The 144,179-nt window shown below is 41.1% G+C and overlaps 3 protein-coding genes and 1 pseudogene across 5 annotated transcripts in view; 3 read left to right on the top strand and 1 right to left on the bottom strand.

The window, feature by feature from the left end:
* LOC141340581 (cystathionine beta-synthase-like protein) overlaps positions 1-5,936 on the top strand; it is a 23,341-nt gene extending 17,405 nt beyond the window's left edge. For both annotated transcript variants that reach the window (XM_073845617.1, XM_073845616.1), the window contains exon 15: positions 4,813-5,936. In XM_073845617.1, the coding sequence (XP_073701718.1) occupies positions 4,813-4,949 (137 nt within the window). In that variant the 3' untranslated portion in view covers positions 4,950-5,936. The remainder of the gene's footprint in view (positions 1-4,812) is intronic.
* Positions 5,937-25,043: 19,107 nt separating this feature from the next.
* On the bottom strand, positions 25,044-29,092 carry LOC141341085 (uncharacterized). Of its 2 annotated transcripts, XM_073846231.1 has the most exons (3): positions 28,737-29,092; positions 28,549-28,628; positions 25,044-28,345 (listed from the first exon to the last, which is right to left on the bottom strand). In XM_073846231.1, exon 3 carries the CDS (start codon positions 26,631-26,633, stop codon positions 25,179-25,181), a length of 1,455 nt encoding a protein of 484 aa, XP_073702332.1. In that variant the 5' UTR covers positions 26,634-28,345; positions 28,549-28,628; positions 28,737-29,092; the 3' UTR covers positions 25,044-25,178. The 2 variants fall into 2 exon arrangements, with proteins under 2 accessions (XP_073702332.1, XP_073702331.1); XM_073846230.1 differs by having other exon boundaries at positions 28,549-29,092.
* Positions 29,093-35,912: 6,820 nt separating this feature from the next.
* Positions 35,913-72,138, top strand: LOC141340598 (cystathionine beta-synthase-like protein). The gene is made up of 14 exons (XM_073845632.1): positions 35,913-36,035; positions 38,384-38,490; positions 41,359-41,493; positions 41,878-41,957; positions 56,441-56,645; positions 57,000-57,091; positions 63,699-63,824; positions 66,071-66,155; positions 66,242-66,347; positions 68,007-68,084; positions 68,207-68,341; positions 70,738-70,846; positions 71,107-71,191; positions 71,410-72,138. The coding sequence occupies exons 1-14, from the start codon at positions 35,941-35,943 to the stop codon at positions 71,532-71,534; spliced, it is 1,563 nt and encodes a 520-aa protein (XP_073701733.1). The 5' UTR covers positions 35,913-35,940; the 3' UTR covers positions 71,535-72,138.
* A 10,266-nt stretch (positions 72,139-82,404) lies between these two features.
* On the top strand, positions 82,405-107,976 carry LOC141340069 (cystathionine beta-synthase-like protein; annotated as a pseudogene).
* The last annotated feature ends 36,203 nt before the right edge of the window (positions 107,977-144,179 follow it).

Here is a 144,179-nt window from a genome sequence, read left to right as displayed (position 1 = left end):
GTTTAAGGAATAAAATGTATTCTGAAATAAGCATCTACTTTGCATGACTCAATTAACAAGTACTGTGCATAATGTACATAATTTCCACACAAAATGCAGCACTATTCCAGAACAACAGTCTTATTCACAGAGCTTTATGCAATACAGCTCTGATTTCTGATATAAGACACGTGTTTTCCTGAACCCCGGATCACTGCTCCCTTTCTTTGTTCTTTGTGGCAAAGAAATCACCTACTTTGTGAACCTTTTCAGAACTCTACATCTGATGATGAGATGAAATTTATTTGTCACATACACTGTTACATGCGGTGAAATTGGACCCCTTTGACCATACACAGACATCACAATTTCGGGGGGAGACAGGTCAGTCGAGAGGTACCATAGGAAAAAAAAGAAAACAAGAAAAGAAAAGGAGGAGGCGTGAAAAAAAGCCCCTCCCATACTGTCCTTCAAGTAGGGCAGTGTGAGATCAGGGGGAAAAAAAAGCCCCAGCACAAGCACATAAACAACACATAGACATAACATTGCAACAGGGGAGGGGGGACAGGGGGTGTGTAAATAGTCCAATGTAGGCAAGAATCTGTGTGTGTGTGTGTGTGTGTGTGTGTAAGCCTGTGAAGTCTGGAACCCAGTCTTCAGCAGGTGTCCTTGGGACGGGAGTAAGGGAATCAGAGCGTCTCGTTATCTTGTTCTCCGGGGGAGGTTGTTTGTCTCCAGCAACGGCCTTGGCCAAGGCCGCCTGGAAGAAGCTGGGGGAAGCAGAAAGAAAGGATCTGTTTTCCAAATTTTGGTCAATATCTGCCAATTTCGCAGGTATCTAATGTCCATCACTGGTCACCGGATTTGTCCAGAATTTTTTGCACAGCTGCAAGTTTCTCCCTGATGTTTCCCAATTCACAGTCTATAACCACAGTCTGAGTACTAACAGCTCTGCCCACCGTTTCAATCAAGCCAGCCAGCTTAGGGGGATTTTGAGCCACGCTGATCGCTTTCATCAATCGTCGATACAACAGGGCCCCACCTAAGCCCATCAGCAGAAACCCTGTTATCAAAGTTCCGAATAAATAGATATCTTCAATATCCTCCAGGGACAGAGCAGCCAGGCACATGACACGCCACTTCTCCCACCCGTCCATCACGTATCCAGCTGCAAACGTTCCTGCAGGACAGTTGGGTTCCCCCGAACCCAGACTTCTCGTCGATTGTGTCAATTGCATTTAGAGACCAGTTGATCAAATCCATAATTCCTTTTGTTTCGAGAGCAGGGCAGCGAGAGTCTCAGAGACAGAACTACGAGACAAGAGAAGCCAGCGAGGAGAGACAGGGGAGGGAGAGGGAAAAGATGCGACCGCCTTCGCCGAGAGCCAAAAGAAGCTGCTGTGGCAAACTCAGCCAAGTGCCAGAATGGCACCACTGTGAACTCTGCTATTTCAAATCTATTAACAAACATTACACAAGCAGAGCAGCTTTCATAAAGTATTTTTAGATGCCATAAATTATTTAGACTTCAACAGTGATAAATCTAGTTTTATCTTGGTATTTTCTCTTTTGGCTTTTTTTTATTTAATGTGCATGTACTTTTCAGTTTCAATATAGCTTATTTTAGTTAAACTTAAAATGGAAATAAAAACAGGGTTTGTGCAAGTCTTAAAAAGGTCTTAATTCACCCTTCCACAATTAAAGGCCTTTAAAAGGTCTTAAATCAGAGCAGAAAGTAAATTCATAAAGTCATGCCATTAAATGTTGCATGCTTTGAATGAATATCTTCCTCAATATTGTAGTTTTTCAATACAATTATCTAAAGACACATTTAATTGGATGTGAGAAAAACAAAGAAAAACAAGAACAGATATAGCTGCAAGCAGTGATTACCGGGTTCAAGTGATTTCAAGACATCTAAGCACATGAAAAAATACACTATTTAGCAAGTTTATGACGACCAAAATCAATCATGATTATTTTGGTCAATATTGTAATCACGTTTATTTAACACTATTATGACTGGGTCCAAAACTTTATATTAGTGATTAATTTAAAGATAGGAATACAACAGAAAAAAAGATGTGTGTGTGTGTGTATATATATATATATATATATATATATATATATATATATGCATGCTGAATACTTTTATGCAAGTCTAAAGTAGTCTAACAATACTACAGGAATTTAATGTAATTATTTGAATGTAAAATAAAACAGCATCTTTACTGTAAACATGCTTTGTTTCTTATTAAAACTACACAAGTCCTTCATTCAAGAGCAGTGAGTGATTTTTCTCTTTGTATTCTTACATTTTGTTAATATTAAGCACAGAGACGGCAGAAGAAATTTTTGTTGCCGCTTTAAGCGCCACGCGGATCAAATAAACTGTTACACACGTATTTTCATTCTGGCAAGGGTTTACATGAATCACCAAGCGCCTAATTTTTAAAATGTTTTTGCATGTATTTGCCCGTTTAGGCTCGCACCTTGAGCTAAAAGATAACTTTACGTGTCTGTGTTCTACTCCGTCTCTGAGCGCATACACAGAACAGCGCAAGTTCTTACGCGCTATTAAAGACACAACATCAAAGAAACATTAATAAATCAAGCACGTCCCGTTTTATGAAAGTCACCTCACATGATTTTGCTGATTTGCATGAAATTAGGCTTTGTGGAGGAGCAAAAGTGCACCACTGGTAAGGGGGCGGAATGGGGCGCAATAATAGTTTCATCTCGATTACTGCATTTTCATGATCGTTTGAAGCCCTGCCGCCTTGAATTTTCTTTCAATTTTCTTACAAACCTTTGGAGCTGAACAGGCCCACCAAGTTTCGTTCTGATCTGCCTCCGTTAAGCTTGTCTAATGAGTGCTCAAACTTCATTGGCCAATGGTGGCCATGTTTTTTTTTTTTTTTTTTTGAGATACACTAATGTCCCCAAGGGGACCAAGACCGTGCACATCGATTTTTTTTTTTTTTTTTCTCCATGTTGGTAGAACAAATGGTTGTATAGGTACAGTGCCTTGCAAAAGTATTCATACCCCTTCATTTTATTCACATTTTGCTTTGTTGCAGCATTGTCAAACTGCTTTAAATTCCTTTTTTTTTTTTTTTTTTTTTTTCCCACATCAATCTACATCTCATACACCATAATGACAAAGCAAAAAACAGGTTTGTAACAACTTGCAAATTTATTAAAAATGAAAAACTGAAAAGATCCCGTTGCATAAGTATTCATACCCTTTTACCCTCGAAATTAAGCTCAGGAGCATTCATATTGCTTCTAGATGTTACTACACTTCGAGTGGAGTTAAACTGTGGCAAACTCATTTGAATGAGTATGATTTAGAAAGGCACACACCTCTCAGAAAAGGTCTAACAGCTGAAAATGCATATCAGAGCAAAAACCAAGGTGAAAAGGTGAGGCAAAGAATGGCAGATAATTGCCAAATGCAGATGTGCAAAGCTTGTCACAGCATACCCCAAAAGACTTGAGGCTGTAAAGGTGCTTCAACTATGTACTGAGTTATGGGTATGAATACTTATGCAATGTACTTATTTCAGTGTTTTATTTTTAATAAATTTGTAAAATTTGCAAATGTGGTTTGTGCTTTGTCATTATTATAGTGTATGGAATGTAAATTGATGTAGGGAAAGCTAATTTAAAGCAGTTTAACATAATACTGCAACAAAACAAAATGTGAATAAAATGAAGGGGTATGAATACTTTTGCAAGGCACTGTATACCCTTTTTTCTCTCATAACACCACTAAGTGGCCAAGCTCCATGATTTTTGTCCTGATGTGACCTCAGATAGAGCTCTTACATAAGTGTTCTGAGTTTGGTGAAGATATCTCATTCTGTTCAAGAGTTATAGGCATTTTACTAAAAGTGGCCCCGCCCCTTTAGATCGTTTTGGTGCCCCTTTGTGAGTGGGAGTGGAAACTTTTTTGATAATTGATATTCACTCTCAAGAGAATCTTTCTGCAGTGGTTTGGTTTAGATCAAGCGATAATTAGGACTAGTTTGCAAAAGTAGGTTTTCAAAAAAATCCGAAATACCCAGAAATTTCAGCTCTCAATCAAATCTGAGGCATGTACGGCTTGAGCAAAGTATTCCAACAACATAAGACACTTGAGTCTGGTGTGGCCTGCCCAGTCAGTTTTACGTGGAGATTGCTGATACTTGGCCATTCTAACAATTACAATAGAGTTTCAGCGCTATGCACTTGAACCCCTAAATGTGTCAGTGGGGCTTGAAAATAACTTTTCTGTTTGAATTTCTCTGATCCTATTTGCAGATGTTTGTTCTTGTTGTAATCATAAACTTGCTTTGTTTTTTTTTTTCCTTTTGGTTTATTTATTGTGTGTGTGTGTGTGTGTGTGTGTGTGTGTGTGTGTGTGTGTGTGTGTGTGTGTGTGTGTGTGTGTGTGTGTGTGTGTGTGTGTGTGTGTGTGTGTGTGTGTGTGTGTGTGTGTGTGTGTGTGTGTGTGTGTGTGTGTGTGTGTGTGTGTGTGTGTGTGTGTGTGTGTGTGTGTGTGTGTGTGTGTGTGTGTGTGTGTGAGAGAGTGTGTGAGAGAGTGTGTGAGAGAGTGTGTGTGAGAGTGTGTGTGAGAGTGTGTGTGAGAGTGTGTGTGAGAGTGTGTGTGAGAGTGTGTGTGAGAGTGTGTGTGAGAGTGTGTGTGAGAGTGTGTGTGAGAGTGTGTGAGTTAGTTAGTTAGTTAATGATAACCCTGGACCCTATTCAGATGAAGTACAATAAATGCAGGCTGTGCTATCATTGCAGTGGATGATGTCCGCAGTCTGAATTGCAGTCCCTGTGTTACAGACATGAACAATGGATCCCCCAAGATGAGGCAGATGGTGTTTGGGGTAGTGACGGCCATTGACCTGCTGAACTACGTGGCCACACGTGAGAGGAGGGAACGCTCGATGTCTGAGTGCTCGCTGTCAGAAGAGCAGTGAACAACCAAGAGTGTGAGAACACAATGCTGGAGTGTCGTTATCTTCTCACATACAGTTTCAGTTTTTCCTCTGCAAGTGGTGTTCTCCATTTTAAAGAAAAACTATGCTTTTATAAGTTAGAGCTAGTCGGTATAGTTTTACATGTTATCTGACAGATTTGTACTCTGTTTACTACATCATGTTCTGCTCTCTTAGTTTTACATTAAAGCAGCTTTGGTAGGGAGTCAACATAATGAATAATACAGGTCAATCAACCACCATTTGCAAATTTATCTACTTTGCAGATTTGATTTTATTAAGGTGTATATATTTCAATGAATGTATTTTATTCTTTCTAAAACTCTGCATGCGGTTTAGTAGTTTTGGGTTTGGTTTAGTTTAAGAGCTAGATTCAAGTGCTGTTTAGTCTTATCTACAGCTACATCGCCACCTAGTGACTGCAATAGTTTACAACAAGCATGGGGACTTTGGCTTTCATCAATCATGTTCTGCTTTTTAGCACAATGATCTCTGCATTGTTTGATGAATTTCGCAGGCATGATTGATAGTAATTGACAAAGCAAATAATAAGTGTGTTTGGTAAACCAAACTGCACCCAGATGGGGTGACTTGGTATTTTCTTGTATTGAAACAAGACCTGATATGAGTGTAAATAAATATTGGTGGTTTGAACTTGCTGTGAACACACCACTCTGTGTTTAAGCAAGTTTGATTGTTCTTTTCATTTTTCTATGTTCTTTTTGTCTGACCTCTTGAAAGTCAAAGGTGTAGCTTACAGAGACTAAAAAGGACTGTATATAGGAGTTAATGTGAAGTAAATGAATGTGAGTGAGGGTGCATTAGTTTGCTCCCACGATTATGGTTTCTGTGCGTGAAGCTGGGGTCTCTGGCTAAGAATGTCTTTACTGTATGACACTTGATTTGCTTTTTCTTGAATCTTATTGCTGTAATAAATACTAGTTACAAATAAAGGCTTTATTTCCTGAAGGAGCAGTGGTTGTATGAATAATATTGTCAGTCTTTTAGACCAATGGCTAGATTGTAGCTTTTTTTTTTTTCTCAGGTTGATGAGAAACAGTGTAATGGTAACAATAATAGTAAAAATGTTTAAAAAGCTTTATGCATATGTAGTTTACATATTAACATTTATTTTTAAAACCTATTTTATTAAATTGTTTTTTACTAATTTTAAACAAGTTAGTCTTACATTTACAGAGAATAAAGTGAAAGACGCAGAGTGTCAAAAATTAGTTTAATCTTTACTGACTTAATTAAGTATTTAAATTACCTTAAAATAAGGAATTTAACAATGTGCAGCTGCACAATGACAATCTGCTTCAGTTAAGTTACTAAATGTGCACGAGAGTTCTCTTACGAGAGGTCTCTCGTACTGCGTAAGAAGTATCTTACGCTAGGGGAAAATCCTTTTCTGCGAGATATTGAAGCCAAAAATTATCCTTAATTTTGAAATAATGTAAAGCGCGTTGCAGCAGCATACAGGCATAGGCGAAACAGCTTGCGCGCCTATTGGCTGCTCTGCGGCAACTGCAGCAGCCTATTAAAGCGAGGCCTGACGCGACGCCAGATCCAATGGGGGCATTTCGCGCCCTTTGCGTCGCTTCGCGCCCTTTTCGTAGCTTCCCGCCTAAAAGGGCGTGGTCTAGACCTATAAATATCGCTCATAGGCAGCTATTATCTGATTTTTCATCCTTCAAGCGAAGCACACGCATCGCTGGAGCCGGATAAGAAGCCGCCGTTTGACTGCAAGCATCTCAGCGGGACGAGCCACTGAAGCTGCTGGCCACGCCGCCTTCCGTGCCTTCCTGCTGCGCTTTCCGGCGCCTATATCCTTTATAATCTACAGTGTGTGTCGCCGCTGCGATACACACTGTTTCTCTAAAAAGAGCAAAGCGTCTTTTTAAAGATGCCTTCATACGGCTCGTGCAGATGCCAATGGTGACTCTGAGGACTTGCCTTGCCTTCTTCACTGAGACTGCTCCCCCGCCCGCCGCGGTGTAGCGCCGTAAAAAGCGCCGTGCCCAGCGGGCCCCGGACACTTCCCCCAGCCGACAAAGCTCGCCGGTTCGCCCGCCTGCTTCATCGACCTCGTCAGCCTCTGTTCCCGACGTAAAGCGGCCGCTGTATGCCACCGCTTCCATCGACGCCGCTGACGAGGGGGGCCATGAAGGAGGAAGAGGATTTCCGTTTCCCGCCAAAGCGGGAACGCGCATGCTGCTCAGAAGAGGCGATAGCAGCCCACTTATGTCTGCCCTCCGCTGGACGGCGTGCTAAGTCGGCCCTCCCCTCTAAAGCTTGCCGTCAGACGTCAAACCTGCTTCGCCGCGCTTTCGCCGCCGCCTAGCCGCGTCAGCGCTGCGTAACATGGTCTCTCACCGTTGCTGAGAGGCACCCGTGGTTAACGCTTTCTGACGTTTTTCTCGTCTGGCCGCCGCCCCGCCAGACACGGCCCGCGGCCCAGGATTGAGTTGAAACCTGAGCCTCCGAAATCGTCCTAGCACAACTGGGAAAACGACGGTGTACGAGTCCCGCGGTTGCCGGACCCCCATCAAAGTTATTCGCTCGTCCAGTTCCAGGAAATGTGACTGTTCCAGTGTTTTCTGCAGCCAACAAACCGGCTCCGTCGCCCGTTTGCCTGCACACAAAAGTCGTTCCCACGGCTACACAGATAAACCCCCAATAAAGTGTATTGTCTGGTGTCCCGGCCACGGCCGATGGTGTTTCATGTGTCGTAAGAATGCCCACTAACCAGTGCTCATCTCTACACACAAGCACAGCGCACATAGAATCGACACAGATCGATTGCGCTTCACAACCGGCCACGGCCGATGGTGTTTCACGTGTAAGAATGCCCACTAACCATTGCTCATCTCTACACACAAGCACAGCGCACATAAAATCGACACAGATCGATTGCGCTTCACAACCGGCCACGGCCGATGGTGTTTCACGTGTAAGAATGCCCACTAACCAGTGCTCATCTCTACACACAAGCACAGCGCATATAAAATCGACACAGATCGATTGCGCTTCACAACCGGCCACGGCCGATGGTGTTTCACGTGTAAGAATGCCCACTAACCAGTGCTAATCTCTACACACAAGCACAGCGCACATAAAATCGACTCAGATCGATTGCGCTTCACACGTGGTAAATATGCCCGCTTCACAGTGGCCACAGACACCACATTATGCACGTCAAACGGTTTCTGTGAAAACGAAACCAAAAGTGCATTCGCTCTACGCAGGCGAACGTTGTTTGGAGTGTGTTAAATGTGCCCGCTGCCACACAGCCACATCCACACACAGACATAATAGTTCCCGCTATCAGCGTGCCCCATGCCTCAAATATCACGAGCACGTTTTGCATGAAATCAGCGTGCATTCGCTCCATGCAAGCGAACGATGTTTGGAGTGTGTTAAATGTGACTGTTCCAGTGTTTGCTGCAGCCAACAAGCCGGTTCTGTCGCCCGCTTGCCTGCACACAAAGGTTGTTTTCACGGCTACCCAGATAAACCCCCAATAGAGTGTATTTTCTGGAGTCCTGGCCACGGCCGATGGTGTTTCACGTGTAGTCAAAATGCCCACTCCTCCAGTGCTCATTTCTACACACAAGCACAACCTGTCATACAGACCCTGCGAACATAAAATCGGCTCAGATCGATTGCGCTTCACATGTGGTAAACGTGTCCACTTAACAGTGCCCACAGACATCACATTATGCACGTCAAAAGGTTTCTGTAAAACGAAACTAACGTGTATGCAGGCGAACGGTGTTTGCAGTGTGTTAAATGTGCCTGTTGCCACACAACCACATCCACACACAGACATAATAGTTCCCGCTATCAGCGTGCCCCACGCCCCGAATGTCACGAGCACGTCTCTGGTGCCACAGCATACCGAAACCACTCCGTTAATGAAAGAACGGAGCGCGCTCCGTATTCAGCCTCTAGCTATTCATGCAAACGCATGGGAAAAGCTTCCAGGGGTCTCGAAATGGGTGCTGGACATTATAAAAGGAGGCTATTCGCTACAGTTTCACCGACGCCCGCGCCGCTATACAGCGCGCGTCGAGACCACAATGCAGACAGAAGCAGCACACCTGCTTCGAGCCGAAGTGGCGAAACTATTGAGCAAAGGGGTCATAGAGCCCCTTTCTCAAGCTCAAAGCGAAGGGGGGCTGTACAGCAGATATTTCCTGGTACCGAAAAAAGATCACAGACCCATATTAGATCTAAGGCAACTGAACAAAGCGCTGGTGAAGCGTCGGTTCAGGATGCTCACGACCAGAAAAATCCTCGCGCAAGTTCGCCAAGGAGACTGGTTCGTGTCAGTGGATCTGAAAGACGCGTATTTTCAAATACAGATAGCGTCACGTCACAGGCGATTTTTGAGATTCGCCTTCGAGGGCCAGGCATATCAGTACACAGTCCTGCCGCTCGGTTTGTCCCAGGCACCCCGTACATTTACAAGGTGCATGGACGCAGCGCTCGTTCCTCTCAGACTGAAAGGCGTGCGCATACTGAACTATTTGGACGATTGGCTGATTCTAGCGCAGTCTCGCTCGATCACCTCGAGAATTTGGGTCTCAGAGTCAATTGGGCGAAGAGCTCACTGTCCCCCAGTCAGAAAACTTCCTTCCTGGGCACAGAATTGGACTCGCTGTCAATGATAGCGTGGCTGTCACCACAGCGCGCAGCAGACATTCAGCGCACAGCGGGCTCGTTCCGCTGCGGCGCGTCTGTCCCGCTCAAAAAATTTCAGAAAATGCTGGGTCTCATGGCCTCAGCGTCATCAGTTCTGCAGCTGGGTCTGCTATGTATGCGCCCACTGCAGTTCTGGCTGAAAGCGCGCGTCCCGCGTCAAGCGTGGGCGCCCGGTCGGCTTCGTATCACGGTCAATCAGAAATGTGTCACAGCCCTGAATCCGTGGAGAGCAATCGACTGGTACCAGTTAGGTGTAAGCCTGGGGACTTCCTCGAGAATAAAAGTGGTGTCTACGGACGCGTCCACCTCGGGATGGGGGGCTCTGCTCGAGGGCAGACCGTCTTTTGGCCAGTGGTCAGAACGGGAAAAGCTCCTGCATATCAACTGCCTCGAAATGCTGGCAGTACAGAACGCGCTGATGCGCTTCTGTCCCCAAATAAAAGGAAACCATGTATTAGTCCGCTCGGACAACATGTCAGTGGTTTCCTATATAAATCGCCATGGCGGTCTCAGGTCCAAAAACCTATACAGACTTGCAGAACGCTTCCTGGTATGGGCTCAGCGCAACCTGCGCTCGCTGAAAGCAGCGCATGTGCCGGGGCTTCTAAACATAGGGCCAGACAGACTGTCCAGGAACAATGTTCCAGCAGGCGAATGGTCTCTACACCCACAGACAGTACAACTACTGTGGAAAAAATTCGGCAGAGCGGAAGTAGACCTGTTTGCGTCTCCGAACAACGCTCACTGTCTGGAATTTTACTCAAAAAGCAGAGACGCGCTGGCCCACGAATGGCCCCGCCGTCATCTCTATGCTTTTCCCCCCCGTCTCTCTCCTACCTCAGGTGATAGAGAGGGTCAGGGAAAAAGGATGTTCAATACTGCTGATAGCGCCGTTTTGGGAAAACCAGCCCTGGTTCCCAGCGCTGATGCAGCTGACGAGCACCGCCCCGTGGCCGATACCAGTGAGGAGAGACCTTCTCTCTCAGGCCAGCGGCTCGATTTGGCATCCTCACCCAGAGCTGTGGTCCCTTCATGTCTGGGCCACCAGCGAATATATGATGAACTCCCTAAAGGAGTATTAAACACGATCACGCAGGCTAGAGCCCCGTCTACGAGACGGCTCTATTCCTCAAAATGGTCAGTGTTTTCGGGCTGGTGCGCAGCTCGCGGCTCGTCACCCACTAACTGTGGTGTGATGGAGGTGCTTTCCTTTCTACAAGAGCTGCTGGACAAGGGCAGAACCCCGTCCACGCTCAAAGTCTATGTGGCGGCCATAACAGCGTTCTCGAGCACAACGCTAAGTCAGTCAATAGGAAGGAACGATTTAGTTATTCGCTTCCTGAGGGGAGCTAGAAGACTAAATCCCCCCAGACCTCCCACAGTCCCCGTATGGGACCTTTCTGTGGTACTAGAGGCCATGAAAGGTGGACCATTCGAGCCTCTGCAGACGATTGATTTGAAATACCTGTCTCTTAAGACCGTGTTTCTGCTGGCTCTCGCTTCAGTGAAGCGCATAGGGGATTTGCACGCACTCTCTGTGAGCGCGACGTGCATGGAATTTGGACCTAATGACTCTAAAGTCATACTCAAACCCAAACATGGTTACGTTCCAAAATCACTCAACACACCGTTTAGGGCACAGGTCATCGCGCTGTCAGCCCTACCGGTCAATGATGAGGAAACGGACGCGAGCCTCCTATGCCCAGTCAGGGCATTACGAGCTTACGTGTCTCGCTCGTCTGCTTTTAGACAGACAGAGCAGCTTTTTGTTTCGTTTTACGGGCGTCCCAAGGGACTGGCCGCGTCGAAACAGAGCTTATCCAGATGGATAGTTGATGCTATTGCGTTGGCATATGCTTCCAAGGGCATGCAGTGCCCGCTAGGTGTCAGAGCACATTCCACGAGGGGCGTGGCCTCATCGTGGGCGTGGTCGAGTGGGATTGCCTTGCAAGATATTTGTACAGCGACGGGCTGGGCCTCTCCGTCTACATTTATAAGGTTTTACAACCTGGAGGTTCCCGCCTTACAGGCCAGATTGCTGTCAGTCTAGATGTTCAGTGTTGTCTGACCTGATGTTATCAGCTCGGAATGCTGCGTCTACTGAGCACAGCTCTAGGGTCGACAGTGAAAGTGATAGCACAAGATGTGTCTGGGCAAACTGTGTGAAGACCCTTATTCTTACGTCAGCTCAGGCCGTAACCCCGCCCTGTATGTACGTTTACTTAGCGTCTGAGTGACGCTGCACTATCTGGAAGAGTGCGGCGTTGCCCCTCCCTCTTCCCCGGACTCCCTGTGAGTTCTATAGGTGATTATGAACTGTATGAACCCCGGGCTTTCGCCCTTGGGTCTTTGGTGTCAGATCTCAGCATGCACGGCGTTTTACACTGGGTCCCCTAGCGTAAGATACTTCTTACGCAGTACGAGAGACCTCTCGTAAGAGAACGTACTCGGTTACTGACGTAACCTCGGTTCTCTCTAGAGAGGGAACGAGTACTGCGTATCTTGCCGTGCATGCGCACGCTCTGGTTGCTTTGATGATGAAAAACCAGATAATAGCTGCCTATGAGCGATATTTATAGGTCTAGACCACGCCCTTTTAGGCGGGAAGCTACGAAAAGGGCGCGAAGCGATGCAAAGGGCGCAAAATGCCCCCATTGGATCTGGCGTCGCGTCAGGCCTCGCTCTAATAGGCTGCTGCAGTTGCCGCAGAGCAGCCAATAGGCGCGCAAGCTGTTTTGCCTATGCCTGTATGCTGCTGCAACGCGCTTTACATTATTTCAAAATTAAGGATAATTTTTGGCTTCAATATCTCGCAGAAAAGGATTTTCCCCTAGCGTAAGATACTTCTTACGCAGTACTCGTTCCCTCTCTAGAGAGAACCGAGGTTACGTCAGTAACCGAGTACGTTTTACATCTAATTTGATTAACGTTTTTTTCTAAGTGTAATGCAAATAGTAGACTTTTCTCTCTTTATTTTATTAAAACCAGGGAAATGTCAGATTTTTTCAAGGCTAAATGTTTAAAATCTAATGATGGTTTAGATATTACTGTTAAAAAAAAAGGTAATTAACAGTTTATGAGATTTGATAAATTGTCATGTAAGCAGCTTATTGATGAACAGTGAAAATATGTCACCCCTCTTTAAAGCTGTTGTTCCTGTTGAGGAACTTGAACAGATGTCACGGGGATATTTTGTTAAAGGTGGCATGTTGATGAGGAATGTTAATGAATGGCAAGTTGTCAAGCAGATAGTAGTTCCTTCCTTACACAGTCTATTCGCCGGTCATTTAGGTGTGAACAAAACGGTGTCAGTCCCTTTTCTTGTCTGGTAAACAGTATTTGCTTACTATCATGTGCATGTCAATGCATTTTAAATAGGGAATTCCTCTGCGAAAAAAATTACAACACTAGTAATTGTGAAGTCACTTACAGTGGATATAAAAAGTCTACACACCCCTGTTAAAATGCAAGGTTTCTGTGTTGTAAAAAAAATCAAACCACAATAAATAATTTCAGAGCTTTTTCCACCTTTAATGAAAACTATAACCTGTACAATTTCATAAAAAACAAACTCACATTTTTTAGGTGTGGGGAACTAAAAATAAAAAAACCCACTCTTCTTTGCAAAAACGCTCCAAATCTGTCAGATTGCGATCTCCTGTGCACAGCCCTCTTCAGATCACCCCACAGATTTTCAATCGGATTTAGGTCTGGGCTCTGGCTGGGCCATTCCAAAACTTGAATTTTCTTCTGGTGAAACCATTCCTTTGTTGATTTGGATGTGTGCTTTGGATCGTTATCGTGTTGACAAATGAAGTTCCTCTTCATCTTCGGCTTCCTAGCAGAAGCCTGAAGGTTTTCTTCCAGTATTGACTGGTATTTAGCACTGTTCATAATTCCCTCCACCTTGACTAACGCCCCAGCTCCAGCTGAAGAAAAGCACCCCCAAAGCATGATGCTGCCACCACCATGCTTCACTGTGGGTATGGTGTTTCTTTGGTGATGTGCAGTGTTGTTTTTTTGTACCCTTCTCCTGACTGATACCTTCTAACAATGAGATCCCTCTGATGCTTTGGAAGCTCTCTGCAGACCATGGGTTTTGCTGTAAGCTGCAACTAAGAAAATGCCAGGAAAAGCCTATTAGAACAGCTGTACTTTATTCTGGGTTAATCAAAGGTGCTTTAAATGATGACAGGTGTGTACTGACTCCTATTTAAAATGAGTTTCAATGTGATTGCACACTTATGCAACCATATTATTTTAGTTTTTTATTTTTAGTTTCCCACACCTAAAATATGTGAGTTTGTTTTTTTAATGAAATTGTACAGGTTATAGTTAGTCATTAAAGGTGGAAAAAGTTCTGAAATGATTCATTGTGATTTGATTTTTTTACAACACAGAAACCTTGCCTTTTAACAGGGGTGTGTAGACTTTTTATATCCACTGTATTAAATTATTTTCTTTGGTTGGACTTACGCATACTTTTGAGTCAGATCAAAGTACAAATTTTACGTCACGTGTTCAAACAGGCTCTGGATCCAGTTGTTACCACCCAAAAAGCCAAGGAGCACTCGAAAGGTTCCACCAGACTTTAAAATCTATGCTAAAATCATTTTGTTTGAAGTTCCAAAAAGACTGGAACGATGGAGTGCCTTTAGTCATGTTTGAAGGGAGGTAGTGCGGGAGGTAGTGCAGGAGCCATTGGGCTTTAGTCTGGCCGAGTTGGGGTTTTGGCATTGTTTATGACTTTTTTGACATTGTTTATGGCCCACAAATAAATGATTAAAGATTATTGTTCTAATGACCAGAGTTCAAATAACATTCTTGATTACATTTCACAGTTTAATTTTAGGCAGCACCGTGCTTGTGAGTTGGCAAAGGAAAACTTGTAAGTTTCTTAAAAGTGCCATAGAATGCATTGATACAATATTTTAAATTGTTCTCTGATATCTACATAGAAGGTATATGGCATAGGAAAGGGCAAAAATTCTCCAGAAACGGTTTTACAGGTCCATTTATGACCCTAGGATTTGTCCCTAGAATGAAATGGTCTGTTATTACCTTATCTGGAAGGTTAATGAATAATAATGAGGAGCTCTGCTCTGATTGGCTGTTTCACAGAGCGGCAGGAAGGAAACACATGGAGGAAAATATATATTTAATCACGGAGCCCGAGCCGGTCATTGAAACTGCCGTTTTGAATCCACGATAAATGTACTTTCACTTTTGAGATTTACAATTGCATCTGCTCTGTGTAACTTTATACTACAACGATGCTCAGGATCTGTAAATCATTCGCCATCGTCCACGCAGTCATCTCTCCTTACTCTGTTTATGTGGTAAGTGAAATCTTATGTACTGCAATGTAACAGGCTACTGCTAGCAAGAAGCTAACCGTGTCCCTTTAGTGGCTCGCCTTATTTTATTAGAACGCGTTTGTTCTAATAAAAAGTCATTTGTTTTCCTTGCCTTTCTGCGTACAGACACCAACCCATCCCTGCACTTAACATCTCCTGCACAACCTGGAAGATAAAATTTATTTCTGTGATCTGCCATTTTCGCTATTGTCCTCGAATTGTACTTTTACAATAGCCTGCCTGCAGAACTTCTGATGATTCGGCTATGCAAATGTTGGAGGCGTAACTATTAATGATCCCAAGACTATTACGTCATAGTCGCTGTTATGTTAGGATTAGCCTATTTTTCAGTGGTCTTTTGCAAACACCAGATTTATTTAAGAAGGAGGAAACGGTGATGTTTGAGACTCACAGTATGTCATGTCCATTTACAGAACTGTTATTATTCAACTATGCCAGGGTAAATACAGTTTTCCATTCTATGGCGCCTTTAACATCAAATGAAAAATCATTCTGATTGCCATGTTAGTAGTTTGCTCTGATGCCAGTACAGTAAAGTCTGCTTTGCAGGCTTGCTACTATGGTCCTTATCATGTAGAAGAAAAGGTAAGCAAACTTGACTATGTGATAGCTACATTTGACAAAAACTCACCACATTTACATGATTTAGCCGTACGTCTGGACAGAAGTTGGTTGATTTTAATTGTGCCACTCAGATTCTCCACTGACCAAGGAGGAGGTGCTGTCCTACACATTGTGTTCCACTGTACCTGATAGTTCTGTTGCTCCATTCACTTTTGAAGGGAAGGATGATGATGTTGGTTTTCCCTTTACAGAACTAGCGGCGGGAGGATTGAAAAATTGGGTCTCGAGTGGTGTGCGGTGTAGAGAGCTTCATTGACTAAAATGGACCTTAGTGAGATTTTGATCAACTAAAATGAGTGAGCTTTTTAGTGATGATAAGCGTGATGAGAGCGCACGTCTTATGCTATTTAGGTTATATAATCCATTCGGTATTTGAACAAAAGTTTTGGTTTTCGTTCTGCTAACATGACGATAAAATAAAATGAAATAGTATAATAGGCTATATAATGTTCAAAATTTAAAAAGCATTAAGCAATGTAAATACATTAATAAAAAAGTTCTCTCACTGTACATTGCTATTCTTTTTGTGGTGCAAAAAGTTTACATAATTTACAGCCCCAGTCCTCATGACTTTAACGACTAGGCATGTCTAGACGTTAGACAAAACTCTGCTGACAGGTATGCATGTACCACCCTTCCTCCGCTGTGGGAATTCTCAGTCCAAGTTGAACTCAAAAGTCGGCAGCCCTGGTTTTAACGGTAAAAGATAGCGAGATAAGATGGAAATTTGCAAAATGCAAATAATTTAATATTACTTAACTGCTTTACAATAGAAATGTTAAATGACCAACAGCTATACAGTTATGCAAACTGCTCGACTTTTTTTCCTCAGATATGGCCTTTTTTAAAGGGAGAGAGAAAGTGATGTAGGACAATTTTGAAGAAGTCCTACATATGTAGTGCTAAAATGAACCTGGCGGCAGTCACGTGGTACGTGGTCCAAGTCGTAACTCTCAGAACATTCCAAGTTTAGAAGTTGTAATTACGAGTTCAGGAGCACATGAGGGCTTTGCCGTTGATAGTTTTCCTGTATAGAAAGACATAATTCAGCTCGAGTAGAATGTCCTGTGTTGTCATCTTGGAATTACAACATGGCATAAACACAGCTTTAGATTTCTAACAGAGGCAGTCAGGTCTAGATTTTTTTATCTGTTGGTATTTGATATAGAAACCATAATACCATGAATCTAGACAAGATGTCCAGGATCTCTGGCAGAAAAATAGGCCCATGACATTAAAGATCTAAAGACCTCACCAAGGGCATGGGGTACTTTTTTTTATCCCTGTTTGCACCAAACCCATCTTGAGTGTTTGCTTTCTGACCCCAAGACTCAACTAATCTCTGCAGTTCTCCAGCTGTGATCCTTGAAGAGTCTTTGACCACTCAAACTCTCCTCAATATAGACATAGACACACGTCCTCTTCCAGGGAGATTTGTAACATTTTCTGTTGATTGGAATTTCTTAATTATTGCCCTGATAGTGGAAATGAGGATTTTCAATGCTTTAGCTATTTTCTTAAAGCCACTTTCTATTTTGTGAAGCTCAGCAATGTTGCTCCACAGATCAGAACTATATTATTAAGTTTTGCTCCTTGTGATGGACGGGAATTTGGCCTTTGTGTTTCTTATATTTATAATCCTGTGCAAAAGGAAGTCAAAGCTGGACAATTTCATGCTCCTCGTCACCCTGGTTTGCTAAAAACTGTTAATATGGATGGGAATATTTTACTCATAGGACTTTCTAAAGGTGCCAATAATTGTGGCCAGTGTGAACTAGAGAAAAACATTTATTTCATAATGAGATTTTCCCCCCACTTTCCATTGTTTTACTTTAATGAAAGGTTAGAATTTTGTGATTTTGTGAAACAATGCAGATTTATTTCTTAAGCTGCCTTTGCTTATATTTACCAGGGGTGCCAATATTTGTGGAGGGCACTGTAACAAACCTCAAATATCAGCGTCCAAGATACTCATTCTAAAATTAGTCTCTGTAGTGATGTTTCGAATATCTACAGTTAACTGAGCTGCTTAATTTGAGCTTTTCCTACATACAAACTTTCTTTATATAAACTTTATAAAAACCTTTCTTGGTTTTAAAATCCAATTTAAAAAAAAAAACATTTTTCAGTTAATACAAACATTACACCGTTCATGCATCTTAACAAGCTGAATCAATTGATTTATAGAAGGCATGTAAAGGTTCTAAATTAATTCTATTTAGATGAGACTCAGGGCAGTTAAACTCTTCTTGATTACATTTTGTAAAACAGAACACAGGGTATTTAAAAAGACAGTTCTCTCTATTGCTGAGACTGGATAGTGCACACAAATAAAGAAATCTATAATTATTTATTTTAATAGTTTGCACTTACTTTTGAAAGTCAAACTTTTACTATTTCTTCTACTTAGAATGTGGGTTAACATTTTTCACATAAAGAATGGCTTTATACTTTTCTTAAAATCTCTTGCCCTATTACTTTTCAAAGAGTTTAAAATTTGTAAGATTATCTTCAACCGATACATTTTCTTATTTGTGAATAAGCTTTCCGGGTTTGTTATCAAATTGTTTGATTTTTGGAAAACATTCACAAACACATAACCCGCTTTTGTTTTTTGTTGTTCTGAGCACGAGTTTAATGTCTTCTGCCTCATAACTCTGGATGAATCACTTGGAGAAAAACTAAATGATTAATTGCCACTTTCCATCCCTTCTTTGTCATCATCATTAATCATATTTGTTTTGTTTTGTTTTGTTTTGTTTTGTTTTGTTTTTGTCTGTTCAACACTTTAAACTTTACTTGAACTTTCTTAACTGGAACATTAGTTGGATCTGGAACTCATCTGATTTATGATCAACATCATCTCAAAGTTCAAATAGTTGCCTTCACTTACTACAGAAGTAGCTTTAACACTATTTATATTAGTCTCTCTCATATTTTGACCATCAGTCGCAGGATGATCCTCTTACTTCCTTTTAAGACAAGCTCAAATTAGATGGCCAACCCCTAGCACAGTTCATCTTATCAGTTGTGGCATAGAAAACATATTTAAAGTTGTCAATCTTACTGTTAAGAGTCAGGCCAGTGTTTGCTGTCTTTCGAGGTCATGTAGACAAATCGTCTAAAAGAAACTACAGACAATGTAACCTTTTTTAAGGGTGTTGAAAGCAGAAAAACAGGTGTGAAGAGACTGTTTTCAAAAATTCCCTTCACCACTAACTTCTTTGCCTTTTCCACTGAACTCAAAAAAAACCCCATAACAATATTCTGGATAGGCTAAATATTTTGGATTGTCAAACAATATTCGGCAACGCACACTGAGGACACCAAATAATTAACCATGGTTTTATTTTTTTTTACCATTTAACCACAGTTGTAAAAATACCATGGTTAAACTGTGGTACCATGGTATTTTTACCAAATACAAATACAACCATGTTTAATTTGTGGTTACCGTGGTTTAACTAGTAACCATGGGTTTTAGGTTTTATTTATAGTAAAACATGGTTATTTTCCTAAGGGAAGTTGTAAAAGTTAGCTAGGTTAGATTAGAAAAAACAAAACAAAACAAAAATCTAACTAACACTAGCTTCTCTGTTCTTATTGTACTCTATCTATCTATCTATCTATCTATCTATCTTAGGCCTCTAACACTAGCTTGCCTTTTCTTTTTATTCTATTTTCTTTTTATTTATTATATAATTAAAAAACTTGCTATGTGTACTCCGTTAGGCTAAATGAGACTTGTCATAGCACTTGCATGTTATTGCTCTTTTGTTGTTTTTGATTGCTTCCATTGTCCTTTTTTATAAGTCGCTTTGGATAAAAGCATCTGCTAAATGTCTAAATGTAAATGTAAATTGGTTATAATGCATAGCGCTGTAAAAACATGTCCATTTTAAAACAAGAAACTACAAATATGGATGTGGAAGTAGCACGCCCCTTTGGAACACTGCTAAAGTGCATATGAGTTCTCCAAACTTGTGGGCCAAGTTGCAGCCTTTTTCCTTCACTGTTATGAAACTTACAATAATGTGAGTTTCAGATAAGCTAAAAGTTATGTTCAGTATGACATGTTTGGGTTTGTGTTGTGTTGTGTGGTACACCTTGGTATGTACCTGCTGTAGTGATGTAATGTTTATCATTTAGCAGAAATGACCAAACTGTTCTCAAATTAATCCCTGGAGGTGGCAAATGTACAAATGATGAATGCTAAAGCTATTTTAATGGCAGGGAATGGCAAACACCATCTAACAAATGACACAACAAATGGACTGATTACTCGTAACAAAACTGTATTTGGTTGATTATACATAGTAACTAACATGTCAGCAAGTGTTAATACCAGCCCTGCTGAAAAAAACAGCATATGCTGGTTAGGTATGTTTTGGTGCTGGGATGCTGGTTTTAGCTGGTTTATGCTGGTCCTTTGCTGGTTTATGCTGGTCCTTGACCAGCAACATGACCAGCATAAACCAGCAAAGGACCAGCATTAACCAGCTAAGGACCAGCATAAACCAGCAAAGGACCAGCATAAACCAGCAAAAGACCAGCATAAACCAGCTAAAACCAGCATCCCAGCACCAAAACATAGGAAACACCCACATTTCTAAGAATTTTCTTAGAATTTTGTCACTAGGAGCAACTCTTTGCACTAAGATTTTTTATGAATATGGGCCCAGATTTTTTGTCATAGTGTCTTAGTTGTTTGCATGAAGCATTGTAAAAACATAACATTTTAATCTGTGTTTTCTGAGCTTCTAATATATGTGTCAGTGATACTGTGTCAAACTAATAATATCAAGATTTATTATGGCTATGAGTGTAGGGACAGTTGCAACACATTATTGCCGTCCCAACATGCTGTCCCTTTACCACAATATTGATTTAAAAGCTTGCCATAACATTACATATTTGTAATATAGTGGATGAAAAACCCTTTCAATAGTTAGGTAACTCTCCTTTTTTTAATTTAAGTTAATAGGTTAAAAAATCTACTTGTTACTTGATAATGTTTTTCCATTTACTATTCTTTGGTTTTATAAAACCAATTTACATTATTGAAGACCCTGTCTGTGCACAAATAAAATTAAGAAATTGCAAAATGATATTTAAGAATTATTTAATTACATTGCTCATAATACAAACAGTCTCTGAGAAACTAAAGAAAATGCAAAAAGTGTTGCAACCATCCCAACTCTCCCCTAAGTCTATAAAATACAGCATACAAAATATTTAGATTTCAAATTTATGTTTAAAATACACTGTCATCCAAAAGTTTGAAACACCCCGGCAAAGTGTGGTTTTGGACGATATCAGCATGTGTGAATCATCTTTGGGCAATCCTTCAGAAGGCTTGGAGTAATATATCAAGTCAATGCTTGAGTAAATTGACAGCTCGGATGCCCAGATTATGCAGAGCTGTAATAGCTGCTAATTGTGGATATTTTGATTAATCGAAGATTTAAGTTTTTCTATGTGTGGCCGTTTAAACGTTATGTCAGGAAATAAGACACAGCCATAACATCTAAAGAAAACGGGTTCTTTTATTCCTGACTGAGCCTCAAATGAGACGCAGCGTTAATGTATGTTTCTGTTCAGGAGCAACAACAGTTTTAGAAAAACATTCAAATTAATAAGTGAAATTGGCATAGCAAAACAAACTATCAAACTGACTCCAATGAGTGCAGAAAACAAAGTAATAAGAGTCTTACAAAACAAACCAAATAAAAGGTGATTTTCACACTGCTAATCTCAGAAACAAATAAAATGAGTGCCAAAAACAACGGTAGTGGCCTGTATGTGCCTAATGAAAGAAATAAAACAGCATACATGAGAAATCTGCACATTTCACCACATTGAATACATTACAATTCACAGTTTGACCCCTTCTGTTCAAATCAGACAGTAACTACATTCAAGAGAAATAGTATACACTTAAAGGTACAAATATTCTTTACAACTTATACATTAAACACTTTAGGAGAATAAAATGATCAAAACTCACTCTTATTGAGACTTTGAAGCACACAGAAAAAGCTCACGCAGCTGGTGCACGTGCAATATCACGTGTGACTGTTCTCCCCTCTAACACGACATAAAGAACAGTAATTACTCAATGTTACATTAATATACGAAATAAACAGTGTTATTTAACCTCTCAACAACTTTTTATAACATTACAGATTAACTCACGCTCAATCTTCCCCAACGTCTCTGAATTTCCTTTCCCCACGGAAGATCTCTCACGTGCAGGAACACCACACTCGAGTCGTATGAGCAGCGAAATCAACCATACACTCGACAATATCACACGACTGTTATCACCACAGATTCACAAGTCAATATCAAACTGGAAATGTTCTCTCTTTAACAGTTTAAACGACTATTTCTCCCTCTGTGTGACTCTGTCTCAAACTGCGCTCTCTTTCAGTCTGACGCGCTCTCTCTCATCTGCGCATGCACACACTCTTAAAGGGGACAGCGCGTGGCTGAGTCACAGCAAACATAAGAGCAAATCACCAAGGGAATTAATCAAATATCAGGCTATTCCTGCCCCGGTTACACTCTCCCCTGCCTACAGTCAACGTCCTCGATGACTACAAACATGCTTTAATCATCCACTACTCCTTGTAGTTTTCCAGATGTATACAAAACTATTCCAGCCAACACTTGGGAAAGAACATCGGGACTGAAAGACACAGAATTGCAAGCCGATTTAGGCAGCCTGTTTGGATTGCTATGAACCCCAGCAGTAGACCGCTGAGTCCTGCGTGGTGAAGGACAGGGTACATCCACCTGGGCACTCTCTGCCCTGGGCTTTCGGGGAACAGGAACTGGCCTAGTCACCACCACCTCCAATTCTGAATCCTTTCTTCCTGTTTTGGGCTGAGGGAGCTGTCTTACTATACTCGCCTCATCATCTACTTGCACTCCATCATTGCCCTCCCCTTCTCTTATTTCAGCATCATCCTCTGGCTGCACCACTGGCTGCTGCAACCTCCCGAGCACTTTGTCCATTGGATCCTCCTTAGTCCATCTAGTTTCCTCCACCAGCACACATTCTGCATCCAGTGTAGGCATCCCTTCTACCAACTCCGAGGTAGGAACTTTTACAGGCGTCACTCTTTTCCTAGGCAACGGCACTGGGACTGGTCTTGGACAGGGCCTTATGTCTGACCTATGCACTCTTTTTGCAGGACCACCTCCCACCGGTTCCACGGTGTAGGTTGTTCCATGCACCTCAACCACCGTATACACTGTGGGGGCCCAGGCATCCTGGATCTTGTTCCTTCCTGAAGGACGATATCGTAAATACACCTGCTGACCCACTGCTACCTCTGGACAATACACCACATTCTCACGCTTGGCAATACGGTCCGCTGCCTTTCTTTCAGCATACTCTCGTGCTCTGGAGTGTGCATCCTGAAGCCGTTCCTTATGGACAGACAACCAGGTAGGCTCTATCTCCCCTCCTGTCTCCTGACCCAGCAAGGCATCTACTGGTAAGTGTGGCTGCATTCCAAACAGCATGTAGTATGGAGAGTAACCGGTGGAAGAATGGGGAGTCACATTGTAGGCGTACACCAACTCAGGTAAGTACTCTGGCCATCTCCGTTTCTTCTCAGGTGGTAATGAACGCAAGAGATCGTGCAGTGTGCGGTTAAATCTCTCACACTGCGCATTTCCCTGGGGGTGATGTGGCGTAGTACGGGATTTCCTTACCCCGTACAGCTTACAGAGCTCTGCAATAACAGCACTCTCAAAGTTCCTCCCCTGGTCTGAGTGAAGACGCTGTGGCACACCATACTTAAGGAACCATTCCTTCAGCAGGACCTTAGCTGTAGTGTCTGCCTTCTGATTGCGGGTGGGGAACGCCTGGCTGAACTTAGTGAATACATCTGTAACAACTAAGACATTCTCCCGCCCATCCGATGCAGGCTCTAGTGTGGTGAAATCCATCGCAACCACCTCTAATGGATGTGACGCCAAGAACGGGGCCCAAGGTGCCTGTATCTTCGGTTGTGGCATTTTGGCTAACACGCATCGCTGGCACTCCTTCACCCACTTATCCACAGCATCACTCATCCCCACCCAATAACAACGCTGCTTGAGCAGGCCCAGCGTCCTCTCAATGCCCTGATGCCCCATCTGGTCATGGACACTTTGCAACACCAGCTTGACCAGACATGCAGGGAGCAGCAACTGCCGGCATTCCCCATTGAAAACATCGTCAATGACTCTAAACAACAGCCCGTCTCTCTCTTGGATTCTATCCCACTGCTTAAGCAACAAGAGCACAGATCGAGACAAGCCTTTCCTCTCATGATTTGTGGGTTTCCTCTTCTTGTCCCAGAAGCACTTAAGCATGCTGATGGTCGGATCTTCCCCTTGGAACTGACGGAGCTCATCTTTAGTGTATCCAGGTAGCGTTGGGGTATTCTCCAGGAGTTGTCTCTCTTCATTCCCTTGATCAACCATGGCTGATTGTAGCTGTATTGTTCCTCCATTTCTAGGACCTTCCATTAGCCCTGACAGATCAGCCTCCACTGCCGTTCCTGTGCGGAGCCCGCTGCAAATAGCCACACAGCCATCGTACTCCGAATCTTCCGTTACCACCTCCATTTCCTCTAGCCCTGGTCTTCTAGAGAGAGCATTGGCTGCAGTATTACACCGACCAGGACGGTACTGCACGTCAAAATCAAATACTGCAAGCTGTGCAACCCACCTCTGTTCAATTGCGCCCAGCTTGGCCGTGTTGAGATGGCACAGAGGGTTGTTATCTGTTAAGACAGTAAACTTCGATCCCAGCAGGTAACTCCTGAACTTCTCCCCCACTGCCCACTTGAGTGCCAGGAGCTCCAGCTTCATACTGCTGTAGTTCCTGTCATTTCGCTCTGCACCCCTCAACCTCCGACTTGCATACGCTATCACAGTTTTCCTTCCCCCTTGCTGCTGGTATAGCACAGCGCCTAATCCCAGGTTACTGGCGTCGGTCTCTAGCACAAACGGTAAGGTGAAGTCCGCATAGCCCAGCGTTGGAGCACAGGTAAGCTTCTCCTTGAGGTGCTCAAAGGCCTGTTGGCATTCTGTTGTCCAGGAGGCCTTGAACAACTTATTGGCCTGAACAACACTCCCCTGGCGAACACAAGTGTTAACCACATCATGAAGCGGACCCGCCACTCTAGAGAAACCCTCAATGAATCTTCGATAGTAACTGCAAAACCCTAAAAAGGATCGCAGCTCCTTTAGAGTGTTAGGGATCGGCCATTGCTTCACTGCACTCACTTTGTCTGGGTCTGTAGACACCCCCTGCGCTGATACCACATGCCCCAGGAACTTTACCTCGGACTGCAGAAAATGGCACTTTTCCACCTTTACCTTTAGACCAGCCTCCCTTAACCTTTTTAGCACAGTCTCGAGCCTCACTAAATGTCCCTCAAATGTACTTGAATAGATAAGCAAATCATCCAAGTATACAAGGACCATTTGAAAGACCAGATCACTCATTATGCTTTGCATGAGGCGCATTACAGAGTCCAAACGGCATCCGCTGGTACTCATACAGCCCAAATGGTGTAATGAAGGCTGTTTTGTTCTGGTCCTTCTCATGAACTGCCACCTGATGATAGCCACTCGCAAGATCAATAGATGAGAATACCTTGGCCTTGCTCAAAGCATCCAGACTCTCATCAATTCGTGGCAATGGGAATGCGTCACGTCTAGTTTTAGAGTTCAGCTTCCTGTAATCCACGCATAATCGGAGACTCCCATCAGACTTACGAACTAACACCACCGGAGAAGCGTACGAACTGGAGCTTTCTCGGATGACACCCTTCTTGAGTAATCCGGAGATATGGTCCTTTACCTCCTCAAATTGGTTCGGGGGTATTCGTCGGTATGGCTGTGAGACAGGGAGGTCATCTTTCAGGGGAATCTCATGTTTTACCACGTCAGCATAACCAAGGTCTTCGTCACAGGTGGCGAACACATCCAAGTACTTCATCAGGAGTGCCTTCAGCTCTGCCTGTTGTGTAGGGGTACCACCTATTCGCACCTTCTCCAATGGACACTGCAGGTCACTCCCAACCCCTGTCATTGATCTCTGGTGGACAGTAACTTCTTCGTGATCCGCGGAGATACGATGGAATGTAACCTCGCAGGAGCTACCCTCAAAGCGACGACCCTGGGTAAGTATCCCGAGTTTCAACTTAGGCGGCAACCACACATCCTCTGCTGACAAGTTTACTACCTGCACTGGGAACACTCGACTACCAGGTGACACCAGGGTAGGAACCAGGACCAGACCACCTGGCAATGATGTATTACCTGGTTCAAACAATCCTAAGCCCCTATTTCCAATCAGTTCCTTATGTGTTTTAGCCTGAATTGTAGCAACTGAGCCTGCAGGTACATACAGCTTATGTGTGCCTATTGTCCGAACCATAGAGGTCGCCTCCACTGGGATAGCCTCTTGCACCTTGTTAAAGGCGGCTCTCCAGTCAGCATCCAACGTCCCTTCCAAAGCATTTTCAAACTCGGCCAGAATCAACTGTTTACAGCGCTGTGCTATGTTCATGCCAAGTATGCCTGGGGGCGCTGAGTCGGCTGCCCCTTCCTCTTGGTCGCGAATCACCAGGAACCCACACCCAGGTATAGTCAAACCCATTACCTGGATATCAAGTTCGACATACCCCAGGTAGGGAAGAGGCAACCTATTGGCAGCGGTGATCTTCAACCACTTGGTCGTACAATGCATGTCTTTATCTTCTCCATGAAGATGCTCTTTAAAAAAACTCTCTGTCAAAGTACTCACATTGCTTCCAGTGTCCAATAGGCACCTGACAGCTACCCCCCCAATGTGAATTTCGACTTCTGGGCACTTGCCCACTGCACGCTCCAGGAATCGCTCTTTGGTAAGGGTGCCACTGTTTGAGCCATCAGTGCCACCTCTCATTGCTCGGCTCTTCGCAATGGAGGCGCACAGTTTCCCTGAAGACTCTGAGACTCTGGCGTAGCTGGCACAGGGTTTTCACGGAAGCGTGGCACAGTGCATTGCCGGGCTATGTGTCCCACACCCTCGCATCTCAAACAAATGGGTTGGCCATCACGGGTATATTTTGGCTTAAACCTGGCCTTATTAGGTTTCTCACCACTTGGGTCAGACCTCTGGATCGTGAGGTCACGGACAGCATTGGTAAGTTCCCCGATTGCTTTCCCTTGTTGTGTAATTACCTTAATTACTTCCTGCAGGGCTACACTCAAGTCACTTGGTACGGTCGCAGACATTCTCGCATGCTCTACATTTTCCCCCACACCCACTAGATTTCGGTTCCTAGCAAGATTAGCTGCACGGGGTTTCTCTTCCAAACACCACATAAGGGCCTCCTCACGGACTTCAAATAATGTAGCGTGAGGTCGCTCTCTAACCAGCTTACGCAGGTCAGAATTGAATCCCTCACCCCCTCTATAAACTGATCTCGCAATGCCAGCTGCATGTTCGGAACAATATGGGGTGACAGCTGGAGTGCAGCATTGAGCAGCAAGGACAGGGCGTGTGAATAATCACGGAAATCTTCACCATCCAATTGTTTCCGCGCATAAAATGCATGTAACAACTGGGGAGTGCTTCGCTTTTCCCTGAAAGCTGCCCTCAAGTAGGAGAACATGTCTTGAGGTAACTTATCCTCCCCTCCCATACACAACCTGACTTCATCTAGAGCGGACCCCCTTAAGTGGGAGAGGATAAAATCCACCTGATCTTCTGTATTTAAACCCCTCACTCTGATTACTCTCTCAAGTTCCTCAATGAACTCATCCACATTTTGGCAATCTTTACCCGGATCCCCACTGAAAGGTACAATTTGTCTTTCTCTTGGGATATACACATAAGATCTAGTAGGTACATTAGTCATGTTAGAAAGCGTCGACATTACTTGATCATGTCTACGTCCCAACTCCAGGATCTGTGACTGTAGCTGCGAGATGGGGTTACCTCCCTCAATGTCCATTTCCGGAGCTGCAGCACCTGCACCCTGAATGTCCTCACCCTGGGAGGTTGCATCGTCCATGCCCTCAGCGTCCATGACTCGCAGTTGCAGAAAGTCAGTTCAACAAGCACCGTCCTTCACAATCTCCTCCGACGCAGCAGTCCTGGTTTGCTGGCCCTTGGTCCTCCTGCAGCTCCTTTCAGGATGGCACACAATATTCTGCAGGTCCTTATAGCACTCAGCTGCTCTTGACCACTACCGTTGTTTGCACCCCACTATTTTAGCACTCTTATCACAAAAATAAACCAATCCCCAAAAAAAACGGAAACCCCACTCCTGGTACCAAATTAGATGTGGCCGTTTAAACGTTATGTCAGGAAATAAGACACAGCCATAACATCTAAAGAAAACGGGTTCTTTTATTCCTGACTGAGCCTCAAATGAGACGCAGCGTTAATGTATATTTCTGTTCAGGAGCAACAGCAGTTTTAGAAAAACATTCAAATTAATAAGTGAAATTGGCATAGCAAAACAAACTATCAAACTGACTCCAATGAGTGCAGAAAACAAAGTAATAAGAGTCTTACAAAACAAACCAAATAAAAGGTGATTTTCACACTGCTAATCTCAGAAACAAATAAAATGAGTGCCAAAAACAACGGTAGTGGCCTGTATGTGCCTAATGAAAGAAATAAAACAGCATACATGAGAAATCTGCACATTTCACCACATTGAATACATTACAATTCACAGTTTGACCCCTTCTGTTCAAATCAGACAGTAACTATACATTCAAGAGAAATAGTATACACTTAAAGGTACAAATATTCTTTACAACTTATACATTAAACACTTTAGGAGAATAAAATGATCAAAACTCACTCTTATTGAGACTTTGAAGCACACAGAAAAAGCTCACGCAGCTGGTGCACGTGCAATATCACGTGTGACTGTTCTCCCCTCTAACACGACATAAAGAACAGTAATTACTCAATGTTACATTAATATACGAAATAAACAGTGTTATTTAACCTCTCAACAACTTTTTATAACATTACAGATTAACTCACGCTCAATCTTCCCCAACGTCTCTGAATTTCCTTTCCCCACGGAAGATCTCTCACGTGCAGGAACACCACACTCGAGTCGTATGAGCAGCGAAATCAACCATACACTCGACAATATCACACGACTGTTATCACCACAGATTCACAAGTCAATATCAAACTGGAAATGTTCTCTCTTTAACAGTTTAAACGACTATTTCTCCCTCTGTGTGACTCTGTCTCAAACTGCGCTCTCTTTCAGTCTGACGCGCTCTCTCTCATCTGCGCATGCACACACTCTTAAAGGGGACAGCGCGTGGCTGAGTCACAGCAAACATAAGAGCAAATCACCAAGGGAATTAATCAAATATCAGGCTATTCCTGCCCCGGTTACATATGTATAAACTGTTTATATAATAAAATATTTTTTCGTAGTTTGTGTTGTCCCTTATCAGTGCTAAATTATCACAAATTAAAAAGCATTCATGCCAATATTGTCCAAAACCCCAGTTTTCTAGGCCGTTTCTAAACTTTTGGAGTTTATGGCATAGCAGAAAAACAGCGCTTTCTTTGGACAGGGGCACGTCTAAAATTGAGATATTTAATGTCAACATTCCATTGGATAAGAAAAAAGAACAGAGAACCTCCGTCGTGGCCAATCAGCGATCGATCCCAACAAGGTAGCCGGTGTTCTGAAATATTCGGTGTCTGAGATTTTCTGTGACACTGGGCGGGGCTAACATGAATATTCATGAGTTTCCTGTTCATGAGTTTCGTCTTAAGTTGCACTCAAATATAGTGCTCCTGATTAAAAAAATACAGCTTTCTGTAACGTAATTTAATTTCAGTTTCGAGCTAATATATATACATATTTATTGTGCCCAGACATTTATTAATTACATAAGAAATCCAGATCCAAATTTATCGTTAGAATATGCATCATATAGGCTAATCAAGCCAACAACTCTCGTCTTTTTGTCATTTACCCTACTTCGGTTTTACATTTGAGTGCGTTTTAAATGGCTTGATTTGATTTGAGTTGTACAGAATATACTTATGCATTTGATTTGGCATAATAAAGTTTGATTTGTGATCAATCATGTACAACATTCCTTTTATTGCTGGTTCAGCTGTTAAATAAATTAAGATATTTTACTTGCTGATTTTTACTTTATTCACAGAGTAAAATTAATTAAAATGTAGCATGGGCTATATTAATTTGCACTTTAGTTGGCATTTAATACAATCAAGAAAGCAAATGATTATCATCCTCCGTATATATATATATATATATATATATATATATATATATATATATATATATATATATATATATATATGAAGTTAATTTGAAGTAACGTAAGCTTGTACTGTAGAATACAGAAATATCACAGCGGAAACTTTATTTTTTCATCAAAGATGCATTTTATACCAGTTATCAACAGTTTTACAGACTCTCGAAGTAAAACATCAGCACAAAGCGAAAATGACTTAAATATACCACAGCGTTTTTTACGATAGCGTTTTAGTGCCACATAAAAAATCATAAAATTACGAGATTAATATGTCGATAATATAGTCTAAATATTATGAGAATAAAGACAAAATATTACGATAATAATGTCAAAATATTACAAGAATAAAGTCAAAATATTATTTAATTTAATAAAAATGTGGGGAATAAAAGATTGGACGCACAGACATTTTTGCGGAGCAGGTGGAGGAATTTTCACAAAGAATTTTGATAAGAATTATCAAAGATTTTGAAAGATGAGACTTTATATTAGAAATGTTTTATATTACAAACAACGAATGCCATCTAAGACATATTATTTCCCAGCATACTGTCCCCGTGAGTATGACACAATATATTTCTGCTAATAATCCCACATCATACACTGCAAAAAAAAAAAAAAAAAAAAAAAACGTTTTTCTTACTTGCTTGAGTCTTGATTATTTGCTTACCCCAATGGCAGATTATTTTGCTTTTTCTAAGCAAAAACTCATTTAATTTCGACTTGTTCTTTCTAAAAACAAGACCATTTTTTTTACTAGAATATCCTTCTTGATTTAAAAATTGTTAGATATTTTGGCTGAAAACAAGACAAAAAGTCTAAGTAAGAAAAGGATTTTTTTTTGTAGTGTATATATTTGTAGTGTATTAAAATAGTCAAATAAGAGAGCTAGCGCCCCCCAAAGGAATGTCCAATGGGTGTATGAGCTGAATAAAAAGTTGGTCCTGTTCAGTCTGTTAATAAATATCAAATATTTTTGATATTAAGCTGTTTTCGCAAGTCAGTAAAATTGGCTTTTCCTCATCCCGGTAAAATGATGCGGCCACTCGGAGGCATCAATCCGGGCCTTTGCATGCGCAAAATAGGCTATAGCCTACTCTAAATTTAACTGAGTTATAACTTTAATTTCTATGATTTAAATTCTTGAAACATTTCGACTCTATTCTCGTAATATTCCGGCTTTATTATCGTAATATTTCAACTTTATTTTTGTATTTCGACTTTATTCTTGTAATATTTTGACTTTATTCTCGTAGTATTTCGACTTTATTCTTGTAATATTTCGACTTTATTCTCGTAGTATTTCGACTTTATTCTTGTAATATTTCGACTTTATTCTCGTAGTATTTCGACTTCATTCTCGTAGTACTTTGTCTTTATTCTCAAAATATTACGACCTTAATCTTGTAATCTTAGATTTGTTTTACGTGGCACTAAAACGCTGGCCTGTTGGCTCATTAGTTAGAACATGTCCTTAAATTAAATCATATTAAAAGCATAATATCTATGTCAAGTATTATTTTCAGTGAGTGTATATACAACATATTAAAATGAAGCCATTTTATTCAGGTCATATCAAATCAAACTTACAGCACACAATCTACGAATGAAATCAACAATCTAAAGGAATAAAAAATTAAAGGAATAAAAAACTTAAATTAGTTCGACGCTGAAATTAAATTAATTTACAGTAACGAAAACAGTTTATATGGTCCAAGGAGCACTAAAAATTTTAGTGGCGCTTTAACATGAAACAGGAAACTAATGAATATTCATGTTAGCTCCGCCCAGTGTCACAGAAAATCTCAGGCACCGAATATTTCAGAACACCGGCACCTGATTAAAAGACTGCGAGACGTGAGCAGTTTGCAAACCGGCTTCTTTTCACCAACGGATTGGTCATCTGTTTAATCGGACTTAAGCAGCTCGCAAGTTTATCATGTGTGATAATCAGGTGAGTGAAAAGGTTGACCATTCGTATTTTAATGCCGAAACCCTCTAGAAAACCATTTTATTAATAAAAAATCATGGTATAGGAGCATCGATTTGTAACGCTAAAACACACAGATGTTTGTAGACGAGGAACATTTTAAATTCTAATCGCATGTATTTCGTCACATCTGCAGCGCTTCTGTGAAAGGAGAAAAACAAAATCAAATGACACATAAAATGAGTAAAATAAATAGGCATACACGAATAATATTTCGCTTCAATAATAATAATTAACTAAACAAAAAAAAAAAACTGCTCGAGTTACACCTCTGTGTCTAGTGAAGGACACATTTTCACACTTTTAACTCAAGCAATATTATTCGTGCTAACACACAAAATGATTTTTTTTTTTTGCGCTGTGTTATAGTTACACAATTTGTGTCAAGTATGTATTTTGTTATTCTGTGTATGCAATACAAGCACAGCAAACTCGCATATAGCTTATACAGAATTTATTAAACCTACATTTACAAAAGTTAAAACTGAAAAAAGTAATAAAAATCGAATAAAAAAATGTGGCATTTGACAGCATCTTAAACCTTAATACTCTGTATTCATGATGGGTCGGTGAGGTGAGGGTCTTTTGTGCATCTGCCTGTCACGTCAAAACCACAAGCGCTTGGGGGCGTCTTCCATTCAAAGCTGCGAGAGTGCAAATACATTTGTAATTCATAGGCTGCATAAAAATTTAAGCGTCAGAGATAATATTACCGTTTTAGGGCATTTCACATAATAATTGAAAAAGTAGCCTAAGCCTACAATGACAATAAGCAACAGTAAAACATGAGTTAAATTGAATGAAATTGACATCTAACTTATTTAACCAAATTAATGTCACGTAATCCAAATAAATAGGTATTTTCCCTTATATAAAACGATTGCTTAGTTTGTGGTCCAAATGAAACTTATTAACAAAAGTTCTCTTGCGCTTTTGCATCCACCATTGATCGTGTCATTAGTCATCTAATTACTATCGTCTTCTTCTCTAACTCGCGTCCTTTTGTTTACAGTCTCTCCACCCACAGATCGCGATGAACTGAAGTGATTGACAGTTTTAGTGATGATAAAGGGAGCTCGCATTTTAAATAAGCTAATTTTATATTTTACTGAAGTGTGTCAGTAGGAAAAATCAGTTTACATTTCCAAACATTCATTTTGCCAATAATAGTAATAATCCAGTGAATTTTGTTTGCACAAGGAGTCCGACACAGAGATCTAATCTCATTATCATCCAGTCTGTCTGGAACGACATGGAGAAACAGAACAAAACGAGACAGACTAAATCTATAAGAACTGTGGCAACATCTCCAAGATGCTTCTACCTGCAAAGCTACCTGAAAAACTATGTGCAGCTGCACCTAGGGCAAAAGCTGCTTTAAATGCAAAGGATAGTCACACCAAATATTTATTTAATTTAGTTAATAGAAGTTTCTCTGGATTTAGTCTGTCTCAGTTTGTTGTGTTTCTTCATGTCATTCCAGACAGACTTTGTGATGACCATTTTTTAGCTGCTCAAAATATTAGTGTTCTAATAATTTTGGCTACCACTGTAGCTCATCCCTCATATAAATGCGGGATTGACTTTTGATATTGCAATGACTGACATAATGTAAATAAAAAATAATATAATAGTAATATAATAATAAAATAATAATAACAGCACCGGTCATCATGACAACTACAAGGCATGTCCAGATGTTAGACATCTGTTAGGCTATGTATGCATGTATGTATGAATTTGTTTATTTAATTTTATTATTTGTATAATTGTTTTTTTTTTAACAAAACATTATTCTCAGAATTCTCACTCCAAGTTGAACTCAAAAGTTGGGAGCCCTGGTTTAACGTTGAAGGAGAGCAAGGTAAGATGGAAATTTGCAAAATGCAAATCATTTAATATTAGTCAACTGTTTTACGATATTTAGTTATGCAAACTCAACTTTTTTTCTCAGATATGGCCAATTTGAGGGAGAGAGAGATGAAAAAAAAGTATATAACTTTATGCACAACATCTGCAGCTTGTCTACACAATAGTTGGGTTTGGGGGACTGAACTACAGCAGATGATTCAGGAAATCTGCAGCCTAATAAAGGGGTTGGCTGGCACAAAGTACTTTGTATTATGAAAATACAAAAATACTAAACTTAAATGTATAAAATACAAAATAGAATCAGAATCAGAATTAGAATGAGCTTTATTGCCAGGTATGTTTACACATATGAAGAAATTGTTTTAGTGACAGAAGCTCCAGAGTGTGAGGGCTCTAGAGTAATTTTGCTAGCCCTTTTGCTTACTCTGGTTAACTTCAGGAGCTTGACAGAGGGGTCTTTAGATGTGCAGTTATTGGTGTGCAGAAAGAAGAGCAGTGGGAAGTTCATGCAGGAGCTCCAGTGCTGATTGCTGGATGAGAATGTTCCCAGCTTTATGAGCTGCAATCTATTTGTCAGGAAGCTGGTGATCCACTGATAGACAGAGATGGGCACGGATACCTGAGTTAATTTGGGCAGGAGGAGGTTTGGAATGATAGTGTTGAAATCCACAAACAGGATCCTCACATTTAATGTTTCAGATCATCAAACAAATTTAAATATTAATCAAAGATAACACAACATGCAGTTTTTAAATTAAGGGTTTTTTTATGAAAGAAAAAAAAATCCAAACCCACATGGCCCTGTGTGAAAAAGTGATTACCCCCCCCCCCCCCACCGATTAAAACATAACTGTGGTTTATCACACCTTTAGAGTTTAGTAATTCTAGCCACACCCAGGCCTGATTACTACCACACCTGTTGCAATCAAGAAATCACCTGCCTGACAAGGTGAAGTAGACCAAAAGATCCTCAAAAGCTACACATCATGTTGAGATCCAAAGAAATTCAGGAACAAATGAGAAAGAAAGTAATTGAGATCTATCAGTCTTGAAAAGGTTGTAAAGCCATTTCTAAAGCTTTGGGACTCCAGCGAACCACAGTGAGAGCCATTATCCACAAATGGCGAAAACATGGAACAGTGGTGAACCTTCCCAGGAGTGGCCGGCCGACCAAAATTACCCCAAGAGTACAGCGGCAACTCATCCAAGAGGTCACAAAAGACCCCACAACAACATCTAAAGAACTGCAGGCCTGTGTTGCCTCCACTGTAAGAAAGAGACTGGGCAAACTCTTTTTCACGCAGGGCCATATGGGTTTGGATTTTGTTTCCCCTTCATAATAAAAAAACTTCATTCAAAAACTGCATGTTGTGTTCACTTGTGTTATTTTTGATCAATATTTAAATTAGTTTGATGATCTGAAACATTAAAGTGACAAACATGCAAACATGCAAAAAAAAAGGAAGGGGGCCAACACTTTTTTGCACCACTGTAAGTCCCTGGTCTGTCCAGATGCTGCAGGATGTAGTGCAGTCCCATGTTGACTGCATCATCCACAGACCTGTTTTCTCAGTAAGCAAACGATAAGCCAGCACAGGTTTTTCAAATGACTTCATGGCCATAGATGTTATAGCTACAGGCTTCTTTGGGATGAGGATGATTGTGGAGCATTTGAAGCAGGAAGGGACTTCGCACAGCTCCAGTGATCTGTTGAAGATCTGTGAAAAGATGGGGTCCAGCTGGTCAGCACAGGTTTTCAGATAGTCCTTTCTTCTCTTGTTTTTTTTTTTTTCTGAAGACCTGATGCACAACATCTTCACTGATCTGGCAGGAGTGGGGGAGAGGGGGGTTGCTGGAGGTGTTAATGGTGTTTTTTTCAAACCTGCAGTAAAAATCAGACAGATCGTCTGCCAGTTGTTGATTCTCCACAGTGCTAGGGCATTTTATGTTTTATACATTCATAGTATTTTCTATTTCAAATACATATTTTAAATACATGTATCTGAAATACTTCCTATCCCTGGTAAAGAACATGAATGTAGAGCACACGGAGAAGGGATCAGAAGGCACCATGGAGAGGAAATGGATTCGACCAGATTTGCCCAGCAGATGCACCTGGAAACTTGGGGACTCAAATACAGAGTCGCCCCACAAGCACTTGCAAAGGTAAGATGTCGACACAATAAATCTGTTACAGGCTTTACAAGAATTCATATTTGTAAGTGTGGAGGGTGTTTCCGGAAAGGTGTGTCATGAACCTAGGGTTGCTTTTAACATTAGACGAGCTGTTATAAAATCAAACTGTGCTGATAGGCCTGTAAAACTGCCTTTCACTGCTGAGAATTTATATTTGTTGTTACCTGTTTGTTAAATTAAATTAACTGATTTTATAATATAATTATATGTACAAGTAAACATGTTGAGGTTTTAAAAATAATTTATTTTTAATAATAAAATGTACAGTAGGGCTACATAATTATTTTCCAATGTAAGACAAGCTTTAAAGGGGTCATCCGGTGCCACATGCACTTTTACAAGCTGTTTGAACTTAAATGTGTGTTGGGAGAGTGTGTACACAACCACCCTAGAATGACAAAGATCCACCCAGTAGTTTTCTTTTAATTTAGTAAAATAATTTGCCTCTTCTCATATCAAGCCGTTCTCAGATGCCTGTCATTGTGGCGTAACACCGACAGAGGCCGCTCCTGCGATAGTTCATAGACAGCAATGTTTTAGCATAGACCCGCCCCGAGTGAAGTAAACTGACAGCACTGAGGGAATGTGACCGCTGATCTATCTAAATGGGTTCATGTTTACGTGAATCATTTCTCAACATACTGCTTTATAAACGAAGGTCAGTATAAAGCTTAGCTTTGTAAGGCTAGATGGTTTAAAACGGTGTCTGTTAATGATTAAGATGTAACCTTAACGCAATACCTGCGAAAGTGTTTACAGCCCGCAACTGCACATGAGTAAAGACTAACACTCACATTTATGTATTTCAATATAAGGATGGGGTAAGTTCTGTTAACCGATCACTTTTTTGCTCTCGTTCAATCAGCTATGCCTCAGTAAAAACACAGCTTTCTTCTCTTTACCACAGTAAACACAGTAAAGACATCGCATTCTTCTCTTTACCACAGTGAACACAGTAAACACATCTCGTTATTCTCTTTACCACAGTAAACACACCGCGTTCGTCTCTTTACCACAGTAAACACAGTAAACACACCGCGTTCTTCTCTTTACCACAGTAAACACATCTCGTTATTCTCTTTACCACAGTAAACACACCGCGTTCTTCTCTTTACCACAGTAAACACATCTCGTTATTCTCTTTACCACAGTAAACACACCGCGTTCATCTCTTTACCACAGTAAACACACCACATTCGTCTCTTTTCCCCTAAACTATACAACTATACCCCCAACTGTTGTCTAGGCAACACCCCGTGTGCTATGTAATGACACGCCCCACAGAACTGAAGGGCGGGGTGAGCAGAGGTTCATTTCATTTAAAGGGCCACTACCATAGAGAATTTTTAATCAAAGTATATTACAAAGTTTTCATTTGGACCCTAAAGCATCATATTAACTTGTGGAAAATGGGCATTGGATGACCCCTTTAAGACAAGCTTTAAGCTTGTTTTTCAAGTTTTATGGTTTAATGTTTGAAGAAATTAAGAAGTAAGTATTGTAAATGTTAGTATTGTAATTTGACAGTTACAGTAAATGTATTATTATCATTAATTTTTATTTTTATTATTTATTAACATAAAAACTAAATACTCATTTTCATTTCCAGCACATATTATTACATTAGTAATAACTCTTATTATTTCAATATTTTTATTTAATAACAAGCAAAAATAATACAAAACTATATTTTTTATAGTCATATAGGTAAAATACAGACAACTGATTTTTATTTTATTTATTTTATGTTTGTTGAAATAGGTTTGAGTTGGTTCTAAACCCAGGTTTGACCATTGGAATTTTTAAAGTTTTTCCTAAATCATTTAGACCCAAAAAAGATGATTCTAGAAAGATTATTTAAATTTAAGTCAGAATGAATTAATACAGAAACTGAAACTGAAATACAGTGGTTTTATTTATTGTGAAAACATGACAGAGAAAGAAGTTAAAATCCTTTTTTTTTTCAGGGATCTTTTTGCTAAAATATAGACCTTTGCTAGAATCTACCTATATTGGTAGAGGTTAACTGTTACAGACTTCCTACCATCTGTATTATTTAAATCAATGCTTCCGGTATTGAAATGTCAGATATTTTTTCCAAACACAGTCTCATGAAGTTTCATTCAGTGTTTTTTCCCAGAAAGAATGACACTTTTAGAAATGTATTACCACACCCTTACCACATGCTGAAAGCAATAACACAATCTGCAGAGTCTCAGTGATTTAGTTCAATCTGTTCTGTTGATGGTTGACATTGCTTTAATGTGTGTTTGTGGACCTGTGTGTGTAAACACTTAATGTGCTCCCTTCTCTCACAGAACAAAGGCACCAAGTATTCTTCCAAACATTTTAAGCTGGATTGGAGAGACCCCACTGGTCCGCATTAACAAGATTCCTAAAGCTTTTGGCCTCAAGTGTGAGCTTTGTGAGTATCTGCACCATGTGGGTGTGGAGGATGTGTCTAAACACCTGGTTTCATGCAGCACTTTGTGTGTGTGTGTGTGTGTGTGTGTGTGTGTGTGTGTGTGTGTGTGTGTGTGTGTGTGTGTGTGTGTGTGTGTGTGTGTGTGTGCGTGTACCTGGTATTCATCACGTTGTGGGGACCAAATGTCCCCATAAGGATAGTAATAAGAGTAGATTTTGACCTTGTGGGGACATTTCTTAGGTCCCCATGAGGAAACAGGCTTATAAATCATGCACAATGAGTTTTTTCTGAGGAAGTAAAAGTGTGCACAATCTCCTGTGAGGGCTAGGTTTAGGTGTAGGGTAGGTGTAGGGTGATAGAAAATACGGTTTGTACAGTATGAAAACCATTACACCTATGGAATGTCCCCATAAAACATGTAAACCCAACATGTGTGTGTGTGTGTGTGTGTGTGTGTGTGTGTGTGTGTGTGTGTGTGTGTGTGTGTGTGTGTGTGTGTGTGTGTGTGCTGTTATGAAATGAAAATCTCATGATCATTTAAGGACATGTGATTTTTTTATATAAGCTACATCCAAATCTGCCTACTTTCCTACTACAAAGTAGATGAAAAACAGTGTATGAAAAGAGCAGTATGTCCAAACTCACAATATTTATACAACATGCTAATCATGCAAAAACATGCTTGCAACCTAGCAACATTCTTATCATGCTCAAAACATGGTAATCATAGTGAGTCTGAAGATGTTGATTAGCTGGTTCAGGTGTGTTTAATTAGGATTGGAGCTAAATTTGCAGGACAGTTGCCCTCCGGTAACAAGTCTAAACACCACTGGTCTACATCGTATGAAAGTGTGTATTATGAATGTAATCCAGATGTACATGTCATGATGTAATTTTGTTAGTTGCGTCATTACACAGCCATTCACAAATCCACTCCTGTTGCCATTGAATGAAATTCATAATCTGACCAAAACTAGTATGTCATCCAGATACCTTTTGCCTACTCTTTTATGAATACCATGAATTTGGGCATACTACACTTTTCACTCACTTTTTTTGTTTGTTTGTTTTACCATACTACATAGTATGGGGTTAAGCATACTGCTCTTGCCTCATACATTCACATTGTAAATAGAAAAACTATGCAGTAAAGTTTTGTATTTATATTCTAAGTGCAGTGGCGTAACTTATGCTGTGTTCCAGGCAACCCATTACCCGTGTTTTTCCAACCATCTACCTGTGAAAGTGCACTGGAGCGGCAGTCAAACCCGTGACTTTGCACCCATGAACTCGTACTAGATCGATGTACTCCCAGCCAGTTCCCTGACGTTACATAACCCGAGAAACAACAATGTCAGCCCCTACGGATGCGGTGTTTATGCACGTGATACACAGTGGAAAAATAGACTTTAGGACAATATAACATTGCAATCAAATTAATAATATAATAATAATAAATGTGCTCAGGCAATTTGGCATGACTTGCCTGGAAGGCTACAAAGTCGTGAGTCGTGGTTTGAAGTTGTGATTTACAAGCTCAAAAAAATGCCTGGAACGCAGCATTAGTAATGACGGTCCCAAGTGCAGGCTATTACGGCGAGCCCCCGGGCTGCACAGTTATGAAGCACATACAAACACACTGCGCTTGTGTCTAGAAGAGAACCCTATGTACGTGAATTTGATTTTACAGTTGGCAAGTGTTACCTATTGTATTTGCAAAGCACAGATGCAAGGTTATCAAAAGCATAGTGTTTTTAGCACTGTGGAGATGAAATTACCACAAACTTTTTTTTTCTTCGTATTTTTAGCATAGTGACCCCAGGAATCAAAGGAACTGCATTCCTCTCCAAAAGGCAAGAGACTAGATAAGACAAATAAGGTCTGAAAACCTATCAACACCATGCCCCAAAACCTGACAGCACCTTAGCAGCACACACAATTGATACCCACAAGTATATATACACAATGAAATGGGTGCTCATTGGCGACCTTACCTAAAAATGATAACTTTTACACACGGCAACCTGTATGATACACTGAATCAAAAGACTTGCCTATTTGAGTTGCGTCCAACTGGCCCTTCACTGAATATTAGACAATGTCCTTATTGTTAATTTCACGGGTTGACGCTTGGTGAATAGTATTGCCAGCCCACTCAATCTCTCTTGACTCTGATTTTATCAGTTTTGATTTAGAAAAGGCGCGGTCTGCTTTTGGAACTGTGGATGTTATGGAGTGATGATTCACAATCAACATCTTGGCAAGTTGGTAGATTGAGAAAGGCTGAGCACTAAAACTGCTCTAAAACAGGCTCTGAATGACAGTAATTGTGCAAGAAATGTAAATCCTACGTCCCTGTTGTAGTGGTCAGAAAGACATTTTATAATAATAATTGTGTGAACATCTACATTTTCACCAGGCTTAGTAGCTTAAAATAAAAGCTAACATTACATAATACAAATCCAATGGAAAAATAGACATATCATTTCTCTTTAAATTTACACCTAACACAAAAGCCTGATAATGAAAAGAACTGATAATGATGTAAAAATATTGCTGCTGGAAAGGGACTAGTCTGGGGAGTATTGGTAAAAAAAATCTAATTTTGGGAGCTTTGTGGTCTCTGTGTTCTTTTCTTTCCTGACTCTTCTTACAACCTCTTTTATGTTTGAATGGCATGGCTACTTGCTTAGGTCTGCTTAGCTAATCCGTTTATCAGATTTAGCATTTAACCTAGCCGCCAGAGTATTGTCATCTTGTCACATGATCAAATAGAGACTTAAGACTGCTGACACAAAGGCAAAAAATGGCAAAAATGGTCAACAGCAAGCCTTTTGATCTTTTTTTTCTATCTTTCTATCTGTCTAGTGGCTAAATGTGAGTTCTTCAATGCTAGTGGCAGCGTGAAGGACAGAATCGCCCTGCGTATGGTCGAGGATGCTGAGAGAGATGGCATCCTTAAACCTGGAGACACCATTATTGAGCCAACATCAGGAAACACAGGTGTGTATTTGCACCATTATAATGTTTATTCTCATTTTGATATTTGTCTTTAAAAAGCAAGCACTGGTTGTTTGTAACTCTGCCATGTTGAGGAAGAGCCTCTGCGGCATTTAGTTTAATTAAGGCACTGGAATGCTGGAGAACCACCTCTCATGTGCCAACTAGTCAGTCTGGCACCAAAGTGAAAAAATTACTGTACAAATACAGTCAGCTGGATGTTATTCAACATCAACAACAGCTCGGGCCCGATACCCCCCTGCAACCACCCCACACTGTGCGCTGTTTCAGTCTGTTAATTGTCGAAGCTAAAGCTAGAGGCGACCCTGACTGCGATTTTTAACCCTGACCGAGATGGTAAAGATTGCTTATCATGTGTGTTTTCAGGCATTGGTCTTGCTCTGGCAGCAGCAGTCAAAGGTTATCACTGCATCGTTACCATCCCTGAGAGGATGAGCATGGAAAAGGTGAGATAATGAAGATAAATATGGTGTGGGTGTAAATCAACCTGTTCCTCCGCAGTTCTTGGCTGTGTTTACATTGGCACAAAAAAAAATATTTTTTTGCTGACACAGATCGGAATTTGGTGCACACATGTAAACACAAAAATCTGCACAAGATCCCGATTTTTTTTTTCTTGCATTCGATCTAAGCCACGATCTGAGCCACCAATGTGGTTTTAAATTCTGGACATCCAACCTACGTCTAAACACACATATCCCCTAAGAACTCCAGAGCATTTTAATGCAGGCGTACTGTGTGTGTTCACTTTTTATTAAGGTTGGGAACTTTATATATAAGTAAGAAATTTAATTCATTATTTAATTCGCGTTTGTAATTCATGGAACTGCGCAACATTCAGGAGCTGGATTTTAACCTTTGTCCCATGACTTTTATAAATATAACAGCTTTGCTACTAAATGCTACAATATATTTCTTAGTAATGAGGTGACAACTTAGCTGTTTGTTTAAACAAACAAGCTCACTCAAATCAGCCCTCGAGGGGACTGATTGCCCGCATTGTTTGAGCATGCCACTTCATGTGCTTCGTTCAAGGAAGGCTCTCTTTGAGAAGGGAGTCTTCACCCGCTTCCGCCGAGGCGGGGTGGCGATTGCACTCGTGGGGTTCACAATTAGATCTAGCAGAGGGAATGGAGACGGGCGAGTCCCTATCTCTTTCCTCACCTGCTAGATCTGCTGCTTTCTCTTTGGGATCGGAAGCCTGCTCTGCGGTTTCTTCCCCCCAAAGAGAGGGCTCGGCACTTCTCCTCTCTTCCTCTGAGGAGGTTGATGTGGAGGGTGTCGATGACGAAGCACCACAACCCCAGTCCACCCAGTATGAGGAACTGTTGGAGGTGGTTTCTCGCGCTGTGTCTGCTCTAAGCCTAGACTGGCCGGCCGAGAAACGGGCTGAATCGCGAAAAAGTAAGCTTGATGAGCGTTTTCTGCGATCTCGGCTGTCACCTCCCCGCAGGAGCCTTCCATTTTTCCCTGACCTCCACACTGAGGTGTCGAGGTCTACAGCCCGTCTGCCGCTCATTATTCACACGTGGCGGGGCTGTCAGAGCACGCTTATGGGGAAATGCCTCCGGTGGAACAGACGCTTGCAGGCTATCTGTCCCCCGATACTGCATCTTCCCTGAAGGCTCCAACCCTTCCCTCTAAAACTCTCAGAACTACTTCCACTCTGACGGGGAAAGGTTATGCGGCAGCAGGTCAGGCTGGTGCGTGTCTGCACACCATGGTGGTGTTGCAGGCGTACCAAGCCGACCTGCTGAAACTGCTGGACGAGGGCGATGGAGTTCAGCCCGAAGATCTGGCTGAGCTCAGGAGAACCGCTGACCTGTCTCTTCGCGCCACCAAGGAGGCAGCCAACACCACCCTGCCAGCGAGCATATCTCTCAAGATTCAAGATTCAAGATTCCTTTATTGTCATTGTATAGTTACAACGAAATTGAAGAAGCAATCATTGGGTGTAACACACACGTGACATTAAAAAATACAAATTAAAAGATACAAATAATAAATAAAACAGGAATAGCAGCAATTTATTTCCTATGTTAGGTAGTGCAATATGAATGTTCAAGTAACCGGTAGTAACAGGTGCAAAATGCAGTATTAACAGAAGTGCAATGATGCCTTGAGGATATGCCCTGATATTTACATTTACATTTACATTTATTCATTTAGCCGACGCTTTTATCCAAAGCGACTTACAATTGGGAATACAACAAGTGATTCATCCTAAGGAGGCAGATCAACATAGGAAGTGTTCAAAAATACCATATATCAGGCGTTGTTAGAAGAGTGCAGGCTAGAAGGAGAAGATCAAGAAAGAGAGGAAAAACAGGCTAGAAGGGAGATTTTTTTTTTTTTTTTTTTTTTTTTTTTTTTTATTGAGTCAGATAGTGTCGAAAAAGATGGGTTTTCAGCAGTCGTTTGAAAGCTGTTAAGGAGTCTGCATTCCGGATAGGGGTGGGAAGATCATTCCACCAGGCAGGAACGTTGAACGAGAATGTTCTGGACAGTGATTTAATACCTCTCTGTGGTGGTACAATGAGGCGTCTTTCACTAGAGGATCTCAGTCTTCTGGAAGGAGTGTAGATGTGTAGTAGTGAATGGAGGTAGGCAGGTGATGATCCGGTGGCTGTCCTATAGGCCAGCATCAGTGTCTTGAATTTGATGCGTGCTGTAACCGGTAGCCAGTGCAGGGATATGAAGAGAGGTGTAACATGGGCCTTTTTGGGCTCGTTGAAGACCAGTCGTGCTGCTGCATTCTGAATCATTTGTAGAGGCTTGATTGTACATGCTGGAAGACCAGCTAAAAGAGCATTGCAGTAGTCCAGCCTGGAAATGACCAGGGCCTGGACGAGGAGTTGTGTAGCATGCTCTGTTAGGAAGGGCCTGATCTTTCTGATGTTGTACAATGCAAACCTGCAAGATCGAGCGGTCTTAGCTATGTGGTCTTTAAAAGTCAGTTGGTTGTCAAAGATAACACCCAGATTTCTGGCTGAAGTTGATGGGGTAATTGTTGATGAACCTAACTGGATGGAGAAGTCATGCTGTAGAGATGGAGTGGCAGGAAAGATAAGGAGTTCCGTCTTTGCTAGATTGAGCTGTAGATGGTGTTCCTTCATCCATGCAGAGATATCCGCTAGGCAACCTGAGATCCGTGCAGCTACCGATGGATCGTCTGGTTTGAAAGAAAGATAGAGCTGTGTGTCATCAGCATAGCAATGGTAGGAGAAGCCATGTGCCTGTATGATGGGGCCCAGAGATGTAGTGTATATGGAGAAGAGGAGAGGTCCAAGAACTGAACCCTGAGGAACCCCAGTGACCAGTTGATGAGTTTTGGATACCTCGCCTCCCCAGGCCACTCTGAAAGACCTACCAGAGAGGTAGGATTTGAACCAGCGAAGTGAAGTCCCTGTAATACCCAGCATTGAGAGGGTGGACAGGAGGATCTGGTGATTCACAGTGTCAAAAGCTGCAGATAGGTCCAGCAAGATGAGTACCGATGATTTGGACTCAGCTTTTGCCGTCCGCAAGGCTTCAGTGACAGACAGTAGCGCAGTCTCAGTTGAATGGCCGCTTCTGAACCCTGATTGGTTAGAGTCCAGTAGATTGTTCTGTGAGAGGAATAAGGATAGCTGGTTGAAAACAGCCCGTTCCAGTGTTTTTGCTATGAATGGAAGGAGGGAGACAGGTCTGTAGTTGTCTATGAGTGAGGAGTTAAGTGTAGGTTTTTTGAGCAGTGGGGTTACCCGGGCCTGCTTAAATGTAGTGGGAAAAGTGCCTGTGAGAAGAGATGTGTTGATGATGTGTGTGAGCGCCGGTAGGATTGTAGGGGAGATTGCTTGGAGAAGGTGTGAGGGGATAGGATCTAAAGGACATGTCGTCGGATGGCTGGAGAGGAAAAGTTTGGTTACTTCTGCCTCCGAGCAAGGACAGAAGGAGAAGTGGGGGGTTCCAGCCGTGATTGTGGTCAATTTTAGTTCCTGTATGTGTGGAGCTGAGAACTTATTATTGATCGATGTAGTTTTGTCTGTAAAAAATGTGGCGAAATCATCAGCTGTTATAGAAGTTGTGGGAGGTGGTGGAGGGGGACAAAGCAGTGTATTAAATGTTTTGAAAAGGTTGCGTGCGTCCGGGGAATTGTTGATCCTGTTGTGGAAGTATGAAGATTTGGCTGTATGTACTTGGGTAGCGAAAGATGAGAGCATAGACCGATACATACTGAGGTCGGATGGATCCTTAGATTTGTGCCATTTTCTCTCAGCTGCCCTAAGTTTGGAACGATGCTCACGAAGAACATCGGATAACCAAGGGGTTGTCGGAGCAGATCGTGCTGGCCTGGAGGAGAGAGGGCATATAGCATCTAGACAGGAGGTAATAGTGGAGCATAAGGTGTCAGTTGCTGCATTAGTGTCCAGGGATGAGAAGTGAGTAGGAGAGGGAAGGGAGGAGGATACTAAAGAAGAAAGATGGGAGTGTGAGAGAGAGCGTAGGTTTCTTCTAAAAGTAACAGGTAGAGGGGTTGGGAGTGCACAAGTAGCAAGATGTAGGTCAAATGTAATGAAGAAGTGGTCAGAGATGTGTAGGGGTTTGACCACAATATTGTCTGAAATACAATTTCGCATGTAAATGAGATCAAGTTGGTTGCCAGATTTATGAGTGCATGTAGTGATAACACGTTGTAGATCAAATGAAGCTAGAAGTGAATTGAAGTCAGCAGCATAGGGTTTGTCAAGGTGAATGTTGAGGTCCCCAAAGACTAGAAGTGGGCTGCCATCCTCTGGAAACGAGGACAGCAGCCCATCCAGCTCTTCTAAGAAGATGCCAAGTTGAGTAGGAGGGCGGTAGATTACCACAATGTGGAGTTCGATAGGAGATGTTACAGTGATTGTATGAGATTCAAATGAACTATAATTGCATAGAGGAGAATGGGTTGAGTATTTCCAGTTGTTAGAAATAAGAAGTCCCGTCCCCCCACCCCTTCCAGTCTGACGAGGGGTGTGAGAGAAGGAAAAGTTATTAGAAAGAGCAGCTGGGGTTGCAGAGTCTTCTGGACGAATCCAGGTCTCAGTCAAGCCTAGAATGCTCAAACCAGATTGCACAGAAAATGCTGAAATGAAGTCAGATTTGTTGACAGCTGATTGACAGTTCCAGAGTCCAACCGTGAAAGAGAAAGGTTCAGTGGAAGAAGTGTCGATAGGACGCAGGTTAGAAATATTGCGTCGACGTGTGCGTGTGATATTAGTGCGGTGTGAAGAGACCACCGGAATGAGTTGGAAACACATGATAGAGGAGGACAGAAAGAAGAGTGAAATAAAGGAGAGGAGTAGCCTACTTAAGTGCGTTGTCGGTGTCGTTGCTCGGAGAAGTCGCGCAGGAAAAGTCGCAGTCTTTACTCTCGTCGGTCTTCACGCGAGGAGGCTGAACGCTTCCTCTGACGCAGTTAAATAGACAACCAAACAGTGCTTCAATGATAAAAGCTAGGGACGCCTCCTAGGCTCAGTGAGCCGCGAATGTCTCGCCCGCACGCAAAATGGCTCAATCGAAACTCAAAAAGCAACAGCTTCGCACTTGTAATAGCTCCAGAAGGGAACGATATGACAAAAACAAAAGCTTCCCTTGGCCGTACGCTCAGTTATCAATTTTAATGATTGCAATAAAAACTAGAATTTAAAGCAAAAACAATCGCAGGACAAATAACAGAAGAACACTCCTTTTCTAACAGTGTATAGATGTAAATAAAACAAACGAATAATTAAATAGAACAACAGAGTACTTTAAGAAGCAGCTCAAAATTAATATTAACGAATAAGTGAATAGAAACTACAGAGTGCGTTTTAGAAGCAGCTCAAATTTAATATTAACCAATAAGTAAATAGAAACTACAGAGTGCGTTTTAGAAGCAGCTCAAATTTAATATTAACCAATAAGTAAATAGAAACTAGTGCGTTTTAGAAGCAGCTCAAATTTAATATTAACCAATAAGTAAATAGAAACTACAGAGTGCGTTTTAGAAGCAGCTCAAATTTAATATTAACCAATAAGTAAATAGAAACTACAGAGTGCGTTTTAGAAGCAGCTCAAATTTAATATTAACAAATAAGTAAATAGAAACTACAGAGTGCGTTTTAGAAGCAGCTCAAATTTAATATTAACCAATAAGTAAATAGAAACTACAGAGTGCGTTTTAGAAGCAGCTCAAATTTAATATTAACGAATAAGTGAATAGAAACTACAGAGTGCTTAAGAGAACAGCGGCTTAAAATTAATACTTAGGAATAAGTAATTAAACAGAAACGACAAAGTGCTTTTAGCAGCAACTCTAAGTAACGACCGCCTAGTGAAATAGTATTAAAGTAGACACTTACGCGCCGTCGTTCTTTCTCGTCTGAGGACTGAACTCACTTTCCCGCAGTATGGAAAGTAAGCAAACTATTTAAGCAGTATTCTCGCTAGCCACGCCTCCTAGGCTCAGTGAGCCGCGAATGTCTCGCCCGCACGCAAAATGGCTCAATCGAAACTCAAAAAGCAACAGCTTCGCACTTGTAATAGCTCCAGAAGGGAACGATATGACAAAAACAAAAGCTTCCCTTGGCCGTACGCTCAGTTATCAATTTTAATGATTGCAATAAAAACTAGAATTTAAAGCAAAAACAATCGCAGGACAAATAACAGAAGAACACTCCTTTTCTAACAGTGAATAGATGTAAATAAAACAAACGAATAATTAAATAGAACAGCAGAGTACTTTAAGAAGCAGCTCAAAATTAATATTAACGAATAAGTGAATAGAAACTACAGAGTGCGTTTTAGAAGCAGCTCAAATTTAATATTAACCAATAAGTAAATAGAAACTACAGAGTGCGTTTTAGAAGCAGCTCAAATTTAATATTAACCAATAAGTAAATAGAAACTACAGAGTGCGTTTTAGAAGCAGCTCAAATTTAATATTAACCAATAAGTAAATAGAAACTACAGAGTGCGTTTTAGAAGCAGCTCAAATTTAATATTAACCAATAAGTAAATAGAAACTACAGAGTGCGTTTTAGAAGCAGCTCAAATTTAATATTAACAAATAAGTAAATAGAAACTACAGAGTGCGTTTTAGAAGCAGCTCAAATTTAATATTAACCAATAAGTAAATAGAAACTACAGAGTGCGTTTTAGAAGCAGCTCAAATTTAATATTAACGAATAAGTGAATAGAAACTACAGAGTGCTTAAGAGAACAGCGGCTTAAAATTAATACTTAGGAATAAGTAATTAAACAGAAACGACAAAGTGCTTTTAGCAGCAACTCTAAGTAACGACCGCCTAGTGAAATAGTATTAAAGTAGACACTTACGCGCCGTCGTTCTTTCTCGTCTGAGGACTGAACTCACTTTCCCGCAGTATGGAAAGTAAGCAAACTATTTAAGCAGTATTCTCGCTAGCCACGCCTCCTAGGCTCAGTGAGCCGCGAATGTCTCGCCCGCACGCAAAATGGCTCAATCGAAACTCAAAAAGCAACAGCTTCGCACTTGTAATAGCTCCAGAAGGGAACGATATGACAAAAACAAAAGCTTCCCTTGGCCGTACGCTCAGTTATCAATTTTAATGATTGCAATAAAAACTAGAATTTAAAGCAAAAACAATCGCAGGACAAATAACAGAAGAACACTCCTTTTCTAACAGTGAATAGATGTAAATAAAACAAACGAATAATTAAATAGAACAACAGAGTACTTTAAGAAGCAGCTCAAAATTAATATTAACGAATAAGTGAATAGAAACTACAGAGTGCGTTTTAGAAGCAGCTCAAATTTAATATTAACCAATAAGTAAATAGAAACTACAGAGTGCGTTTTAGAAGCAGCTCAAATTTAATATTAACCAATAAGTAAATAGAAACTACAGAGTGCGTTTTAGAAGCAGCTCAAATTTAATATTAACCAATAAGTAAATAGAAACTACAGAGTGCGTTTTAGAAGCAGCTCAAATTTAATATTAACCAATAAGTAAATAGAAACTACAGAGTGCGTTTTAGAAGCAGCTCAAATTTAATATTAACAAATAAGTAAATAGAAACTACAGAGTGCGTTTTAGAAGCAGCTCAAATTTAATATTAACCAATAAGTAAATAGAAACTACAGAGTGCGTTTTAGAAGCAGCTCAAATTTAATATTAACGAATAAGTGAATAGAAACTACAGAGTGCTTAAGAGAACAGCGGCTTAAAATTAATACTTAGGAATAAGTAATTAAACAGAAACGACAAAGTGCTTTTAGCAGCAACTCTAAGTAACGACCGCCTAGTGAAATAGTATTAAAGTAGACACTTACGCGCCGTCGTTCTTTCTCGTCTGAGGACTGAACTCACTTTACGATATATTCGTAAATATTGTGCAAATATTAGTTTTTAAAACTGTGCAATATTGCACATGTTGTTCTAGCTACTGAAAGTTTATGTAGGTGGTTTTAGGGTGTTCAGTTCGCAAATGGCTCTGGGGTAGAAACTGTTTTTGAGTCTGTTTGTTCGTGATGTGATGGACCTGAAACGTCTGCCCGAGGGCAGTCGGTTGAACAGATGATGTCCGGGATGGGATGGGTCCTTCAGTATCCTGGTTGCTCTATTGATGCAGTGAGAGCTGGATAAGACCTCCAGAGAGGACAGGGGGCAGCCAATGATTTTCTGGGCGGTGTTGATGATTCTCTGAAGATCTCTCCTGTCTGCTGCTGAACAGCTGGCATACCACACAGAAATGCAATACGTCAGCACACTTCCAATGGAGCAACGGTAAAAAGACACCGGAAGTTTCTCCTGTAGGTGGTTTTGTTTCAGGATTCTGAGGAAATGAAGCCTCTGCTGTGCTTTCTTGACTGCCGCATTAGTGTTCGTGGTCCATGTAAGATCTGAGGAGATGTATATACCCAGAAATTTGTGATCTGAAACTCTTTCCACACAGTCCCCATTAATGTACAGTGGTGTAGGGTCTGCACTGTTTCTACGGAAGTTTATTATTAGTTCTTTTGTTTTTGAGGAGTTGAGGATGAGGCTGTTATCCGTGCACCATGTTGTTAGTCTTTGGACTTCGTCCCTGTAGGCAGACTCATCATCATCAGAGATAAGACCGACCACGGTTGTGGCATCCGCAAACTTAATGATTCTGTTGGTGTGGTGAGCAGGAGAGCAGTCGTGGGTATAGAGGGTGTAGAGTAGAGGGCTCAGCACGCATCCTTGCGGGGTTCCAGTGCTGAGTGTGATGGTGGAGGAGAGATTGGGGCCTATCTTGACTCTCTGGGGGCGGTTGCTGAGAAAGTCTTCGATCCAGAGACATGTTGTTCCAGAGAGGCCTAAGTCTGCAAGTTTTTTTATGAGTGTGTCCGGGTTTACCGTATTAAAAGCTGAGCTAAAGTCTATGAAGAGCATCCTCACATAGCTCCCTTGGTGTTCAAGGTGTGTCAGAGCAGAGTGAAGAGCCGTGGTGATAGCGTCCTCTGTGGACCGGTTCGCTCTGTACGCAAACTGGTGTGGATCGAAGGTAGGTGGAAGACTGGCTTTGATGTGCCGTAAGACCAGCCTCTCGAAGCACTTGGTGATAACTGGAGTGAGTGTGACTGGACGATAGTCATTAGGACACGTTGTAGCAGTCTTTTTCGGCAGTGGTATAATGGTGGTGGACTTCAGGCAGGATGGAACGATAGATTTAGACAGGGACAGATTAAAGAGCTTTGTAAACACAACTCGGAGAGCTGGTCGGCACAGACCTTCAGCACTTTATCACTCACGCCATCAGGTCCGGATGCTTTCCTTGGGTTAACTGTTCTGAGCATCTGTCTCACGTCATGCTCTTGTAGGGTGAGTATGTGGTTGCTGGCAGCTAATGGGGGTGTATTCACTAATGGAGGAGCATTAACTGACCTTGTCGTTTCCACCTCGAAGCGAGCAAAGAAACAGTTTAATTCTTCAGCCAAGGTAGCATCGCCATTAACAGTTGTGTGGTTGTTGGATTTGTAGTTTGTGATTTGTTGGAGACCCTGCCATGCCAGCCGTGGGTTGTTGTTGGTGAAGTGGTCCTCAATTCTCCCTTTGTAGGCTGCTTTAGCCTCTCTGATGCCTTTCTTCAGGTTAGTTCTGGAAATGCTGTACAGTGCTTTGTCACCAGACCTGAAGGCATTGTTGCGGTCTTTGAGGAGATTTTTGACCTTCTTCGTCATCCAGGGCTTTTGGTTGGGGTAGATCTTAATGTTTTTGTCTACTGTGACATTGTCAACACAGTTTTGTATGTAGCAGAGTACAGTTGATGTGTACTCTTCCAGGTCTTCTGATTCAAAAATGTCCCAGTTTGTCCTATCAAAGCAGTCCTGCAGCTGCATGGATGCTCCTTCAGGCCATGTTTTTGCAGTCTTTATGGTGGGTTGAATTTTCCTCCCTAAAGGTGTGTACGCTGGAATTAGTAGTATGGATAGGTGATCTGACTGGCCAAGATGTGGTAGAGGTATTGATTTAAGTCCGTTTTTAGTGTTTGAGTAAACCTTGTCTAATGTCCTTGCACCTCTGGTAGCACAATTAATGTGTTGGTGAAATTTTGGAAGAGCAGCCTTTAAATTTGCGTGATTAAAATCTCCCGCAATGGTATGGGATGCATCTGGGTAAGTGCTCTGATGAGCGTTTATTGTATTGTACAGGTAGCTAAGGCTGCGCTAGCATTAGTATCTGGTGGAATGTAAACAGCGGTGACTATAACAGCGGTAAATTCGCGCAGAAGATAGTTCGGTCTGCATTTAACTGTCAGATACTCCAAATCAGCAGAACAATGAGAGCCTATGAATTTTACATTTAAAAACAAACATGTAAACAAAAACACACATAACAAACACTGAAAGGGAGAGCGAGGAGCCGCTGCGTCTGTGCGCGCCGCCATCTTGTCACAACAAGACTACACTCAGTCACCACCCGATCTCGTAGCGGTGCTAGGAGGCTCGCGACCTCCTCAGAGGTCCCTTGAACAGCTTGTTGGGTTATTCAGTCCCCAGTTTCGGCACCCCCGGCTAGCCGTTCCTTTAAATCCAGTGGTCAGTCGCGAGAGGCTGATTCCCCTAGTAGACTTTCTGGCAGCGTGGAAACTTCTGCCAAATGTCTCTCAGTGGGTCCTGCGCACTGTAGAAAAAGGATACCACATTCAGTTCGGTTTACCTCCATACCACCTTTACCACCATTTACATTTACATTACATTTTACATTACATTTACATTACATCCATATTTACGTTTACATCCATATCTTTACCACCATGGTGGGTCCCGAGCAGGATGGAGGGCTGAGGCCTATTCTAGACCTACGCATTCTAAATCGCTCGGTCATGCGCCTCAAATTCAAAATGCTGACGGTGAAAGAGGTGGACTCACACATCAGGTCCGAGGACTGATTTTTGACTATAGATCTCAAAGATGCCTACTTTCACATCTCCATCCTTCCCCAACACAGGAAGTTCCTGAGGTATGCTTTCAGGGGCGAAGAATAACAATATCGGGTTTTTCCTTTCGGCCTTGCACTCTCACCCCGCACTTTTACGAAGTGTGTGGATGCAGCTCTGGCTCCTCTGCGACTCCAGGGCATCTGCATACTCAACTATATCGATGATTGGCTGATTTTGTCCCAGTCAGAATAGATGGCGGTTCAACATCGAGATGTTGTTCTGTCACATATGAAAGTGCTGGGATTAAGACTAAATGCCAAGAAAAGTGTGCTTTCTTCATTACAGAGAACCACTTATCTCGGTGTGGTGTGGGATTCAACCACGATGTGGGCACATCTGTCTCCCGCTGGTGTCAGTTCAATTCGCACCCAGGTCGCGAGAGTGAAAGAGGGCCGGTCACTCACTGTAAAGCAGTTTCAAAAACTGCTGGGTCTGATGGCAGCTGCGTCCAACGTATTTCTTTTTGGCCAGCTGTACATGGTGGCTCAAAGCCAAGGGGTTCTCCCCGAGGGGAAACCAACTTTGCATTATCAAGGTCACGCGGCGAGGCTTTCGTGCCTTAGACATGTGGAGGAAGCCTTGGTTCTTGACTCAGGGCCCAGTGCTGGGAGCTCCCTGTCGCCGCGTCATGCTTGCGACAGATGCGTCCCTCACTGGTTGGGGAGCGGTCATGAGTAGCCGCTCAGCCCACAGTCTATGGAGAGACCATCATCTCACGTGGCACAACAATTGCCTGGAGATGATGGCCATGTTTCAGGCTCTGAAACACTTTCTCCCAGACCTAAGAGGTCACCATGTGTTGGTGCGCACCGACAACACAGCGGTGGTCTCTTACATCAACCACCAAGGAGGTCTGCGCACGCGCCCCTTGTACAAGTTGGCGTAACCAGATCCTTGTGTGGGCCCAAGGGAAACTCCTCTCACTGAGAGCAGTGCACATCCCTGGGCACCTCAACTTGGGAGCAGACATCCTGTCGAGGCAGGGGCTGAGGCCCGGGGAATGGATGCTTCACCCCGAGGTGGTGAAGCAGATCTGGAGAATTTTTGGACAGGCTCAGGTGGACCTCTTCGCGATTCAGGAGAATGCGCAATGTCCCCTCTGATTCTCTCTTCATCATCCAGCTCCTCTAGGACTGGATGCTATGGTACAGACCTGGCCGAGGTTAAGTCTGTACGCATTTCCCCCGATTGCTCTGCTCCCGGGAGTTCTGGCGAGAGTGCGCCAGGAAGGGGACCGGCTTCTTCTAGTAGCATCGTGCTGGCCGGGTCGAGTCTGGTTCTCGGATCTAATATCCCTTCTAGATGGCTCTCCCTGGGAGATTCCCGTCAGGCCAGACCTACTCTCACAGGCAGGGGGAGAGATTCTCCACCCTTGCCCGGAGCGATGGAAGCTATGGGTGTGGCCCCTGAGGGGGCACGGCTAGTAGCTTCGGGTCTCTCAACTGAGGTTGTAGAGACCATCCTCCAATCCAGAGCTCCGTCTATGAGGAAACTGTATGCCTTGAAGTGGAGACTCTTCACTTCTTGGTGCAGAGACCGCCGGTTAGACCCAGTTAACTGCCCAATTGGTACAGTGCTGGAGTTTTTACAGGCCCGTCTTTCCGCCGGGTTGACCCACTCCACCCTGAAGGTGTATATGGCGGCCATAGCTGCTTACCACACCCCTCTTGGTGGCATTTTAGTGGGCAGACACCCCCTTGTTACACATTTCCTCCGCAGTGCGCTGAGATTGAGACCTCAGCACGCTCTCGCGTCCCTCCTTGAGATCTGGCTGTGGTGCTTGATTCCCTGTGTAAGCCTCCTTTCAAGCCTTTAGAAGAGGTCTCCGACCGTCTTCTTACCCTAAAGATTGCCTTTCTGCTGGCTATTACCTCCCTCAAGAGGGTTGGGGATCTTCAGGCCCTCTCAGTGGCTCCTTCCTTTTTAGACTTTGCGCCTGGTATGGCCAAATCTTTTCTGTACCCCCGGGTGGGGTACCTTCCGAAGGTCCCCACAGTAGCACCACGGCCTGTTGTGCTGCAGGCCTTTCATCCTCTTCCTTTTCAGGAGCCCAACCAGGCAAAGCTTAATTGTATGTGTCCAGTGCGAGCATACGTCCACAGAACTGCCCTGTGGAGGAAGGCTGACCAACTTCTGGTCTGTTACGGCCCTCCGAGGAGAGGCCGTCCAGCTGCTAAGCCTTCCATAAGCCCCTTTGGGAGTCAAGGCTCATTCTACCAGAAGTATCTCTTCTTCTAAAGCCCTAATTTCGGGCCTTTCGGTTGCCGACATCTGTAGTGCGGCAGGCTGGTCTACACCATTAACCTTCACCAGGTACTATGGCCTGGATCTTAGAGCCTCTCCTGGCTCCTTTGTCCTCTCGCCTTGACAGGCTCGGACAATCATCGAGATACTTCCTCTCTCTCTAGCCCTACTTTCGGGCCTTTTCCAAGCCCTACTTTCGGGCTCTCTCTCTTAGCCCTACTTTCTGGCCTCTTTTTCGAGCTTCTTATGGTTCCTTCGTCAGGTTCCTCAGGTTACGTATGTAGCCCTAGTTCTCTGAAGGGAACGAGATGCTGCGTATCTAAGCCATACTTCGGCATCCCTGCTTGCTGTCTCCAGAAGCTAGCGCCGTGTTTCACCATACATGCTCTTATGCTTCCTGGTCGGTGACGTCATGGCGCCCGTGACGTCTCACACTTCTATTGGACTAGTTGGACGCTGGAGGCGTTCCCACAGTGTTTCGACACAGCGTCTCGTTCCCTTCAGGGAACTAGGGTTACATATGTAACCTGAGACGGTACCAGGCATTTTAAAAGCCGTATAAATTTATTTACTCGACAGATATGGAAAACAATGATAATAACACCATTGAGCTACCTGTTGTTTGCAGCGTTGTGTTCTTTTCTCAGCCTCAATGATATGTAAAACTAAAAGCTGTCATAAAAGATTTAGTCAGTTTTTTGGCTCTTTTCATCGCGTATTTGCATTCCATGTCCATTATCATGAAACCCACGACACACAACAAACACATCTCCAATCACAGCGTCTTTCATTCACCGTTTGTTGACATTTGTAAATGCTGCAAATAAAGACATCGCTGTCTGCCACTTTAGAGTTCCTGCTGCTTGTGCAAATGCAACCAGGAAAACGGCCCGAGGGGAAAAGCCTCTTTACGCACATTAACAACAAAACATTTTCTGCCATTTTTCTGTTATCAGCCATGTTGGAGATAACTGCTATTGCTGCTCTGTACCTGTTGTGGAAGTCCCAAATATGCCAGAATGCCAAACACAGACGTATCAAACTGTGTTAATAAGCTCGACAAGGCCTCATGTAAATTTCCCGCTCAAGTTTAATTTGCGTGAAAGATGCGGTTGAGGCAACTAGTCAAAAGATCAGATCTGTGCCTTAAGACTTGCAGAGTAAACACAGACAAGTGTCAATATTTGTGTTGTGTGAATGTATGTTTTTATAGTCATGGTTTGTGCCCTTCCAGGTGGATGTGCTCCATGCTCTCGGTGCTGAGATAGTTCGTACCCCTTCCTCAGCCCAGTTTGATTCTGCTGAGTCTCATGTGGGTGTGGCTTGGCATTTGAAGAAGGAGATTCCTAACTCTCATATTCTGGACCAGTACCGCAATCCTAGCAACCCCCTGGCCCACTATGACACCACTGCAGAGGAGATTCTGGAGCAGTGTGACGGTAAATTGAAAACTTGTGACAAAAAACATTGTGGCTTTGTCAAAATTGAACATGAACTTTTCTCTTCAGTTACTTGGATCCTTTTTTAGAAAAAAAGCTCTTTAGATGCATCCAGGTTGTCAAGTGTTCCTCAAACAGGGGGCCTAATAGGCCCTGTTACAATTCCAGGGAGGCCTGGGTACATCTTAATTGTTTTTATTTATATATTAATAATCCTAATTAAAATGCTAAAAAACAATAAATGGAAAATGTTATGTTTTAGAGTTGAACAGGCATTTGAATATTGACAAAAAGGTTGAGAATCACTGCATATGAATAATGTTGATGCCATGTTTTTGTCCTTGTTCTCTGTAGGTAAAATAGACATGCTGGTGGCCGGAGCTGGCACTGGTGGCACTATCACTGGAATCGCTCGCAAGCTAAAGGAGAAATGCCCTAATATCAAGGTGATGTATTGATTGGTTCATGAATTCTGATACAGCAGTCAGTGAACGTGTTTTTCCTTTATAAGTATTTGTTTACTTGTTAATTACTATCTTTACTGAGAGTCACAAGACTGATTACTCTCTCTATCCAATCACACTGATGGATAAAAATAAAATTAAAACAAGCATTTAATGCTTACGTAAAATAGCTGATACATCACGTAAAATGTACTCAAGTAGAAGTGAAAATACACTTTTTTAAACTACTGAAAAGAGTACAATTTACAAGTAATGCAAGTATTTTTAATTTGTTACTTCACATCCCTATGGAAGCATATGTGTAGCGAAATTCAATTTGCAATGCAATATGCAAAATGACAATGCAATATTCAAAATGGCAATGCAATATTCAAAATTGCAATGCAATATTCAAAATGGCAATGTAATTCTGTATTTAAATTTACATTTCCCTCACCTCCACACGTGCAAAATTTGGTGCAGAATGAAATTGAAAATTATATTATTTACATTTGCCATTTCCAACAGTAGTCTTAAATTGTAAAGTGCATACTACTTTAATGCTTTAGAAGTAGCAAAATGAAAATGAAAATGTATAACGGTCCGTGTACTTTTTCGTTCATTCATTATTCAATTTCGGAATGAAAGATGAAATTTAAAAAAGGGTGCAGCTTGGTTTTTTGTTTAAAAGAAAAAAAGCAGAAATGGCTGTATTTTGTTTTCCAAATGTATTGTTGTCATCAAATAATAGTAATAGAAAATTGGACGCATTTCCGATCGTTTTTTAATTTGTAATATTTATTTGTACATTTATTGTATTTCATTTGACTGATCATATCTTTACCCGGAAGTAAATTACACCGTCGAGCGGGTATCAATTATTATTGTCTAGTATCACTAAAATGCTACTAAGATCCATATTACTATCACACGAGCCAATGGCAATTAAATGCACGGATGCATAGTCAGATAATGAATGAAATACAACTGTTCACGAACAGAAGATTGTGACTCATGCTGCATACGCAATGACAATTATGCCTACTGTAAATATAGATATACAACTACGATTAGAGTTGTTTGCATAAAATGCACCGTGAATTTCACACGTTTGCCTAGATGTGATAGGCTACAATTTATCTCCATTAATACTATTTTCTCAATTCTGCTCATATATTTTCATTTACCTTACATCAATTGCTCGATCAATATTATCATCACATATTTTACATTTGTAACTGTAGGTACCACAAACAATTTAATATAGCTAAGTTTGTGTATTTTTACAGGTAGTAAAATACTGTGTGTGCTGCTTATAAACACCAGAGAGATAATGATTCATGAAAAAGATGGTCTTTCTTTACTTATCTCACTTGCACAAAATAAATGCAGTAATAGAAAGTACAGAAACGCACAAAATACACTGAAATACACTGGGAATTATATGCATTTAAAAATTTTGTTGAAATCATCTCCCCGGATCTTCTGCATCCACTCAGCCTGTACGCATGCAGCGTCAACGGGGAATGCGAAGAAACGAAGACCTCCATGAAACTGTGTTTTATTGACAAGTGGTTAGGTTTAGGGGCAGGGGTTGGGTTACGTGCTCGTAAATGTGTCTGTTGTGACTGTTCGCATTGAAAAATCACACCCCAATACATATGCAATAATGGCAATATTATTACCCAATAGATCATTTAATCATGACGATAAAATTCACAGTGCCTTTCGCGTCAGCTTATTGACGCCAAGCGTTTCTTATTTAAAGTAGTGAGGACCCTGCACGTCCAAAAATGACGCTGAAGGGGTACCCTGTGCGTCAAAATGCGACGCCAAAGGCCAAACGTCAATATGTGACGACTTGGGAGTGAGACTGTGTTGCGCGAGCGCACATTCAGCTCTGCAGGCCTGGTGCTATGCGTATTTAAATCTCCTCTGATGCGCATTTTCCTGCATTAGCCAAAATCATGACAGTCAACCACATCCAGTCATATGTGAATTAATGTAAATATTCGCTAAAAACACACAATAAAGACAGCAATGATGCAGTCAGGACTGTGGCACCGGCTTGCTTTGAAATGTATTTGGTTATTGCACCTGATGCGTGTGCGCCCGCTGCGTCTCCCGCACCGAAGTCATTTTAAAAAGTACATAATAACGAAAACAATACCTTACAAATAAAAAGGAGCCGATTTTTATGATCAGAACTTCCTTAAACCAGGGAACCTGTAAACCTTTCAGTCCAAGTAAACGAATGCGTTCAAATAGAATTTCATAATTGCAGGACCCGCGGGTTGAAAAAAAAATCCAACCCGCGCATCAGTATGGGCCAGTACTTCAGGTGAAAACTTCCGGTGATCTGACAGCGAGAGCGAGAGACAACAGCGACCGAGTTCCATTACCACAGAGATATTTTTTCACATTGACTGTTTTTAGGATTCAAGAGAGGAGACTCAGCACTTCATCGTTGTGTGCATTTTTGTACAGTTTCGTCGCATTCCCCGTTGACGCTGCATGCGTACAGGCTGAGTGGATGCAGAAGATCCGGGGGGATAACTTCAACCCCACCAAATTTTTAAATGCATATAATTCCCAGTGTATTTCAGTGTATTTTGTGCGTTTCTGTACTTTCTATTACTGCATTTATTTTGTGCAAGTGAGATGAGTAAAGACCATCTTTTTCATGAATCATTATCTCTCTGGTGTTTATAAGCAGCACACACAGTATTTTACTACCTGTAAAAATGCACAAACTTAGCTATATTAAATTGTTTGTGGTACCTACAGTTACAAATGTAAAATATGTGATGATAATGATCGAGCAATTGATGTAAGGTAAATGAAAATATATGCGCAGAATTGAGAAAATAGTATTAATGGAGATAAATTGTAGACTATCACAGCTAGGCAAACGTGTGAATGTTCACGGTGCATTTTATGCAAACAACTCTAATCGTAGTTGTATATCTATATTTACAGTAGGCATAATTGTCATTGCGTATGCAGCATGAGTCACAATCTTCTGTTCGTGAACAGTTGTATTTCATTCATTATCTGACTATGCATCCGTGCATTTAATTGCCATTGGCTCGTGTGATAGTAATATGGATCTTAGTAGCATTTTTAGTGATACTAGACAATAATAATTGATACCCGCTCGACGGTGTAATTTACTTCCGGGTAAAGATATGATCAGTCAAATGAAATACAATAAATGTACAAATAAATATTACAAATTAAAAAACGATCGGAAATGCGTCCAATTTTCTATTATTATTATTTGATGACAACAATACATTTGGAAAACAAAATACAGCCATTTCTGCTTTTTTTCTTTTAAACAAAAAACCAAGCTGCACCCTTTTTTAAATTTCATCTTTCATTCCGAAATTGAATAATGAATGAACGAAAAAGTACACGGACCTATAACCCAAATTGATTTGATATGTGTAACATGTCCAAGAGGAAACAGTGGCAAAATGATCATTTAAATGTTATTTGTCCTAAATGCATTTAGACTAACAGTTAGGACACTTACGATTGCATTTTCATCATGACGCCGTGGGATATTTGTAGCAAAATTCAATGCGGCTTTGAAAATGCATTCCGAGCTGACCATATATATATGTATATATCAGCTAAAGTAAAAGGGAAACATTCTGACAGCGTCTTTACATCCATTTTGACCGCTCTCAGCACTCATACCGTAAGTGCTAATCTCATCGATTAGATCAGTCATTAGATCAGGCGGGGTCCACAGTGGGTCGCGGGAGATTTTGTATGGGTCACCAAGTCGAGCACTATTTTTCAGTGTGCTACTGTATATAGCCGTGGCCAAAAGTTTTGAGAATTACATAAATATTGGAAATTGGAAAAGTTGCTGCTTAAGTTTTTATAATAGCAATTTGCATATACTCCAGAATGTTATGAAGAGTGATCAGATGAATTGCATAGTCCTTCTTTGCCATGAAAATTAACTTAATCCTGAAAAAAACTTTCCACTGCATTGTTAAGAAGGCTTCAGGGCGTCCAAGAAAGTCCAGCAAGTGCCAGGATCGTCTCCTAAAGAGGATTCAGCTGCGGGATCGGAGTGCCACCAGTGCAGAGCTTGCTCAGGAATGGCAGCAGGCAGGTGTGAGCGCATCTGCACGCACAGTGAGGCCAAGACTTTTGGAAGATGGCCTGGTGTCAAGAAGGGCAGCAAAGAAGCCACTTCTCTCCAAAAAAAACATCAGGGACAGATTGATCTTCTGCAAAAAGTATGGCGAATGGACTGCTGAGGACTGGGGCAAAGTCATATTCTACGATGAAGCCTCTTTCTGATTGTTTGGGGCATCTGGAAAAAGGCTCGTCCGGAGAAGAAAAGGTGAGCGCTACCATCAGTCCTGTGTCATGCCAACAGTAAAGCATCCTGAGACCATTCATGTGTGGGGTTGCTTCTCATCCAAGGGAGTGGGCTCACTCACAATTTTGCCCAAAAACACAGCCATGAATAAAGAATGGTACCAAAACACCCTCCAACAGCAACTTCTTCCAACAATCCAACAACAGTTTGGTGAAGAACAATGCATTTTCCAGCACGATGGAGCACCGTGCCATAAGGCAAAAGTGATAATTAAGTGGCTCGGGGACCAAAACGTTGACATTTTGGGTCCATGGCCTGGAAACTCCCCAGATCTTAAAAGTTGTGGTCAATCCTCAAGAGGCGGGTGGACAAACAAAAACCCACTAATTCTGACAAACTCCAAGAAGTGATTATGAAAGAATGGGTTGCTATCAGTCAGGATTTGGCCCAGAAGTTGATTGAGAGCATGCCCAGTCGAATTGCAGAGGTCCTGAAAAAGAAGGGCCAACACTGCAAATACTGACTCTTTGCATAAATGTCATGTAATTGTCGATAAAAGCCTTTGAAACATATGAAGTGCTTGTAATTATATTTCAGTGCATCACAGAAACAACTGAAACAAAGATCTAAAAGCAGTTTAGCAGCAAACTTTGTGAAAACTAATATTTGTGTCATTCTCAAAACCTTTGGCCACGACTGTATACTCTTGATTAAAATTTATATGTGTATTAGCCGCATGAGGGAGCTCGTTGTTTTCATCTTCTGCTTTTTTTTTGCCTCAAAGTAGCTTACTTGAGTAAATGTGGTCACAGTGGGTGCATAAAAAAGTTCTCAAAAAATATTTCAGTAAGAAACTTGTTTTTGATTTAACTTAATGTTCATATTATTCTGGTAGATGTGCAAAGCATTGAATGTTATATGAAAGGCATGCATTGATTCTGTCTGGTTTTATTGATGATAGGAAGAAAAACAAATGATTAACTGCCCTATTTTGCACTTTATCTCATTAAGTATAAATTGTGTACACTGTAATGATGAGAATGTGAAAACAATGAGATGCCTTGTCAACTCTTCCTTTCTCATTTCACCTCTGCATTTTACTTATTGTCAACAACAGGTAAATAAAAAAAAATGTGCTTTGTCAAATATCTGTATCTCTTTTAAATAGTTAAGTGGAAGCTTAACTGACCTTAAAAATGGTCATACATATTTTGTTAATGCATAAATTATCTTCGTGATATATGAACTATATGGGCCTCATGTTTATTGGGTCACAAGGATTTATCGACTTTAAAATGTGGGTCCCCAGAAAAAAAGTTTAGGAAACACTGGATTAGATGCACAAACCAAAAAAAAAAAAAAAACTCGGCTGGCGTGACCGTGTATTTTCAAGACGCGGCTGGTGTGACCGCATTCCTTGACTGAGATGAAGATCTTCCACCACTCTCAAGGATTCAGCAGCCATACGAGTGTCGAGGCCTGTAAGGCCGACAATTCTGCAAGATGCCCCAACACTGATCTTGCCCTGTCACCTACATACGTGTAAAAATCTTCTGAAACATTATTTCTCTGTTCACGCTCCACTTCATCTGACAAAGAATTTAACAATCTCCAGCCACCATGTTTCAAACGATCTAAACGTAACACGCTTCCGCCAATCCCCGCCTTGACGCAATGATTGACTTAGGGTGGTCGTGGTCAGCTCGGAATGCATTTTCAAAGCCGCATTGAATTTTGCTACAAATATCCCACGGCGTCATGATGAAAATGCAATCGTAAGTGTCCTAACTGTTAGTCTAAATGCATTTAGGACAAATAACATTTAAATGATCATTTTGCCACTGTTTCTGCTTGGACATGTTACACATATCAAATCAATTTGGGTTATACATTTTCATTTTCATTTTGCTACTTATAAAGCATTAAAGTAGTATGCACTTTACAACTTAAGACTACTGTTGGAAATGGCAAATGTAAATAATATAATTTAATTTTAAATTTCATTCTGCACCAAATTTTGCACGCGTGGAGGTGATGGAAAATGTAAATTTAAATACAGAATTACATTGCCATTTTGAATATTGCATTGCAATTTTGAAAATTTCATTGCTATTTTGAAAATTGCATTGTCATTTTGCATATTGCATTGCAAATTGAATTTCGCTACACATATGCTTCCATACATCCCTGGCTGGTTAGATGTTGCCTTTTAGAAACATTTTTTACACAGCCTGTAACTAATGTGTTTATATTATTGGTCCTTAGATAGTTGGAGTAGATCCTGAGGTCTCTGTAGTTGCTGACCCAGAGGAGCTGAATAAGACTAAAAAGACACCATATGAGATGGAGGGCATCGGATTTGACTTCATCCCCACTGTTATGGACAGATCTGTAAGTGTGCATTTACACAACAGGCTTTGATGTGGCTGAAATGACCATTCAATGTTTACTAATGGTAGTTGACCCTTCGCCATGATCTTAAATTTCATGTCTTGAAATTATCATGTCATGCAATGGTTGCCGTCTGGTCTATCATCACACTATCAAAGCAGAATCCTTTAAAAATATAGACACTTGTAGTGACACAAGCTACCTAGAGAGGATATACATTTCTTTTCCTGGGCTGCGTTCTCCGATAACGTTGTCTCTTAGCGTGCTACGAAGACTCAAAAGGTACACCTTAACTACAGGTATACCTTTCCTACGTGTGTTCTCCAAACTATACCTTAGGATATTGCTTAAGGTAAACCTTCTTAAGTGTGACCTTAGCAGGTGCTGTCCATGGTGGAGGTGCTGAATAGGTTGATATCGATGCCTCGGTGATCGATTGTGCACTCTTTCCTTCACAGCGGTATAGGTAAAGTATTGAGAAAACAATGTTTTTTTTTTTTATAAAGAAGCGTTTTAGAAATAGTACAAACTGCATTTATTGGGGCTCATTGAAATATGTACATGCAGAAATACATGTGTATGTGTTTCAACTTATTCTCATCATTTTGCGTACGAATAACACGACTTTGCAATAGCGTGTAATGCATAAGCCAAAGTCCAATTTTGCGTGCATATGATACGCCAATCCTTCCAATTAACTTCAATGGAGAGAGGATGCGTATAAATACCACGCATCATCTTTTATATAGATGATATAAAAGATGATGCGTGGTATTTGTATGCATCCTCTCTCCATTGAAGTTGATTGGCGTATCATATGCACGCAAAATTGGACTTTGGCGTATGCATTACACACCATTACTCTCCGCGCACGGCGCCGTCTTTGATTTAAAACAAGTACTCACAGTCTCGCTGCCATAGCTATAAAGTTTGTGTAAACTCATCTTTCTTTATATAGACTCATAGCCTTTTCTGTCAAATGGTTCGCCCGCTGATGTGCCTCGAAATAGTAATTAAAAAAAGCTAACAACCATGGAAACTTTATTAATGAAAACACTTCCATACACTGGCCAGAGGAGAACTGGTCCCCCGACTGAGCCTGGTTTCTCCCAAGGTTTTTTCTCCATTTCTGTCACCTGTGGAGTTTTGGTTCCTTGCCGCTGTCGCCTCTGGCTTGCTTAGTTGGGGACACTTTCCAGCGATATTGTATACTATTTGAACTGAACTGGATGATATCACTGAATTCATTGATGAACTGCCTTTTACTGAAAATTGATTGTTTACAATAATGCGTTACTTACACACTATTGTTCTGTTTAAATACTGCGCAGTTGCTTTGACACAATCTGTATTGTTAAAAGCGCTATATAAATAAAGGTGACTTGACTTGACACTGGGTGTAGGCTATAACAACTTAAGTATTTTATGTGTAAAATTTTAAAGTAAAAAATGCAATTTTAATACTAAATCAGATTTTATATTAAATGTTCATATAAAATTTTCTATTTGTAATTAAACTGCGATGTAAAAAAAGCTTTTTGCGTGGTGCCCACTAGCGGTATGAACCGTCAGCAGCGGTAAGGTATAGCTAAGAGCGCTCCAGACCAACCTTACGAACGTATGACTTACAGAAGGTATACTTAACTAAGAAGGTTTCGGAAAACACATATTAACGATAAGGTACTTCTTAAGGTACAACTTAAGAACGACGTAGCGTTAAGGTGGTTTCGGAGAACCCAGCCCAGATATTTAAATATTGAAGTGCATAAATGTTTAACTCTTTTTTTATTGAAAGAAAATGGTTTAGATATTTTAGTATCATTGATATACTATTGTAGTTTCAGTTAATATTTTGAAATAGATTTTTTAATTATATATAATTTATACATTTATATTAAATATATACATGTGTGTGTAGTACTTACCACAAAATACTTTTTTTTTTTCAAATTCATTTCAATATATATATATTTTAATTAATTAATTTATTGATTTATTTAAACAGTTGTTGCAGGTGGTTTTAAATCTTTATTTAGTTTTCTGTTTATTCGCATTATTGTGTTATCAGCTGTAATTGCTAAGCTGACTTTCCTGCGTATTTGCCAGTTTTTATATGCTGATACTACTTTGTGACAAATTTCTCGTAATAAAAATGAATAATAATAGATGGTTTAAGGTGTCACACATCATTCCAGCAAATGCAACAAAATATACATTTAATTTTTACCATATTTACTGTGTCTCAGGTGGTGGATAGTTGGTACAAGTCCAATGATAAAGAGTGCTTTACCATGTCTCGTATGCTCATCAGAGAGGAGGGACTTCTGTGTGGTATGTGACTCGTAGTTCATCTGTCACATTTCATATGTGTGAAATTAAGCATGTATCTGAACTCTGTTTTCCGTCACTGTTTGTAGGTGGTAGTTCAGGTGCAGCCATGGCTGCAGCAGTGCATGTAGCCAAAGAGCTGAAGGAAGGCCAGCGATGTGTGGTGATCCTCCCCGACTCAATCCGTAACTACATGTATGATATAAAAAACATTTTAGGCATAACATTAAGGAATGTGCATTGTGTAATAAAGAATTGGTCCAAATAAAGTTTAATTATAATGGGGCAGTCATGCCCTAACAGTAGAGAGTCGGACTTGTAACCCAAAGGTTCGAGTCTCAGGTCTCAGGATTGTAGGTTGGGGGAGTGAATGTCCAGCGCTCTCTTCCACCCTCAAGAGACCCACCGAACCCCCAACTGCTCCCCGGGCCCTGCAGCATTGGCTCAGGTATTTACCCCACTGCTCAGGGTGTGTGTTCACAGTGTGTGTGTTTGTTCACTTCTCACTGCTGTGTGTGCACTTGGATGGGTGAAATGCAGAGCTCAAATTCTAAATATGGGTCACCATACTTGGCCACACATCACATCCTTTCCTTTCCCTATATCAGTAAGTCTTAAGTGATATGTCAATAAATATGTTAATGGATTTGAAGTATACTTAGCATGAAATAAATTTATATTTAAATCAATTACGGCATAGCTCTACAAATGTCCGTTACCGATGTGCCAGCAGCCAGGAGGATGCAATACTCTGGGTAGAATGAGCTCACAAGCTGAGCGGGCAAAGGCACGCCTTGTGCTTGATAAGCCAAGCTGTCATCTATGACAGACTAAGAGCTACTGTTAGATCCTGAAGCTTTGCGTCCAGTCCACATACAAACTTAAAGCGCAGATGGGACAGAGGAAAGCTAGGGCTGGGTCTGCCTCCTCCGGGGGCAGCACTTGCAGGTAGTGAACACCATTACTTTGGTGTGAACACCGTCTATAAGACATGCTTCTGACTTGCAGTGGAACCTGTTAGTTAAATGGTGTTCCTCTCACCAAGGGCACCCTCAAAGATGCCTGATCACAACCCTGTGGAGGGCAAGACATAGGGAAGCACGACCTGGTCATCAGATTCCTTGGGGAGGGGTGAGAAGGCTGAATCCTCCTCGCCCTCTCTCTATACCCTCTTGGGACCTCAGTTTGGTGGGAACCAGTGGGAAACATTTGAGATTTTCTATTTAGTCAAGCTGAAGTTTCTATCAATGAAGACTTTGCTCCTGGTTGTATTGGCCTCCATGCTGGGTTTACTACGTGATCCCTGAAGGAAGTAGTAGAAACCTTGGGCACATAGCTGGGCCAAGGTTTCAGCGTTACACTGGAGTCAGCTGGTCCAAACTCTAGGGACGATTCATCAACCATAAATGCCTGCAGGTCCTCTACCCTCTTGGTGGAGACCAATGCAACCAGGAGCGAAGTCTTCATTGATAGAAACTTTAGCTAGACTGACTGCAAAGTCTCAAATGGGTCCCACTGGAGTGCTCTGAGCACCAGACTCAGGTCCCAAGAGGGTATAAAGGGTGGGCGAGGAGGATTCACCCTTCTTGCCTCCCTAAGGAATATCATGATGAGGTGTGAGGAATATGATGACCAGGTTGTGCTTCTAGAATCTCCATGTCCCATCCAGGGACCAGACATGGAGTCTCCAGAGATCCGGACATGGGTGCCACGTCTAGTAGATCCTTTCTCTGAGAAATCTGCCAGACAGGGGCTGTCATGAGGAGCATTAGTTTCAGTGTTGAAGTGCACAGTAGATATGCGCATCTACAACAAATCAAAGTATCAAAAATTCTTTGTTCTCCTGACCCCCAGGTCTAAATTTCTTAGCGACAAGTGGATGCGTGAAAAAGGCTTCTTGAGTGAGGAGGATCAACAAGCCAACAAGCCATGGTGAGCTTAAACACATACCCACATAAATGTGGAGACATGTTCACTCACCCAAATGACTCTGTCTGTGAGGTGTCTTACATTGAGTTTTTTACTCTCTTCTTTTTTCACCCGTCTCTCTGTAGGTGGTGGAATCTGACTATACAGGAGCTCCGGCTTTCCACCCCACTGACTGTGCTGCCTTTAGTGTCCATCAAGCAGACCATTCAGATCCTGAAAGAGAGGGGTTTTGACCAAGCCCCTGTGGTAGACGAGGCTGGGTAGGTCATTCATCCAGAAACCGGATCATCTTAAGATTTTAGTTCCATGGCCTCAAGGAGATCAGTATACGTGTTAATCACTTAAATTAATGCAGTGTCACAATTACTGTGTATTTAGTACTATGTATGAATAGGTTTAATTGAAACATTATGGACTATGCTAATAAGGATGCAAATAAGGATGTCAGACAATGAGAAGAAGAAATCCTTTAAAAAACGTTTGTCTTTAAAATGTGTGTGCACTCAGTGTTCTTAATTTATACCATTTATTTAATGAGATTCCAACTATTTTTTCCCTTACACTTTGAAAACATGTGAAATGAATACACTTTTTATAAATGTTTTTAGAAAAGGTTTCAATTATATTTAAAGTATAAATATTATACAAATACCTTGAAGTTTTCTTGGGTTATTCCATTTGTCTTGAACTTGTTTTTAATCATGCTTTCCGACTTTTATTAAAAAAAATTTTTTTCTGTATCATCTTTTTCAGGTTAAATTATATATTTTTTTCACCCAAGATATCTCAGGTTCTGCATGCAACCATGGTTTCCCGAGAGGGAATGAGATGCTGCATCCTCTAGCAGACACTATGGGGCCCATGTAGCCTGTGATGTCACAGAGAGGAAGTGGCCGGAAGTATAAGAGGATGCCTGCTGAACACATCACTAACTTGGATGTCTAAAGGAGTGTGAAAACAGGCAAGCCCTAGGCATGGTGAGGGGTCTCATTCCCTTTCAGGGAGCCGTGGTTGCATGCGGAACCCAAGACGTTCCCCATCTTGGAAACTTGCTCTGCTTCTTCTAGTGGACACTATGGGGAACAGAATGCCCACTCAGCCATGCCAAGGTGCATGCCTGTTCACCTGGTGAGAGAGCACCAAGGGAGCTACAGAACACCAAACCTTCCCTCATAAAGGGGGCAAGCCACTGATGCCTGGAAAGCATCAATAAGTGTTAGAATCAGAGCACAGTTTAGAACTGGAACGCTTCTTATTCAACACCTTCCTAAGATCCGTTATCTTCCTCTTAGTGCTTACCTGCCTCTGACCCAAACTCCTAGAGGGAGAAGGGGCCCTAGTGGCCACTCTACTCTTTTAATCCTGCCTTTGATACTCATATGGAGACAGACCAGCTCCCTCAGAGGTTTTGGAAGAAAACTTGGGATGGGGGGATGAGCTTCCTCAAGGTAGCGGACTGTGACTTCGCCTCCAAGGACATCTTGACCAGTGCTACAGCGAAGTTGGAAGGCTACAATGGAGCATCAAGAAGAAAGGCTTTCTCCTTTCTCCTGAAATCCACAAGATTTAATAACAAATGCCTCTCCGTAGCCACCATTGCTTAGTGGCACAAAGAGCCAAGTCTGTAGTGTGATGCACTTCCTTAATTGCCTCAGGGGACAAACCCTTGCCCTCATCTGGTCTTTAAGCAAGTCAGCTTGGTAAGCTTGTAACACAGCCATTGAGTGCAAGTCTCCACCAGTTTGACCTGTTGCCACATATGCACTACCATTTAGACACAAGATGATCTGAAGTGGTCTGGATGGCAGAGCAGGAGTCTTTAAAGAAGATGACTCACCCTGGGAGAGAAAGCTTGGAAGCACCCTTGCACCCTCAACATTAGCATAATCCACATGCTGAAAGATGCAGCTGAGCCAAATAAGGTCTGATTTCACAACTCAGTGTGGAGGTCGGAAAGAAAGGGAAAAGTCAAGGGGAAGGGCCAGAAAGTGCTCGCATTTCACATGATTAAATCAAGCCTCTTAGTGGCGCTCACCATTACTCCTAATGTTTCCTTGTTTGTGGGGCTGGAGTTAGGTTGGGGTGATTCAGTACTTACACTATCATTGTCATCGCCAACCACATCCATGTCCTTACTTTCATTAGATGAGGCTGATATCCACAGGATACAATAACCCAGATTCTCTCTCTCTTGGGTTTTGAAAGTCCATATCCATGCCTCAGCAGCAGCGGAACCAAACTGCGAGACGCAGACACTTGTCCCTCATCTCTAGAGAAGAGGGACAAATGTGAATTTCCCACTGGAAATTCTCACAATTGGAGCCTTTAGAGCCCTCCAGTCCCATTTGGCTACATGGCCAAATGGGACTGGAGTTGTTTCACACATGCTTCAGACACCAGTCCTGTTGGTGGCAGTCCCCATAATGTTCACTAGAGGACACAGCTGGAGTTCCCCTAGAACTTGCCCATCAGCTCATTAGTAGAGGCTCCAAGACCGCCTGACAAAAGAGGCGTCCAAAATGCACAGTGCTGGGGTCAAAAAGGACAGAGATTGAGACTTAATAGATATTTAAAAATATTATCATTAACCTAAAAATGATCAAATAGATGGTAAGGAAAGTGTAGCTCAGTCTGATGTCTGGTTTTCTCCCTGTAGGCAGATTCTGGGCATGGTCACGTTGGGGAACATGCTCTCGTCCCTTATGGCTGGAAAGGTCAGGCCATCTGATCCCATCAGTAAAGTTCTCTACAAACAGTTTAAAAAGGTCAGCATACAAACACACACACACCTTTCTGTCATACTGTACACGCAAATAAAAAACAAATAAACCTTGAGACATTGTAAATCCTTAAGTACATTGTTGTGGTCTATAAAAAAGACTTTTGATTTCTGAGGCTTGGATGGAGAAGCACATAACTGAATATTAAAATGAAAAGAAAAATTAAGTTCACACTGTGCTACTTAATGAGCTGTACTGACAGGTAATGTGATCGCTCAGTAGTGAACTTGTTTCTCTGCTTGTAGGTGCACCTAACTGATAACCTGGGCAAACTATCACATATCCTTGAGACGGACCATTTCGCCCTTGTTGTGCAAAAACATATTCAGAGTAAGTTAAGTAAGATTCAGACAATTTCTTTCTTTCCATGTTAATTTTAAGTCTTATACACTATTATTCAAAAGAATAGTGTTTTGTTTTATTTATTTATTTACATGAATACTTTTTATTTAGCAAGGATGCATTGAGATTACTTACAGTAAATGCAAGCCATACTGTCATTGCAGTGGATGGTGTCCACAGTCTGAATTCTAGTTCCTGTCATACAGACATGAACAATGGATCCCTCAAGATGAGGCAGATGGTGTTTGGGGTGGTGACCACCATTGACCTGCTGAACTACGTAGCCACATGTGAGAAGAGGGAACACTCCCTGTCTAAGTGCTCACTCTGAGAAGAGCAGTGAACAACCAAGAGTGTGAAAACTCAATGCTGGAGTGTCGTTTTCTTCTGTCAAACAGTTTTTTAGTTTATTTCTCTGCAATTGGTATGCTCCATTTTAAAGAAAAATATGCTGTTATAAGTTAAGTCAGTATAGTTTTACATGTTATCTGGAAGATTTGTTTTGGGTTTGTTTGGTTTGGTTTAATTTAATTTAAGAGCTGGATTCAGGTGCTCAGGTGTTTTATCTACAGCTACATCGCCACCTAGTGACTGCAATAGTTTACAACAGTCATGGAGACTTGAAACTTCAATCGTGCTCTGTATTTTAGCACAATGATCTCTGGATTGTTTGGGAAATTTTGCAGGCATGATTGATAGTAATTGACAAAGCAAATAATAAGTGAGTTTGGTCAAACAAACTGTACCCAGAAGAGGTGACTTGGTATTTTTGTTGTATTGAAACAAGACCTGATATGAATGTAAGTAAATAATGGTGCTCTGTTAAGCAAATTTGATTTTTTTTCTATGTTCTTTTCATCTGACCTCTTGTAAATCAAAAATATGTGCATATGCATGTGTGATCTTATTGCTGTAATAATTACTAATTACAAATACAAATTACAAAGAACAAAATATTTAATATTAGGCTTTATTAACAACAGTTAATACAGCCTCTGTTAACTACTAAACTGATCAACAGTGCCACCTGTTGAGGTAATAAAGATTAAAATGTATTTTCGTGATGTAATAATAATGTGGTCTAAGGATGTTACGGGTGCGTGCTGGACGGACAAGACGAGAGACGATATCTTTTAATATATATTCGGAGAAACAGGCAGGAACAAGCAGGAACAGTCAGGAACATCCACACACGTACATCAAACGTTTAACGACCGACAGGGAACTGAAAACAGAGACTGACTTATAAAGCAAACTAATGATTACACACAGGTGAAACAGATGACGGTGATGAGGGTGAAACCATACACACAGATCGACAGGGGAAGACAATAGGGATAAACCAAAGACAAAAACTGACAGAACTGTGACATTACACCCCCCTCCACATAGGCGCGTCCTCGCGCCGTAGACGGGAAAAACGAAACAGACGAGAGGGGAGACAAAAACGGAACAGAGTCAATAATGGAGGCGGCTTGGGTTGAGGACGCAACCCCGGGAGGGGGGCCAAAACAAAAGTCCAGGTGGTAAACAAGACAGTCCAAGGGGGCGACGATGGTGGGAGGAGCCAGGGAGGACACAGGAGGGATCCGGAGCAGGAGAGGTTGAGCCAGACCCAGAGAGCAGCCGTGATGTCGACCCATGGTGGAGCCGACGGAGGGAGGAGCCATGGTGGAGAATGGGCCGGCGACTCCATGGGGCCGACCGACAGAGGCGGAGCTGGTGGCGGAGGAGCCCGAGGCGGAGACGGAGAGCCGATGGTCCGGGGTGACGCCGAGGATCCGGAGGGCCAAGGTGGAACAAAAGGCCCTGGCGCCCGAGGCGGAGGCAGAGTTCCGGAGATCCGCGGCGGAGCCGGAGCGACAGAGGATGGAGGCTGTGCCCGCAGGAAGGAGGAGTCCCAAGGAGCCGGTGGGACGGCGCGACGAGGCACAGCCGGAGGAGCAGAGTCCTGAGGTGACAAAGGGGTAACGACTGACCAGGGCAGAGCCGAAAAGACGATGGAGCCCGGTGGAGCTGGTGGATCAACGGGCGACGGTGGAGAGGAGGGCGTCGAGGGCTGTGGTGGAACCGCGGGGTCGAAGGGCCGAGGCGGAGTCCTGGACTCTGAGGCTGGAGGCGGAGCTGAGGGATCCTCCAGCCGTGACGCCGTTGGAGACTGGCAGCCCCGCGGCGAGTCCACTGCACCGGTGTTGGGCTGAGGGTGAGCTGAGGGGCTGTCAGGGGACAGCGGCGATTCTGGAAGACTGGGCGAAACCTGCGATGACTCTGGACGACTGGACGGAAACAGCGAAGATTCAGGACGGCTGGGCGGAACCAGCAGGGATTCAGGACGGCTGGGCGGAACCAGCGGGGATTCTGGATGGCTGGGCGGAACCAGCGGGGATTCAGGACGGCTGGACGGGACCAGCGGAGACCAGACAGATCCAGAGACACACAGAAGAGGTCGGGTGGGTGGGAATTCCAGGCAGACCAATGGTTCTGAAAAAAAGTCTATTAAGTCCCCAGAATTATCGTCTATAGTTTCAGAAAAGTCAATTAATTTCCCAGAGTTAGTGTCCATCTCACCCTCAGCGGTGGTGCAGTGGGTAGGGCTGTCTGTTGCCCTCACTTGCTCCACGTCACAATCCACCGTCGCGGTAGTAGAGGTCGGCTCACGCACCTGATCATCCGTGGAGGACTCTGGCTCTGTCGTTCGCGGCTCTAGTTCCTCCTCCGTGGTGCGCTCGGGCTCCAACTCCGCGTGTCGGGGTGATGGTGGGCTGGGCTCTGGGTCTTGAGTGGGGCTGGTGTCATCCTCCGCGGTCAACGAAGCTCTACTGGACACCAGCACCCACTCGATGAAATCGGCGATGCTCTCTCGCGGACCCTCCCCGGACAGCTGCGCCTTGATGGTATCATTGAGTCCCTTACGATAGAACGTGCATAAGCAGCTGTCCGGGTAGTGCGTGAATGGTACCAGTTGCACAAAATCCCTGGTGTGGTCCACGAGAGAGCGATTCCCCTGCTCCAGAAGAATGATTCTGACGGCGGGTTCCATAGGGAAAAAACAAAACAAACACTGATACAAAACGGAAACAAAACGCAGGGGTTAAACGCCGTGAACTGTTGCGGTCGGTCGTTCTGTTACGGGTGCGTGCTGGACGGACAAGACGAGAAACGATATCACAATAAACACTATCTTTTAATATATATTCGGAGAAACAGGCAGGAACAGTCAGGAACATCCACACACGTACATCAAACGTTTAACGACCGACAGGGAACTGAAAACAGAGACTGACTTATAAAGCAAACTAATGATTACACACAGGTGAAACAGATGACGGTGACGAGGGTGAAACCATACACACAGATCGACAGGGGAAGACAATAGGGATAAACCAAAGACAAAAACTGACAGAACTGTGACAAAGGACTGTATAAGAACTCAATATTTGTCTTGTCTGTTCATTGCCAGTGATTAGAATTTTTAGTGCCCAAATTTTTTTTAAATATGCTGTAATGCAGTCTCAATCAGCTTGTATGTGCATAGTTTATAGAAAAGTGAGGTTTATTAACAGCAGTTTTAGCCGTTAATGACACTTTTCTACCCATATTTAGCTCATAGTCCATAAATAAAAGTTTATTCCTGATTTCTCTTTTTGGAAATCAACAGAGCTGACTACGTTCAACAGGCTGTTATCAAATGTACAATTTGGTTCCTGAGGCCACCAATTTTGCAATTATCGAAAAAAACTGATGATGAGACTTACGGAAGAATTTAAAAACTCTCTACCTGAATATGTAGGCCTATTGCAACTTATCTTAATGAGCAAAAAGTTTCTAAATGTTCCACTACTGCTGCTTTAGCTGATAAATATGTTCTTAACATAAGAATGTTTAAGTTGCACAAAAATTTCTATGTGGTAGCAGTAGCCACCAGTCTTCAAAATGTAACTTTAAGCATATTTTTTCTCTGGACAAAGTGGTGGACAATTCTAAACCCGTGTCCTTACACGTTTGTTACTATTTCAAGAATCATGGACACATTATTGCAGAGTGCAATGTACTTAAAAATAAAAAGAGTGTCCCTAAACCAGTAGGTTTAGTGAAGATGTCCTCACCGCAGTTGGAAGGACTGGAGTCGTTGGCTTCTCAAGCAGATATGTGTGAAGAACAGGTATGTGCGATTCATGGATGGATTTGTTTCTTTGGTAGGTAATGTGACCTCTTGAAAACCAATTAATATTCTCTGTGATATGGGTGGTTCTCAAGAGTTTTATTTTGGAGTCTTACCGTTGTCTCAAAAGAGCTGGTTTGAGTGTTTTGGTACAACACATGAGTGATCATGTCTTCCCGTTCTAGATGTCACGTTTATTTTAGGGAATGACTTAGCACAAAGAAGAGTTTTTGCCAGCCCTGATGAGTTGGTTTGGAAAAAGTGTTGACAAGAGTACTGATACCAGTCAGTATTAAATTAAAATTTATTTTATTATTATTATTTATTGTTATTGAAACATCAATTTCCCACTAACATTTGAGCGCTGTTGAGCGGATTCTTAAACACTGCTGATTGGCCATTGTGTTTATGGGTGATTCTTAGACTATGGGCACTTTTATGTACCTTGGTCATATTTTTTAAAATACATACAATTTTGGACAAATTCCTCTTTCTTTGTCAAGCTAACAATAAAACCAATCTAAAAAATTTTTACTACCTTTCTATTATGATTTTTTCATACTTTTCAACCGTCTTATAGGTGTCAAAATCACTGTTTTCTCCTTGTCGCACACCCAGACTTTTAAACTTCAACAATGAAAATACAGTTTAAAAATATGACTTATCTGGTAACTATTAATGTACTTGAACTAAGCACTAGTAAAATAATTAAAATACATTATAGTATTTAATGTGAGACCTCTATCAATATTACTTTTTATACAAAATATAGCTGTCGCACAGTATTGGTGTCATTTCCACCACAACACTGTAATGTATCTTTAAAAAGTTTGTGTGAAAGATTTTTTAGGTGGTTTCAATGGAAATGTTCAGGGACATCAGAGCACATGTTGGACATGGAGAGAATTTAAATTTTCATCAACAACAAATGAAGAAAAATCAAAGTAAATATTGGTTGATCAGTGAATATATTTATTCTACGTCATTTCCACCACATACTGTACCATCAAGGGTGTTATTAAAAAGCTAAAAATTTTAAGTTAAATAAGAATATTTTACATACACGAAATGCTAAGTACTAATTCAAAGCCAGTCAGTGAAGCTGTCTTCCATTTTTTCACAAAAAACTACAGAAATGTCATTTCCACCACAGTCATTTCCACCACACTGCCCTATGTGGTGGAAATGACATTTATGGTTACAAAGTACAATTTATATGGGTTGTGAGAATAGATTTGCATGACTGCAAATGTTTCAATCCAGAAAGAGTCATGTTCCAGCATTGGGACGAAGCTTCCCTAAATTTACCTTAATTTCTTGTCATTTCCACAATACGCTGTCATTTCCACCACCACCATGTCATTTCCACCACACACACATCTTTAAAAAAATATTTAAAAGGTTCTCATCACACATAAAAAAAAATTATCCACAATTTATGAACCATGCTCTACTTAATATAAAAACCAAAGTTATTCTATTTCTATTCTATTCTATTTTTTAAATAACAGCTGTACATTGAGATGCACATTTGTTTATTGCAGGTCAAAAATAAAAAGAAAATATTAACTATTTCTCTTGTAATATAAGTTTGTCCTCTTACAGACCTTAAAACTAGACAAATTATTTAAACTTATGAGACTGTGTTATGTGACTTTTGAACATTTTTTTTTCTCTTCAAATTCTCAAGGCTAAAAGTGCACCTAGTTGAAGAAACGCCCTTATACGGTCAACAGATATAACTCTGATTAGCTACAATGATCAGCTCTTCACCAAGCACTCACATACAGTAGAAGCACACGGGAGCCACGTCTATCAGCGAATGCCTAATATATCTGCACATAGATAGATCCACTGACAGATGCCAGCTTTTTTAAACGCTCCTGTGTGCTTCTATGTGGGCACTCGGTGAAGAGCATGAAGTGACGATCGAAAACTAATTACAGTCATATCCAATGAGCAAAATATAAATGAACTTGACTATGTGATCATTACATCTGACAGCAGGAAAAAAACTCTCCACATTAACATGCTTAGGCTGTACTTCAAGGGAAACAGACAGAAGCATTATTATTTTTAATTTGTGGCACCCACAGATTCTCTGCTGAGGAGGTGCTGTCCATGCTGATTTACCAGAGGATGGGGCACTGTCCAGTCCTGAAATTTTGACCCACACAATGTGTTCACCTGTACATGATAGTGCTGTTGCTGCATCCCCTTTGGGGGGGGAGGGGGGGGATGTTTTGCAGAACAAGTGGGGGGAAGATTAAACATTTTTGAAATCTCTTAAAACCTTGACTCGTTCCTTTCCCCATTCACACCTTCCCGCCAACCTGTTTTCAGATGTTCCTATTTATACTTCATTGATAGAGCATGCTATTGATGTAGGTGATTGCCAATAAAACAACATGATATAGGGTAAATCCAGAGAAGCGAACTCATTGCGTCAGTAACGCTGCTTTTGTGACTAAGATTGATCTGATCAAAGGTTACTGGCAGGTGCTTTTGACGGAACATACAAAAGAGATCTCCGCATTCATTACACCTGATCACTTCTTGAATTATACGGTGATGGCTTTCGGTCTACAAAATTTAGAGATTGGTGTGGGCATGCAGAATATTAAAACATAATTCTTTTCACAAACGGATTGGTCATCTGTGTAACTGGACTTCACCAGCTCGCAAGTTCCTCATGCGTGATAGTCAGGTAAGTAAAAATTGGCCATTTGTATTTTAATCGCGAAACCCTCAAGAAAACCATTTTATTAAGTCACGGTATAGGGGCATCGGTCTGTAACGCTAAAACATGTTTGTAGATGAGGAACATTTTAACCCCATCACATCCTATTTATACTTCATTGATAGAGCATGCTATTGATGTAGGTGATTCTTTGCCAATAAAACAACATGATATAGGGTAAATCCAGAGAAGCGAACTCATTGCGTCGGTAACGCTGCTTTTGTGACTAAGATTGATCTGATCAAAGGTTACTGGCAGGTGCCAATCATGCATCTGTAGCGCTTCTGTGAAGGGAAAAAACAGAATAAAATGACATAAAATAAATACAATAATTAGGCCTCCACGATTCAATATTTTGCTTAAATATCATTAACAAAAAACAAACACACACACACACAAAAAAAACACTGCTGATTAAGTTTCACACACCTCTGTGTCTAGTCAATTTTGTGTTTTAACTCAAGCAAAGTTATTCTTGCTAACACACATTATTCCTGAAAAATTAGAGCTAATGGTTAATCAAGTTTGTACTTTGAATTAAAAAAAAATGTTTGACCGCATCTTAAACCTTAATTTGTAACCATTGATGGTCGGTGAGGTGAGGATCTCTTCTGCATCTACCTGTCACGTCAATAACTGCCACAAGCGTTTCAGGGGTATCTTCCATTCAAAGCTGTAAAAGTGCAAATAAAGACATTTGTAATTCAAAACAATGTTAGCTAGAAAGACAAGAAAAATCGATGGCACTTTAGAATATAGTTTCTTACTGCAGAACTAATAAGGAATTATTGAAAAACTAACAGGTTCATTAACACTTAACTCACTACTGTTAACTACTAAGTGTGTTTTAATAATAATATTCATTTTCAAAATTACCTTGAGTAAAAGGACAAGGAAAAAGTACTAGTAACTTTGTTACTGTCCACTACTACTGTTATTAGCCTTTAATGAAAACGGATGTGTTTTGTTTGCTGCACACCCAAAATGACTAATATATGATTACTATAATTGTACATAAGTTTTTGCCTGTATGGTAAATAGTTGCTTTGTGCGCATGTTCTGCAGAAAATTTGCTTCAGACTCCAACTCTGCTGTCTTGCTATAACTATCCAATTTACTACAGATACACTCTGTAAAATAGTGGTTTGTTTATTTATTTATTTACCAAAACACTGGGACTGGGATGAAGCTGTTGGGTATAGATTGGTAAGTAGTCAACAGTCGTAGACAATAAGAGTGTGGCAGCAGAAAAACACAAAAACAAGTAGACGGCCTGCCACAAAAAACAGCACCATCTTGCATTTGCATTCCCAAAGTTTCAGAGGAGCATATACAAATATATACAAGAATAACAGAAATAAACACATTACAACAACATCGCAACACTTCCTAATTCCCCTTGAGGAAAAAAACAAAACAAACTATGGACGAGTCGGCTTCTGGTTGCTTCGCACAACTTTGGTACTATATCATCACAACAAAAGGACCCAGAAGCAAAGGCAAGTCGAAAACGAACTCAGGCAGACTTATGCGTACTAAATGGTATGCATTGCGAAGGTCTAATTTGTGAAAATCTTTGCTCTATCCAAGACCTTGAAGGGTGATAACATTAGTGTCAAAGGATAATGGTTATTAACAGTTATGTCGTTCAACCCATGCTAATCTATGCAGAGATGCAAAGATCCATCTTTTTCATGAAAAAATATCATGCACCAGTGGGAGAGGAGGAGGGAACTACTGTACCAGAGGCAAGCGAGTCGGCAAGGTACTTCTTAAGCGTGTCGCGTTTAGTTGCAGACAGAGCTGCCTGGGATAAGGTTGATGCTACAGTCATAAGGTCGATGGGGAGGAAGGGAATCAGCCCGTGAATGACTGAACACTGCTCGCAGATCATGGTACTCCTCGGGAACATCAGATAAATCGCTTGGCTCCTCCTGAAACACAGAGACAGAGAAAACAGGAGGCACAGCTGAGACAAGACATTATTGTCCCCTCTGCCCAGTAAATTTGGGGATTATGCTGAGTTGGGAAGGTGTTGGGAAACAAAAAAAGAAATTGTCTTATCCTGGAAAGGGCATAAAAAATGGGTGTGTCATCCAAGTCACTAAAGGGAATGCCGTGGTCAAGAGCCCACATCTCATCAATGAAGTTTCCCTCAGTCCCTATAATAAATAAGGATAAAAGTGGAAGCACCACAGCACAGAAGGGTGGCGAGAGAGGTGCGAATTGCCTGTACTTCTCAGTCTACTGAGGAGCCCTTTCTTTTACTGAACACCTCGCAGCGAAAAATGGCAGCCCCTATGCACCACAATGCATGCACAGTCCCTCCTGAACGCAGCGCTGTTGCTCTGCAGCTGAGATGTGAATATCGTCCAGTTGCATGGTCTCGGATTCAATAAGAGGTCACGGACGAAAGGGTGATGGCAGATGGAACAGCCCATTGCGCAGGAACGGGGCCACGAGCACTGTGGTGCAACTCAAAGCGCTCGTCGAGGCAGGTGGCCAGTTCAACCAGCTGGGATGGTTGCGTTGCTCCCCATTCAGTCCATCCAAGAACTGTGTAGTGAGGACTGGTTCATTCCACTCATAGGTGGTTGCTAAAGTGCAAAACTCAATTGCAGAATCTGTCTGCCTACCCTGGTGAAGTGTAACAAGTTGTCTAGATGCCCCGTGTCCAGAGTGGGCAAATACCTCAATCATCTCGTCCTTAAAGAAAGCAAACTGTGCGCAGCACTCAGATTCTGACTCCCAAACAGCCGCTCCCCAGTCACGAGCGGTCCTCAGAATAGGTTGATGGTTGGAGGGAAAAAACTACTTCACAGTGTGTCAAAAAGGCATGGCATTCTGTAAACTGTTGAGAATAATAAGTTGTTAATTCTTGGCTCTGAAAAGTTATGAGAAAGGTATTGTGTCAGGCTTTCCACGGCGTACTTAGTCTTCATATCGGCCCGGCATCGCACCCTGTAGCTTGACTTCTAAACCAATGGGGGTCTCCTTTGCTGGGTTCATCCTCAGATTATTCTGTCACAACAAAAGGACCCAGAAGCATAGGCAAGTCAAACAAAAGTTTATTGTCCATATCTGAATGCCATTCACTGGCCGTATCAGATCTGGAGATAAACTCAGAGAGAACGGGAACTTAAGAGACAACTTGAATAGTAGATAACGGTGTTCATTCCTGGGCAGCAGGGCGAGGAGCAACTACCCAGCAGACAGTACAACAGAATTCTTGTACTCATACTCCTCTCTTGTTTTTTGTTTATCTGAGAAACTACTTGTCCTCAAGTTCATAACTATGAACAGTGGATTCACTTTGTAAGAAACTCACGTTGCATTAAGAGGAATCCCTGTCACTCTGTGTCTTGCATCATATTATCTTATAATGCATCTGTTTTACCTATTTTTGCATCTAGTGGATTGTTTTTTTTCTTTCTGAGGAGTCTTAAAAAGAAGCTGCTCTTGCTCCAGTAACTACCTCCTCACAAGTTTTGTCAACATATTGTATCTTGATTCTGTTCATTGGTTTCACTTTCTTTGTCTATGCTATCCAGTATATAGCACCGACACATCCGTGGCCACGCCAGTGGTCTCAACTATCACTGGAGTAGAATGTGTCAGCGTACACACTGGGTATATATACTCCAAGTCATAGTTTTAGATCAGTTTTAGATCAACCCTAATTAAACACACCTGATCCAACTAATCAGGTCCTTCAAGTTTATTTGAAAACTACATTATTTTGGGGTTGGAACTAAACTCTGGGAACAGAGTTTGACACCCGTTTTAGATGGTGTAAATATTTATCACAAGGTAAAAAGTTGCGGCATAGGGCTTACACTCAACTGTTTTAAATCCAGCTGGTGCAATTGACTTTTGGTCACAGTTGGATTCAGCTCCCTCCAAATGCCTCGTAATTGGGTCCCAGCCCACTCCACATTTCTGTGCAGGAACACACAATATTTGTTTTCCAATTCTGAATGGAGCCATTTTTTTGACATCTGTACATGATAGTTGGGTTTGGGGACTGAGCTACAGCAGTTAATTCAGGAAATCAGCAGCCTAATATAGGGGTTGACTGGCATTATGAAAATACTAAAACAATAAACTTAAACGTATTTAAATACAAATTACTTTTGTTTTTGTTTTGTTTTTTCGAAGTCTATAAAATACAAAATAGTATTAGTTATTTCAAAAAATACATAATACTATGTATATACTTCTATACTTGTATCTGAAATACTGTCCATCCCTGCAAAGACCATGAATGTAGAGCACATTTAGAACGGATCAGAAGACACCATGGAGAGGAAATGGATTCGACCAGATTTGCCCAGCAGATGCACATGGAAACTTGGGGACTCAAATACAGAGTAACCCCACAAGCACTTCCAATGGTAAGATATCAGCACAATATTTTTACTACACACTTTCCTCAGAATTCATATTTGTCAGTGAAGAGGGTGTTTCCAGAAAGGTGTCATTCACGTTTGTTGATGGTTAATATTGCTTAAAGGTCCCATATTGTACACATTTCTGGAGGTTTATTTTAGTTGATGATGTCCTTGAGAATATATATCTGCGGTATAAGTGCCAAAATCCATCTCAATATCTTTTTTACAGCAATAAATCATGGGACACATTATCCATGTATTTTCTGAGATGGGTGTGTGAAAGAGGCTGAAGTTGCCGTGCCTCTGTTGTTTTATGTTACAGTTTTTCTCCATTGGTTTGGCTCATTTCTTGAAACAGAAATTACATTCTCAAAATTCTAAGATCATTTGGCAAAACAGTGTTACAGTTTAGCACAACACTATAGCTCACTTGCATATCTCTCCAAAAACAGTTCATTCATGCATCAAAACTAAATTCCTTTCCCATATAAAAAGTCAGTGCCACAAAAATGGCAAATATCCTTCTCAATTGCTCTGGCAGCAATCATACCTTTCCCAAAACAGTTCACTCATGTGTCAAAATTAAATTTCCTTCTCATTTAAACATTCAGTGCCCCCAAAATGCTTCATCCCTTTGGCATTGTGTAAGCACTGCAATTCAAAATGTTTAGATGTTTTGTCTAGAGATGCACCGATTGAAATTTTCTTGGCTGATTCTGATTCCGATTTTTCAGTAAGAGTGACCTGCCGTTTCCGATTTTTGCTGATTCCGATTTTTTTGTAATGAAAGAATATACAGAAATATTTTCTTTAATTAACAAAATTAAACAAAAAATTAGTTTGTTCTTACAACAAAATAACTTTAATAACAAAATAAAGTGCTTTGTGCCTTCGAAAAAGTATAAAATTAGTTCCTGTAACTAACATAGTATAGTTATACTAACAAAAATCTTTTCCTCAATGTAATTCTTTTTATTTTATAATAAAAGAAATGAATAAACATTACAGCATCTTCTCATAATAAAATAACTTTAACAAAATAAAGTGCTCTGAGCATTGAAAAATTAGAAATAAAATATAAGTAACAAAGCAGGTTTACTTACAAAAATCTACTTTTCTTAAATTAATTTTATATGGATTTAAAAAAACACACACACAGGATAGTCTCACGTAATAACTTTAATAACAAAAAGTGTCTTCAAACAGGTAGAAATAACAATGCTAGTACTAAATGCTATTACTTGAGCATTAATGGCTATTTTTTCTTGATAAAGAGAAGCATTTCAGCCTTGTCACCAGTTAATCCAGCGGTACTACACTTCGGAACATTCATTCACATATTTGCGCTACGCCACCGTATAAAACTTCTTCACACACAGATGAAATTTACTAGAGAAGTGTAACAAATGCATCTGTAGTGGTTGTTCCCTCACGTTGTATTTTGGGCTTATAAATGTTATAAACTGCGATCTTTGTGTCATCTTTACTCACACCAACAACATGTTTACACGCGACTGTGAGTGCCCGCGCGTGGCTGTGACGTAATTGCTCGCACCGCTGGGATCGGCTAGGAATCGGCAAGAGGAGAACTTGACCAGCCGGTCACCGATCCGGGCTGATCATGCAAAAAATCGGCCGATTCCGATCCCTAGCCGGTCAATCGGTGCATCTCTAGTTTTGTCACTATGGCAAAGGACCACTAAAATATCCCTCATGTCCACCTTACAGTCTTAGCCCAGTCCTTCATTGACAATGGTTACTGTACTGTTTTTGTCTAGCTAACAGAATACAATTGTGTAAAAAAAAAAAAAGAAATAGGATTTTAGGGTAAGAGTAGCCTCCAAGGTTTGACATCACACATTGCACTCATACTGCCAAGGAAATGGTAACTCCTTTTTTTATTGTAATGATCAACCACACACAAAGTAACTTCCATATATCTGAGCAAAAAGAAACTGTATACAGCATTATAAACTGTAATATAAACACACAAACAAAAAACGTCTCAAGGTTACATATGTAACCTCAGTTCCCTGAGAATAGGGAAAGAGACACTGCGTCCTCTAGAGGGCGCTTTGGGGAACGCTGCAGCGTGACTCGTGTCTGAAGAATACATAGAAAAACTACATGAAATGGCCGGCGCCAGCGTATGACGTCACCGCGGCGCGCACGTCGCTGCCGCTGCGTCACTACCGGGCGACCATAACATAAAAGAGGCGCCCGTGCAACGCAATACATCTTCAATGTCTGAAGCTTATCGTCCGAAGCATGGAGAAAAGTCTAGAGGACGCAGTGTCTCGTTTCCTATTCTATACATACGTAACCTTGAGACGTTCCCTTTCGAAGGGAACTCTCACTGCGTCCTCTAGAGGGGGCTTTGGGGAACGGATATACCCCCGCTGCCATGCTGAGGGGAGTGCATGCTATGCCAGCGAGCACTAAGCAACAATTCTGAGAGGAATTGCCCCTACTAGGACGTGGTGACGGCTGTCAAAACGTTATCCCCCACGGCCAGAGGCCTGAACTGTTATGCACCTACCAGGACTGGGTTAGAACCCAGGGCACAGCTCTAGGCTTGGAATTAGAGTAATTCCTTCTGAGGGAAACGGCTAAGTTTCAATGGAAACTTAGACTTGTCAGAGCAAGGAACTACCACAACATAGGGCCTAGTTCCCTCAGGAACTGGCTCCCATATGAGGGCAGTAAACCTGTCCTGGGTCCGTTCAAAGGGCCACTAGTAGTGGCACGCCCTGATAGTGGATGGTCGGCAGACATCAGCAGTGATATCTAAAGAGTTGAACCCAGGGGACCCGGGGTTGTAGGCCAACTCCAATAAATGGGAACGAGGCAAGACGCGTGACCCATACCATAAAGGGTTTTAAGGAGGAACTCAAAACTTGGTGGGAACCTACCAACACGTGGATTTATTAGAAGTGCCCCAGGTGTATGTGCACTTACCACTCTTGTGGATTTTAAGAAAGACGCCCAGGCATAGCGTGGGACGCTTACCGAAATGATCGGGTTTAAGGAGAGTGTTTTCCCAGGGGGTTTCACTATCAGCTCCATGCCGTCTCAAGAGACGGAAAAAGGGGATAACCCTCACGGTGAGGGGATTGCCATGCTGCACCCTACTCCGGACAGAGGCTCGCAAGCTATCTGTCAACAGGGATAAAACATGGAGCTGAGACCATCCTGTAGTAGTGGACGATAGTAGAGGACAAATTCCTAACCCTGATCCACAGGGAGGATCGCTCTCCAGAAGGGGCACTGCTCTCAGGGAACCCTTAATGAGAAGGGGGAGCGTGCACAGCCCGGTCCACATGACCTTTATAAAGGTCTGGCAATCTCACGAAGGTGGGTTGGCGCTCAAGGGGACCCTTCCAAAGAAGGGGAGCTGCGTAACCCAACAGGAGCGAATGCTCTCACTGTTATCCTTCATAGAGGGGAGCATTCATCCAGAATCCAAGGCTGGAGGGTAAAAATCTGAAGTATGAAGGCCAAACTCCTTACCCTGACACACAGGGAAGAAACTCGGCCACCAAGGAGTGGTGCTCTGATTCAGTGAACCCTTAGGAAAGGGGGGCACGCCAACATCCTTGTAGAAGGTAGTCACTCTCAGAGTCTACCCAGGGTAGATTCCCTCCCTAGGAAGGGAGGAAAACTTTCCACCCTGAGATGGTGCTCTGAAGGGAACACTAGACTTAGGGGAGCTATAAGGTCAGACCACCGTCTCGACGGAGGCACCGAAAAGCTCAGATGGCGAAACCGGTGTGTCGAGAAGAAAGCCCTTCTCTTTCCTCCCAACATCAGCCAGGTTCACCCACAGATGTCTCTCCGTAACCACCATAGCCCCCATAGCCCTACCCATATGGGTAGCGGCCTGCTTGGTGGCACGAAGAGCAAGATCTGTGGTGCAACGGAGCTCAGCCACCTGGTCAGGGGAGAGACCCTGACCATTGTCCAGGTCTTTCAGCAGATCGGCCTGGTAGGCTTGAAGCACTGCCATGGTGTGCAATGCACCCACCGCCTGACCTGCTGCTGCATACGCTCTGCCATTCAACCGAGACTTTAGAGAGGATGCCTGCCCCGTGGAGAGATAGCAGGCTAGCGTCTCTTCAACAGGGGGCATCTTCTCATAGCCTTGGTCGCGCAACCCCTCGATGTTAGCATAGTTCGCCATAGATGAACTATGGATGCGGGACGAGTACGGCTTCTTCAGACCTTCTCGATCTCTACATGAAGATCGGGAAGGAATGGAAGGCTCACTGGAGCTGAGTGGTTATGGCCTGAAAGATAGCGCTCGTCGAGGCGACCTCGCGGTACTATCTTTCTAGCCCGCTTCCACGGTAGGTCAAGCCTGGCCGTGGCGTGGTCCATAACCTCCAACAACTCTTCGTATGCAGGACAGGAAGGCTGAGAGGATTCAGCCTCAGCCTCCTCATCCATCTCTAGCTCTTCCTGTTCTTCTTGGGTGCAACCCAAAAGAGCAATCGCTCCCGGATCTGATGATGTCAGACATAACGCATCATCATCAGCTAGGAGCCTGTCATCGTCTCTGGCTGGCGAGTAAGAAAGAGAAAGGCCCCTTTCAAGCTCGTCAGCCAGTTCCACTTGCGAGCCCCACGAGCTCAATCTCCTCCGTGCCTCGGCAGCGGCAGGACCCGAACCGCGAGGGGCAAGTGGACGCTCATCTTTCCTCAGAAAGAGAGACAGACGAGACCGGAGCTTTCTCATAGAAAAGCGCTCGCAATGAACACTCGATGGCCCCTCAAGGACATCGCGTGCGTGCTCTTCGCCCAAACAAAATACGCAAAGATCATGTGTGTCATCAGGTGTCAAATAACGAGGACACGGATCAACACACCTCTTAAACGATTTGCTAGTGCTCGCCATGATAGTAGTTAAAGAAAGGATTCTTACCGTTTCTTTCCAATGCACTCTCAGACAGAGAAAGCTGAAGACAGCGAAGATGTATTGCGTTGCACGGGCGCCTCTTTTATGTTATGGTCGCCCGGTAGTGACGCAGCGGTGACGTCATACGCTGGCGCCGGCCATTTCATGTAGTTTTTCTATGTATTCTTCAGACACGAGTCACGCTGCAGCATTCCCCAAAGCGCCCTCTAGAGGACGCAGTGAGAGTTCCCTTCGAAAGGGAACTAGAGTGCTATAAATAAAGCTGGAGTTTCATAACAGTTCTTCACTGCCTGCCGTCCTCACCTTCCTGACCATCCACACGCTGCAGTCTGTGTGGCCACAGATTCTCGTCCACATCACAGCGTATATTCTCCCTTGCGATGCAACGAGGGAAGAAACAGCGTGAATGTCGCAACCATCCCCTACAATGATCTCCTGTTATATCTTCACATGCAGCGTCCATTGCATGGAGCAGGGACCTCTGATCTTGAGCCCGATGCTCATACACTCTCCACCTCCAAGCGGAGAAAAACTCCTCAATAGGATTGAGGAAAGGAGAGTAAGGTGGTAGGAACACCATGACCGTCCTTGGATGGGTAGTAAACCAGGCCCTGATGAGCGGGCCACGGTGGAAATTCACATTGTCCCATACAATGACATATTGTGGTAGGTGAGGCCCTACGAGACCTCTCTCATTTTCAGGGGTCAAATCAAAATGAAGGCGGTCCAAGAAGATGAGGAGCTTCTGTGTATTGTATGGGCCAAGACTGGGGATGTGAGTGGCCACACCATTCTCAGATATGGCAGCACACATAGTTATATTGCCCCCTCTCTGGCCTGGGACATCCACTGTGGCCCGGTGGCCAATAATATTACGGCCACGTCTTCGGCCCTTGGCCAGGTTGAAGCCAGCTTCATCCACAAACACAAGGATGTGAGGGGTCTCGTTTCAATTACAAAGGAATGTTCTATGTTCTCCAAAAGTTCAGTATACTACAGGCCACTACTCCAGTGGTTCCAAACCTGGGGTACATGTACCCCTGTGCAGAGGTAGTACAGGGGGTATTTGACAGAAAGGGGAGGGGGGAAATCATCAATGATAGACTTACTGAAATGTTACAGTAAAACCCACAGTATTAGATTTACATGGGAGGCCCTAATTGCAGCTCTTTAAGCCTTTTTCTTATTTTATGTTATATTCCTCAAAATAAGGATTATACTGATAATTGCATCATATAGTAAGCTGCAGTTTTTAGGCAAAATGTTGAAGTCAGATAAATCAAATACTTTCATCCTGGATGACCTGTATACACAAATCAGGTAAAGTGGGTACTGAAGCCAAAAAAGTTGGAGATGCTTATAGAGTTGACATTTTGGAATATGGCATTATCTTGTAGGATTGCAGCGTGGATCTGTCTCAATGTGATGGCATTATTTGCCATCACCATGTTACAGATCTCTTGTTCTTGTTGTTCACTGAGAAGTTGTCCTCTGCCACCCATGCAAGGTTGTCGTCCAATCCTAGACATAGAATTCAATGGATACTTCATTCGTACTGTATACCTTATGTATTCCTCACAGAATGAGTTACCTATGTAATTGTATTGTTGTTTTACACACAAGCACACACACAGTGTGCAGTGTCCTGTCCTATACAACATATAATTCCATCATTCACTGACTACATACCTGTTTTCCCTGCAAAAGGTTTGGATGATGGAGGAGACTGTAGAGCGAGGCACATTAGGTTGCACTCAGCGACCAGCCTCCGCCATTGTGAGAACATGGTTGATGACATGGTCTATAACTGTGGCCCGAATTTCATCCGGGACAGCACAGTGTCTTCGTGCACCATGGCCTATTCCACCACCACGCACCCTTACTCCTCCTCTTCCTCCTCTTCCTCGAGCAGGCAGCTGCCCTTGTTCATTTACTTGGCCAGGTGCCTCCATGTTCAGAAATAGTACTGGTCCTGCATGGTCAAGCTCTTTACATACATGTTTGGCAGCATTCACAGTCATGGGCAGCACCTGTCAGGTAACTAAACATACTGTTTGATTGGTCATCTGAGATGTGTGAAACTCCTCCTTCATTTGTCAAGTTCTAGTTTCATCTGACTGTCAATTGATGTAATCAAATCAGTTTAGATCAACAAGATCTATTCACTTGGAAATTGTGCTAAATGTAGGCTATCTGTACTTAATCATTTGCAAAGATGTACTTAGACATTTGCAATTTGATGAAATGAATGAGAAATTCAATTCTGTTGTGAACAATTGCCAAGTGGTTTGGAGGTTTGTCCATGTTGTTTTGAGAATGTAATTTCTGTTTCAAGAAATGAGCCAAACCAATGGAGAAAAACTGTAATGTTGTTCGGAAGCCTGTGAAATGATGTAATTTCCTGACATCTATCAACTGAACAGCGTTTTCTCGACTTGTTTCCCTGTTGTTGCACCGGACGCATGGTCTGGGGGTTTGGCAAAAGAAGGGTGGGATGGTGATTGGTGCTCGAGGTGGTGACTGAAGGCGGTGACTGAGTAGATCGGACGTCACATTTTTACGGAAGTCACAGCAGTTTGTGAAAAGGAACAGCTACTTTATGCAAGCTGTGTGCATTTCACTGTGGATTGACTGTTTTGAAACTTATATGGTAGTTACATAGCCCCTAGACCTTAGTTATCATGTAAAAAGCCAGAAAATTTCAGTTTTGACAATATGGGACCTTTAATGTATGTTTGTGGACCTGTGTGTGTAAACACTTAATGTGCTCCCTTCTCTCACAGAACAAAGGCACCCAGTATCCTTCCCAACATTTTAAGCTGGATTGGAGAGACCCCCCACTGGTCCACGTGAACAAGATTCCTAAAGGTTTTGGCCTCAAGTGTGAGCTTTGTGAGTATCTGCACTATGTAGATGTGGAGGATGCGTCTTTTCGTCTGGCTGCATGCAGTACTGTCTCTCTCTCTTTCTCTCTCTCTCTCTCTCTGTGTGTGTGTGTGTGTGTTTGTGTGTGTGTGTGTGTGTGTGTGTGTGTGTGTGTGTGTGTGTGTGTGTGTGTGTGTGTGTGTGTGCGTGTGTGTGCGTGTGTACCTGGTATTTATCACGTTATGGGGACCAAATGTCCCCACAAGGATAGTAATACCAGTAGATTTTGACCTTGTGGGGACATTTCTTAGGTCCCCATGAGGAAACAGGCTTGTAAATCATGCACAATGAGTTTTTTGAGGAAGTAAAAGTGTGCACAATCTCCTGTGAGGGCTAGGTTTAGGTGTAGGGTAGGTGTAGGGCCATAGAAAATACAGTTTGTACAGTATGAAAACCATTACGCCTATGGAATGTCCCCATAAAACATGTAAACCCAACATGTGTGTGTGTGTGTGTGTGTGTGTTTATTCTGTTGTGTCCTATGAGGACACAAAAATCACATGATCATTTAAGGACATGTGATTTATTTATTTATTTTTATATAACTGCATCAAAAAAAATTCTACTTCCTTACTACAAAGTAGACGAAAACAGTAGTACAGGGTTCTTTGTCTGGTGTTGTTCCTGTATGGCTGTTTTGTGTGCCCATGTCCTGCCTTGTGTTTTGCCCTGAGCCCATGCCTGGATTTACTTTCTGTTATTGTTTAAATAAACTTTTGCTGCATTTGGATCCTCTGCTTGTCCTTCCCTCGACCACACGTTACAAAGTTATAAGTGCAGACAAATACTAAGGGGTCGTGTATTGGAGTAATGTGTTGATTTCTTCTGACTCTAGTCAGGATCCATGCAACACACTGCAATTTGTTGAGTGTGGTTTTAGGAACCCCATGCAGTAGTCAATGGAAAATATGAAAGTATTATTAGCTTTTCAGTCAGATAAAGGGATAGCATAGGGTGGAGTCTAACATTATTTCTGAGATGAAAAAAATTGTTTTAACAGTGTATTTCGCATGTTGGTCAAAAGACAGGCTCAAATCAAATATATAATGCTTCTCAGCAATGCTAAGTTATAAGCAGGGCTGGACTGGGACAAAAATCATCCCTAGCAAAAATCCTACGCTGACTTTTTTGACAAATACATTACACAGCCTCAAAGACCATAGCACTCTCAACTAATTTACGCAGAAAAAAATATAAGCTGCTAAGATTTTTATGGGCCGCTTAGACAAATATGGTAGCTTGGCCCAAAAATGACCAGTCTGCCAGATGGCCAGTCCGCCCCTGGTGATAAGAAAGGAACATCTACATTTTGACCATGTTCAGAGTGAATCTAAATCGGAGTGTCGTCTGCATAAATATAATAAATAAGTCCAAGTGATCTTAAAGGTGCCATAGAATGGAAAACTGTGTTTACCTTGGCATAATTAAATAATAACAGTTCAGTACATGGACATGACATACAGTGAGTCTCAAACACCATCGTTTCCTCCTTCTTATATAAATCTAGTGTTTGCAAAAGACCACCGAAAAATAGGTCAATTCCAACATAACACTGACTATTACGCAATATCCCCGGGATCGTTAATAGCTACACCTCCAACATTTGCATAGACCAATCATCGGTAATGTCAGCACATCAGTAAAACAAGGCAAGCCACTGAAGGGACACGGTTAGCTTAATGCTAGCGCTAGCCTGTTACATTGCAGTACAAAAGATTTTGTAGACAAGATTTCACTTACCATATAAACAGAGAGACGACTTCGCTGATGATGGTGAATGACGGAGAAATAACTGATGACGGCGAATGATTTACAGATCCTGAGTATCACTGACAAGCAGCTGAACTTGTGTGGTAAGTAAGCACTCCCTCTGCATTGTAACTTTACACAGAGCACATGCGATCACAGTAATGAGACTAAAATGTTGCGATTCAAAACGGCAGATTCAACAAACACACATTAAAATCAGCTAGAGCTCCTAATTAAATATATATTTTTATCAATGTGCCAGCTACAGAGATGAGCTACCTTATAATTACAATGTCAGCTTGCTTTCCCTTTACCTGCACTTTTTAAATTCTTTCCACCAAGCTACATCAAACCATTTTCAATCATCAGTTGCTGCCTGCCTTCTAAAACCTACTATTTAGCGATCTAAATCCATTATGTGACTCGTTAATGCTCCGGCTGAACGACAGTCTGCAACGCACACTTGGCGTCATTGGATTTCACACACGTGTAAATGATAAGCGAACTTTTATGTACAAGCTACGTTTGATACTAAATCTCTTTATGCTGGTGCTCATATGTGCATTAACACCACTGACCCTTACAAGATCCACCTCTATGGGTAAGCATTCATTATAAAACACTCACAGGACATTCATTTTGAAAACTATGCAAATATTTAGAAATTTCACACAAAAATACTATGGATCAGAGCCCCGAAATCATGAATAGTTTGTGAATCAACAGAGGACTTATGCGTGCCTAATGTACGAGTCCGATTTACAAGAAGGAACACATTAGGCATGCGCGAGTTCGTTACTATTACTCTGATCAACTTTGCCTTAACATTAAAGTGAGGGTTACCTGTCTTCCTGCGGGGGTATAAGTTACTTTTATGTGGACTTTTGCGGGACGAAATTCCTTTTGGAGCGGGCGGGTGCGGGACTAAAACATACATCCCTTGCAGATCTCTAAGATGAAGTTTGCATGCAGCGATAGCTTTGTCTTCGGTTTTTACAAAGCGTAGCCCCACTTTTGAGCACTTCACGCGATCCATCTTGTACTAGACTGATGTTTACATTACCACACAAGGTCCTGGTAGATTGCACGTGCGGAAGGTCCTGGCAGATCACTAGATGAAAAAATGCACCCAGGAATCGATAAGAGGAATCGAAATTTTTATTTTATAACAAGTATCCGATTCCCAACCCTACCATGAACACACTTCAACGATGATCTCTCTCGCGGATAACTGGTTCTCTCTGCCCGACTCTGGCTGGATCAGCGGGTTGCAGGATGTGTGGCGCTATACACGAGTGTTGCCAACAGGGACGGTGTAGAGTGCCCTCTGGTGGATAAACTATACAACGCCAACACTCATGACATGGTTAAAGGCTGTTTCGTCCATTTTTATTTTATTTTTGAAATATTCATTTATCGGGCATTATAAATGCCGATACCGAATAGTTTGGAAAATGCCTATTATCAGCCGATAATATCGGCCCACTGATATGTCGGTCGGGCTCTATTATGAATGTATTAATGTGGTTTGTGCTTATATGTTTAACCTAAACTACAACGTAACATTAATAGATATACCGGTAGGCCTACCTAAATAAGTTTTTATAATTTTATGCTAGCTATCCTAAACTTAATGTATAATGAGCAGCTATAAACGTATATTTTGGCATTTTATAATCTGTGGATATTTTGATTAAAGTAACTCAAAAGTAACTTAAAAGTAGTGTAACGCATTACAATTTAGAGACAGTAAAATTGTCATGTAACTAATTACTTTTAAAAGACTAGTAACTAGTAACTAGTAATATATAACATTTTATTAAAGTATTACATTTTGAAAGTAACTTGCACAACACTGGTGGGCAAACATACAAAATCAGCAGGGGATCATAAATGGTGGAGAGTATTTTTGAATCTCAAATCAGTGCATTTAATTTGAAATTAAACTGATTTTTTTTTTCTCTTTTTCTGTCTGTCTAGTGGCTAAATGTGAGTTCTTCAATGCTAGTGGCAGCATGAAGGACAGAATCAGCCTGCGTATGGTCGAGGATGCTGAGAGAGACGGCATCCTTAAACCTGGAGACACCATCATTGAGCCCACATCAGGAAACACAGGTGTGTATTTGCACCATTAGGCATTATAATGTTTATTCTCATTTTAATATCTATCTTGAAAGCAAGTACTGTTTTTTTTAACTGTGTCATGTTGAGGAAGAGCCTCTGCTCCATTTAGTTTAATTCAGGCACTGGAATGCTGGAGAACCAGCTCTCATGTGCCACCTAGTCTGGCAAATACAGTCAATGGGGGCACATGACACTGTTACAGTCTGTTAATTGTCGGTGCTAAATTGCCCTTTTTAGTCTAGGTGTCTCCGGACTATGATTTTTAACCGAAAGGGACCCTGACCAAGATAGTACAGACTGATTATATGTGTGATTTCAGGGATCGGTCTTGCCCTGGCAACATTAGTAAAAGGTTATCATTGCATCAGTGTCATTGTCATGTATCTGGTCTATCCTGTCTTCATGTACTCTTGCACCACACTTCATGGACTTCATTCCCCACAAGCCACTGCTCTAATCACTGCATTCACCTGCTCTCACTTTACTGATTACTGCTCACAGCTGCACCTCATCACACTGTCTGCATTTAAGCCACTCACACACACAGCCACCTGGCGAAGTCTTACCGTTCCCTATGGTCGTAATTCCGAGCATTTTCCCTTGTGTTGGTTTCTCTGTGTATGACTCTGGACTGTGTACCCCGTTGACGATTCCTGCTACCTGCCATTGCGACCATTGCCTGTGTATCGAACTGTTTCCTGGATTTCCTACGTTGTTCCTGTTTTCCTGGTGATTATTCCTGCCTGTTTACGATTCTCAATAAATGCTGCAAATGGATCCGCACGTCTCTGATTCTCCCTGTGACAGAAGACTTCGCCATTACAAGGATCCAGCAGCTATTGTGGAGTCATCCGGTTCCAGCACGAACACCACTGTACAGATCATGCGTCTCAAGCAGGGTGAGCGGACTATTGAGGAGTATGCGATGGACTTCATCGAATTGGCTAATCAGTCTACTATGGATGATGGCTGCCTGATGATTTTTTTCCGTGGAGGACTCTTAGAGCCATTGGCTTCCCTCATGCCCATGTTCGAACCTGGCTGGACTCTACAAACTTATGTGGACCTTGCTCTGCAAATGAGTGGCTCTCCCTTTACTGTGGGAATCAAGGATGACAACAATGTTCCCACGGTAAACACCCCCCCAGAGCCTGTTGACAAGATGGCCTCCCTTCTAGAGTCTGTTCGCAAAATGGCTGCCCTTCCAGAGTCTGCTCTCAAGATGGTCACCCTTCCAGAGCCATTGCACAAGATGGCTGCCCTCCCAGAGCCTCCACTGGTTCAGCCCAGTCTTCCAGAGCCTCCGCTGGTCCCGCCCAGCCTTCCAGAGCCTCAGCTGGTTCAGCCCGGCCTTCCAGAGCCTCCGCTGGTCCCGCCCAGCCTTCCAGAGCCTCCGCTGGTCCCGCCCGGCCTTCCAGAGTCTCCGCTGGTCCCGCCCGGCCTTCCAGAGCCTCCGCTGGTCCCGCCCGGCCTTCCAGAGTCTCCGCTGGTCCCGCCCGGCCTTCCAGAGTCTCCGCTGGTTCCGCCCGGCCTTCCAGAGTCTCCGCTGGTCCCGCCCGGCCCTCCAGAGTCTCCGCTGGTCCCGCCCGGCCCTCCAGAGTCTCCGCTGGTCCCGCCCGGCCCTCCAGAGTCTCCGCTGGTCCCGCCCGGCCCTCCAGAGTCTCCGCTGGTCCCGCCCGGCCCTCCAGAGTCTCCGCTGGTTCCGCCCGGCCTTCCAGAGTCTCCGCTGGTTCCGCCTGGCCTTCCAGAGACTCCGCTGGTCCCGCCCGGCCTTCCAGAGCCTCCGCTGGTTCCGCCCAGCCTTCCAGAGCCTCCGCTGGTTCCATCCAGTCGTCCTGAGATTCCTGTCTGCCCGGTTCTGGTCACGGAGCTAATGCATGGACTGTTCCCACCCACCCTCCCTGCTGCTCCAGTCCCGCCACCTCTGTCTCCTGACAGTCCCTCTGCTCACCCACATCCCACCTTCGGTGCAGAGGATTTGCCGTGGGACTGCCAGTCTCCATCGGTGTCCAGACTGAAGGATCCCTCACCATCACCTCCAGTCTCAGAGTCCTGGACTCCACCTCGGTCCTCCGACCCTGCGGCTCCACCCCGGCTCTGTGCTCCCTCGTCTCCGTTGTCGGCCGTCGGCCCACCAGCTCCTCCGGGCTCCATCGTCTCTCCGGCTCCGCCCCGGTCAGTCGTCGCCCCACCTTCGCCTCTGGACTCTACTCCTCCGGCTGCGCCTCATCACTCCGTCCTGCCGGCTCTGTGGACCTCCTCCCTCCCGTGGGCACAGCCTCGATCCTCTGTCACTCCGGCTCCGCTGCGTACCTCCGGACCTCCATCTCCGCCGGGGTCGCCAGAGCCTTGGGTTCCGCCTTGGCCCTCCAGATCCTCGGTGTCACCTAGGACCATCGACTCTCCGGTTCCGCCTCGGGCTCCACCGGCTCCACCTCCGTCGGTCGGCCCCATGGAGGAGCCAACCCTTCCTCCACCATGGCTTCTCCCTCCGTCGGCTCCGCCTCAGTTCGTGGTTCCAGCACCCCTACATGGACCTGGCCCTCCATCCCTCCCCCTGTTCTGCCTCCGCTCCACCACCCTCCAGGTTGTTTTAGGTGGTTAGAGCGTCTGGAAGCCGCTCCTTGGGGAGGGGCTCTGTCATGTATCTGGTCTATCCTGCCTTCATGTACTCTTGCACCACACTTCATGGACTTCATTCCCCACAAGCCACTGCTCTAATCACTGCATTCACCTGCTCTCACTTTACTGATTACTGCTCACAGCTGCACCTCATCACACTGTCTGCATTTAAGCCACTCACACACACAGCCACCTGGCGAAGTCTTACCGTTCCCTATGGTCGTAATTCCGAGCGTTTTCCCTTGTGTTGGTTTCTCTGTGTATGACTCTGGACTGTGTACCCCGTTGACGATTCCTGCTACCTGCCATTGCGACCATTGCCTGTGTATCGAACTGTTTCCTGGATTTCCTACGTTGTTCCTGTTTTCCTGGTGATTATTCCTGCCTGTTTACGATTCTCAATAAATGCTGCAAATGGATCCGCACGTCTCTGACTCTCCGTGTGACAGACATGCCTGAGAGGATGAGCATGGAAAAGGTGAGATAATGAAGATAAATAGGGGTGTAAATCCACCAGATTTCTCAGCAGTTTTGGCTGCATTTGTTGCACACATTTAAACAAAAATCTGCACAAGATCCAATTTTTGTCTTTTCCAATCTGAGCGACTTTCAAATGTGTATTTTTATTTAGATAAATATCCGATATCTGTACATCTGGACTATGTCTAAACAATATATCCGATTCCCCATAGAACTCCAAGCCATCCCAATGCGGTGACATACTGCAACAGTTTGAGTTAAAAATCATTATTTGTGATTTACTGAAGAAACAAAGTCACCTATATCTTGGATGCCTTGGGGGTAAAGAGATAAACATCAAATTTTCATTTTTGGGTGAACCATCCCTTTAAGTTCCTAAGGGGAGCTAGGCAACTGAACCCACCTCGCCCTATTTCCCTGTTAACTCTCCCCGCAGTGGATGGTGAACAGGGTCCCGTCTTGCTGTGTCCCATTAGGGCACTCAGGGTGTGTGCTGAGTGCTATAGACTGTTCAGACAATTAGAGCAGCTCTTTGTGTGCTTTGGAGGCGTCTCAAAGGGTTACAAAGTAGAGGCTATTTCACTGGATAATAGACACTAAAGCCCTGCAATGCTCTATTGGTGTGACGGCCAGCTGTCAGGGCAATTCTACCAGAGAATGGTACAGTGGGATTTCTATCGGGGAGATTTGTGCAGCCGCTGGCTGGTTGACACTGTTTACCTTCTTTAGATTTTACTATTTAGACGTCCCTGCCCTGAAGGCGTGGATCTTTTCTGTGTAATCTACCACATTTCCCCCTTCAATATCAGAGTAAACAGAAGTTCTACCAGAAAGACTCAGGAGAATTTATACTATACCGATTACGTTTATGTAGAAGCTCAGCAAGCAATCAGGTTCTTTGACGTAGGCCCGTTCGTAACTCGCGTTCAGAGGGTACGGAAACAGCGAGTCCCGCCTGAAGACGAAGGCGGGGGCCAACTGGTGATGGTGGGGATTGAGGAACGACAATCTGAGTCTTCACGAAGGAGGGGATAGCCTGATTGATAGTGATGTGGTAAATAGAGGGATGACCCAGCTTGGTGGAGTAGAAGAGTTGGAGGAAGATTCCATCTTGGTGGAGGTGGGGAGGATGGAGGTGCTGGAGCGACAGCATCTGCGAACTCAGACATGGTAAGCGCTACCCTTTAAAGCTACAGTAAATTATATGATTGGGAGATGAGAAGGTAATTAGTGACGCGACCGATTGAGTCTTCCTGGCAGAACTTGCGCTAGCTTCATTTCTACCAGAAAGACTCAGGAGAATTTATACTATACCGATTACGTTTATGTAGAAGCTCAGCAAGCAATCAGGTTCTTTGGCGTAGGCCCCGTTCGTAACATGCGTTCAGAGGGTACGGAAACAGCGAGTCCCGCCTGAAGACGAAGGCGGGGCGCCGCTCACCCCCAAAGATAGGTGGACTTTAGGATCCACCGGAACAGGGCCCACCCCCAAAGGACGGTTTTAAAATTACCAAATCGGTCGTGAATCCTGGGGTTCCTGGCTTAGATGGAGAAAGAAAGAGAAACAAAATTAGATTTAGATGAGTGCCATTCATGGTTATCTTAAATGAACCACTAGCTGTTTTTTTTTTTTATATCTATCGTGAAAATGAACATATGCTCCTGGTATCCTTGATTGTGACGTGAAACAGGGCCGTCCTTTGATAGAACACGTGGCCCACAGGCCATCTTTGATAGAACGCATGGGCCACAGGCCATCTTTTGATAGAACACATGGGCCACAGGCCATCTTTTGATAGAACACATGGGCCACGGGCCATCTTTTAAAAGAACACATGGGCCACAGGCCATCTTTTGATAGAACACATGGGCCACAGGCCATCTTTTGATAGAACACATGGGCCACAAGCCATCTTTTGATAGAACACATGGGCCACAGGCCATCTTTTGATAGAACACATGGGCCACAGGCCATCTTTTGATAGAACGCTTGGGCCACAGGCCATCTTTTGATAGAACGCTTGGGCCACAGGCCATCTTTTGATAGAACGCTTGGGCCACAGGCCATCTTTTGATAGAACACATGGGCCACAGTCCATCTTTTAATAGGATGCGTGGCCGCTGGCCGTCCTTTGATAGAACACATGGGCCACAGGCCATCTCTTGATAGAACGCATGATTGAATACACAGGCCATCTTTTGATAGAACGCATGATTGAATACACAGGCCCTCTTTTGATAGAACGCATGATTGAATACACAGGCCATCTTTTGATAGAACGCATGATTGAATACACAGGCCATCTTTTGGTAGAACACATGATTGAATACACAGGCCATCTTTTGATAGAACGCATGATTGAATACACAGGCCATCTTTTGATAGAACGCATGATTGAATACACAGGCCATCTTTTGATAGAACGCATGATTGAATACACAGGCCATCTTTTGATAGAACGCATGATTGAATACACAGGCCATCTTTTGATAGAACGCATGGGCCACGGGCCGTCTTGATAGCATTGGTATTTACCATAATTACGATAGCGCATGAAGGCAGCATAAGCTGCAGCCACTTGAACCTATAGCGTGTACAGCTGTTTGACGGACGTATAACCCGCAGGCCATCTTGCTTTAGTAGCTAGCCATACAATTCGTGAAAGTGCCAACCGCTTTGGCAAAACACCACCACCAGTAGAAAAATAGGATTTTACCTAGATCGAGACTGGAGAGCTTGCTGGGCTTCGAGGATGGAGGTACGGGAGCGACAGCATTGGTGAGCACCGCGGGTTCGTGTCGACGCTCGGCCGCTCGGCTCTCTCCGGCTCGGGTTGGCGCGTGTAGCGCGAGCGCGCTGGCGATCAGAGCCTCATGCCGCCGCTTGAGCAGCTCCAGCTCACAGATTCGCCAGACTGAGCTCTAGCCGCTGCTTCTGTCTACCGCCGCCAGCGAGACGACGGTACATTGTTACGACTCCTGCGCCGCAAACACATCCGCAGAGGGAGAGAACCGCACGGTTCACGTTAAACTATGCCGACAGCCGGTTTTAATGAAGTAACCATGGTATCCGTGATAAATCCTGTCAGTTTGAGAGAGTTTAACGGCTCTGCTCCTTGCAAACTGCAGCTGGATTCCAGTTTCACGGCTGTGTGCTGGAGCGACAGCATCTGCGAACTCAGACATGGTAAGCGCTACCCTTTAAAGCTACAGTAAATTATATGATTGGGAGATGAGGAGGTAATTAGTGACGCGACCGATTGAGTCTTCCTGGCAGAACTTGCGCTAGCTTCATTTTCCTTATAAGTGTCATTGTCGCAACGCTTATTCCCTTATCTTAGGGAACCAAGGTTACATTAGTGACCTGTCCCGTGACTTTTATAAATACAACAACTTTGCTACTAAAAGCTACATTATGTTTCTCAGTAATGAGGTGACAACTTAGCTGTTTTTTTTTAAAACAAGCATATTGTTATGTTGTATGCACACCAAAAGCAATCCAAATATTTGCATTGTGTTACTGGCTTGATCTAGACTATCTGCAGAATATTTTTCCGTCATCAACCATGTTGGAGATATCTACTATTGCTGCTCTGTACCTGTTGTGGAAGTCCCAAATACGCCGGAATGCCAAACGTTGACGTGTCAAACTGTGTTAATAAGGTCTTAGCTGAGTGGCTTGCATGACAATGCCTCATGTGAATTTCTCACTGCCCCGGAGGAGCTGAATAAGACTGATAAGACTTAATATGAGATTGAGGCGCAATGGACATGAATTTGTCCCCACTGTTATGGACAGATCTGTAAGTGTGCATTTACACAGTAGGCTTTGATGTGGCTGAAATGACCATTTAATATTAAAGACAGTTGACCCTTCACCATGGCCAGTGATGGCATTTCACAAAAACCTAGTATGGCATAATTCCCTGTGGCCATTCACACAACGACAACATTCCTGAACGATAAACCCACATTATAAGTGCATGATGCACTATTAAATAAAATCCCAGTGTGTAAATTATATAAAAACATTTGTCTTACCTTGTCTGTGCAGTTTTTATTTCATAAGTAGGTAGTGGCAAGGTGGGAGCTAATGAAAAAGACACACAATAATTGATGCAATAAACTGTGACTGCGCACACTCCACACAGAAAATTATTAAGATGTACTTTTTCGATAATGCATGCATGTATACCTTTATATGATTTTGACAGTCTGCCATTATGATTTATAAATTGTTACTAAAAAAATTGTCACTAAGAACATTGACCTAGCAATGTTCAGGTCTGTTCTTCTCAAAATATTTGGATTTGTGTGAACTCTGACTGCTATGCTATGGCAACTGCCATACTGCCATAGCAAACGCCGCCCCTGGCCATGACCCATCTTAAATTTTATGTCCTGAAATTATCATTTCTTTGCAATGGTTGCCGTCTGGTCTATTTTCATATTATCAAAGCAGAATCCTTGAGAGAATACACGTCTTTTCCATATATTTAAATCTTGAAGTGCATAGAGGTTCCACCCTTTTTTTTTTTTTTTACTAAAACTGTAAAGAGCCACAGTGAGAAAGAAAATGGTTTAGATATGTTGAGAACAGTGATTTTTTAAAATAGTGAAATAGATTTTGTTTTTAAATGTTATGTTTTCCCAAGTAAAAAAAAAAAAAAACTATGCCATAATTTATTGAAAATACATTTGTTTCATACAAAGTATACTTCAAATCATTTAAAGGAGAAATTCACTTCCAGAATAAAAATGTACAGATAATTTACGCACCCCCTTGTAATCCAAGATGTTTGTGTCTTTCTCTCTTCAGTCATAAATAAATTATTTTTTGAGGAAAAAATGTCAGGAATGTTCTCCATATAGTGGACTTCTATGGTGCTTGTGATTTTTAACTTCCAAAATGCAGTTTAACCCCTTAGCATTCCACCAGCTGAATGTTTTGCATTGAGTTAAATTTGAAAACTTCAAAATCATCCTACATCGCTGTTTTACCTTTTTTTGTAAAGGATGTTTGGCCCTCCTTGTGCGTTCCCTTTGCAAACAGTGGGCCATGAGAAAATGAGATGGGAGAGTTCACACAGAGCTAGACAAGACAAGCATTTGAGGTTAAAAAGTATATAAATTGTACATTTTGTTTTTAGAAAATAACTGATAGTTTCGCTAGATAAGATCCTTCTTTCTCGGCTAGAATTGCTGCATTTAAACTGCATTTTGGAAGTTCAAACTCACAGGCACCATAGAAGTCCACTATATGGATAAAAATCCTGAAATGTATTCCTCAAAAAACAACTTCTTTACGACTGAGGAAAGAAAGACATTAACATCTTGGATGACAAGGGGGTCAGTAAATTATCTGTAAATTTTTGTTCTGAAAGTGAACTTCTCATTTAAGACTTACTGATATTAATTTAAGTTCAATATGTTAAAAGTGTACCTGAAGTTTACTTGAAATAGTTTAACTTTAACAGTCAGATATGGTCAGATATACTTCAGTATATCTTTAGCTGGACCTCAGCACTACTTCCACAGAATTTAAGTGTATTAAGCACAAAATTTGTTATTCCAATTCAGCAGACTTCAAGTATACCAGTTCAGTATAACAAAAATACAATTGCAAGTTACTTTTATTAAGCATGTAAATATGTAAATATCTGTATAAATATGTATAAATCTCTTTATTTGCATCACCATGTTATCATCTGTAACCACTAAACTGACTTTCATGAGTGTTTGCCATTTTTTATTTGCTGTCTGCACCAGTTTTATTCATAATAGTGTGTGACAAATTTCTCTTCAGGAAAATAGATAATAATAGATGGTTTAAGGTGTCACACATCATTCCAGCAAATGCAGCACAATATCCATTTAATCTTTTTACCACATTTACTGTCTCAGGTGGTGGATAGTTGGTACAAGTCCAATGATAAAGAGTCATTTACCATGTCTCGTATGCTCATCAGAGAGGAGGGTCTTCTGTGTGGTATGTGACTCGTAGTTCATCTGTCACATTTCATAAGTGTGAAATTAAGCATGTATCTGAACTCTGTTTTCCGTCACTGTTTTGTAGGTGGTAGTTCAGGCACAGCCATGGCTGCAGCAGTGCATGTAGCCAAAGAGCTGAAGGAAAGCCAGCGCTGGTGATCCTCCCCGACTCAATCCGCAACTACATGTATGATATTAAAATACATTTTAGGCATAACATTAACAAATGTGCAGTAAAGAAATGCTCCAAATAGAGTTTAATTATAACAGAAAAATGTACACTTAAAACAACTAACAAAACTAGAAAATAAATTTATAACACTTGAAAAATAATGTTTCAATTTCAATTTGTATATTTGAGTTGACAAAACTTAAAATTTTAATGCAGCACAAACACTTTTTTTATTTAAAACAACTAAATCGGCAGTTGTCAGGCTTAAAAGTAAATAAAATTCACTACATTTAGTTGTACTAACGCTGTGTGCTACTTCCTCAGTAAATACAGTATGTATGTATGTACTGTACTTAGCATGTAAATTCCCTGATGCTGTCATGATCAGTGGACTGAAATCCACTTGGTAATGTAAACGTAACAGTGAGGTCATGTAACAGTAGTGTAGCATGCTTTTGCAACTATGTTTGTTAATGAATGCTGAAAACAAATTCTTTGCTCTCCTCACCCCCAGGTCTAAATTTCTTAGCGACAAGTGGATGCGTGAAAAAGGCTTCCTGAGTGAGGAGGATCTTGTAGTCAACAAGCCATGGTAAGCGCAAACACATACCTACATACACACGTTTTCTTTGAAAGCGCCCATGTAATTTACACACTAATATCCTGTTCAAATATAGACAGTCTCGTAATCTGTTACTGCACTACACTCTTAAAAATAAAGGTGCTTCACGGTGCCATAGAACCGTGGATTATAAAAAGGTAAGCAAGAAATGGTTCTTTAAAGAACCTTTGACTAAACGGTTACAGCTACAGTTCAGCTTCTAAATGTGGAGACATGTTCACTCTCCCAAATGACTCTTTCTGTGTGTTGTTTTACTGTGAGTTTTTACTCTTGTCCCATTCCCCCTGTCTCTCTGTAGGTGGTGGAATCTCACTCTACAGGAGCTCAGGCTCTCCACCCCACTGACTGTGCTGCCTTTAGTGTCCATCAAGCAAACCATTCAGATCCTGAAAGAGAAGGGTTTTGACCAAACCCCAGTGGTGGACGAGGCCGGGTAGGTGATTCATCCAGAAACTGGTTTATCTACAACGTCACCATTTTGTCAAGCCTCTTAAGATTTTAGTCCCATGGCTTCAAGGAGATCAGTATGAGTGTTAATCACTTAAATCAATGCAGTGTCACAATTACTGTGTATTCACAGTAAGTCTTCAATTATATTTTATGTGGAAATATTTTACAAATACCTGTTTTCTTGGGTTATTCCATTTAACAGATGAAAACTTGAACTTGCCAAATCAACTTAATTCAAAGAGAAAACAAGTTTTATTACCCCATTGATGGTACTTAATTTTGTTCAGTTTTTGAACAGTAAGACTTTTTTATGTTTTTTAAAGAAGTCTCTTCTGCTCACCAAGCCTGCATTTATTTGATCCAAGTACAGTCAAAAAGATTTCACTAAACCTAAACTAACCTGAACAAACTGTGCTTCAGCGCTGATAGTGCGGAGCTGGCTCTGCCTGATCGCTGCTTCATTCCACTTTGCACGTATTTTTTCATCGTGAAGAGTCGCATGATAACGTGCATCATCACTACAACACTGCCTTTACGGCTCTGGCTTTTGTTCACACAGTGCTCGTTCCCGTAATTTTCCAGAATCAGCGCGCATTGTGAAAGGGGCTTTACTGAAGCAACAGTTATGTAGCTTACTGCATTCGGTGTTTGAAAAAGAAAAAAAACATTAATGATCATTCTGAAATATCCTGTTGAGTATCAGCAGGCTAGGCTCTCTCTATTGCTCTGAGCTCACTTACAGCATACGTGACCGTAGTTAACTGTGGTTGGCCTGGCTGTGCGTCACTCAGAAAACAACAGGCCAATCAGAAGAGAGGTTCATGAATATTAATTAGATGGGCCAAAATCTACTTGTTTTTGACAGAGCTCCTAAAAAAGGAGCTGTAAAAATATATTGAGATGGATTTTGGCACTTATACCGCAAATATATATTCTTAAGGACATCAACAACTAAAATAAACCTCCAGAAATGTGTACAATATGGGACCTTTAATAAGTTGCATTTATTAGGATGCAGAACTGCCGTATCTCTTTACGACCAGAGCTAAAGATCAGGGTGATGGCAAGGAGACCCTCCAAGCTGAAAGTGTTGGAGCTCATCGCTAAAGATGATTTTCTATTGATTTTTGTTCAAATGTAAATAAAAGATGAGTAATAATTTGTTTCCACAATGATGTCTCTTGTACATTATTTTATTATCTTTTGGGAGACGTCTGTATCATTTCTAATAAAAAGAAACTTGCTGGTTGAATAAAAGTAACTTTAAGTCAGAATTTGCCAGGGGTATGAATAATTTCAGGCTTGACTGTAGATGGTAAGCAAGGTGTAGCCTAGTCTGGTTTCTGGTTTTCTCCCTGTAGGCAGATTCTGGGCATGGTCACATTGGGGAACATGCTCTCATCCGTTTTGGCTGGGAAGGCCAGGCCATCTGATCCCATCAGAAAGGTTCTCTACAAACAGTTTAAAACGGTGGGCACACACACACACACACACACACACACACACACACACACACACACACACACACACACACACACACACCCCTTGCTATCATACTGTACATGCAAATAAAAAACAAATAAACCTTGAAACATTGTAAAAATCCTTAAGTATATTGTTATGGTCTACAACAAAGCTTTTTTTTTCTGAGGCTTAGATAGAAAAGCTGAATAATAACATGTTAATTGTACATGCCAAAGAAATGATCAGTACAAACAGTTCTACTAAATGAGCTGTACTGACAGAGGTAATGTGATCGCTTAATAGTCAACTTGTTTCTCTACTTGTCGGTGCACCTAACTGATAACCTGAGCAAACTCTCATGCATCCTTGAGACAGATCATTTTGCCCTTGTTGTGCATGAGCAGATTCAGAGTAAGCCAAGTTACTTGACTCTCTGTTACAACCTAACCAATTTGTTTCACTCCATTTTCTAATTTTTAACCATATACACTGTGATTCAACATTTTGGGGTTAGAAATCATATTTTATTTATTTACATTGATAATTTTATTTAGCAAGGATGCATTGAGATGAAGTACAGTAAATGCAAGCCATGCTGTCATTGCAGTGGATGGTGTCCGCAGTCCCTATCTTACAGACATGAACAATGCTGGAGTGTTGTTTTCTTCTCTCACACATTTTTTGAGTGTATTTCTCTGCAAGTGGTGTGCTCCATTTTAAAAGAAAAATATGCTTTTATAAGTTAGAGCCAGTCAGCATAGTTTTACATGTTATCTGGTGAATTTGTACTATGTTTACTGCATCATTTTCTTCTTTAGTCTCTCTTAGTTTTACACTTGAGCTGTTTTGTTCAGGTCAATCAACCACCATTTGCAGATTTGTTTACTTTGGAGATTAAATTTTTATTAAGGTGTATTTCAATGAATGTGTTTTATTCTCTCAAAAACTCTGCATGTGGTTTAGTATTTTTGGGTTTGGTTTAGTTTAAGAGCTGGATTCAGGTGCTTGCTTGTCTAATCTAAAGCTACATCGCCACCTAGTGACTACAATAGTTTACAACAGGCATGGAGACTTTGACCTTCATCATTCACATCCTGTTTCTCAGCACAATGATCTCTAAATTGTGTGAGGAATTTTTCAGGCATGATTAATAGTACTTGACAAAGCAAATAATAAGTGGAATTTATTCTTGTACTGAAACAAGATTTAATATAAATCATGAATAAATAATGGTGGTTTGGACTTTACAGTTTTTCTCAATTGCTTTGGCACGTTTTTCGAAACAGTCTTAACATTCTCTAAACTGTGAGTGCAAATGTCACAACTGTTTGCAGGAACTTCAAAACGTTATAGCATGTCTGCAAAAAGTAGTTACTCACCCAAAACCTTTCAATTCATGCTTCAAAACCTAGTTATTGTGTCAATAATTTGGCCAAGGCCACCAAAATCTAAAGTATTTTTGTCATTGTGTGAGCCACACTGGTCAAAATGTTTAGTTGTTTTTTCACCACAACAGTCAACCATGAAAATTAAGGGTTTAAACTAAAATCTCATATTTGTTGAGAAAAGTCAATAGTATGTAGAAGAAAAAAGTCTATGAACATTTGTATTTGTACAGTGTTTATTTTTGTACTTCATGTGTATATACACAATACAAGTGTATTACTGTACATGTAAAGTAACTGACAAGAGTAACAAGATTTCACTTTACATTTCATATTTGTGTATTACCACAAATACAAAAAAACAACAAATAACATTCATGGGAAAAAAATTAAAATTAATCTTGGTGGACATCTTGTCGCTCACGTTGGTCAGGCCAAAGATTTTCATCAACATCACATCTGATGTTTTCCATTGCCACACACCGTGGAAAAAATCTCCTTGAATGCCGCACCCATCCCCTGCAATGGTCAGCTGTGATGTCCTCACATGCAGCATTCATGGCATCCAACAAAGACATCTGATTTTGTGGTCTATGATCATACACTTTCCACCTCCATGCTGAAAAAAACTCTTCTATTGGATTTAGGAATGGAGAGTACGGTGGAAGGAATTCCACTGTTATCCTTTCATGTGCAGCAAACCAGTCCCTAACACTGTTGGTTCGGTGGAAGCTGACATTATCCCACACAACAACATAATTAGGCAAATGTGGTCTAACTAAACCTCTTTCTTGTTCTGGAATCAGGTGTCTGTAAAGTGCATTTAGGAAGGCCAGGAGAAGTTGGGTATTATAGGGCCCAATGCGTGGAATATGTGTGCTCACACCATTCTCTGAAATGGCAGCACACATTGTAATATTGGCCCCACGTTGGCCTGGTGTGTCAATTGTGGCTCGGTGTCCAATGAGATTGCGACCACGTCTCTGGCCTTTGGACAGATTAAACCCAGCCTCGTTCACAATAACAAGAATGTGGGTCATTTCATGTACTTCTAACTCCATGATTCTCTATGAAGAAACAGAAAAAAAAAAATGTAACAGTAAATGCATTTTCTTATGGGTTTCTGAAACTTACAGTAAAGTAATACAGGCATCTTAGAAATACAGGAAAACTCACTAAGTGCACACCAATGGTTTACCTGGACATACTGGTACCGCAACGCCTTGACTCTTTCACTGTTCCTCTCAAATGGCACCTTATAGAGCTGTTTCATAGTCATCTGATGTCTTTTTAAAACTCTGTCTATGGTGGAAATGCTGACAGAATTTATATTTGCAAAGATATTATTGTCATTTATGATTGCACTTTGGATCTCTCTTAGCCTGATGGAATTGTTGGCTATGACCATGTTGCAAATTTCTTGTTCTTGCAGTTGGTTAAATACTGCTGCTGTTCCACCAGCGCGAGGTTGTCGTGCAGTTCTATAGAATAAACAAATAGACTTGCATTTACCTTTACAATATTGTTGTTTATACTGTAAAATACTTTACATACTGTAAAACAAAAAAAATACATATTTACCTGTTTTCCCTACGAAAGGTTTGCACAATTGATGACACTGTGGACCTGTTTACATTAGGCTGTACTCTTCGACCAGCCTCTTCCATTGTAAAACCATGATTTATGACATGATCCACAAGTGTGGCTCTGATTTCATCAGAGACTCTGACTCTTCTATTTCCACCTCTTCCTCGATTATTTCTTCCTCTACCACCACCACCACGTATTCTTACACGCCTTCCAATTGCTCTTCCACGAGTATGTTGCTGCAGTTCAGGGTTGTGAACGTCCTCCATTCTCAAAAAATTCTACAGCAGTGATTGTGCTGTGGGCAATCTACATATACATATATATATACTCCCAAAGTTGATTGGTTAAATGGTTAAATGGTTGATTCATATTAGAGGTAATTTGCAATTAGATTGCGATTGCAATTAGAGGTCATGTGCCAATTTAGCAGATATTACAAACAATGTCAATGTCAGATATATTTTAGAATATACCTTCATGTATACTAATTATGATAATTGAATAGATCGTTTTGAATGTGATGGCTTACACAATAAAAAATGTCTGAGAAGTTCTGAAGTGTTTGACAGTGTAAGTGAGAATTGAGTTATCAGTTTTGATCAACAAGCCATATACAATTATTTGTTGTCCAAACTGGAGACAGTTGTATGTACTCTTTGCACACATGTGCCAAAGCATTTGCAATTTGCTCAAATCAATAAGAAATTCCATTCTGATGTGAAAAAGAAGCGAATTGTTCAGAGATCTGAACTTAATGTTTTGGGAAATAAAAAAATCATTTGAGAACTGAGCCAAAGCAATTGAGAAAAACTGTAAACAGATCCCTCTGTTTTACACAAAATTTGTTTGTTCTTTTCATTTTCCTATGTTCTTTTCACCTGACCTCTTGTAATTCAAAACTGTAACTCACAGAGACTGAAAATGATTGTTTGTAGTTAATGTGAAGTGAATGTTAATGTGCATGAAGTTGGAGTCTCTGGCTCATAATGTCTTGACTGGATGCCATTTGATTTGCAATTTCTTGAATCTTATTGCTGCAATAAATACTTCTTACAAATAAAGACTTTACACATTTTGCCCATCAGCGAGCAGGAACAAGAAAGCATGTCTGAGTTTAACATGAGACATGGCAAAGAAATGTTGTCTGCGTGAACTTGTGCGGCCTTAAATGAGTGCATGGAGGATGTTTTGGAAACTTTTCATACTCCGGTCAAGTCTCCATTCCATCTCCACTGACCATCAATAACGTCATTAGTTTCTCCTTTGAAGCTTCCTGGCACTGGGCCGCTGCTTCTTATGGGAAATCTGCCTTTGTTGTCGTACAGGACCCTTCCCTACTCAATCAAGAGTATGAACGCACATCACGGCTAATTTTGTCCTGAACTTCAATTTTCTGATGAGCAAATGACGTATAAAACTTACTCTGACAGGAAATGTTTCTAAAATAAAATCAGTTTTTTGCTTTTTTCATTTCTTGGGGGTTTAACAGTATTGTGTTTCCCAACATTCTGTTTTGATTGACAGATTTGTGCTGCTGTGCAATGATGGCTATGAAAAGTGAACAATCTGTAGGAGCTTGATTTAGATCTATTTCTCTGTGGTGAGTTATTGCTGCTGCAGGTAAATTGCATTAGATTGTTTCAGTAATCTTGTCATGGTTCCTTTAGTGAAAACAGGTTTGCACAATATAATAATAGAGAAAAAAACTATATAAAACTGGTGTGAGAGATCATGAAATTATGAAATTTGGTATGCAATGCAAATGCAGTGTACTCAGAGGTCTTGTATACATTATCATAGATTTTGGCCTTTAAGAAGTACAAAAAGCTAATCAAATCCGGTTGAAGTTTATTTACTCAGTGCACAACAATACAGCATTGGTAACAAAATGTTATTTCTACGGACTTCCAAGCTAAAAAAAGAAGAGAAGAAACGAAGTTTAGATTAGACAGTGGTTAAAGAAATGTAATGCTGAAGACATCAAATAACAGAGACATTTAATTGAAACATTGCTCTAATAGATGATTAGTTTTTATTCATGCTTCCATTACTGTGTAGCATTTGATTACAATTTTATATTTAAGCTATTAATCCGCTGCTGTGTTGGTAAGAGCCCCAGAGTACCCCCTTCCAGCCCACAAGCATACCACAATCCAGTTTAGTAAGGCAGAAAGGCCGGATGACAGCAGTAGACATGCTTGGAAACCTGTGAGGCGAATGAAGACCTGCTCCAACAAAACATTACAAGCGCTTCTCTCTGTTTAACAGCATCATTTCGGCTCATTACATGTGCCGTGCAGACCTCCGCTCTCTCACACAGAGCTTCTATGAGTGACTCATGAAGGCTTCTGCGTCATTCCCCGTCACTGCCACCAAGAGGAAATTCATTAGAAGAACATTCATATTGAGATTGTTATCCAGCGGCACCCTGAGCCAAGATAACAGTTTCCTTTCTTGAATCAGTCTCTGTTTTTCAGCCTTTTCTGAAATGAAACATTCCAGTCAGGCTGCTCTCTTTGTTGGTTGGTTACTCCATATGATTACTTCAGTAGGTGGTGATATTTACTTGTCTTTATTTGTGAATCGTTGAATCATGTACAACCAGGAATCAATTTCGTTGTGATGTGGAGACATTAGACTCTTTCACACATACAGTCTTTACTGGTAAATTATGGTTAAGAGATCATGTCTGAATAGGACATTTTCAAAAATACTGGTCAATTCGTTGCGGCAATTTACAGGTATGAGAAGTTTTTTAAGAGTCATTACTCATAAATTACTTGTACTAAACCTAGTGGTTAGTAAACCATAAAAACGTATTTTAAAGGGGTCATCGGATGCCCATTTTCCACAAGTTAATATGATTCTTTAGGGTCTTAATGAGAAGTCTATAACATACTTTGGTTAAAATTTCTCAAGGGGTAGTGTAAAAAAACACTCTTTTTTACCTTGTCAAAATTAGCCATTTTTAAAGCGAGCTATTCTGTTGCATGTTCCTTTAAATGCTAATGAGCTCTGCTCGCCCCGCCCCTCTCTGCCGTGGGATGACCAGCCGTAATGTTTACTTTAGCCACATTTAGCTGCATTTAGCTGCGAAACTTGCTAACCAACACATTGTTAAGAAAGGCCATTTGCAAAGATGCATAAAAACCCTTATACTCACTTCTGCTGTGGGTGAAGTTGTATCAAGCATGATTCGCACAAACATAGACGCATATGTAGATTGGGATTGGCACTTTTCTTTCAAAAACGAAAGTAACGTTAATCCTCTGTGCCTTCAGCCGCTCATATGTCGGGAGTAAATTACTACTGCTATGTTCATTATTACATCCAACAACAGAACACCTCAAACGCTCAATCGGAGACATTCTTGTCTTCCCCTGAACCTGAGTCGACACAATGCTGATCGGAGTCGGACTGTTTCAGCTCGGTGAAGGCGGGTCTAAGGTAAGGCGCTCATGTCAATCAACTATTGTGGGAGATGAAAAGTAGTTTATAAAAGCAGTTTGGTTTCACTGAAAAATATTGGAGCAGTTGAAGCAATGTTACACAAATTTCCAAAATTGACAAAAAATTTTTACAAAAAAATTATAATAACAATTCACACAAAAAGTTACACAATATGAGGTGTATTCAACTGCTGTATGAAAGCAACATCATGCTTTAGGTTATGTTTTAGCCCAAAATAAGCGAAACCACGTGTTAGTGAATAATTCACGAACACAGTTAAATGCTAAATTGAAAGACAGGTTTGTTTTCAACTCCACAAAGAAGAGTTTATATCAGTGTACTTGTTCTTTTTTAATAGTTTTGTTAGTGGTGAAGATTTTGCTAAGACTTTAAATGCAAACATTCACCCAACCTGTTGAGTAAAGTTTGACTGCATTGAACAGGCCTGTAGAATTGTCCATCTATAATGAACTTTATAAAGCTTTAACCAGCTGTATAAACCTTTATGCCCTTCTGAGTATCTGTGGCATAAAAACGTGAAAAAAATGAGAATTCATACACATCCCATTTTTTCCTCTAGACATGTTTCAGTTAGAGTTATTATTAAAGGAGTCATCAGATTCAGAGTTCACTTGTACATGTTGTTTGAACATAAATGTGTGTTGGCAGTGTGTGTACACAAACACCCTATAACGAAAAAAAATCCACCCAGTGGTTTTTTATTTAACCTGTAAAAATAATTTTCCCTTTTTCACATCAAGTCATTCTCAGCATCTTGTCTGTGTGACGTCACACCGACAAAGGCTGCTCCCACGATAGATTGACTGACACAGCTGGCAAGCAGAGCTCATTAGCATTTCAAGCAACATCCACCAGAACAGGCTGATTTTTGCAGAACTGATTTTGGCAAGGTAAAAATTGTGTTCCCTGTCAATACTCTACTTGTACTGCGTCGCTAGACATTATGGGAAAAAGCCTTTTTTCTCCTTAACTGAAGCCTTTTCAATCACGCAGTGAAACTGCACGATTATTGTTTCGTGCAGTGCTTTAGAAACGAACCAATAGATCGGCAGCGGTGCTGCACAATCCTATGGCAAAGATGCCCGCCATCGCCCGCTGAACAGGGCGGGGTTACACCCTATATAAGCAGGCATTTCGGCACAGATGCTCAGATTTTTCTCCTTCAGCAACGATCTTCATGTCAAGCTGATTTACAACTGCTCCCCGTTGACACGCATTGCAGCGGGCTTTGGACTTTCTGCTCGGCTGAATCGCTGCTTACCTCGCACTCCCAGCTTTGAAGTAGCCGCGGTCCCGTTCCCTGCCGCCATCTGGCAATTATAGTCCAAAAAGAGCATACTAAAAGAGCAAAGGCGTTGTTTCAAATGCCTCGCTGTCATTGCAGCCACTCTGAGTGCGTTTCATGCTTGGGGAAATCCCATGCTGAAGTAGCGCTCTTAGAGGCTGATTGCTCTCACTGTGAGAGTTTCAGCCTCGCCTCTTTGCGCTCGCGGGTCACTTTCTTTTCAGAAAGCCCCGCACCCTGCACCCTCCCGTTTTCTCCCTCCCAGGAACCTGTGAGGAAAAAACAGCGGGCCAAAGGACTTCAGCGCTCTGTGGCAAGCGAGCTCACATTGGCTTAGGTCCCGCGTGCCTCGTTTTCACCACAAAGGGAGGTTTCTCCCGTTTTATTCACCCAGCCTGACCAACGTCCCCTTGCCAATGCAGGTGATCTGGTCTCGTCTGGGGGAAGTGAGGATGAGCATGCAGATGACAGTGTGTCATTGGCAGCATCGGATGCAGAGGAAGGACAGGGAGGAATCTGCATCCTCAACTACCTCGACGACCAGTGGCGGACTGGCCGTCTGGACGTTCTGGAGAATACCAGAACGGCCGCTGCAGCAGGACGGCCGTCGGCCTCTGTGCAGCCGTCACAGTTTTTTCTTCTTCTTTTTTTCTTGCTTATAATTTGCTGTTGTTCCATGTCAAGACCGATAGGTGGCAACAATGCGCTTACAAGCCCATAGACGCGCAAGCTAAGTGTAGATGGGAGAAAGAACATGGATACTGCAGGTGTTGGTAATACGAAAAAAAAGGAAAGAAAAGGGTGTGAAGGAGGAGGCTGCGGCCGCAGCAGCACAGGGACATAGAGATGAGGGACAGGTGCAGGAACAGGTGGAAGTTCCCCAGACAAGTGCAGGGCAACTTGGGCAAGTAAGCATGAAAGGAGGATAATTAGGGTTATTTCCTAGGTGATCTGACATTAGCAAATGTTATTTAAGGTTGCTACATTTTTATCTATACCCCCAATGAAATAAAACTATTGCAGTTTTACAGTTGATTAGCTATAAAACACAATATAAACATGACGCAGCATTAACATGAAGGCAGAAGAAATATTTAATAAGTAATTAAACCGTTTTTGTGCACACTGCAAAAACTCCATCTAATCAAGTAAAAAAATCTTGTTTCCAGCTAAAAAGTATTTTAAATCTTGTTACTTATATATTAAGCGAGAGCAGAAGGTGCTAGTTTATTCATCTTATATTGAGTATATATGCCTTATTTTTAGAATTCTTACCAAGTGTCATTTGTCTTGTTTCATTGGCAGATTATTTCACTTAATTTAAGAAGTTTTCGACTAAAATCAAGTATTTTAAGGGTTAGGTTAGTCGAAAGCTTCTTAAATTAAGTGAAATAATCTGCCAATGTAATAAGACAAATCACACTTACTAAGAATTCTCAAAATAAGACAAATATACTTAAAATAAGATTAATAATATAACATCTTCTGCTCTTGCTTAGTATACAAGTCTCAAAACAAGATCAAAAATACTTTTTAGCTGGAAACAAGATTTTTTGACTTGGTTAGATGAACAGTTTTTGCAGTGCCGTATTTTTTGCACAAATTAATTAAGAGATTAGTAAGTAGTAAATACAGTTTAAGATTGCATGCCATTCATACCATTTGTTTTTGTATGTTTTAGGTAGTCACCTCACCTGCATATTTTTCAGCAGAGAGACATTAAAAGAGTGCTGTTTATTTCTGTGAGTATTCTACACTATGCTTTTAACACATCTTTTAGTCAACATCAGAGATAATGCTATAATTTGGAAGCTAAAACATCATGGGTTAAGATTTAAGTATTTTCCCTGCTGAAAAAAACAGCATATGCTGGTTAGGTAGGTTTTGGTGCTGGGATGCTGGTTTTAGCTGGTTTATGCTGGTTTATGCTGGCCATTTGCTGGTTTATGCTGGTCATGTTGCTGGTTTATGCTGGTCCTTTGCTGGTTTATGCTGGTCCTTGACCAGCAACATGGCCAGCATAAACCAGCAAAGGACCAGCATTAACCAGCAAAGGACCAGCATAAACCAGCTAAAACCAGCATCCCAGCACCAAAACCTACCAGCATATGCTGTTTTTTTCAGCAGGGTTGAGACCCGTGTCTGTTGCTGATTAGCTTTCACACACATCTGTTGTTGTGGGCTGAGCCGAGTCAAAGTCCAGGGCTGTTTTTTAGTCCCAGTCCGCCACTGTCGACGACTGGCTCATTTTGGCCCAGTCAGAGGCAGAACTGAAAGCGCACAAGACCCTCCTCCTCAGCCACTTGGAATGCCTGGGGCTCAGGGTCAATTTTGCCAAGAGCTTGTTGATTCTCAGTCAACGCATATCGTTCCTGGGGACAATCCTCGACTCAGTTCAAATGAGAGCGGCAGTCACGACGGAGCGCTTGGGCCATACAGAATCTTGCGGCCTCCTTCAAAATAGGAGCCCCTTGCCCTCTCAAGATGTTTCAGAGAATTCTAGGCCTTATGGCCGCAGCTTCTCCAGCTCTGCAGCTAGGCCTGCTTCGAATGCGGCCCCTTCAGCCCTGGCTGAAACCGCGGGTGCCCAACCATGCTTGGCCTCTGTCTCAAGGTGGACCAGGCCTGTGTGACGGCCCTGGCCCCTTGGTTAAAGGATCGCTGGATGAGGAGGGGAGCAGCCCTAGGGATGGTCAGCAGAAGGAAGGTGATCTCGACAGACGCTTCCAACACAGGGTGGGGAGCTCTGTGCGAAGGCAGACCCACTTTCGGCAGGCAGACCGACTTTCGGCCTCTGGTCGAAAGCGGAACAGGAACTTCACATCAACTGCTTGGAAATGCTAGCAGTGTTTCGAGCCTGTCAGTTCTTCCTGCCGGAACTGCAGGGACACCATGTGCTGATTCGATCAGACAACATGTCGGTGGTGTCCTACATAAATCGCCAGGGAGGCCTTTCCTCGAAGCGCCTCCTTGCTCCTGGCGCAAGGCCTCCTGGAATGGGCTCAGCTACACTTGAGCTTGCTAAGAGCAGCTCATGTTCCAGGCAAGCTGAATCCGGGAGCGGATATGTTATCACGGAGCAACATTCCCTCAGAGGAGTGGAGGCTCCGCAGATGGTTTAGAGCATTTGGGAGATCTTTGGCAAGGCCGAAGTGGACCTTTTTGCGTCAGAAGACAACTCTCATTGCCCAATTTACTATTCGAAGGACAGGGATGCGTTGGCCCACGACTGGCCCGACCTCCTTCTTTATGCCTTTCCCCCGATTGCTCTGATTCCACAGGTAATCAGGTGAACAGGGAGCAGAAGAGCAGGGTGCTGATGGTAGCCCCTCTCTGGAGGAACCAGCATTGGGTCTCAGAACTGACACAGCTGTTTGCAGCAGCCCCTTGGCCCATTTCTCTGAGACAGGACCTCCTTTCTCAAGCGAACGGGTCAATATGGCACCCCAGACCCAAGCTGTGGGACCTACACCTATGGCCGCTCAATGGGAGTCTGCAAACCTCCCAGAGCGTGTGGTGAAAACTATTTTAGAGGCTAGAGCCCCGTCTACAAGATGTCTCTATGCCCGTAAGTGGTCAGTGTTCTCCGCTTGGTGCGTAGACCACAGGCTAGGCCCGCCCACTGCTGACTTATCGTCAATTCTGGCCTTCCTGCAGGAGCTGCTGGACAAGGGATGTTCCCCATCCACGCTCAAGGTCTATGTGGCAGCCATGTCGACCTTTCATGACCCTATTGCAGTACAATCAGTGGGCAAAAACAACTTGATTGTTCGTTTTCTGAGAGGGGCCAGGAGGCTGAATCCGCCTTGCTCCCTCACTGTCCCTACGTGGGAGCCGCTGCAAAGGCCAGTCTCCGAATCCTTTCGCTAAAGACTGTTTTGCTCTTGGCGCTAGCATCAGTCAAGCATGTAGGAGACCTGCAGGCGCTTTTTTGTAAGCCCCACATGCCTAGAATTCGGGCCTAACGACTCTAAGGACATCCTGAAACCAAGGCTGGGATATACACCTAAAGTGCTCTCCACTCCGTTCAGAGTACAGGTGGTTACACTTTCTGCGGTTCCTCTGTCAGATGAGGACCAGGAATTAGCGCTGCTCTGCCCCGTCAGAGCACTTAGAATTTATATTGAGCGTTCTGCTCCGTTCAGAAAATCGAACCAGCTCTTTGTTAGCTTTGGTAATCGCATTAAAGCAGCGGTTCCCAATTCCAGTCCTCGCGCCCCACCGCTCTGCACATTTTGCATGTCTCTCTTAGTTAACACACCTGATTCAGATAACCAGCTCATTAGAAGTGAGGTCCGTGCAGGAACTGCAATCCGATTGACATGGTCCCTGCAAAGTGTTCATTGCTCCCTGCTCCCTAAGCGGTGGAAATCTGTTTACTATACTTCGAAACATTCATTCACATATTTGCACTATGCCACCGCATGTAGCGTCTTCACAAACAGATGAAACTTACTAGAGAAGTGTGACATAAGTGCATCTGTAAATAAATGCATTTTAAATTTACGTCTCGCACGCTTTAATGATCTTCAAATGGAACACATACGCTCGCTTCGAACTAATGAATAATGGCGGAATATCCTGTGATGTCCACTTCGAAGGGCAGTAACGTTGAAATAGAACAAACGTCGGAAGCGATGCGTGAAACACACAAAATTTGCAGAGCGGTGGGTCGCGAGGACTGGAATTGGGAACCGCTGCATTAAAGGACTTCCGGTCATGAAGCGGAGACTTTATGGATGGATAGTTGACTCTATCGTACTAGCGTACTCTTCATTGGGCCTGCAATGTCCCACTGGAGTACGGGGCCACTCCACTAGAGGCATTGCCTTATCGTGGGCGTGGTCTAAGGGAGTGTCCATTACTGAAATCTGTGCGGCGGCAGGCTGGGCCTCTCCAGAACCTGGGCTGTACAGGGAGTTCTTGACTGTAGGCACGTTCAAGCTCCTCGAGCCAGTACTTGTGCGCTCTAGACCCCTGGGGCGTCTGAGCTGCACAAGTCATGGAATGATTGCTAAGGCCGGGCGTAACCTCACTGTAGCTTAGCCTGCTAGTACCTGAGAGGATGTATTATGTTTCTCTATGAGCCTTACATACTTATAGAGTACATATTTCTGTCATTCCATAACCTGGACGTCCCTGCCCTACAAACCAGGGCCCTCTCTGCTTAAGAAGGTGTATACTTGTCACCTAGAACCAGGGATGTAGAGGGAGTTCTTGACCGTAGACACGTTCAAGCTCCTCGAGCCAGTACTTGAGTGTTTTAGACCACTGGGGCGTCTAAGCTGTACAAGTCATAGAATGATTACTAAAGGGCCGGGCATAACCTCACTGTAGCTTAGCCTGTTAGTGCCTGGTAGGACGTGTTGTGTTGCTCTATGAGCCTTACATGCTTATGGAGTACATATTCCGTCGTTCTTCTACCTGAGGATTGTGCAGCACCGCTGCCGATCTATTGGTTCGTTTCTATAGCACTGCACGAACCAATAATCGTGCAGTTTCACTGCGTGATTAAAAAGGCTTCAGTTAAGGAGAAAAAAAGGCTTTTTCCCTTAGCGTCTAGTGACGCAGTACTCGTTCCCGTATCTAAGGGAACCGAGGTTATGCTAGTAACCGAGTTCGTTTTTTACACTACCAAGGAAAAATTGTAACCAAAAAATGTTATAGACTTCAGTGTTGGGGAAAGTTACTTTTAAAAGTAATGCATTACAATATTGAGTTACTCCCTAAAAAAGTAACTAATTACGTTACTTAGTTACTTTTTATGGAAAGTAATGCGTTACATTACTTTTGCATTACTTTTCAAATCTGGGCAGGGCTTGCTTGTTTGTTTTTTTATATAAAAAGTTCTATTTTATTTTTTTTTTTTTACACCAAAAGCCTGAGGCTTAGAGAAAAGTAAATTCACGTCTGTACAGTAGACCGCAAAAAAAAGTCAACTCTTCAGCAATAAAAAAAAAAAAAACGGTTAATAAAATGGGATTAAATACATAAAGGATATTTGTATTATTTAACATATAACATAATTATTGCAGGTTTGCGTTGAATTTCACTGTTTTTATTCATTTTGAGGAATACTGTATCTGTTTTTTTACTGAGTAAGATGAATTAATGCATGCTCACATTTATTCTAGAACTAAAGTAACATCTTACTCACAATTTCTCTCAACATGAGGACAGGATAGCTTTTAATCAATAAACGCGAGTAAGTATGTAATGCGTTACTTTACTAGTTTCTTGGAAAAAGTAATATTATTACGTTATTTGCGTTAGACTTTTCATTACAGTTTTTTACAGACGCTAGGACACATTTCTCAATACTTAGGTCACTTTTGCAAAACTCTTCACACAATTTTCCTAACCGACTTTCAGCTTGGCAAAGCAGTTCATTTCACATTCAAAATGCACTACAACAACCAAAACACTTTATTCAGATTTCAAATAAACTCATTCTTCCAGAACACTAGCAAAGGTTGACAGCCGACAAACACACTTTGTCACCCACAAAACAATGACCTAAAAACCACTAACAACAAGTAGCATTACACAGTGTTTTCTTGTGTAAAACAAGGACACATCTCTGTTTATAATTGCAATATATATTGTTTATAACTGCAATATATGTTACTGGAATGAATCAGACATGATGCAGAATTCGTCAATATTTTATGTTGTTTATTTATTTTTATTTTTTTGCACTAAGTAATTCCAAAATACAAGAATTTGTAAACACACCATCCACTGATACAGACACAATAGTAATGCTAATCTACTCGCATTTTTAGATTTGAAATATGTTTCAATAAAATATTGCTGTTGAATTTTGCTGTCTTATTCATTTTTGCATTATGTTATTGTTTTGAACATGAGTTTAACAGTTTTGAAAACAGTATGTAAGCATGTGCAAAATGTCCTGTACGTACAAAGATTTTTGGCAGTTGTTGTGTCTGAGTGAGAAAAGAATTCATGAAATTTGAGAGATGTAGTCATTGAATGCATTTTGTGCCAAAACAATGATAATTGATCCTCAGTTTAGCCCACATAGACTTCTGTTGTGCTCACTGTGTGAAGAGTTTTGCAAAAGTGACCTAAGTATTGAGAAATGTTTCCTAGCGTCTGTAAAAAACTGTAAGGCCCTAAAGAATCATATCAACTTGTGATAAAAGGGCATCCAATGCTTGTATAATATACCGATAAAGCTTGTATTTTAACATTTTATTAAAATGTGTATTTAAGTCATTTTTTAAGGGTTCATTCTAACAGCTCTTTACAGTTTTTTTTTTTATTATTTTTTTTTTTTTTACAGACGCTAGGTCACATTTCTCAATACTTTTCACACAATTCTCCTAACCGACTTTCAGCTTGGCAAAGCAGGTCATTTCACATTCAAAATGCACTACAACTACCAAAACACTTTATTCAGGTCTCAAATAAACTCATTCTTCCAGAACACTAGCAAAGGTTGACAGCCGACAAACACACTTTGTCACCCACAAAACAATGAGCTAAAAAAACACTAACAACACGTAGCATTACACAGTGTTTTCTTGTGTAAAACAAGGACACATCTCTGTTTATAATTGCAATATATATTGTTTATAACTGCAATATATGTTACTGGAATAAATCAGACATGATGCAGAATTCGTCAATATTTTATGTTGTAATTATGTAAGTAATTACAAAATACAAGAATTTGTATACACACACCATCCACTGATACAGATACAATAGTAATGCTAATCTACTGCATTTTTAGATTCGAAATATGTTTCAATAAAATATTGCTGTTGAATTTTGCTGTCTTATTCAGTTTTGCATTATGTTATTGTTTTGAACATAAGTTTAACAGTTTTGAAAACAGTATGTAAGCATGTGCAAAATGTCCTGTACGTACAAAGATTTTTGGCAGTTGTTGTGTCTGAGTAAGAAAAGAATTCATGAAATTTGAGAGATGTAGTCACTGAATGCAGTTTGTGCCAAAACAATGATAATTGATCCTCAGTTTAGCCCACATAGACTTCTGTTGTGCTCACTGTGTGAAGAGTTTTGCAAAAGTGACCTAAGTATTGAGAAATGTGTCCTAGCGTCTGTAAAAAAAAACTGTAATAAGGACTAGAAACATCTACACCTAGTAATTCCTGATCGTTTATTCCTGTAAAATGTTTTGTGGTTAAGTTTGTTCTTTAAAATCAACATGGTTTAATATGGTAAGAAAACAGAAACAAAAATTCTGTTATCATTTACTCTCCCTCATATGCCATGGGGTGTCCAAACCTTCTTCTTGGGCTACTGCCCTGCAGAGTTGAGCTTAAACCCTAATTAAACACACATTAAACTGCTAATCAAAATCTTTAGACTCACTAGAAACTTCCAGGCACGTGAGTTGGAGCTGGCTGGATTTACACTCTGCAAAATGTTGTCCCTTTTATACGGAAAAAACACATTTTTGTGAAAAGACATTTTTATTTTTTAAAAAAGTCAGTGTTTAAAACAAAACATAACAGTCCAGTGTATAACAGAAGGAGCCAAAAGTGTGTTAAAGGGAGCCAGTTCTTAAATTCAAAAGTTAACTGTGATTGACGCGCAATTCGTCACTCACTGCTGCGGCTACAGTGTTCAGCCACACAATTCCCTGTACTTGAAACATTGCTGTGGTTTTCTCTGTCAGCATGATTTGTATGTTGGAGTGTTGCAAAGAGACACTTGTATAACAAGATTTACTCTGCCAAGAACATGCTGTGGTTTTTCAGCCTCAGGCCATGGTCAGTCAAACTCATCATTATGTTTTTAAGCTCCTCAGACAAGAGGGTTAAGGAATGTGTGATTGTGTGTGTGTGTGTGTGTGTGTGTATGTGTGTGTGTGTGTGTGTGTGTGTGTGTGTGTGTGTGTGTGTGTGTGTGTGTGTGTGTGCGCGCGTGCGTGCGTGCGTCCCTGTGTGTGTATGTCTATATTAGCTGGTGTTTAGCCCTCTTTATCCCAGCATGCTGGACAACCTCCAAGAGCCTGACAAACCTTTATTGCAAGAATGACTCTGCCAACATCCTTCAATCTGTTGGTTTCTGTCCTTCTCATGTCCAGTGATGAATGACAGCCATGGCAGTTGACTATGTGAGTAACTGGAGATTTCTCTCAGTGTAATCCCAGTTCACTTACGGTCAGAGAGAACAAGTGAAATAATCAAAAAGGTTGAGTTAAATATATTTGTAAATAAAATCATAATGCTAATGTTTATAATATCTTAATACTTTATTATCACATTTAGCAGATTAGATTTAGGTAATAATATAGGTTACATGTTTTGAAGATAAAAGCAACTGAGACTCTAGTATATATCACCCTATCCGTACTGTAAGTTTGACAGACTTTATATATGTATACAGCCATATCTCATGTCTGCTTGTGTAATATTGCATTTATAAAACAGTTTGACAGCACGAGTGTGTAAACACATAAGAAAAAACAGCGGACAGACCCTTCTTTTGAGCAGAATAACTTCCTTCCATGGATTCAAATCTCAGTTTGACAGTTTAAAGGCTCTGTTACTAATTTGAAAACATAACTTTAGAACTAGTAACGTTGAGTTGCTTCATTGAAAGCTTATTGTATTACTGAATTAAATCTCACTGTATTATGTGTGGTAGAGTACTATAAGAGAGATGGACTGAGCAATTGTAACTACCTGCATCTGATAGCATTCATTCTTCATATTCACAATAAAACCTTAGTTTGAATGTCCACTGAGGAAAGCGTTATCTTTGTCGTAACGTTCATATCCTTTCATCTGTTAAGGGTGATTTCTGAAGACAGCACTGCTCAGTGCATTTGTAAGCTGGGTCAAGCTGTTGTTGAAACTAAAAATAACTTTCATTTCTTGTGTTTGCTTTAAAGTATAAAAGTCTTCAAAAACATTCTCTTTTTGCCATCTGATGGTGGAACAGTGTAACTAAAATCACCATCATGAACACAAACACCGTTTCTCAATATTAAACACTTTTAAATACTACTATTTATATAAAATACAGTATTAAATACTACTATTTTTTATATAAAATATTATTTATTGAATAATAATTAGAGGTGGGCATAGATTAATTTTTTTAATCTAGAATAATCTAGATTAAATCTTGAAATTAATCTACATTAATCTAGATTAAAATGGCTAATTTGAAGGCATTCAGAATATGTGTGCTACCCAAATAATGACTAAAAGTAAGTCTTTGAGAACGGGTTTCTCAAGCCAGGTGGCGCAGTAGACCAGGCGCTCATCTCCTGTTTCCAAAATGCATTACAAACTTCTTGACAATTGCATTTACAACACAATTAACTATACAAACTTGTGTAACCAAGTACTTTTGCGCAAAAGGCTGTACGACGTGCGCGTTCCCGTAAAATATACACAGGCGCGCAGGTATGGATAGCCTATCTGCGTGCATCTTCCAATAAACTGCGTTGCTTTTAGAAGCGTCAATTCAGTTGTTGCATAGTTAAATGTCTTTATTTCGGGATTATCAAAGTAAATTATAACTCAAACTTGAGATTTTACAGGGGCACAGCAGATTTTCACTGGGGCACGTGCCCCGGTAAAAAGGGTCTAGCAACGCACGCACCTGCCCTGAAGCGGCTTCATAACTGCATCCATGTCTGCGCGTCTCATTTGATGTGGTCATTTCACAGAAGTTGAAAACTCGTTCTCGCCTCCTACAGTGCAATTCAACTAGGTAGGCACGTTATCCGCGCTAAAATATCAAAGTGAAAGTCTTCATATCTTGCGTAGTTTAGACCCAGCTCCCAACCCAACTTTGAGAATAGATTAACGGCGATATTTTTTTTATCGCGCGATATGAGTCTCACGTTAACGCAGCACGTTAACGCCGATAACGGCCCACCACTAATAATAATATTTAATAAAAACAACAACCGCCATCATAAAAGTTGCTAGGCAATTCAGTCAAACATACACAGGCAGCGCTCTGACATACAACATTAAATATACATAAACATTATAAGATTTTGCCAAAACCGTCTTCTCTGGAACAAATAATACTATAATAAGAGGAAAAGGACTACCTGTTAGATTTACTCAAAACAAATTGTATCTCATGTTTAACCACTAGAGAGACATCAGAGCCAATGGTAAATTCCAGAAGATCTGGCCAAGGTGAGACTGCTCTCGGGTGGATTCATGAGCGCTGAATGGTCGCTGATGCCCTGGAGCTCACATGTCCAAAAACGTCTACACAATTTCTCAAATAGACATTATCTTTATTAATTGCATATCTGAACTACTCTACTAATTACTCATTCTATTATTGCTAATGTACACATTTTGAAATAATTGAGTAATTCTAAATGCTTTAGTAAAGCTATGGAAATTATTTAGTGACCAGAAAACAAATCAAAACTCCCTTATTTGAGAGATCTGGACATTCACTCAACCAACTTTAAATGTGCATCAGTGCATCTTCAAATGTTTTTAAACAGCATTGAAGGAGACATGCTAGACAGATAGTTGTTGTGTGTCAATTCTTGTGGTACATTTTTGTGGTCTCTTTATTATGTTGGGCTTTTAATAGGCTTGCTTTGAGAATACAACCTCCTCAAAGCATAATAACTGGAGTCACTTTATTTAGGAGACCATTTTTTAAATGTGATTTTTGTCAACCCTTCTCCTGGGGCTTTAAATAAATAACACAACTCCTTTAAGCACTGGACACTGTTTCCTTCGGAATGACAGACTTGTCAGTTCCAAACCTGTTCAGACGAGAAACTGACAGAGAATAAACAAGCATATTGGTCCTGTCAAACCTATGGAGACTGGAGAGAAACAAGTTATTCCGTCTGCCCCTAAATACATAGATGCACATGTACACAAACACGCAAGTCAAATACGCAAAACGCATCTACATTTATTGGCAGAGAAACAAAGATTCATCCACATTCTCCTGCTGGGAAAGTCAATGTTTAATAAAGGCTGAGGTGTTTTAGACATACTCAGCCCCTCCAGAGAGTGCTGCCGACACAGCCGGCCAGAACGCCCCATAATACGAGGCATTGAGTGGAGCTATTTGATTCTGAAAAGCAGGAGAAGGTGGTGATTGTGCTTTCGCTTGAAAATCGTAATGGGCAAGTTGCTGGGAGGGTCGATGGTTGGGTAGACATGACGTAAAGAAAAACAGCTTTGGTTTCAATTTGAGTCTTTTGCGTCATTCCTCTGAATGCCATAATAAATCATGGAAATGACATCCCATTAGCCTCACTCCAGGCTTCCGCCCTCCCCGGCCTCCTCTCAGCCTTCAGCTGCTTCTTCATATGGAGAGGTATGAAATATCACTGTGCAGGGAGAAAGACACAGAAGAAAAGCACTATGAAAGCAGAAAGAAGTGGCTCTGAGAGTCTAAATGAAAAGGTTATCAGGAGCCTGAAGAACGAAAAAGGCTGTTGAAAAAATCACAGAGCTAGACAGTAAGGGTAACTGGAGGGCAGAGTGAAAAGAAGGCAAGAGGAGTAGCTGTGTGCATCTGATGATGAACTGACGTCACAGCCAGTGCTCAGAGCGCAGCTTCAGGCAGAGAGGAGAAATGTGTTTGGCTTTTCACCTTTTCACTTTTAGATTCTTAAAGTGCCTGCTTTTGTGTCTAAAAGTGCTGCGTTTTCAGCTGTAGAGGTTTTATGTTCTCTGTTTTCTGAAGTTTGGGGACTGTGGGTTTAGTATAGCAGCTTGGCTCTGGAAATCAGTAAAGTGTACCAAAATGTTCCTGGCATGCTTTTCATTTATTAAAAAAAAAAAAAATCTTTAATATATAGCACATTGTTTTGCTCAAACACATTCTGCAGGCAAAGTCATTTTTTAAAATAAATTGTTTGCATAAATACTCCTGTTTTAATGTAATGTTGTTTAAATTAACAATGATTATTCTCAAAAGCATATTTTGTCCATTAAGGCATAACCCAAAACTATATGATTTTTCTGTGAGAAAAACTATTGATAAAAATGATTTTGAGATGAATAATGAATATGCAAAACAACTTTGCATTAAACATGCATTATGATGATGAGGAGGATAATGATGATAATTATTATTAGTAGTAGATATTCATAATACAGATTATGTTTTTATTCTTGCACAATAATGACAATATACAGTTGAGGTAAAAAGTGTAAAATGTAATCTGCAAAATGTTATAAAATCATACAAAATGCATGCTATTTTTATTTTAGCGCTGACCTGAATAAGACATTTAGTCCACAAGAGAAAATATGAGTTGAATTTATAAAAATGACCCCGTTCAAACACGCTTGATTCTTAATATTATATTGTTACCTGAATGATCCACATCTGTGTTTTTGTGTTTGGTGATAGTTGTTCATGAGTCCCTTGTTTGTCCTGAACAGTTAAACTGCCCGCTGTTCTTCAGAAAAGTCCTTCAGGTCCCAAAAATTATTTGGTTTTCAGCATTTTTGTGTATTTGAACCCTTTCCAACAATAACTGTATGATTTTGAGATACATCTTTTCACACTGAGGACAACTGAGAGACTCATGCAACTATTACAGAAGGTTCAAATGCTCACTGGTGCTCCAGAAGAAAAAAAAACGATGCAACTTTTAAACAGAATGAAGATGTGTACATTTTTCATGCATTGCTGTTAGGATAATGTTAGGATTTCTACTAAACAAATTTAAAAAGGGTTGAATATACCAGTAATGATTCATTTCTCTACTGTTGTTAGTGTAGGGGAGAGTGGGGACAGTTGCAATGTGTGGCAGTTGCAACATTGCTTATTTCTTCAAGTAGGAATAAGATGCAGTGATAATATTCATACTGCACGCTTTATTGGCCCCTCATACTTCCTGGAAGAAATCAGCCACATGTGATCATTCCTTCTACCCAAAATCATTTTCTTGGAAAAAAAAAGTAATTTTTATAAAGATTAGATTTTTGGTCATAGTGTCTAAGTTGTTTGTGTGACGAATTGTAAAAACATAACATTGTAATCTGTGCGTTCTTAGTTTCTAATAGGCATAGCTAGCGTGTGCCAATGATATGTTGTCAAGCTAATATACCAATTTTTATCATGGCTATCAATGTAGGGACAGTTGCAACACACTGTTGCAACCATCCCAACATGCTGTCCCTTACCAAAATATTGATTTAAAAGCTTGCCATAACATTACATAATTGTAATTTTATAATGACAATACTAATGAACCCCTTTAATAGCTAGTTATCTCTCCTTTTTTTAAGTGAATAGGTAAAAAATCTACTTGTTACTTAACAATGTTTTTAATCTACTATTCTTTGTTTTGTTTTGTTTTACAGCCAATTTACCTTGTTGAAGACCATGACTGTGAACAAATAAAATAAAGAAATTGCAAAATTATATTTAAGAATGATTTCATTACATTTTATTGAATGTTGCAACTGTCCCCTATTGTGAGGACGGTTGCAACATTTCACTTTGTCTATTTAAGTGTAAAGTGTACGTATATTATAATATGTACACATGTTGCAGCAATATGGGTGAGTAGCTGACAGATGCGGCTTTATTGTATTAAAATTTCGGCTTTCTAATACAAACAGTCTCTGAGAAACTAAAGGAAATGCAAAAAGTGTTGCAACCGTCCCCACTCTCCCCTATTTCTATTTGCATTCACCTAGCAGCCTGACTCTATATTCTCTGATCTGAAGGACTGTAGAAAAGAGTTTGCGGCTCATTCGAGTGAATAATTGACCCTGTGACTGTGAGAAGACAGAACATTCTGGGGAGGCAGTTAATAACCTTGCACTTCCAACGCGTACTGTTATTGTATTACAAACGTTTGAGCTCATTTGCGAATCAGCCCCCCTGAAGGCTATGTCTCAGCTGGCTTTGTTGACCCTCACACTTGATTTCATTGCATAAACGAACCGATCATAATCATAATGAGGCTTATAATCTGTGCCGAATTACTTGCTTGAGTTATTACTAACAATAACGTCTGTATTTCTTAATGTCATAGTGTATTTCATTACCTCAGACCGTGTATGAGATCTGGTGTGGACCAGAGGAGGGCGCTCTTGAATTGGCATGAGCATGAAGCGCTTAACCTTTTTACGAAGCCTTCAAAAATGTTGAATATAGCCTATACGTCAACGTCATTATATTTTTACCCATTTGTATTGTAATAATGCGTAAGTACACTGAAAACTTCTTTATCGTATACCATTTGTAAAGTTCATGGTGGTACATTGCCTAAAAGTATTATTACCTTCTGGATATGTGGCTGAGAAAAGGTGCCAAAGTAGTTGATAAATTGGCTTCTAATGAAACCTTCATTGCGGTGATTATTTGTAATTACGCAGATTGCGATGGCGGCTAATAATGCTCCTTCCATTCAGTGACGGGACAATCTTTCATCATTACTGAAATGTGTATGAATCAACACAAAAGCGATTTTCCGAAGTTGCTGACGCAAATGGATTATTAGGAGTTTTTCTTCTCCACAGGGAGAGGCTAACTGCATTAGATTGGAGTTATTCAGGAAAAACAGCCTCGATGTCTATACACCCTGGGGATTTTTTTCTTCTGTCTCGAAAGATCAGAACTTCTGCCACACGAGACTAGAAGCAGAGAGATTTTAGTGCTATACAAAAGTTCAGAATAAGGAATGGCTCAGAGATACATGAATCTGACAATTTGTGTGTCAAATAGGCTTTTGTCTGTGTCTACTTACTTTTTTTTAAATTAAACATATCAGGTAATGTTCAGCATTCATAAAGTTAATTCTCTAGCTAGTGTCAACATTACCTCTGTGCCATTGGAATTATTTGTACGCTGCTGTGTACTTGTGACAGACTTGGAAACTGAAATATTACTGATGGTATGCAGTTCTTTTGAAATTTTTGTCAATCAAAGAGTCAAAATTGTTATGGTTTTCACAAAAAATATTAAAGAGCACAAACGTTTTAGAATTGATAATAATCAGAAATGATTCCTGAGCAGCAAATCATATTAAAATGATTTCTAAAGGATGATGTGACACTGAAGACTGGAGTAATGATGACAAAATTAAAAACAATATTACTTTTTTTTTTTTTTTGTGTACTTCTGATCAAATAAGAGATTTTTATTTTCAAAAAACATTAAGAACCCTGCTTAAAAAAACAGCTAAAACCAGCCTAGGCTGGTTGGCTGGTCTTAGATGGTTTAAACTGGAAGTAACTGGTTTTAGTTGATGGTTTCCCAGCCTGACCAGCTAAGACCAGCCTGACTAGCCTGGCCAGGCTGGGAAAGTGGTCAAAACCCCTCTAAAACCAGCCTGCTGTCCAGCTATGACCAGCTAAAACCAGGCTGGTTGACCGTTTAAAAGTTTGGGGTCGGTGAGATTTCCCTGGTGAAAAAACAGCTAAAACCAACCTAGGTTGGTTGGCTGGTTTTAGCTGTTTTTTTCACCAGGGAAATCTCACCAACCCCAAACTTTTAAACGGTGTATTATAAGTCAACATAAAGTCCAACACCAGTCTTATGTCAGTTGTTTAGGAATCTGAAAATAAAAGAACAGAAAACTTAATTGAAATATGTTCAAAGTCAACAGCATAATTATTTTAGTGAAAATATGGACTAAATATGGACAGTTGTTGCAGGATAATGCCTGTGTAGTTAGAATCATCTCAATAAGATTTTTATGAGACATTTTTCATTGCAGTGAAGCTATTTTGTGTTTTCCATTTTTGTTCAGTCATCAGATATCAATCCATCTAGTTGAGTCTGTCCTCTGTTTTAGTTTATGTTTTTATAGTATGATAAAAAAGCAAGCAGCTACAAGTATGAAAATAAACGGTTTTCTGCCTGCGTCATCGGCGGGTTTCTCGATTACATAAACAAATGCAGTTTATTGTCAGTAAGCAGTCTGTGTAACAGGATACTGTTCACCCAGTTGTGTTTATCTAAGTTGGGTTTTCTCATGGAGAGACAGAAGTTCATTCCTCTGAGATATGACACTGTCTCGCGCAGCCGTTTGAATTTTAATAGCTCAGTGTGGGAAGGCCTTAAGTGCACTCACGCATGGATGACATCATAGGTCCCCACAGTGCTTTGCTGCAGGCAGCACAAACAGAGGTGACAGCCAGTGCAAACAAGGCAGAATAAAAATCCAGGGCTCAGCAGCAGACACCGCGCGCTATCGTGCCAGTGTGACCCAAAATCATTGAAGGCAATGAGGTCGTTTCCCTTCCACTGCCTACACAGTTGTTTATCTCTTATGTAAACATTCTGGACTATACAGTTGACACACTGCCAAAGTTAGATGAGCATGACTCCTAGAGCGTGACGTGACGTGTCTTCGGCCTGTTCCTTTTTTCCGCTGAGGAAGCCATTCAACACATTCAGTGAAGCACGATTGCAAATCCCGTCTCCCATGGCCGAGGTTGTCAGAAGGAGGCCGTAAATTTACAAGACTCTTCACAGTCAATTGACTGAAATGTACAAAAATGTTGGCATCATCATGTATCATTTTTAATATATTTTGAATTCTGTTCCCTAGAAACAAAAACAAATAGGAAGATACTGGAAAATGTAATGATATGTTAAATACTACATTTCCATGTATATAAATAGTGCTTATATTTTTCAGTATACCTCAGTGGCTATATATTGATACCATGTACGGCTATAGACTGATACAAAATGAAATATATATATATATATATATATATAAAGCAATGATGGCCAAAACTACACTATGTGTTTACATGTAATAGCTTTAATGAAATATGAAAATAATTAATTTCTCTTTCATCAGATGCCACGTGGTTTACATAAAGCATGTGTGTGTGTTCAAAAATATTCATACACACGCAATACCATAGTTATTTTTTCAGAGATAAAATATAAAATGTTTTACACTATACATGTAAATCATATATTTTCAACATACAATAAAAAAAAAATTATTACATCAATTTGTTAATATACAGTTGAAGTCAAAAGTTTACATACACCTTGCAGAATCTGCAAAATGTCTATTATTTAACCAAAATAAGATGGATCATAGAAAATGCATGTTTTTCTTTTATTTAGTACTGTCCTGAATAAGATATCTCACATAAAAGATATTTGCATATAGTATACAAGAGAAAATAATAGTTGAATTTATAAAAATGACCCACGATGCATTCAGACTTTTTGAATTTAAAAATAAATGGTAATAAATATAAATAAATAAATTGTATTTGTATATTTAACTTATTTTGTCTTCTTGGAAACATATATGTATCTTTTGTAGCTTCTGAATGGCAGTACTAAATGAAACAAAAAAGATATTTAGGCAAAATAAGAAAAATATATTCTTCAATCCTTATTCTGTTCAAAAGCTTTCACCCCTGGCTCTTAATGCGTGTTTTTTTTCCTTCTGGAGCATCAGTGAGCATTTGAACCTTTTTCTAATAGTTGCATAAGTCCCTCAGTTGTCCTCAGTGTGAAAAGATGGATCTCAGAATCATACAGTCATTGGAAAGGGTTCAAATACACAAAAATGCTGAAAAACCAAAGAATTTGTGGGATTGAGGATTTTTCTGAGAAACAGCAGACAGTTTAACTGTTCAGGACAAACAAGGGACTCGTGAACTATCACTAAAAAAAAGAACGCTGTGGATCATTCAGGTAACAACACAGTATTAAGAATCAAGTGGATGTAAACTTTTACATCCACATAACATGCATTTTGTATGATCCCACTTATTTTGGTGAAACAATTAGTAACGTTTTACAGATTCTGCAAGGTGTGTGTAAACTTTTGACTTCAACTGTATGGAAATATAGTTATAATGTTATCTAAAGTTATATTGGAAGTATGATTTCCTAACATTAAAGGGCATATTGGCACTTTAAAAAAAAATACTAAAGATATTATTAAATAATATTATTTTAGTATAGATGTGATGCAGGGGTCATACTGACTGTCTCTCTGTCTAACCCAGGAAACAACTGTTTGATAAATGGATTTCTGTGGGCTGTAGAGGATTGTAGGCCTTAGTTCAATAGTATGGAAATACAATACATTGACTTCTAAAGCCACTTTCTGTCATTTAGTCTCACAACAATGTGAAATCTTTATTTGGGTGCTTTCCTTAGCAAATATCGAATTTGTGTCATTAGCAAATATTGAATTCATATCATTAGTTTAATGAATTAAAAGAACGTCATGGAATTACCTCAATTAAAAGGTTAATGTATTTGACAGTGTGCTAAAGTGGGAGAGAAAATGGTCAAGCGAGGGGGTGTTTTGTCATCACAACATGACACAATGCAGTGCTGGTCACGTAGCACTCTCCTGTGTCACCCTCAACTCTGACACGTGACAGGAAACCTGATCTGCACATCCTCCATGGGAATGGGAAACAGACCGCCGGCTCTCACACACCTCCCTTACTCCACGGTTCGTTGCGGGGCAGTTATTGAATCATTAAATTATTCAAATTTAATTATTTAATTACATTTGGAATCCTGTAATAACCTTTGGAGCATCCAGGATATTTCAAATTAGGGGCTTGTGGTGAGAGACATTGACATGCAAAATTTGATTAGAGAAAACTGGACACACCCATGAGTCATCAATTATTTTGCCTGTTTTGTCTTAGGAGAAAAATTTTACATTTTTAAATGTGTTCTTCTGTTAATTTTGTCAGCTGTTAGTAGTAACTAGAATAAGTTACAAAAAAATATTGTATAAGGTCCTTAATGGTACACTACAAAGACCTTGTTCGAGCCATTGGTGTACCCATGGCTACTGGACATCTTTTCAAAGAGGAGAGAAAAAATAAATAGCATGTTTTGTTTTTACAAAAACTGACATTCTTTGAGAATTGCAGTTTTGAATAACCCATGGTAATTTTTTCACATTTATTGTGAGAACAAACTTTTAGCTTTATGATACTTCCATTCAGAGCAACTTTTCCTTGTGTACAAATAATGTGATACACCCTTGTTCAGAATGTCAGCCCAAATTTTTGTGCAAATCCAATTGAAATCCGACCTTGGGCCATAAAACCAGTCTGAAGTAGCACAAGCTTTCCACTGATGTACGGTTTGTTAGGATAGGACAATATTTGGCCAAGATACAACTAGACTACTTCAAAACCTGAAATCTGAGGGTGCAAAAAAATCTAAATATTGAGAAAATCGCCTTTAAAGTTGTCCAAATGAAGTACTTGGCAATGCATATTACCAAGTTTTGATATATTTACAGTAGTAATTTTACCAAAAAATCTGCATGGAACATGATCTTTACCTAATATCCTAATGATTTTTGGCATAAAAGAAAAATTTATCATTTTGACCCATACAATATATTTTTGGCTATTGCTAAAAAAAAAAAACCATGCTACTTAAGGTTTTGCGGTCCAGGGTCACATATTTGAACAAAGACATGCCTTGGAAGATTTTGTAATATTTTTTTTTTCCTTTAAAAAAAAGTTACATAGTTTAGCTGTAAAGGGGTCATGAACTGAGAAATCAAACCTTTCTCAGATCTTTTGACATATAAGAGGTCATTGTACTATAAAACATCCCAGTTTCAGAACTCAAAACTTTTTTTCGTTAGTCTAGGCCCTGTTTACACTACACAACTGAAAACTTATGTCAAATGACCATTTATGCAGGTACAACCTTAGATTCCCTATTATTTAAAAGGAGGATGTATCTACGCACTTGGAGTGGCTAAATGATATATCTACCTATACAGATCTATAGGTACAATGATGAGCATTATGTTATTGTTCACACAGTCATCAAAGATACACAGAGAGAATGTGGGCAGCCAAAATCTCTGTTATAGTCCATTTACACTGAAACACAACCCCAGAGTTTTCAAACTAAAATGGGGTCTTCAGCATTTTTTTAAAGTCTCTGTTTTCGAGGGTCAAAAGTGCCCGAGTGGTGTAAACAATAACAGGCGTAAGCGTAGCAAAACTTATGCGTTTTAAAACGAAAACGCACTAGTGTAAACGCAGCCTAAAACAGCTTATATTGAAGGCAGTTTGCCAAAAAGATAGCTTTTAAAATGTTCTACTCTATTATGTAATAATGCAAATAAGCACCGCCTTTGCAGAAGAAGATCGACATCGCTGCCTGTTCAGCCCCGCCCACCAATTCGCGAGTGTAGTGTAAATAATGAGAGCAGCAAAGGCCGCTGATTTACATAGAAACTAAACGATAAAGATGGTTCTGACAACAAGACACTGTGCAGTGCTAAGTTGTGGAAAAACACTGTCTTTGCATTGCCTTCCTTCTGATCCTAATGTTAGGAAACAGGGAAGAGTGAATGAAGTTTATTTTAATGAAGTTTCAGATAGTGAACTCTGTCCATTCCACACTTAACAAACAAGGAACAATTCGACGCGGGAATTTCAGAAAGATTGAAACCAAAAGACGATGTTGAGCCAACTATATTGGAATCGACAGTAATGTGGCAACACACAAGTGTGAGTAACTGTTTTTTACGTGGTCACTATTGCTTGTTTGAAAGGTAGGCTAGTGAGTATCAAAGTCCCTTTAAGACAAGTCATGTCACTCGGCGGCCATCTTTGAAACGCCTCTCGGGCAGGCAAGTGCGGCTCCTATCTCTTTGAATGGGGAAACATAAATTTCTCAAAAACTGTTCACCAAGCTTACGATTAAATTTCATATTTTAAATCTCCAAAGAAATCCAACAAGAACTGCCTCATAAATATGGTTCCTTGTGCTCCAATAGCGTTAAAAACGCTTATTTTTCCGGCTAGTTGAGCCAGTGCGCATGCGCAGTACTGAGCGCACGTCTTAGAGCGCCGATTGTTTCTATAGACGTTATGCGCAACATTCTTCCGGGTTCTATAAAACAGCCTTAACTACTTCCGGCCGTCCGCTACTGGTACAGCGAAGATAGGGACGTTCTAAAACGCTTAACGTGAAAAACGCTTAACGTACGTAAAAAAACGACCAGGAAACTTCAAATTTCTGTCAAACCTTACTTTTAACAAACACTAACTACTGTCAAAAGAACGAGCCCTTATTCCACAGATAAAGTGAATAATATCACGTTAAGCGTTTTCTCCCCCATAGAAGGCCATTATAAGGAAACAGCTTAACGTGGTTTAACGTACCTCAACAGCGACCAGGGAAGACCAAACTTCTGTCAAATTTTACTTATAATAAATAATTGCTGCTGTCAAAAGAACGAGCTCTTATTCAGCATATAAAGTAATCGCTCCCCTAGTCCATTACAAAAAAAAGCTTAACGTATCTTAACAACGACTGGGGAAAACCAAATTTATGTCAAATGTTACATATAATAAACACTTGCTGCTGTCAAAAGAATGAGATCTCATTCAGCATATAAAGTGAATAATATCACGTTAAGCGTTATTTCACATAGAAGTCAGTTTAACGTGGACGCTTCGACGAATTGAGAACATTGTAATTTTGTTCAGTTTAATTTTGTAATAAGCACGAAAGTTAAGACAGGTAGCCTACATTTTATCCTGCTGTCTGTAATGATCAGTCCTTTGCGCAGACCTCAGTGAAGTTGGCACGCATAAAAAAAGAAATATTCACCAAAACTATCATTCGTTTGTGCTCGATTTGTGCTGTTGTAATGAGAGTCAAATATATTTCCCCTTCCTAGAAATAACAAAAACAATTCGAGGCAGTGATGTCCCTCTCCACCCTGCTTGGCAGCAGAGTTTTAAAATAAATTTATTGTTGCCAACCGCAGCTCCGTTTTTGTGTGGTCGATTGTCCCGATAGAATAGAATGAACATTCTTTTTTTTCTCTACCGTAAAACATTACAAATTTCTGGAGAAAATGTGATGGCACGCAAAGTTGGTCCAAATTCATGATTCTTTATTATAAGTAAAATTTGACAGAAGATTAAGGTACGCTAAACCAGGCTAAGCTGAGTCCTTATAATGGACTTCTATGGGGAACGCGTATTATTCTCTTTATGCTGCTCGTTCTTTTGACAGCAGAAAGTGTTGTTGTTTTTCTATGGGGAATAACGCGTAACATTCACTATACGCTGAATAAGAGCTCATTCTTTTAACAGCAGCTAGTGTATTTTGTAAGAACGAGCAGCATAAAGAGAATAATATCAAGCTACGCGCTCCCCATAGTCCATAAGGACTCAGCCTGGTTTAGCGTATATTCTGTCAAATTTTACTTATAAAAAAGAAGTCATGAATTTGGACCAACTTTGCGTGCCATCACATTTTCTCCAGAAATTTGTAATGTGTTAAGCCAAGTTAAGTTATTTCCTTATCTATGGGGGACGCTTAACGTGATATATTCACTTTATATGCTGAATGAGATCTCGTTCTTTTGACAGCAGCAAGTGTTTATTATATGTAACATTTGACAGAAGTTTGGTCTTCCCTGGTCGCTGTTGAGGTACGTTAAACCACGTTAAGCTGTTTCCTTATAATGGCCTTCTATGGGGGAGAAAACGCTTAACGTGATATTATTCACTTTATCTGTGGAATAAGGGCTCGTTCTTTTCACAGTAGTTAGTGTTTGTTAGAAGTAAGGTTTGACAGAAATTTGGGGTTTCCTGGTCGTTTTTTTTACGTACGTTAAGCCACGTTAAGCGTTTTTCACGTTAAGCGTTTTAGAACGTCCCTATCTTCGCTGTACCAGTAGCGGACGGCCGGAAGTAGTTAAGGCTGTTTTGTAGAACCCGGAAGAATGTTGCGCATAACGTCTATTGCAACCGGGACTTCTAACTGCAGCTGCAGTGACGTGCTGACTTTACTAATCAACGATTGGCTCTTTCACTAAGAAGGCGGGGCTTCGTGGCCATAATGAACGTTGCATTTTTCCCCATTCAAAACTATGCGAGTGACATGTCTTGGGTATTCTATAGTCTTTGGTGAGTATAATGCGTTTTTAACCTAAATTAAACCAGCTTCCATGTGTGAAAAACTGTTTGCAAAACATAGCAGTGGGCGTTTACATGAGGGTACAATCTGCCACGCCTATTCAAACAGCGTTAGGGGGGTCAAAACAAGACAGAATATAGTCCATAACTTCTAAATTATAATGTTTTTGATCTAAACATCTTGATAACATTATAAGTGGACCTCAGAGGACAGTACACAATACTTAAAAAAGCCAGTTCATGACCCCTTTATTAACAACATTTAAAAACAATTTACACACAATTTACACCCTTTTAACACACTGCTATCATCATCATCATCTTCATCAATGGTATTATTAACAAGAGTAGTAGTATTGTTCTTAATTACTGTCACATATTTAGTTTGAGGGAAAAATAGAGCAGTTTTGATATTAAAAATGAAAGTAATAAGAGAGAGAGAGGGTGAGAGGTTCTCGCTTGCTCCAGTGCTTCCAGGGTCAGTTGTTTGCTGAATGACGCACATCGAGCCCCAGTTAATATTGTACAGGAGGCACTGGCGTCTGACTGAGCATTCCATTACAGGCCTTTCATGCTGAGTTCACTAAGCAGCTGTGCACTGATTTAGCCCCCCCCCCCCTCTCTCTCTCTCTCTCTCTCTCTCTCTCTCTCTCTCTCTCTCTCTCTCTTTGCCCTGGGATCAAAGTCTGGGTCATTTACCAACATTAAAGAGAAAGGACATAATACAGATCAATAGCGTGACATAGAAGAGTTCATTACACTGCACAGTTTTATTTGGTCCAATCCTAACTGTTTATTTTGCTCCTGTTTACCATAGATACTTGTACTGTACGTCAGTAGCTGATGCGTCACAAGTTTTTTGTTATCAATAATAATATATTTTGGGTCAAAATAGCATGACTGTATGAGAGAAAGTGTGTATAGATAAACCTTTCTTTATCACATAATCCATATCACGAAAACCATGTGCGTAACAATCATTGCGAATTAAATTGAAATGGCTATTAAAATATTTACCAAGTCTGCTTTCTAAATACATAATCATGATAAATGCCCTATTGACTTGGAAATTCCTGTGGTGAAAAAAAATCTGACAACGACAATGCAAATGTCAAGCAATCTTAAAGTCTCTCAGAAAGTCAAGCCGCCTTTCTGAGAAATGCACTATTACACCCAACCCAGTACCGGCTGTTTCTTGTTAGTGACGCAAAGCCTTTTCTCAACCTGTGAAGCACACGTTCTCCTTTCAATAATCTCCTTGAGTGTCACGGTGGACTGTAAGGAAGAGTTATGCAACAGACTGAATGGGAATGGTCTTATAATGACTCCATTATCATAAAGGTTAAACCCCTCACTGTTTCACAACTCTGGCCAAAGTGGTTTGTGTGCTCTGCTTTGTTCAAAATGTACACTACTCTCCTGAAAGTGATTGCTATTCACAGCTGGAAGTTTATAGAAACTAGAAATGTCCATCACATTAAAATCATCAAGAAAAGTGCCCCAAAGAAGTTGGATTTTAGCAAGCTTGGATTTGTTGTTTATGTGATTGATGCCAACAGCATAGGCCGTACTGTGCAGCTTATGACAAGAAGATTATGAAGTACTGAACAAACAGCTTTCTGGCAAGTTCATAAATGATCTTGTTGTTTCTTGACCTGTTAAAAAGCAAGTTACACTCTCTCTTTTTAACTTGATTCATCCAAAACATATTCATATTTTGAAAGGGTTAATTTACTTCCAGAAGAAAATTTCCCTGATAACTTACTCGTCCTTATGTCATCCAAACTGTTCATGTCTTACTTTTTTTAGTTGAAAAGAAGGTTTTTGAGAAAAAAACCATTCCTGGACTTTTCTCCATATAGTGGTTTTAAATTATTTAACAGGTTGAAGGTCCAAAGTATAGTTTCAATGCAGCTTCAAAGGGCTCTACATGATCGTGCAAAGAAAGTCTTACAAAAAACTTAACCCTTTAACAAAAAAAATAACGTAACCCTTTACAAAAAAAGGTAAAACAAAGTCGGAAGACCCTACATTTTTGAACTGAAGTACACAGACAAAGAACTAACTGCACATAACTTTTCCAGTATGTTTACGCACTGTTTAAAGACGCGCATGCGCATCGCAGAGCTAGTGCATGGCTTTCGTGGTTAAAAAGTATATAAATGTTTTTTTTTTTTTTTTTTTCTGAAAATGACTGATCGTTTCACTGAATAAGACCGTTATTATCAACTGGGATCGTGTAGAGACCTTTGAACCTTCGTTGAAACTGCAGTTTGGACCTTCAACCTGTTGGTCACCATCAAAGTTCTCTATATGGAGAAAAATCCTGGAATGGTTTCCTCAAAAACCCTAATTTCTTTTCCAAGAAAACAAGACATGTAAATTTTGACTGACATGGGCGTAAATTACCAGGAAATTTTCATTCTGAATGTGAACTAATCCTTTAAGTAGCAAAATTGCAGCCCTTTTTAAAAGCAACTAAATAATATCAATTTTCACTGACAGGTTACTACATTTAATAGCAGCCTATGCTGTTAAGGTGTGTTGTTCACACCAAGGACTAACCCTGCTAAAAGGGAACGTTCCTAAAACCTGCACTAACATTTTTGAAAAGTTATATGTTCAGACAAAACATACTTAAAGTAATGTTTGTAGAATGTTCTTAAGACTTTATTAAAACACAATGTTCTCATTTAATTGAGAGAATACTTTCAACATTCTCGAACATTCTCATGATGATTTTTAGTTGAACATTCTAAGAAACCATTTTTTACTCTAACTCAAATAATCAAGACAGGAAAACCGGATATTTTAGTGAAGCTAATCAGAATCGTCTCTAAATCAACTTTCAGAATCAACTTTGATAAGCTCAAACATTTTGAAAGCATCAAACAACAAAACTATGCACGCACTTGAGAACTGGGCCTTTTTTGGTTCCACTCGGTCCCTGCACCTCACATGTTTACACTTGAAATGTGTGCTACAGAAGTGGGCCCTTAAATAAATGTAAGGCTACGTTTACATGACAACAATGTGGTCAAAAACTGAAAAGTTTTTCCCTTTGCATTTTTCAAAAGTTTCACGTATACATGACAACGTTTTCAAAATGATTCGCATTTACACATATCCACAAAAATGCTGTATTACGAATGCTGTTTGTTCGTGCTTGCCTTTAAAATCGGCATACCTACATACCTAACACGTACCACACACGTGCATAACGTCACCGTTTTAAAAGACCGTATTGGGTGTTTACACCGAAACAATAACTGTGGCGTTTTCAAAAACGTCCACTTTTTCAGTCCCCAAAACACCACTGTAATGTTAATGAACAGGCAAAACGCAAAGTTTACAGTTTTTGGCTGAAAACTAAGTTCGACAGAAAAAATGTTCAAATTTTAATCTGTCACAGAAAATGGTCACGACTTACTGACTGACTTTTTGGCAGCCTAATGGCCTAATGGTTAGAGAGTCGGACTTGTAACCCAAAAGTTGTGGGTTTGAGTCTCAGTTCCGGCAGGGATTGTCGGTGAGGGGAGTGAATAACCAGCACGCTCTCCACCCTCAATACCACGACTGAGGTGAGACCCTTGACCCACTGAACCCCCAACTGCTCCCCAGGTGCCACAGGATTGGCTGACCACTGCTCCGTGTGTGTGTATGTGTACCTGGTATTCATCACGTTGTGGGGACCAAATGTCCCCACAAGGATAGGAATACCAGTAGATTTTGACCTTGTGGGGACATTTCTCAGGTCCCCATGAGGAAACAGGCTTATAAATCATGCACAATGAGTTTTTTTGATGAAGTAAAAGTATGCACAATCTCCTGTGAGGGCTAGGTTTAGGTGTAGGGTAGGTGTAGGGTGATAGAAAATACGGTTTGTACAGTATAAAAACCATTACGCCTATGGAATGTCCCCATAAAACATGTAAACCAGTGTGTGTGTGTGTGTGTGTGTGTGTGTGTGCGCGCGCACTTGGATGGGTTAAACGCAGAGCACAAATTCTGAGTATGGGCCACCATACTTGGCCACACGTCATGTCCTTTCCTTCCTTTAATTTAGAATGAACCACGCTATCTCATGAGCAATTCAAACATATTTGTGGCAAATTCATACAACCTCACTTGTACAATATTGTACATTTTCTGTGCGGGGTAGGTTTAGGAGCGGGGTTAGGGGTTGTCATAATACGAATTTCTATGAATTTGCCACCTCATAAAATACGTTTGCTTTTTCACAAATCATACAAATTCTTACTGGTTTCGACCTCCAAAACGACTTCTATAGAGGTCAGCTATGACATGCCTCTCTCAAATACTTAATTCTGATTGGTCAGTGGCTTTCTGTTCTCAAATATTCTTTCGTTTGACTGTTGTCCAAAACCAATTCCACAGCACACGGCATCTCTTTTAATACAATTATTTGAACTTACGTTCATGTTTTTATTTATTTGCTAAGTAGCCATGGGAAAATGTAAAGTCATCCAGTCATTATCTCACAATAAACTCATTTAGTGTGATATCAGACTCCTCCGCTCGCATTTAGATGTTGATCACCATGTCACAGTTTATTTTGTGATAATGAGCAGCTGACTGTACGTTATCTTTTACAAGTTTCCTATTGGAAGTTCAAAGTAAAGGTCTTCAAATATCAAATATCAGATATCTCCCATTGCTGTTTACTCGTACCTGGACAACTGTGAAGAGACTAAGAGCTAAAAGCATTTTTAAAATGACTTTGAAGTGGTTTCTGTGAGCTTCACGAGCTGCTAGCTGCTAGTCTCCCAGTGTTGCACTACATGACCTCTGACAGATTCAACTCATCTCTCACTCATACTTATCTCAGCTTACAATCTTGGCCACAGCATGTCCCAAAGGGGAAAGATAGAGCGGTGCCGTACCAAAATACCTCTGACTAACCTACCATACACACAACTATTGCACTCTATAACCCATGTAATGTCGTTACATCCACATGCTCGCCTGATTAATAACCGCTAACTTTAACCTGATACTCATCATATGCTATCGAACGTCCCAAGAGACATCTCAAGTGTTCAGCAATAAACACATTTCCTATAGAAGCATGTTTCCGCCACTTAATAAAAAATAAAAAAAGTTATTGCGACTTTTTATCTCACAATTCAGACTTTTTTTCTCAGAATTACGTGATACAAACGTATTATAAATTATATAGTCAGAATTAGGAGATATAAACTCAAATTATTCAAGACATAAATGCGAATTTATATCTCACAATTTGGACTTTTTTCCTCAGAATTGCATGATATAAACTTGCAATTGTGTGTTATAAAGTCATAATTGCGAGATATAATCTCACTATTGCAAGAAATAAAGTCAAAATTGCAAAATAAAACGTGCAATTCTGTTTTTTTTTCTCGCAAATGCGAATTTATATCTCACAATTCTGACGTTTTTCCTCAAAATTGCATGATATAAACTTGCAATTGCGTGTTATGAAGTCATAATTGCGAGATATAAACTTACAGTTGCAAGAAATAAAGTCAAAATTGCGAGATAAATCGTGCAATTCAGTTTTTCTCTCGCAAATGCTAATTTATATCTCACAATTCTGACTTTTTTCCTCAGAATTCCATGATATAAACTTGCAATTGTGAGTTATAAAGTCAGAATTGCAAGATATAAACTCACAGTTCTGGCTTTTTTCTCAGAATTGCATGATATAAACTCACAATTGCAAGAAATAAAGTCAGAATTGTGAGATAAAAATGTGCAATTCTCGTTTTTTTTTTTCTCTTGCAAATGCAAATTTATATCTCACAATTCTGACTTTTTTTCCTCAGAATTGCATGATATAAACTTGCAATTGGGAGTTATAAAATCCAGTTTTGAGGGGGAAAAAAGGACTGATATGTTCTCAAAATTGCGAGTTTATATTACACAATTCTGAGAAAAAATTTCATATCACAGTTCATATCACAAAAAATCAGAATTGCGAGATGTAAATTCGCAGTTGTGATAAAAAATAGTCTGAATTATGAGATAAAAAGTCACAATTACCTTTTTTTATTTATTCTGTGGTGGAAACAGGCTTACAAACATTCTTTGCTTAGATTATTGTTTAAAGAGAAAAAGCAATGAACTGCTTAAAAATGAGAGTTGTACCTCACAAGAAAAACAAATATTACACACCATAACAAATGCTAATAGTTTTCAAATACTACTTGATACTTACTTGAAGTTTCCTCTAATGAATGCTGTTAAAAGACACACCAAATTTGTTTCTTGTGTTTTTAAAACCCTGTTCATCTATAAGGCTGAAATGTACGGTGGCCGAGAGAGGCCAACGCGATGCAAACAAGAAAACACATGCAAACAGAAAAAACGACAACAAATTAAGGAAACATCTTCATCAGTTTGACAACACAGGCGCTGCAAATCCTCGCAACGCAAACACAAATACGGAAACGCGCTGCAAATTCTCACAACACAACCAAACTCAGAAACGCGCTGCGAACACACGAACGCGCTGCATATAACACGGTCCACAACGGAAATGTTTC

Source organism: Garra rufa, chromosome 8 (genome assembly GCF_049309525.1).
Source record: "Garra rufa chromosome 8, GarRuf1.0, whole genome shotgun sequence".
NCBI lineage: Eukaryota > Metazoa > Chordata > Actinopteri > Cypriniformes > Cyprinidae > Garra > Garra rufa.
The sequence above is the reverse complement of the archived record's forward strand: the minus strand, read 5'-3'. Positions and strand labels throughout refer to the sequence as shown.

Coding starts and splice junctions, on each gene's coding strand:
- LOC141340598 (XM_073845632.1), top strand. CDS start 35,941: ATGGAGAGGAAATGGATTCGACCAGATTTGCCCAGCAGATGCACCTGG. Junction 63,825..66,070: donor CCACTGTTATGGACAGATCT/GTAAGTGTGCAT, acceptor ACTGTGTCTCAG/GTGGTGGATAGTTGGTACAA. Junction 68,085..68,206: donor CAACAAGCCAACAAGCCATG/GTGAGCTTAAAC, acceptor GTCTCTCTGTAG/GTGGTGGAATCTGACTATAC.
- LOC141341085 (XM_073846230.1), bottom strand. CDS start 26,633: ATGAGAGGTGGCACTGATGGCTCAAACAGTGGCACCCTTACCAAAGAG.